At 41.0% G+C, this 121,963-nt stretch overlaps 7 protein-coding genes and 1 long non-coding RNA gene across 14 annotated transcripts in view; 4 read left to right on the top strand and 4 right to left on the bottom strand.

Annotated features, from left to right (window-relative positions):
- Nucleotides 1–270: 270 nt before the first annotated feature.
- Nucleotides 271–7,144, top strand: crybgx (crystallin beta gamma X; the record flags this gene model as incomplete). The annotated part of the gene is made up of 6 exons (XM_082537434.1): nucleotides 271–314; nucleotides 760–808; nucleotides 3,342–3,463; nucleotides 4,389–4,524; nucleotides 6,785–6,924; nucleotides 7,012–7,144. 6 exons carry the CDS (start codon nucleotides 271–273, stop codon nucleotides 7,142–7,144), a joined length of 624 nt encoding a protein of 207 aa, XP_082393560.1.
- A 3,255-nt stretch (nucleotides 7,145–10,399) lies between these two features.
- On the bottom strand, nucleotides 10,400–13,015 carry ccnb2 (cyclin B2). Of its 2 annotated transcripts, none has more exons than XM_082537274.1 (8): nucleotides 12,816–13,015; nucleotides 12,549–12,665; nucleotides 11,916–12,188; nucleotides 11,688–11,846; nucleotides 11,378–11,614; nucleotides 11,072–11,212; nucleotides 10,892–11,002; nucleotides 10,400–10,814 (listed from the first exon to the last, which is right to left on the bottom strand). In XM_082537274.1, the coding sequence occupies exons 1-8, from the start codon at nucleotides 12,837–12,839 to the stop codon at nucleotides 10,713–10,715; spliced, it is 1,164 nt and encodes a 387-aa protein (XP_082393400.1). In that variant the 5' UTR covers nucleotides 12,840–13,015; the 3' UTR covers nucleotides 10,400–10,712. The 2 variants fall into 2 exon arrangements, with proteins under 2 accessions (XP_082393400.1, XP_082393401.1); XM_082537275.1 differs by having other exon boundaries at nucleotides 12,549–12,662; nucleotides 12,816–13,014.
- A 1,673-nt stretch (nucleotides 13,016–14,688) lies between these two features.
- On the bottom strand, nucleotides 14,689–27,989 carry cars1 (cysteinyl-tRNA synthetase 1). Of its 2 annotated transcripts, XM_082532824.1 has the most exons (23): nucleotides 27,870–27,989; nucleotides 26,299–26,526; nucleotides 24,542–24,633; nucleotides 23,342–23,430; nucleotides 23,122–23,218; nucleotides 22,514–22,612; nucleotides 21,851–22,000; nucleotides 21,301–21,441; nucleotides 20,918–21,006; nucleotides 20,699–20,820; nucleotides 20,391–20,503; nucleotides 20,094–20,222; nucleotides 19,818–19,947; nucleotides 19,336–19,439; nucleotides 18,899–18,996; nucleotides 18,579–18,768; nucleotides 18,241–18,309; nucleotides 18,054–18,135; nucleotides 17,850–17,930; nucleotides 17,473–17,540; nucleotides 17,081–17,140; nucleotides 16,915–16,998; nucleotides 14,689–16,408 (listed from the first exon to the last, which is right to left on the bottom strand). In XM_082532824.1, exons 1-23 carry the CDS (start codon nucleotides 27,889–27,891, stop codon nucleotides 16,280–16,282), a joined length of 2,466 nt encoding a protein of 821 aa, XP_082388950.1. In that variant the 5' UTR covers nucleotides 27,892–27,989; the 3' UTR covers nucleotides 14,689–16,279. The 2 variants fall into 2 exon arrangements, with proteins under 2 accessions (XP_082388950.1, XP_082388951.1); XM_082532825.1 differs by lacking the exon at nucleotides 26,299–26,526 and having other exon boundaries at nucleotides 27,870–27,987.
- A 1,885-nt stretch (nucleotides 27,990–29,874) lies between these two features.
- LOC309701986 lies at nucleotides 29,875–30,533 on the bottom strand. Its single transcript, XR_014275335.1, has 3 exons — nucleotides 30,449–30,533; nucleotides 30,048–30,291; nucleotides 29,875–29,966 (listed from the first exon to the last, which is right to left on the bottom strand). It is a non-coding gene; the product is annotated as an uncharacterized lncRNA (long non-coding RNA).
- A 44-nt stretch (nucleotides 30,534–30,577) lies between these two features.
- pex16 (peroxisomal biogenesis factor 16) lies at nucleotides 30,578–42,839 on the top strand. Its single transcript, XM_082526240.1, is given in 13 exon segments — nucleotides 30,578–30,628; nucleotides 30,631–30,700; nucleotides 30,773–30,916; nucleotides 31,129–31,164; nucleotides 31,705–31,781; nucleotides 32,989–33,122; nucleotides 33,812–33,912; nucleotides 34,294–34,374; nucleotides 35,345–35,494; nucleotides 36,302–36,374; nucleotides 37,838–37,957; nucleotides 39,091–39,155; nucleotides 41,157–42,839. Coding segments are annotated over 13 exon segments (1,146 nt in total). The 5' UTR covers nucleotides 30,578–30,592; the 3' UTR covers nucleotides 41,216–42,839.
- On the bottom strand, nucleotides 42,772–59,358 carry arfgap2 (ADP-ribosylation factor GTPase activating protein 2). The gene is made up of 16 exons (XM_082526096.1): nucleotides 59,239–59,358; nucleotides 56,552–56,670; nucleotides 56,330–56,402; nucleotides 56,025–56,156; nucleotides 53,713–53,793; nucleotides 51,045–51,150; nucleotides 50,407–50,463; nucleotides 47,820–47,872; nucleotides 47,497–47,633; nucleotides 46,998–47,129; nucleotides 46,255–46,383; nucleotides 45,998–46,150; nucleotides 45,777–45,903; nucleotides 45,545–45,632; nucleotides 44,159–44,283; nucleotides 42,772–44,065 (listed from the first exon to the last, which is right to left on the bottom strand). Exons 1-16 carry the CDS (start codon nucleotides 59,308–59,310, stop codon nucleotides 44,045–44,047), a joined length of 1,605 nt encoding a protein of 534 aa, XP_082382222.1. The 5' UTR covers nucleotides 59,311–59,358; the 3' UTR covers nucleotides 42,772–44,044.
- Nucleotides 59,359–59,974: 616 nt separating this feature from the next.
- Nucleotides 59,975–74,292, top strand: LOC309701787 (scavenger receptor cysteine-rich domain-containing protein DMBT1-like). Its single transcript, XM_082526008.1, has 13 exons — nucleotides 59,975–60,125; nucleotides 61,211–61,413; nucleotides 62,392–62,529; nucleotides 62,656–62,767; nucleotides 64,013–64,199; nucleotides 65,303–65,444; nucleotides 65,591–65,746; nucleotides 68,632–68,687; nucleotides 70,518–70,693; nucleotides 70,903–71,303; nucleotides 71,501–71,597; nucleotides 72,513–72,741; nucleotides 72,840–74,292. Exons 1-13 carry the CDS (start codon nucleotides 60,003–60,005, stop codon nucleotides 73,046–73,048), a joined length of 2,229 nt encoding a protein of 742 aa, XP_082382134.1. The 5' UTR covers nucleotides 59,975–60,002; the 3' UTR covers nucleotides 73,049–74,292.
- A 12,300-nt stretch (nucleotides 74,293–86,592) lies between these two features.
- Nucleotides 86,593–121,963, top strand: part of ppfia1 (PTPRF interacting protein alpha 1) — a 40,784-nt gene continuing 5,413 nt past the window's right edge. For 2 of the 5 annotated variants that reach the window (XM_082525869.1, XM_082525867.1), the window contains exons 1-22: nucleotides 86,594–87,694; nucleotides 88,894–89,163; nucleotides 98,859–98,960; nucleotides 99,333–99,497; nucleotides 101,217–101,291; nucleotides 105,465–105,566; nucleotides 106,196–106,429; nucleotides 106,779–106,925; nucleotides 107,546–107,680; nucleotides 109,492–109,575; nucleotides 109,668–109,799; nucleotides 109,980–110,042; nucleotides 110,192–110,271; nucleotides 114,231–114,381; nucleotides 114,822–115,045; nucleotides 115,133–115,364; nucleotides 117,790–117,819; nucleotides 119,781–119,905; nucleotides 120,010–120,182; nucleotides 120,290–120,383; nucleotides 121,525–121,606; nucleotides 121,708–121,908. In XM_082525869.1, the coding sequence (XP_082381995.1) occupies nucleotides 88,894–89,163; nucleotides 98,859–98,960; nucleotides 99,333–99,497; nucleotides 101,217–101,291; nucleotides 105,465–105,566; nucleotides 106,196–106,429; nucleotides 106,779–106,925; nucleotides 107,546–107,680; nucleotides 109,492–109,575; nucleotides 109,668–109,799; nucleotides 109,980–110,042; nucleotides 110,192–110,271; nucleotides 114,231–114,381; nucleotides 114,822–115,045; nucleotides 115,133–115,364; nucleotides 117,790–117,819; nucleotides 119,781–119,905; nucleotides 120,010–120,182; nucleotides 120,290–120,383; nucleotides 121,525–121,606; nucleotides 121,708–121,908 (2,901 nt within the window). In that variant the 5' untranslated portion in view covers nucleotides 86,594–87,694. Of the gene's footprint in view, nucleotides 87,695–88,893; nucleotides 89,164–98,858; nucleotides 98,961–99,332; nucleotides 99,498–101,216; nucleotides 101,292–105,464; nucleotides 105,567–106,195; nucleotides 106,430–106,778; nucleotides 106,926–107,545; nucleotides 107,681–109,491; nucleotides 109,576–109,667; nucleotides 109,800–109,979; nucleotides 110,043–110,191; nucleotides 110,272–114,230; nucleotides 114,382–114,821; nucleotides 115,046–115,132; nucleotides 115,365–117,789; nucleotides 117,820–119,780; nucleotides 119,906–120,009; nucleotides 120,183–120,289; nucleotides 120,384–121,524; nucleotides 121,607–121,707; nucleotides 121,909–121,963 lie in introns of all 5 variants that reach the window. The other 3 variants (XM_082525868.1, XM_082525870.1, XM_082525871.1) reach the window with 3 other exon arrangements.

The following is a 121,963-nucleotide window of genomic DNA, read 5'->3' as shown; positions in this document are numbered from 1 at the left end:
AGCTGTGCTCTCTGCTTGTTGTGTTTGCGTTCACGCATCTGTTTCACTTGCTCGCTCTATGTGCATTTGTATATTGTTGTTGTTTTTTAGTGCACTGCATGTGGTTGCAGTGTTTGCGCCTGTGGAAAAAGGAGACAACATGGGTTTAGCATATCAAAGGCACAAGGGCCCCAACGACTGTTACAGAAATGTTTTGAGATTTCTAGCACTTGTCCGCTCACCTCAGCTGGCCATATTTAAGGGGCTTTATTGTAGCCTCGCAGAGCTGACATGAACATCTTTACTAAGGTCCCAGGATTAGTCCAACAAACCAGGTATGTTGAGAGTGCCCTACTCTGGCCACAGTCCACAGAGCAAGACACCCACCAGTGTTATTGAGGTGGGTGGGCCTGTGGCTTTACAGCCAGTTTCTCCTGATTATCATGCTGTGCTCTCTGTGATGCCTCCAACACCAGTTTCCCAAAATCACCTGGAGAGTGATGAAGGCTGTATGCACACATACTGTCTCGCATTTTAAAGTGCCAGATGATAGCGCTAATCCAAATTAATCTGAAGCATGAAACTAATTTGATGTAAGAGTTGGAAATAGAAATAAACACTGCAGTGATTTTTTTTTTTTAAAGACATTTTCAAAGGCTAAAGTCTTGACTTTTGGTTCCAGACCACAGACTGGGGAGTTTCTTTGATCGCTGTAGTTTATGTCTTGATTATTACATGTGTGTGTATATATAATTCATTCAAAGTTTTCTGTATCTACAGCAAGCTGGGGTCTGTGCTCCAACGTGCCTTCTACGGGTCCAGTGGGAGGGTGAGTCAAATAATTACTTAGTTACTTTGTCAAAGTATAGATGGGTTTCCTAATATAAAGTGACTAGAATTTAAAAAATGAGTCAATCTGTGACACATAATTTGAATTGTCAAGTTAATTAGTAACTATTCTGATAATTGAGAAATCATGTTAGTAATTTTCACACCAAAAGAAAAAAAATGGTCGACTTAACCTTCACCTAACATATAAACCCACATATTTCAGTTTAAGAGAGCATAATGTTATTTTTATACAAAAATTAGCTTAAAGGCATACCTTTTAAAATTCTTTAAGACATTTAAAATCTTAGCATCACATCTTACATCACTTTATCAAAAATAAACAAATCAACTTGGTGTTGTTTAAATCAAACAAACTTCATCCATCCCTGCATACGTTTTCTTCTGCTTATCCGGGGCTGGGTTGCAGGGGCAGCAGCCTAAACAGAGAAGCCCAGACATCTCTCTCTCTCCCCGGCCACCTCCTCTAGCTTGTCCGGGTTAACACCAAGGTGTTCCCAGGCCAGCCGAGAGATAAAATCTGTCCAGCGTGTCCTGGGTCTGCCCCGGGCCTCTTCCCACTGGGACATGCCCAGTACACCACACCCAGGAGGCGCCCAGGAGGCATCCTGGAGGCATCCTTTGACATGGCTACCCAGATGGCTGAATTCCTCACCCTGTCTCTAAGGGAGAGGCCAGCCTCCCTGAGGGACATGGTCGAATGCCTTCTCCAAGTCCACAAAACACATGTAGACTTGTTGGGCAAACTCCCATGAACCATCAAGTATCCTCGAGAGGACAAAGAGCTGGTCCAGTATTCCACGACCGAGATGAAAACCGCATTGTTCCTCCATCTGTTAGTCAACCGAGGTTTGGCTAACGGATGGACTCTCCTTTCCAGACTTTGGCTGTAGGAGAGGCTGAAGAGTGTGATCCCCCTCTGGTTGGAGCATGATGGTTCCCTTCACCTCTGCTGTCCACCATCTGGTTTGGGGGTTATCATTAATGGAGTAGCTCCAGCAATCGAGGTGCTGAACATGGTCCATTCAGACTCAATGTCCCCAGTCTCTCTTGGAATAGTGTTGAAGCTCAGCCAAATGTGGGCATTTAAGATCTCGCATTGTCTGCTAGGTGTTCCCAGCGCAGCCTCATTGACAGCGCAGCCTCCCCCGCCACCTGATCAAACCTACTATAAGGTGGTGATCAGTTGACAGCTCACCACCTATCTTCACCCAAGTGTTCAGAACATGCGGCTGCAAATCTGATGATACGACTACAAAATCCAGAATCGACCTGCGGCCTAGAGTGTCCTGGTGCTATGTGCACTTATGGACACCCTTATGTTCGAATATGGTGTTCGTTATGGACAAACTGTGGTTTGCACAGAAATCCAGTAACAAAACACCACTTGGGTTCAGATCTGGCAGGCTGTTCCTCCCAGTCAGGGCCTTCCAGGTCTCTCTGTCACATGAGTGCTGAAGTCTCCGAGTAGGATGACAGAGTTCTCAGGTAGAGCACCCTCAAGCACCCCGGCCAAGGTACTCCAAAAAGACCCGGTACTCTACATGTATATATATATAACACCCAGCACGCCCCTGCGGGCGGTTTATCCTTCAAGCTCGGGTCCTCTACCAGAGGCCTGGGAGCTTGAGGGTCCTGCGCAGTATCTTAGCTGTTCCCAGGACTGCGCTCTTCTGGACAGAGATCGCCGATGTTATTCCCGGGATCTGCTGGAGCCACTCGCCTAGCTTGGGAGTCACCGCACCTAGTGCTCCGATTACCACGGGGACCACCGTTACCTTCACCCTCCACATCCTCTCGAGCTCTTCTCTGAGCCCTTGGTATTTCTCCAGCTTCTCGTGTTCCTTCTTCCTGATATTGCTGTCATTCGGAACCGCTATATGTATATGTATATATATATATATATGTATATATATATATATATATACATATACAGCTGAAGCCTGGGAGATTTTAGCTTGACTTGGCATAAAAACTGGATTCAGGGAGGAATGTCTGTCCTTTGGCTCTATTGGAACTTTGTATCTCTATGTAAAACTGATCAATCGATCTGTTTCATCTTGGTTGTTTAGCATCTTCACTAAAAAAAACCCACGAAAACCACAATTTGTTTCTTTAGGAATTAAGTGGTTATAAAAAAAAAGCCAGAAACCTCTATAAAATCAGCTTATTTGAGTCACATATTTTCAGACAGTCTTCTGTGAAAATTTCCATTCCCAGTACAAAAACCTCAGATGGTTCTGACAGCCAGATAATAGCTGCTTGTTTACTGTTAGCTCAATAAAATATTCAAAAATTGAAAGATGTGTTCATGTCAGACTAAAAAGCTACTCACACAGGAGCCTCACAGACAGGTTATGCTGCCACAAAGTCTAAAACTTGGTATACATGTGTAATATTTGTCAAATATCTCCTAATAAGGAATACCTCCATTTCATGCAGGCTTCCTATGTTTGATGCTTTTTGGTTTGGGGTAAACTGTAACCATATTTTTGTGCTGCGGCTGCTCTCAGGTGACCCTTTTTGAACAGCGAAACTTTGCTGGCAGAAAGCTGGACCTGAGCTCCGACTGCACCAGGGTCAGTGACAAGAACTTCCCAGAGAGATGTAACTCTGTCCAGGTGGAGAGTGGAGCGTAAGTCTACTTAAAACAGGCAGCAGGCCACTGATGCACGCTCTGCTGTCTAAGGTTATCCAAAAAGCAGATGAAAGCATCTACAGTGGTGTGAAAAACTACTTTCCTATGTCTTGTATGTTTATCACATTTAAATGTTTCAGAGCAGCAAACAAATTTAAACATTAGACAAAGTAAACACAAAATGCAGTTTCTAAATGAAGGCGTTTATGATTAAGGGGGGGGGGGGGGAATCCAAACCTAACAGCTCTGTGTGAAAAAGTGATTGCTGTCTAAACCTAATAACTGGTTGGGCCACCCCTAGCAGCAACAACTGCAATCAAGCGTTTGCGATAACTGGCAATGAGTCTTTTACAGCAGTGTGGAGAAATCTTGGCCTACTCGTCCTCACAGAATTATTGTAATTTAGCTAAACTGGAGGGTTTTTGAGCATGAACCTCCTTTTTAATGACATGCCACAGCATCTCAGTTGGATTCAGGTCAGGACTTTGATTAGTCTACTCCTATATGGCCACTCCAAGTCTTCATTTTAATTTTCTTCAGCCATTCAAAGGTGGACTCGCTGGTGTGTTTTGGATCCTGCTGCAGAAACCAAGTGCGCTTCAGCTTGAGGTCCAGACAGATGGCCAGACATTCCCTCTCGGGATGTTGTGATAGCAGAATTCATGGTTCCACATTACCACAGCAATTCTTTTAGTTCCTGAGGCAGCAAACAAGCCCATTTAGCCCACTTTTTCACACCACTGTATATCTGCGGCCTTCAATAAACAGACACTAAAAGCAAATGAAATCAAAATGATGTTTAATCACTGTTTAGAGCCTATTTGAATCTAAAACAACATTTCAAACATATTTTTATTTTAGCTTTGTTGTTGTTTTTGCCTTTGCCACATTGATTTTTGACTCTCTCTCTTCTCATTTAAAGATGGGTGGGTTATGAGCATGAAAACTTCCGGGGACGTCAGTACCTATGGGACATGTCAGACAGGGGCGAGTACAACTGCTACGATAGGTGGTGTGCCCAAGTGGACCACATCTCCTCTGTCCGTGCTGTCAAACAGGTGGAACACAGAAACGCACACTAGTTACAGAACATACAGATCTTCTTCTGTCTCGACCTTTTTAAAGAAGCGCTCTCAACATGCAGTATGCGCTCCATATCTGCTGTACTGCTGACAAGCAACTGAATAAAAGAGATAAAATAGTTCACAGAAATACATCAGAGCTATTTATGGTGGATTCCAGGATTAAAACAGATTGTTTTGGTCTTAATAATTATGCAGACATTTTACTTGTTTTTGTGAAGAATGACTAATGCACAGTGCTAATGTCATAGAAGATGGTATTTTTCTACATCCAAAGACAATGTGTTGGTAAATAATGTATATTGAGCTAACTTTGTGATGAACAAAAAAGCAGCTTAATAGTTACATAATAAGTAATTTAAAGTAATTACATTTTGATTATTCTAATACATAATGTTTTAATATTTTTTGGTTTAGCAAAAGTAATACTAAAAAGATTTTATCTGTGGTTATTTCTAAAGATATACTCCAGTATTCAGCGGCACTTTGTCTCACCATTTTACAAATTTGTATTTAAAAAATTGCAGCATTAGAAGAAAACTTACAAAAGAAGAAATCAGCCTTAACAACAGTGTGCTGGTTCTCTCAGTCCACAGACACCAGCTAACCAGCTTTAGTGGGAATGGTTGTCTGTTAGTTCAATTCAATTTCAATTTGTTTTTCTTTTAACCTTATCTGTTATTTCACAATAACAGTGGCCTCACAGCGGTAGATAATGACCCTAAATTGTTGGAAAGAAATCCCCAGCAATCACATGACACCCATAAGCAAGCAATCGGCAACAGTGGCAAGTGAACACTTCCTTTTAACAGGAAGAAAGCTCCAGCAGAAAATCTGAGCTCGCTGGTTGGGGATGAGGAGGGAAAGAAGAGAACCGAGTGACAAAAGACACACTATGGGAGAGAGAGTCAGTTTTTAATAACTGCTAATTAAATACAGTAAGTTGTGTTGTATAAAGACACAGTGAGTCAAAATAGATGAGCGAACAAGAAACCTTCAGTGTATCATGGAAAGCGCCCCCACAGCCTCTTTGCAGCATAACTAAAGAATGGTTCAGGCTCACTGAGCCCAGTCGTATAGATCAGTGAGCCTTCAGCTTTCAGGCCCCTCTTCAGTTTGGATTCAGCAGACAGACTGTCTCAAAAATTTTCCTTTTTGCTGGATCAGGTGACCCTGCATCCTCCCTTAGGTATGCTGCCATAGGTGTAGGCTGCTGGGGGATTCCCATGATGCATTGAGTTTTTCTTCTTCAGTCCCCTTTCTCTGTATGTATTACTGTAAGGTCTGCCTTACAATATAAAGCACCTTGAGGCGACTGTTGTTGTGATTTATATAAATAGAATAGAATAGAAGTGATCCAGACCTGACTATATGCTGTATCGAAAGGAAAGTTTTGAGCCTAATCCTGAAAGTAGAGAGAATGCATGTCTCTTGAATCCAAACTGGGAGCCAAATCCATAGTAAAGAAGTCGAATAGCTGAAGGCTCTGCTTTCCATTCTACTTTTAAAACTAGAAAGCACCAGTAAGCCTGCAGTCTGACAACAAAGTGCCGTGTTCAGATAGCACAGTCCTATAGCTCTTTAAGATATGACTGGGCTTGATTATTTAGGATTTTGTATGTGAGAAAAAGGATTTGAAATTTAATTCTAAATTTAACAGGAAACCAATGAAGGGAAGCTAAAATTGGCGAAATATGGTCTCTGTAGTTCTTGCTGTAGTGTTCTCAATCACCTGAAGGCTTTTAAGGGAGATTTTAGAGCAATCTGATAATGAAGTACATTATCCAGCCTAGAAGTAATAAATGCATGAAGCAGCTTTTCAGGGTGTTTCTGATTTTAGCAATATTACACAAGTAAATCAAAGCAATTGTAAATATTTTTTAATGTTCTTTCTGAAGGATATGATCAAAATAACTTAGGTTCTTCCTGTTTATAGGTTATAGATGGACAATTGTGAACCACTGGACTGGAGTGCTGTTTTAGCACCTTATCTGCTGATTGAACGTGTATGTTGTAGTGTAATGTAATCCACCTCAGGTCATTAGCCAGTACATAACATTTATCTCAGTCTCCAAAGTTTCATGTTATCTTAAAGTAATTAGTAATCCAATATGATTAAAACTTTCGATTTCAACAGCAGTATAGCTTATTCAAAAATGCAGGAGCCATTAAACAAATACATTCAAAAACACACACACACACACACTCAACAGTTGTGTATTTCTGTGACTTCTAGGACAACAACCCTGCCAGAGCTCAGCTGTTTGAACGAGCTGGTTTCTCTGGTAAGAAGATGGAGCTCCAGGATGACATCCCCAACCTTATGAGCCGCTACAGCCTCAACAGAGTAGCCTCCATTCGTGTGCTCGGAGGAGCGTGAGTGATTAAACGAGTGAAGCCTTTGGACTTTGAGCAGTGTAACTAGTATCCTACCAGAGATCTAACCTTCCTCTGTGTATACAGGTGGGTGGTGTATCAGGAGCCCAACTACAGAGGACCCCACTACATCCTGGAGAAGCGTGATTACAACAACTTCTCTGACTGGGGCAGCCAGAACAGCACCATTGGCTCCATGCGGAGAGTTCGCTTCAACTGAACACCAACTCTGAGCTATTGACATTGCGCCCATGAAATTTGTCAGCTTTATATACAAACATTTACATATTTTTAGTAATAAATTGTTAAAAGGCAAATGTTTTTGGTATTTATTCTTCATAATTTATTACTTTTAATAAAAGACATATGGGTTTTCGAAATGTAAAGAATTTGTAACCGATGGGTAATCGATGGTTGTGCCCTAATACCAGAGACATAATAAGTCAGCAACATGACACTCAATTGAAATCTATAGAATTCCATAACATAAAAGATGGTGGTAGAAGTATAACATCTGTGATCAAAAAACTTCTCTAAGCTTAAATGTTTGAAAAAGCAACCCTAATTATTATGACATGTATTGATGTTTTGCAGACACACAGAGGATAACCATATCATATTAACTTGTTTGGCATTTTGGACATAGGACAGTCATAGTGTGAATGTAGGATCAAGCGAATAAGGCCCCAGTCACACTGGCCTAGAGACTGATGTGCAACTCAGCCACCAGTCATTAGGAAAAAGTGTTGCTTTGAGTGCTTGCAGGACGTTGATGGCACTTGCAGGAAAAATGGCGACTAAAGTCCCAGTAACACAGGTCTACAGACCAGTCAGTCATCACCCCCGGCAACCACTGTTTGGCAAAAACGTCCTTGTTATTTTTTGAGTGTCTAACACAGCATATTACTTTGGTCATAAACTGAATGGAAGACATGTGGATTCAGCTACTCTCTAAGCTGTAGCGAAACTGTGATTCAACACATGAATGGCCTGAGGATAAAAACTCCTCTTGAGCCTCTCCGTTTTTGTTCGGATGGTGCGGAACCTTTCAGAAGCTGGAACAGTTCATTGCTGGGATGGGACGGGTCCTTCAAAATCTGAGTTGCTCCAGTCCAGCATCTCCTGATGTAAATCTCCTGTAGGGAAGGGAGAGCAGTCCTGCAGCAGTGTTCTGCCATACAGATCACTCTCTAAAGAGCTTTTTATTTTCAAGACAGCTGTTTCCATACCGGGATGTGATGTTCTGTATGAGGATGCTCTCCACAGCGCCTGTATACAAAGTCCTGAGGATCACTGGAGAGACTCTGAACTTCCTCAGTTGTCAGAGGTGGTACAGGCACTGCCTAGCCTTTTTGGTCTGGGCCTGAATGTGGGCAGACCATGTCAGGTCTGAGCAGATGTGGACACTGAGATACTTGAAGGACTGCACCCTCTCCACTGGAGCTCCATTGATGATAATGGGCTTGTAGTCTCTATGCTGACTCCTTCTGAAGTCCACCACCAGCTCCTTGGTCTTGCCGACGTTCAGCTGGAGGTGGTTGTCCCGGCACAATGATGCCAGATTCTTCACTTCATCCATGTAGGCAGTCTCATCGTTGTTGGAGATTGTGCCCAACACCACTGTGTCGTCAGCGAACTTCACAATGGTGTTGGAGCCGTGGGTGGCCACACAGTCTGAAGTGTAGAGGGAGTAGAGCAGTGGCGAGAGGACACACCCCTGTGGCGCTCCCGTGCTGATGGTGATGCTGTCAGAGATGCACCCACCCTCACCACCTGAGTTCTGCCAGTGAGGAAGTCAAACACCTATGCACACAGACAGCTGTTGAGTCCTAGATCCCTCAGCTTTGTGAACAGTCTACCGGGCACTATTGTGTTGAACGCTGAGCTGTAATCAACAAACAGCATTATCACATAGTTACCCTGTTTCTTGTCCATGTGGCTAAGGGTGGTGTGCAGGACGTGGGCGATGGCGTCCTCCGTGGATCTGTTGGGTCGGTAGGCAAACTGGAGTGGATCTGTGATGTTTGGGATGGAGGAGGAGATGGTTTTCTTCAACAGCCTCTCGAACACCTTCATAACCACCGAGGTCAGCGCAACTGGCCGGTAGTCATTCAGGCATGAGGGCTTGTTGTTCTGGGGACAGGGATGATGGTAGATCCCTTGAAGCATGTGGGGACCACAGACTTCAGAAACAACTTTTACTTCTTTGCTTCGAGTTTGTGTCGTACTTTAAGGTTTACTATTGCTCGGCTAATGATATATGCAGAAAAACATGAAAAATTGCAGGTAACTGTGGCAATTTTTCATCAACTACAGCATTCACTAGGTTTTTGGTACAGTATTATCTTTACAACCGATTCCATCCAGTGATAGCCAGAAACCTCCACTAATCAGGGAATACAATTTTTTTTCCTAACAATCTGTCAATGTATCATGTCTTTAGTGGACATCTCTTGAGTAATGTGTGCATGACATCACATGAGTAACCTCCGAAGCATTGCAAAAACTCCACTGATGTTGGTTGCACTGGCTGACAGAACATCTGATGCGGTTTGCACATTTAAACACAGGATCCAGAAAGCCATTCCAAAAGGTATATGGTGATGGTGAGGATTTAGTACATGAAGAACTGAAGATAATATCAACTTTAAGTAAATACAGACCATTGGTGTAGCACAACCATACGTTTAGGTGAAGAAATATCCATTTACATTGCATGGTAATCAGATATAAGGTTAAACGGAGTCTTCTTAAAGTAGAGGTTCTTTGTTCTCAGTTTGGCAGTAAAGAGTTAAAAGGCCTAACAGGCCAATAGGGTGGAGTTATTTAGACTCCTGGGTGTGTTTAACAAACTGACAAGAAATGTATCCTGATGTATTGAAGTTGGAAAATGGCTTAGAATTTGTGATGTTAAGCTTATTATATTAACATTGTGTCAATTTCCTACTGCTTATCCAGGTCACAGGGCTTAAGAAATGAGGCTCCCTTTGGTCTGCAGAGAAGCCTTCATAAATTGCCACCTTGCTGTAGTGGAGCTGTTTGTGTGCTAGTGATGTCAGGAGCTGCATTGTTGGGGATAAACTGTCACAAACAAACAAACAAAAAAACCACAACATTCTTAAGTTTTAGCATGCAGTCCATTTAGGCTCTAATACCAGTTTCATGTCATCGCTACAGAAATGTGTTTGATAAGGACACACCCCCATTTTAGTTCAGTGCTCCAATGCAAACGTTATTCCACAAGACTTGTTTCACTTCCAGAACCAGCTGTTCTGATAGGCAGCGATATCTCCCCAGCTTCCACAATGAAGTCATTTGTGACCCCTTTTACTGAGATGCATGCCAAGAACACAGTCAGGCTTTGCCTCATGTTTTCCACCTGTCTATGAAGACAAACCAAAAGTAGGTTATGATTTTTTTATTTTTTTTGGGGGGGGGGGGGGGGGGGGAACCCACAAACACACTAAGACAAGAGTTAAAGTCTAAGAACCATCTAAAACTTTATTTCGATCTCCAACAAGGTACATTACATGCAGATGCAAAACTGTTTGCTGCCCAACAGGTATGTTTAATCATTCAATAGTTAAAATCTTCCACTGGTGGGAAGAAAAGAAAAAAAAAAAAGTTAGAGATTAGAAAAACTTTACTTCATAGAAGCAGTTTGTAGATCCTCTGGAAGCTGCACAACAACTTCTCAGCTTTTTCTTGGATATGCAGTTCAAGGTGCATTAGAAAAAAGCCAATACAAATGGCTCAAATTCTCAGATCATAAAAAGAAAAAAGTTGAGTCAGAGTACAGCTGCTGCCATGTTCTTGACAATTGAAGATTTGAGCTGAGGAATGAGGCTGATCTTGAGAAGCTTGCTGCTCGAGTACTTTTTCCTCACAGCCTACAGAGACAGATCCTCAAGGTCAGTCTCTACTCACACATGATATGAGCTGGTGTATTTATTCTCAGCCAACTCACCTGGAACTTCGTTTTCCCTTCATTTACCAGCACAACATTTTTGGCAATGTGCTGCATGATGGGCTTCAGGTGGGCCTCGTCATAGGTAGAGTAGTGCTGCTGTGTGGGAGACTGATGGGAGGTCAATTAACAGCCAGCTTGAAGGAGCAAGATGTTCATAAAAAGTGACTTTAAACTTACCCAGGGTAGGCCGTCCAGCAGCAGCTGGGAGAGGCAGAGGGAAGCAGCAGCGACCTCAGAGGGCCTGTAGTGCACCATATTGTAGTCGAGCAGGGTCAGCTCCATCAGGTACTTGGCCAGCGTGTGTCTCTCCCCATCAGACTGATAAACATGCACGTCAAGGTTTAAGATTCTTACAGTTTCTCTAACACCTTAGCTGCCATTTTTCTTTAATACAGAGTGATACACATGCAAGTTATGAATTGGAGGCAGCCGATTCCTACACTGTTGAAGTCTTCTCCACATTAAATTCATAATGAAACTCACATTTGCCACCTTAGATGCCCGTCTGAGAAAGTGCAGTGGGAGAGGACGCCCCAGCTGAAATTTCAGGCCCTTCAGAATCTGCTGCTCCATCTCGAGAATCTGAGATTTTGTAAAGGCGTTGTCGGTTATGTAGGCAAAGTCGCCAACCTCTGGGGCATACATCTCCTCATACTTGCAGGCCACCAGCATGGCAGTCACACCGACAAGTTGCAGCTTCCTGCGAGACACTGGCTGGACCTGCAGCGTAACCAGAAGAAGCCTTTTAGATCCAGGTCACAAACCCATAGACAAGGCTGTTCAGAAACGTCACCTGAAGAAAGCGGTCCAGAATGGCAACTGTGAGGTACAGAGTCTCCTGCAGCAGCTGGAACCTGGAGTGAACCTGGACCAGCCAGTCGATGAGAAGCGCTCGCATACCATCAGTGATTTCGTAGCCCTGCATGTAGTTTGCTCGTACTGTCTGCTGCAACTGAGAAGACAAACTGATGTAAGTCAGAGACGACAGCAGCTGGTGTCAGAAGGCAGGGGAAGAAACTACCTCCAGGTTGTGCAGATACTTGTAGATATCCTTCACATATTCTGAACAGAGCTGTGGCTGGTCTGCATCCTCCTCATCCACGTCCTGCACCGCAAGCAGTGCCTCAGAGAAAGCCAGGCACAACTCAGTCTCCTCCTTCATGGACACATCAGTTGCAGATTCCTCCAAAACCAAAGGAAGAGGCTCTGTAGCTGCTTGGACTGGTCGAACATCGGCAGGTTTAGCCACTTGGACACAAGATGGCTTGGCTGACACTTTTGTCTGTCCTGTTCTCTAAGGAAACGTTTGGAATCATTACAGTTGGGAAATGCAACACGAGTCACTAATAAGACTTTCAGATTGGACAGGAATAAAATTGTTCAACTATTGCGACCTTCCCTTTTGCAAACCACTAAGGGGATTTCAGTCTGCTGCAAGGTTCTTGCTTTGGCTCAGCTAAACCAGTTGACAAGGTTTGTGTTTAGTGCAAAAGACACAGACAGATGAAGTCTGGGTTGAAAGTCAGCCAGTAAAACTACTTCTAGTCTAGCAGGCATACCAATAAATCAGACCTCTATAAGACTTTATTGCCTGCTTACCAAGTGACTGCAAAGCAGACAAAATGAGTCAGGAACCAAACCAAGATGCTCTTACCTTTGTGACAGTCACTGCTGCGTTAAAGTTGGTAATCTCTCCGAGAGCTGCTCTCCTCGGACCCGCTGCTGCGGCGGCTTTCCCCGGTTTCTGCCGGTTCTCTGCGGTTAGGAGCTGCTAACGAGACAAACATGCACATTAAAAAGGCTTGACCGACTTTTCTACAGCGTGTTTAACATTACTGAAACGATAGCGTTATTATTGCAGCGCTAGCATCAACTAGCCAACAGCAGCGCTTCTCTAGCAAACAAAAGTCTTTTTACTCACCACAGCACGAACTTCCACAGACATGTTTACCGTGGGCAGCAACGAGGACACAGAGTGACCAAGAACAAGCAAAAGAGCAAATAATTCAGACTAACAGAGGACAGTTTCCCAACAAAATCCGTAAACAGTTATTTCCGTAGCTAAACAACACAGCGACGAGCAGCTTTCAAATAGTTGTCCTCTAAATCTGATTGGATGTAGCGATTTCGTTCGGACGCTTGTGATTGGCTAGTGATTTCAGGTGGGAATTAAAGCCATATGAGCTTTTAAAGTGCTCGGTAACCTTATCTCACAGTCATCGCTTCATCTACAGTAATATAGCGCCAGATAGTAGATTTATAGCAAATGCTAAATAATACGTAAGCAAGTCTTATGCCTAAAGGCAACTGTTGTTAAAAACTGTGTATGAAAAGTCCCTGGTTTGGGACCTGACGAAGACACAAACCCCTGTGGGGCAACCCGCTGTAGCAATCCCTTTTACTGCTTTAGATTCCTTTTTTAAAAAATTATATTTTTATTAGTCATTTTGTTTTACATTCAGATAACAAAGAGTGTATTTGGTGGCTTGACAGTGTATACATAATGCAGTATGTTTAACTTATTTACATAAAGTACATCAATACATATTATGAAGTAGAGGGTCGACCTGACATTACATGAGAGATACACCAGTTCAGGGCTGGCCTTACATAAATTCAGGGCAGAGGGGGGACACAAAGATAATCCATTCATTCCATATTTTGTAGAATTTGTCTTCGAATTTTTAAGGAAAATGTCAATTTTTCCATTTTAAATATTTCAAAAACCACATTAAAGCAATACTTAGATGTTTGCTTTAGATTCCATTAATTTACCTTCTTACTATACTTTCATTCAATGTGAACATGGAAACACAAACAGCATCCACAGACACTACAAGCTGTCTGTAGGTAACTCTGCATGTCTGATTTGGCAGATATTGCAAAGAATCAGAATACTTTATTAATCCCAGACTATATTATGTGCTCACAGTTGCTCCAAGACAGTAAAAACCTTAAATTAAATAATACAATACTTTACTAATTTGGAAAAAAAAAAAGCTCTAATGTATATAATAGCTCAATTATAAATATCTCAGTATATAAGAAAAATTAAATATATAAGGTTGAAATTAAGCTGTACAGGATGTGCAATAGGGCATAACTATTACAGTGTGTACTGTGCATTAGCTGGAGGAGTTGTGCAGGGAGATACCTACAGACAGGAATGATCTCCTGTGTCGTTCTGTGGTGCATTTGGGCAACGTAAGTCTCTCACTGAATGTGCTCCTGTGATAGGCCAGCACATCATGGAGCGGGTGGGTGGTCTTGCCCACCTTTGTCCTTGGACAACAGACCTGATAAGCCATGTTATGTGTATGTATGATCTGGCAATGTTCCAAACCGCCTAAACACGTTTATTGTGCACGAGGTGACTGCAGAGGAAAGTCTGTGACAAGCAACCTTTAAAAGTTCTCATTATTTCTGAATTTGCAAGAAAATATGAATGATTTTCAAGATGCCTTCAGACTCCACTGTGTTTTCCATGTGGGCCAGGCCACGTTTGACACAGAAATACATGCATTTTTATTAAATATTAAAGCTGCAACCCAAATTTGTGAACTTCAAATTAGAACCACATTTGAAACCTTACATGTCATATTTTACGTTCATTTAAATCAGCAAAATAAGTGACTGATGCAGAAGTATTGAATCACCTTCATGTTTACTTGGGCTGGTATTCTTCTGATCTGTCAACCACTGGCATAATGAAATTATCTCCCTATTAGGAGCTTAAACATGAATCCACAGTCACAGCATGTCACAAAGCTGACCACGTAATCATACAGCACTGCACTCGCTTACTCTTTATTTGAGCATCCCTTAAATCAATTCAAGTCATCTTATAACCACAGATATGGAGAACACGTAGTACAAAAATGCAAACCCCTGAAGGACGGCTGAATAACAAAATGCACTTTGCCATGTGATGTTACTCAAGCCACAAGAACCCATGCAACAGGTTGCAGGGGTTAAATTGTCCCAGTGTGACTTTTAAAAGAAAAACAAAAACCAGCTGCTCGAGAGTTTGGTGGCATTTTCTATTTTCAATTCCACTTCTTGATCTCACAGCGTTTCATTATGCCACAGCTGGAAATGGCCTGTGAAAATGTCCCTTTGTTGAGATGGCACAAAATAAAGAACCCAGATGTTTTAAGGAATTGCTGAATCGATGGGGTCCGAGGTGTGAGGTTCAGGGTAGTGAAAGGACCAACAGATTCTCTTTGTTCAGTTAGTTATAAAAACAAAAAACCAAAAAAAAAAAAACCAAAACACATCACTTGTGTTCCCATGTGCTCCAAGCACAGCAGGGTATAATGTACCACTAATTTTCTGCAACCATGAGGCAATTGCTTTTAACTTAAGGGCAGGAGGCATCTAGTTTTCCTCCATATGCTCCTAAATGAGGGTACATCCAATTAAAATAAAAATGTCCACCATACTTTATTAGCTTTTCAAGGTAACTCTTGTATAAGGTGACACAGGTATTGAGAAAGACACAAACCATCTAATGGTTTCTGTTACAAGTCACCTCTACAACTGAAACAATGAATTCAATGGTCGTTTCCCTGTTAGGGGTGAAAATTTGATCCAGTTCTTAGCAAAGGCAAAAGTCCCTTTGACAAATGCATATTTGCATAAAAATGAACTATATTTGAATGACACAACATAGTTACTTTAACAGACCCGTGAGGTAAAAGGTCAAAAACACAGAGTGATATATCACACACTGCTGATCAGCAGGATAAAGTGTATGAAACAACAAGCTGAACTCAGTTCTACTGTGTATTCATTTGATCTCTTTCTAAGCTGGTGCAGCCCTCCACAACAGTCCTAGTTTCTTAAGTGGCCTCTGAAATTTAAATGTTTTAAATCCTTCCTCCGGGGTATCTTAATGAAGCTGTCCCAAAGATTCATGGTGGAAAAAAAAAAAACCCACTTAAAGCTGGTGTTTCCCATTAATCCGCTAGCCACCCATTTAGCATCTTTAATTCATGAAAGCACTAACTGTTAAAAAAGGCTTTAATACTTGAACAAATGGCAGTATCACAGAGTTTCAAGAAAAACATACACTGCTAACAGAGGCTGCACCGCCACATCATCAAAATCCCACTTTATTACCTGTTGCTTTGATTTTACTGTTGTGAAAGACGTCCAACCTCCAACAGAGCAAGAACAAAGTCATGTCGGGTGGTGGTTTTCTCTCATATTGCATGGTTATGGAATGTAAATGTAACTGTTACGTAAATGGACAAAACACAATCCACACACACGTCGGTTTCCTGAACCAAAGTAGGATGAAGAGGAGACAGAATGAAGCTCTGGCCTTATTATTTATTCTATAGTTCTTCCCTGCGGTGTGGATGGATTGGCTGAACGGCAGAATCAGTTGCCATTTTGGTTCATCTGTAGATACTCGTTGTGTAACTTTTCTTGGGTCTCGTAGAGCTTGCGGAGCTTCTTGGCTTGACCTTTGCTGAGCTCCTTCCCTTCAACGTCATGAGTGGGGAAACCCTGTTAACGGCGACAAAACCAAACACACCTTTAAAGCTTTTCAGGTTGACACGGTTTGTGAGCTGTCGTTTCCATGGTAACTTTTAAATTACCTTTCTGAATTTTCCTCAAGTTCTGACGCACACACAGTTACACTGATGTCATTTCAAATAAGGACATTCATGTCTGTACAAGCAAATCCCCGTGAGCTAGGTCTTTCCTACTCTTGGATCCGCATCACGTCATTGACCTCAGGCACACGTCTAGCTGTGAGCACCAAATCCCCACTTTTATTGCTGTAACTTCATGATTTCGTGGCGTGGGGTCGTTGGCCCCGTGACCACCTCACGACCTGGAGTACCGGGTGCTAATCTTTGTCTTTGCTTTCCTAGATATCCCAGGTTTTAAGCCCTCAGCAACAGATTCCTGAGGTCATCAGGGCCCACGAGCCTCACCACCAACATGGCACCAGCTTAACAGGTTCTTCTCATGAAAAATTAAGCATGGGAGGTAAAATAAGGACTTACCGTTTCATCGAATTTTGAGTATTTGTCTGTTTCACTGCGAAACATTTCGCTTGCAGGGATCTTCATCTTGGCCAGTTTCGCCATCTGCAACAGTAACAGAAACATGAAGATTTCCCTGATGACACAAACGCAGAAGGTCACTGTCTATATAAACCATCAGACTGACCTCTTGCTCCTGTTTCTTCTTAGCAGCCTCTAGCTTCTTCATTTTCTTCTCTTCTTCCATCTGTGAAAGATGGAATTTTATTGTGTGAAATGTTTTAAAACACATGTTTGCATTTTTAAAAAACAATTTTACATAAAAATGAAGGCTTGCAGTGGACTTCTGTTAAAATTGTAAATCAGCTAAGAATTTCTTTTGTCTGAACAAACTAGCTGTTAGATGTTGAAATGCCCGTCCTTATATCCTTGGAAACTCAGCGTCCTTCAGTTTTGGGAGGGGGCACTTCTTTTTCTGGCTTATCGTTTACTTTAAATTGGGATAAATTATCTCCTGTCAATCTTAGGACCTAAACTGCTCCAGACATGCACTCGATGTGTGATGATGTCTTCTCTTACCCTCTTCTTCTCCTCTCTCTCCTTCAGTAATGTCTCCTTGTCCACTAGCTTCACCACAGTGGGCAGGCCTGCAACACAACCACTTTATTTTCCAACACTCTTCACTTTGTAAGAACGAAACAAGGTCAGAACTTTTTTACATTCTTACGAAGAGAGTAAAGGCTCGGATTTATTGAGCAGGGCATCTTACTGCGCTGCAGTCATAAAGATGTGATGAATGGAGCGGATAATGATTTCGTGACACAGACGTAGCCAGTTTATTCCAGTAATAACTAACCCAGTCCACAGACGGCTGCGCAAAGGAGGCAGACCTGATGAGGAAGATCAAAACCTGAGCCGATTCTTTATCTCTATAACTTCAAACACAGACATCTTACCTTCGTGATCTTCCAGACGTACTCCAAGCTCTGGCAACATGTCGTCACGGACAACATCGCAGAGCTGCAGCAGCTCTGTCACTGAATAAGTAAGAAAAGAAAAAAAAGAAGAAGAATTTCATGTTTCAGTTCTCTCTGATTCAACATGGAGGTGATGTTTTGAGTTATAAAGTAAACAGTTTTGTTTAAAGCGCATGTTCTTACCTTTCTGCTCTCGAGCAATTTTGCGGACGCGCTCTCTAAAATCTGACAGCACTGTGAGGTATGGCATCACTGCGCTCTCCAGCTGTGGACAATTAAGGGGAATTTTTCATATGCAGTACATTTCTCATAATAATAATGCCACAAGAGACACAATTCAATCACAAAAAGTGAAAACCAGTTCACTTACATCAACACTCTGACTCTGTCCACCCATGGGAAAACCTATGGGGTCCGATCCTTCAACTGCACCAAATATCTAGACAACAACAAAAGTTTCATTTGAAGGGTTTGTTAGGCATCTCCACACTGACTTTGCCCAGTAATGGAGTTGTTTCTTAACTTGGAGAAGTAACAAAGTGTATCACATCCACTTTCATGTGTGTGAATGGATGAATGAGGCATGTTGTATAAATGAGATAAGAACAAACAGCATGATTTCTCCTCCACACAGAATCAAGGTGTTCTGTAAAATTCATTATTCTGAGAGCTGTGAAACGATAAACGCAGCAGCAGAAACGTGCTCACCTTCAGCATGTTGGTGAGGTACGCAGCAATACTTTCCATCAGCATGCGGTTGGGCCTGAGTTTGACGCTCTTCTTGCTGGCAATGTAACCGTTGCTTTGGCTGACCAGCGTTCTCATCTCCTCCATGGCAGTGCGGGTGTCCACGTTGTCACACAGAGCCTCGTGGACGGCAGACTTCCTGTCACAGAAACTACACAACACAAGTCACTTTTTAGTTTTAAGTATGAATGTGTTGTGTTTGCACGCACACAACTCTGAAAGTGCAAATTTTGATGAAGAACAACAAACTGGTCTTCTAATCTACCGAGTCGCTCTCTCACCTGTTGTTGAGCTCCACCTCTGCCGTCTCCCACTTCTCAAACTGACCAGTGATGTCAGTAGGCGCACGCAGGATGTCTTTCACATTCAGGAAGAACTCCTTTCAAATAGAATAGAATAGAATTCAACTTTATTGTCATTGCACATGCACAGGTACAGGGCAACGAAATGCAGTTTGCATCCATCCAGAAGTGCTTAGTGATATAGATATATTACAATATATATTAGCAATAATATAGATATGTAAGTATATTACAGAAATGGGTCTATTATGGTATGTTATAATGTACACGGTATGAAGTATGTTATGAATATTCTATAACTATAAGTATGTACAGGCTGTAGTGAGTACAAGCTACAAATAACAAACAAAACAAAAACAGATCAACACAAAACAGACAAATCTTCCAACACTGTCTTTGTTCTTGCTTTCACCTACATTCATAAACTTCTCGTACTGGACGGCTGACTCCATCGTGTTAGAAGAATAGTCCAGAGTGTCCTTCCAGGAATGCATCAAGAAAGCCAGACGGAGCTGACGTGCTGCGTGGAGACAAACAGTGAGACCGTTAAATAGTTCTACTCTAACTGAAGAACTTAGTGTTCATTATGGATAACGTGTTTCTCTTCAGATATAAAATAAGTAACAACTGCTGTTGGGGTGAGAGAGGGAACCATTGCATTCAATAATAATTAAATGCAAAGTGGTGTATAAACAGATAATAAGTGAAAAAGTATGTCTGAAGAAGAAACGCATCATGGGAACCCCCAGCAGCATTCAGTTTGCTGTTAAAATGATGATTTTGGCTTTGAGCTGTGACAGTTTGTGCAGCCTCATAGCTGGAAAAACTCCCTGACAGTTTATTAACGGTGATGTATGCTCAAGTGATGCAGTCTACAAAGCAGGAACACATGTATCACCTGTGTTCTTCGCCAAGGCGTCCTTGATCGTGATGAAATTCTTCAGAGACTTTGACATCTTGCAGCCTGAGATTGTCAGGTGCCCGGTGTGCAGAAAGTACTGGACCCAGTAATCGTTCTCAAAGAACGCCTGTAAGCAGCACAAGCAACTGTGGTCATAACAGGTTTTACCCTTCATCACTGGAAACGGCTTTAAACACATTCAGGATGTTTCAAAGTGTGTGTTACGTCAGGCATTTACATAGTAAACAGGAACACATTTTCTGCAACAGTTACCTCTGACTGAGCCAGCTCGTTGTCATGATGAGGGAATCGCAGATCAAACCCTCCCCCGTGGATGTCCATCGACTCGCCCAAGATAGAGCCAGCCATGGCTGAACATTCAATGTGCCACCCGGGTCTTCCCTGTCAGAACATTCAAAGAAAACACCGATGACTTCCTTTCTCATAAGTACAAATTCTCGTTCCATTTCACAGAGCCTCAAATGACACTTTCACGTTTATATAAAAGAAAAGCTTTAAATGCAAAGGATGATCACACGGTCTTTAAAGCCTCTGAAAATGAAGGCTCACCTTCCCCCATGGAGAGCCCCATGATGGTTCTCCAGGCTTGGAGGCTTTCCACAATGCAAAGTCATTCGGTGACTTTTTCTCACTTAGTCTCTCTGCAGAAATGCTCAGATCTCCTACAGAGCCAGGAAAACAACGACAACAGGTTAAAAACTGAACATTGTACTTATTCTCTACTCAAATATTGGTAGGAGGGAAATCTTGGTGAATCTCTTCTGCTCTCACTGAGTCAAGCACTGAAAATCCCCGACCTGTTGTCTGTTGTCGGGCATGTCTGCACCTGTTGTGTGGTGCTTGTTTTATAAGTGTACCTTCTCCCTCTTGTAAAGCTTTCTGATCGCCGACCGCCTCCGGCACCAGTTTAGCGTACGAGTGCTGCGGACTGGAATCAAACTTCAAGGTGTCAAAGTATACTGAACCGTTTGACTCGTACCTGCAGACACCAGAGAAACAAGTAACTATAGCGACAGCGATGCAAGCAGTTCGTTCGGTACGACACAAATCGTGAACAGCGGCGGCATCTTCCTCACCCATAACCATTTGAAACTATTTTCCTCACAAACTCCACGATCTCAGGCACGTATTCACTGACTCGAGTAAGGACATCAGGGGGAAGAACCTGTGTGCCAAAATGACAACTTAAATCCAGTTACAGCAGGAAAATGCTGATTTCAAAGCACATTTTAACAATGATATTTTAGACATAGTGTCCTTCCAGTAACAGAAGTTTGGACAGAGCAGTTTCAGCCATTGTTATCTCAGAAACGGTAACGTTCAACAACACAAGTAAAACTGAACAAGTCATAGAAAAAGTTTCTTTACACATGTTGGATTTTTACAGGGGGCGTTTATTTAATTCCTTTAAGAGATTTTCTCAGAAAATCAAAAGATCATTTGGCTTTTTTATACTTACATTGAGTGCTTTCATATCTTTGTGATAGTCTTCTTCCCAGTATTTAGGGAGAAGGGAGAAGATGGAATTCTCTGTGACGTGACTTCCGAATTGTTTGTCCAACCAGTCTGCCAGCAAGTCCTTGGAATTCTCCAACAACACCTTGGGGAAGAAAAGACAATTCAATTGGACTTGTTGAGCTCATTTCCAGCTCCACACTTTTATTCGTGGTCACTATTAACAGAGTAGTTTTGCAGGATTCTAGTGATAAAACGATCCTTATTAGTTCTTGGTGCAGACCTGGTAAAACTGGGTGGAGTTCCTAGTTGGAACTCAGATCAGTCACACTAACCCTGAGTTACTAATCCCAAATGGTGGCAGTGAATACAAGCAGTAATAAAGCTAATCTGTCCTCCCACTGTTGTAAATGTAGAGCACTGACCATCTATCCATGAATCTGCTGCAGTTATTTTGGAAGCACAAAAAGCAAACAAAATAAAAACAAAAAAAGCATTTTCTGTATTTCTAGTGATATTTCTCTGAAGTTGCCACCACATCAGAACAGACTCACGTGTGCCAGAGGTCGTATGACTTCATCTGCGGCTTTGCTCTCCATTGCTGCTTGCAGCGGTTGCAGACTGGCTGTAACTGCACTGTCCAGCCTTTCCAGCATCTGCTTCTTGTCCGGGTCTGTGGTGGAAGCCAGCTGGGCCTGAAACGGCTGGAATTGGCAGAATAACACACAGAAATCCACAGAAATTAAAAAAACTTTCAGCTTGTCTCTGTTTTTAGATAGAGCTGAAGCTTGGACTTCTACTAGCTACAGTACAGGGTGTACTGATGCTTGTGTCTATAGAGTCTAGTGTTTGTGCATGCTGTGGTTAACCAGCTGCTACTTCACAAACACTGATACAACCCATAGGGAAACCAACAGAGCCTGCCGATGGAGCAGAGTTGTTGTAGGAGGAGGTTTGCAACTAGATCTTCTGATATTATAAACTCAGTGACATAAATGTTTAACATTAACGCAGTATTTATCTGTTTTACTAAGTACTGCACAGTTCTGTTTTGTGTTATTTGAATTATCTGCCTCGCTAAATAATGACCAATAATCTCCAGAGAGATACATGCTGTGCGATCAATGAAAACAAAGAGAGAAGATTTACACCATCACTGTCAGATCAATAAGTACTTCACACAGGTGCAGTGCATCCAGGGCTTAAACCTGTCTCACCGTTCTGGCGCTGAGCACATCCTGCAGTATTTGAGCCGCTTGTGGCTGTTTCTCTTTGTACTGGTCCAGAAGGTAATTCTGCCGGGCTCTTTTAATGATCTGAAAGAAGAATATCCCAATAATAAACCAAAACAGCAGAGTTTGCTTATGCCAAAAGTTCAAAAGCATTCTGCATGTATTGCAACATCAGCTCCATAGTAGGACAGTCTGGGTGCTAAACTGGCCTGTCCTGTAGTCCTGACGCCCGTTTAGCCCATTACAAAACAACAAATACAAATCAGCTCCTAATTTTCTGAGCAGCTGAAAACCTGCATGTGTACATTTATGTTTTCCCCCTGTCTAATTAGGTCATCACAAGACCCTGAATTCCTGCCATAACTTCTCAGAGACATGTCAGCTTACAAGCTGAACCTGTTTTTACCTGCCTATAAACACACAGACAGATGTGTGAACATGTGAATGTTAACAAGGACCTTGCACTTATTTCAACAGGGCTGCATTAATCATTACAGACACAGATGAGCTTGGACAACCCAGCTCCCACATTTCATGCAAAAACCTTTATTAAAAAAATTAAAAACATCTAAAACACATCAAAGCAGACTTACTTTGTCATCTATGTCTGTAATGTTCATGCAGTAGATCACATCATACTTGAAGTAGTCCCTCAGTATCCTTCGCAGAATATCAAAGGATATGTAGGATCTGCATAAAGCAAATTATTCATTAAAATGTTGTTGTAATAGAAAAAAATATAACAGTCTCGCTATATGAAGGATCATTTCCAACCCAGAATTTCAGTGCTTAAATTCCTCTGATCTTGCTTACCTGGCATGTCCCATGTGGGAGGCATCGTACACTGTAGGACCACAGCAGTACCATGTTACTTTATTCCCTTTCTGAGGAACAAACAGCTCCTGAAACATGGAGGTTATGAACTTAAATGAGGATAACAAATACTTTAAAATAAAAAAATCTGATAAAAATGTATCTTACTGGTGGCAGCGGGATTTTTAAATGCAGTGTAATAGAAACGAGAGCCACAGCGAGAGATTAGGTTGCATAGATGGTTTTATTTCTACGTTTGTTTTTTCAGTCGAGACTTCTTCCTGATCCAGAACAGTCTGGTTGTGCCAGACTAACGCTCATCTAAGAAATACGGGCATGTTTATCAGCCCCACAAAGAGCCTTAAGCTAAAGACCATCTCGCTACACTTAAAATCATCTGGAAACCAGTTGTGTGTGCATGTGGCAAAATGCAAGCAGACTATAAAAATATGCATTAAATCTACAAATGTGAAGTGAAAGTGCTGCATTCTATACCAAGAATGAGAGCACATCTGTCACAAGATACATCAGTCAAAAGAAATGTGACTATAACTTCTTTAAACCATACCTGGATTGCATACTTTGGAAAACAGTGAGGCTTTAAATCCTGTCACTATTAAAAACTTGAATGAAATAATCTAAATATATATGCATTCTTTCTTTTTATAAGTTGTACAGTAACGATCACAGACTCTTTAGAATTGTGTTTGCTTCAGTGGTTTAGCCCTGCGTCAGGCTGCCCACCTGTCCAATGGATGACGTGCACGGTCATACTTTTATTCCCATGTCTGCTCCTACATACGTTTCTATTGCAGCTCCAATTGTTAGTCACAAATGTGGGCGAAACGCTCACAGTTACATGGCAGAAACCGAGAGCTACAGATGCTTCGTGTAATAAACGAAGCGCCAAAGCACAAAATTTGCATCGATTATTTTTTAAGTTATTCGAGTTACTCGGTGAATTGTTGCAGCCCCTTATTAATCCCTTGTAACTTTAACAGGCCTCATAATCTTAATTTGCCTGCAAATCATAGCTTATCGTTTCAATTTCACATCACTGCATGAGTATAAATAAAACTGACTCTGTCCAGCCTGTGGCTATATATACATTGAGGGATGCGGTATCTAATGTAGCGACTTCACGAGGACCTCATTTCCCAGCAACACCAGCACTGATGTGCGCTTTACATTCGTCTCTACCTTTGCTCTTGTCAGGCTGTTGTAGAGTCGCAGCTGAGGAACATCTGTTCCTGCTGGTGGAGACCAAGGAGGCTGGACACGCTTTCCTTTGACTAAAAAAGAAAGGAACAAGGGACAATTTCAGTTTTCACATCATAAGAAAAGGGGTTCTACCTCTGTCGAAGCTATTCATATGGATGCTTTGGTGACATCATGTTCCATTAGGGCTAATTAATAAGACTAATCAATAAAGGCTACCAATAAGACAGTGACTCAGAGCTCACGTCAGATAACATGAGACAGTGAAAGAGCAAAGAACTGATGCCCAGTGCTGTGATAATGGTTCAAAAACTGTGACACATGTAAATGGATTTATTTTTGCTTGAAATAGTTAAAGTAAAGCAATGACAGAAATCTGTTATAGGTTCTAGTGCAGTGCTGAGGAGTGTGATATTTCAACAGTAGTTAACAATAAATATAAATATTCTCATCATCCCATTCTTATCAAAGACACACAATAAAGTTTCCTCTTCATCAGTGTCAACAAAAGAAAATATTTCCTCTTTAGTCTGAACTTCTGTCACTGTGTCTACCTACTGAGCTTCAATTTCCAGTCAAATATTTGCTCAAAGGCAGGGTTCAACATCCACACAGCGCATCAGAAAAAGAGTTGATGCAGTCTGCACAAAGGGAAAGCACAAGTACTGTTCACAAGCAGTGCAACCCTGCTAGAATATGGAATCTAAAAATAGTTAGATACCCCATATGATTAGTTAAAAAACAACTTCAAGTGGACACATTGTGCTTAAGATTGCTAATGGTCAACACGTTTATTTAACATGGCCAGAGTCACTGGTCATAGCTGGCGAACATATCTTTGATAACCCCGACCAAAAGAAGCAGGTAAGCCCAAGAACTCCCCAGGAAACTCCACTGAGGACACAGAGTGAGGGAGGCTGCTGTCCCCAGAAGTCTACAGAACCAGAAGTCTTTTAACAACCACATGGTAAAAATAAATTTTTTAAAAATATACAGTTTTGAAGCATTTCTGGTTTTGCTTCACCTTTCAGACCCCAAACTTACATCTATCGTGTCTACTGTGTCCTTGTAAAGAAGAATGGAATTTTCCAGTAACACAGCAGAGTTAAATGGAAAGTGAAGGTGAAAGAAATGAAGGAAATCTAGACATCCGAGACTGGCACAGCATCAGATGAGCAAAACAACACACTGGAGTCCCCGGATAAAAATACAGCGATGAAAGTGAGCGTAATAGGTCAAATTTACTATTTACTGGCTTTTTTAATAAGAGTTTCACTCCCACTCACATCAGCCACGTAACCAAGTACGCTCTTACACATCGTTTAGATTAATAAATAAACATTTCTGTGTTCTATCATCAGTTACTCTTTCTTTTCATGATGTTTTACATTTTTTGTAAAGTTGTCCTTATTAATATTAAGCTATTTAGCCAGGTATGGGAACAAAGAGTATTTGCCTGTGGGGTTCTTCACCAGCTGTTGCTGCCGTGTTTACACAGCGATAACGCGAGTCTCCTCAGCGCTTAGCTGCAGGTACCACACACATCAAGTTGCTATGACTGACATCAAAAGTGCAAGCTAAAACAGAGTTCATTCCAGTGCCTGCAAAGGAAGCCTTAGTTCATGCTGAGAGTCAGTTTGTTTAAGAGGGCACGTCACAGCCTCAGAGTGCCTCCACATCCACGGCCAGCAGGCGCAGGACCACATCTAGCCTGTTCATGCCTTCAGCTTTCTACTCACTGCTGCTTTCTGGGTTGAGGTCCTGTTGCAGGGCTGCTATGTGTCTGTACCAGCGCAGAGCGTGGACATGTTGTGGATCTGGGGGTCTGTGGAGGAGCTTAAAGGCTTTCTGGTCGACCTGGGTGGGGCTGAACCCAGCCAGGTAGCTGCGTGAGGTTAGGTAGTCATTCAGGGCCACTGTCAGTGCAGCCTCCTCACTTATCTGTAGCAAGAAGCCATACTCAAAGGCTGCAGAAACAAGAGGGCAAATGTTCGCAAAGAATTACCACCTTACTCCACTGGACAGTGGAATAACCAATGAGACTAATGACTTTGGTCAGAGCCAAGAATTACTCGATCAGTTGGAAAGTCAGCACACGTCCAAAGTAAACTGCACTTATGAGTGAGTTAAATGAAACTACTCGCTACCCAAACATAGCCTAGCAGAACTAATGCTGAATAACACTGGCCTTTAGCCACTCACAGAGAACCTTATATATGTATAAGAAAACAAAAGAGGTGCAAGCACTGAGTGGAAACAGGAGAAAGCAAAAGATGGAGAAAAAAATGTAATTAAGGGTGCAGGTTACATGTCTTATAGAAGCAACCCGTGATTTTCATACTGTGTTACTATTTGAGCTGTAATTCTAACTGCAGGTCAACAAGTATTTGGACAGGAACACATTTTATATCAATCAAGGAAAATAAATACAGCAAATATTGGTAAAACTGTTAATGTTACCAATGTTTTAAAGGGTCAGGTTTCACTGATTTAAAGGTAAATTAGGAACGTACTAATAAGCAATTTCTTAGTTATTTTAGGTTCATTTCCTTCTTAACTTGAAGCTGAAAGTCTGCACTTTAATCACACCTCGACTGTTTTATTTCATTGTTGTGCTGTATAAAATTTAAATTACTGACCTGAGAGTAAAAATCACAGTAAGCACTTGAAAACGTTAACAGTGTTTCTCATAACAGGCTAAGTTATACTACTACTACTAGTAGTAGTAGTAATAATAATAACAATAATTTCAATGCTTTCCATAAACCTTTGTAAAAATATCAAACAAAAAGGCGATACTGTCGGATGCTAATAATTTTCTTAAAGATGACACGAAAGAAGATGGAACTTAAACCCGAACATAGACTTAAACAAACCACAGTTCAACAAAAACACCCCACACATCACACAGGAATAGGTTCACTAAAACACTATAAACAAATAAAAGAGAATAAACTGTAGTTACTTCATAACATCCTGTTTGACTGGACAAATGAGCCGAAGACCTTTTTTAAACGCAGACAAATTGCTAAATAGTATTTGCTGCCCTGTGTTTATGCCGAGGTATTAAGTATTAGTTTAAGCTGTATTTTTTATATGAAATTCGGCTTGTCACTCATTGACAGTGTTTCCTTTAGCTAAGCGGCTCAACTGCAGACTTTGGGACACAGCTCTACATATTAGCTAGCCTGAGCGTTAGCATATTCGCTGTGACACTTCATCAAAATGCGTTAGGTTGTGCTGTCATAGCTTTATGCGGTTTTTCAACTAACGAACCCATAAAGCAAACACCATATATTATTTACTGTACCCGGATCACCCGAAGCCGACATTGTCACAGTAATCAAAGGCTGGATGCTGATGCAACAATAACGTGCCCGGAAGAAGAACCCGTATAAACGACGGTAGGAATAGGAACCAAAGTGTTTGAACCTGAGAGCTGGCGGACATAAATGATGGTACACTCAATGTTTTTTGTTTTTGTTCTCTCTCTCTCTCTCTGTGTGTGTGTGTGTGTGTGTGTGTGTGTGTGTGTGTGTGTGTGTGTGTGTGTGTGTGTGTGTGTGTGTTTGTTTAAGACACTGGAATGCAATGCAATAAAATAAAATACTATATACAATAGAATAAAATAGAAATACAAATGCTATATACAACTGAGTAAGAAAATACAAAAGTACAACTTCGTCAGAAGAAGAATTGTACAAGAATTGCACATATAGCAGTCTTATTGCACATGTGAGGGTTTGATCAGCTGCAAAAGTCTTTGTTGTGGAGTCTGACAGCAGTGGGGAGGAAAGACCTGCGAAATCTCTCCGTCCCACACCGTGGGTGCCGCAGTCTCCCACTGAAGGAGCTGCTCAGTGCTGTCAGAGTCTCTTGCATGGGGTGGGAGACGTTGTCCAACAGGGATGACAGCTTAGCCGCCATTCCCCTGTCACTCACCACCTCCACTGGGTCCAGAGGGCATCCTAGAACAGAGCAGCATCCTAGAACTTTTAAGGAAAAGTTGATGATCAATCAAGCTTAAGTTATATGGGCACGAGCTGGAAAAATTTTTTAAAAATGATTTCTTGGAATGTGGTTTTAAATCTCAGTGGAAAAGTACCGAGATTCTATAGTTAAACAGAATCTGAAAAAAAGAAAGAAAATAAAAAATATATATCTAGTTTTTGTTGCCTACATTGTAGACTCTACATTGTAGAGGGTGACGTTGCCTTTAAACAGGGTACAGTCAGGGGTTAAAGTGGGATTCAGCAGGTGGAGGAACCCTAAAATTGGCTGTAATGGCTCAATGTGGGGAAAAGTATAATAACACAATAACTTCTATTGAGAGCTCCAGTATATTTTCTTAGGCTGTGATCAAATGACCTGCTGCTCTTTGTGGATTTACACAAATTAATTCAACAAGGTGTTAGCAGGTGTTTCATGAGTTGTCCTGGCTGATTTCCATCCTCTACACTGACAGTATCTTGTTTATGCAGTCTTTTTTCTAAATGGTATAAAGTTTTATGAAGGTGGAATTCAGTCAGTGGATCATCAGCTAAAATTCATTTGAATCTCTGCTACACTTGATCCAGGGCGGTCCTGGCCTGTTTGGCGCCCTGGGCGAACACTCCCTTTACCCCTAATCCTAAAGTGTATTTTTATTTTCTTACTTTTCTTATATTGATTGTTTGTTTACTTGCACTGCTGTAACTGGAGCCTCGTCATCTTGTCTCTCTATATACTGGACTGTATGTAGCGGAGATGACAATAAAGTTTATTTTGACTTCAGCAGTGAGCAGGCGCACCGAGGACTCTCGCGCTCACTTTTCGTGTATAGAATTTCGAAAAAAACATCGGTGCAAATAATAAGTCTGTATCATGATGTCTGGTGTTTTCGTGTTTGTTGGTTTGTTTTTATTTTGTTTTATTTTGCGAGTTGGTTATTAGATGCTGCTCCCCGCCGCCCCGCCCTCTCCTCTCTGCGCCGCAAGCAGCAGGCGCACCTCGCAAACGGTGGGCGCCCTTACTCCCAGCAAATGGGCGATAGAAAACCGCTCGGTGCCTGTACCATTCCCAATATGCGCCGGCTGACGTCGGGGCAGCATGAGTACCAGCAATTTTTTTTTTTTTTTTTTGCTGATGCCCGTGATGCCGCCCCGGGCAACCGCCCGTGTCGCCCGTATCAAAAACCGCTACTGACTTGATCTAACCTAACTCTGACCATGAACCCACGGCTACTGTGCACCAGTCACACACTGTTCTTTAAGCTTCAAATTTCCAGTTCATCAAACATCACTTATCAGTCCTTACCTTTAGATCTGACCTCTCTTCTTCCCGTCTTGTCCTGTCTTTCCTAGCTTTCTCCATCTCTGAGTGAAGTTGGCTCTTTTTTCTCTCTCCCTGTGAGATGCAGCAGCTGGACCTGTGAGACAAACGTCACACAAACAGTTTGTGTGTTGGCTGATTTTTGTTGAGCTGATAGAAATGCTATATTTGAAATTACCTGCCACTTAAAAAAATCTCACTCCCTTTATGCTCCTCTTCACTAGAGGTACATGCTGAAGTACCACAACCGCAACTTAGGGACACCTGCAGTCATTCTGGTGTTGTGGCAAAACCCCCCAAAACAAAAAACACAGTCCCACTTTTACCCTCTGACTTTGGCACGCGTCCTAACTTTTTATGCGACATCCACCGATGAGGATTATTAAACGAACAGGACTGCCTTTCATGTGTTCAAAGAAAATCTATGAAAAATGAGAAACAGGAAGGAGCAGGAGAGGATGGTCATATTAGACTCAGACGTGGGCACACTAGTTTAAACAGAACATTATTTATGACATGGAAACGCAGTACAGGAAAAAGTAATTACTGTGGAGACGAAGAAACTGTTGAACATCTTACATTACACTAACAGGAGTGTCAGGTGCTGACAAGTTCAACTCCAAAACCTCCTCCTCGGTACAGTGATGGTTAAATCCTCTGATCTGGATCATATTGAAAGACATTTACTTTTCGGTCCACACTCCGTACCGGTTGGTGGGAGTAATGCACCGTTTCGCTGTTTGCCAACAGACAATAAAAAGCAATGGCAGGCGGAAGAAGAAGAAGAAGAAGAAGAAGCGGACGTTTACGATATACTTTTGGAATATAGGAGTAAGAAGTCACACAAGTAGATTAGCTGGTCTGTTGTGAGCACAGCGGTTAAATGCAGAGTGTGTCTTTCAGAGAAAGCTGAAATGTCTCACGTTAAGGAGTATCTGGACAAAGTGACGCGCATTTATGAACGCTACACCGAGTATGTGAGGAGAAACCCAGCTGCCACCGCGCAGCTGGAGAGTACCGTGCGCACTCTCTCTTACCTGCTCGCAGGTCAGTCGCAGCAGCAGGTTTATACAGTGTGTTGGGATTAGGGTTCTCTGTTTAGAAGTAATGCAAAAGCTCAACTGGACTTATGATTGTTTTTTGGGAGGTGAACTCTCCAGATCTCTTGTTAGTTTCACTTTAGCTCGGCAACACTAGCTACAAGTGCTCGTGCAGTGCAAAATGAATGACGGCATGTTTTCTTTGTTTGTATTTTGCAGGGAGATTTACAGATTCCCATGAAATATCTGAACTAGGTAAGTAGATGTTAAGGACCAACACAGAGACTAGTTAGTTCTTTCTTGCATCAACGCCTCATATATTAGTAGGAGTTTGCCATGTGAATGAAGAAATATGAATGAATACATAAATTCTGAAAAGCCAGAAGGCTCAGAGATCTCCGGAGAGACATCATGTTCTCTCAAATCCCAGATTATGTCCTGTTTTACATTGATTGGAGAATGGTGACCCTCTCCCAGCCTGTGCGCCAAAACATTATACGAAACAAAATAAACATCTATTTATTTTTAGCATTATAAAACTTTTTGAAATATTTTTTTCCTCAGTTACATAATGGACATAAATGGTTTGCAGATTAATTATATTACAGGATACTTACTTGAGAATAATAATGGACTATAATTTGATGTTAACATTGAGCGGTGAGGAAACTTTACAGGTTATATTATCACTATGATTCTGTTCAGTTTTCTAAGCATTGTGTGTCCACAAATGAACATACTGTATATAGGTGTGTACTATTCAAATATTTTCATCGTCATTTTTTACCTTTGTAGTGTACTCTGCCTCCAATCTCCTGGTGCTATTCAATGACCACATTCTGCGCAAAGGGCTGAGATGTACCTTCCCTGTGGTGAGCTCTGCTTTCATTCAAACAAAAACCAGTTCTCACAGTACAGTAGAAAAGAAAAGCATTTACTCTCTTTGCAGAAGAGTGCAGTGAAATTGAAATGGCTGTCCTTTGTGGTGCAGCAATAAAAACTAGAAATTCTAAAGAGATGCTTAAAAAAAACTTATTGTTACCATGATCAGTTTTTATAGTTTTAGTGACCCTATAGGATTTACCAGAGCACAATAGGACAAATACACTGTACTGCTAAAGTATTCACTTACCCATCCAGGCCATTGAATTCTGTGGTTTAAAGCTCGCTGCCACTGGACACTAGAGCGGTGGCAGTCTGATGGACTGTGCCGAGTGTAAAGTTTGGTGGAGGGGGGATTATGGTGTGCGGGTGTTTTTAAGCACTCAGCGCCTTAGTTTCATTAAAAGGAACTCTTAATGCTTCAGCATACCGAGACATTTTGGACATTTTCATGCTCCCAGCTTTGTGGGAACAGTTTGGGGATGGCCCCTTCCTGTTTTAACATGACTGCGCACCGGTGCACAAAGCAAGGTCCATAAAGACATGGATGAGTGAGTTTGGTGTGGAAGAACTTGACTGGCCTGCACAGAGTCCTGACCTCACCTTTGGGATAAATTAGAGCGGAGACTGTGAGCCAGGCCTTCTCATCTGAATATCCAGCTGTAGCTGCTTAAGGCTGATTCCAAAGGCTCCATAATGCCCGGCATCAAATGATCAGTAAACCAGATTGGTACAAAGTAGTTTTTGGTCTTTATACTTTTGTACTCCCTTCATAAACACTATAGTCGGGTGATTAAATTGTGCTAAAGCTCATCCAAGAAGCTTGGCTTGTGATGAGTAGCAGTGTGCCTGCCTGTTCCTTCTGTACGGCTTTCAGAATGCAGCTTGGTAACCATTGCTAGTGTGAGCCGAGGACGTAGCACTCCACCCTGTTTTCCAAATATGTTAACTTCTGGTTTTTAAAACTAACATTGCAGCAACCAAAACACTAACACTGAGGCTCAAATAGATGGGCTGAGAAACCAATGGCTAACATCACCATGGCTGCATCCATCTTTTACTGTACGGTTTCCTTCAGTAAAGAAACTATACAAAGACTTCAGAAACTGTGCACAGGATGTTGTTCTGGGAAGAAGTGAGGGTTTCATCCTTTTTCATCTAATAAGTCGTCCATCCTTTGTGTTGTGGTGTTTCTAGTCCATCTCTCAACAGAGGCTCCTGACGTGGCTGTCTGTGCTGGAGTATGTGGAGGTCTTCCTGGAGATGGGGGCCTGTAAGCTGTGGGGTGAAGTTGGACGATGGCTTGTCATTGGACTTATTCAGATTTTTAAGTATGGCTTGGAAACTTGACTTTAATTTGAAATTATAAAACACTGATACTGATTTTGCACAGGCTACATTTTAAGTTATTTTTTTGGAAAATGGAAAAGTAAAAATTACTGTACATGTTCAAAAGGAGGACAATAGCTTTCCTTCTGTGCCTATTGCTTTAATGCATAGGCACAAAATATAGTCTGTGTTAGACAAATGGTGTTCCATCTTTGTGGTTGTTTCAACATGACAGTGTAGCTGTCAAAGGACTCCACAAAGACTGGTTTTAAATTTGGCATCATGAATTTAAAAGAACCTTAGCATTCATTGCGTGTCCACATATTTTTGGCCTTGTAGTGAGTAGCTGGGAGTGACTCGGTGGAAGACTACGCTTTTCAAAGTGCTCTTTGAAGTTTTCTCTAGATTTATTTGTGATTTTTGTTTCCAGATTTTGAAGGTTATAATTGTTCTTTTTTTAAATCCTTAAGTTGTGAATAGTTTTTAAATGCTTTTTATGTGACTTCTGAGGAGCTCGGAAAGAAAAGCGACTGGACTTCTTAAAGTGAAGACATTTCAAGAAGCTTCTCAGATGAGCGGTGAAAAATCTTCAAGAAACTTTTAATGAGTCCAGTCGCTTTTCTTTCCGAGCTCCTTAGACTACCGTGACCTGGATGACTGAGAACAGACATCTTATGTGACTCCTTCACAGGGCAGTTTTTCGGATTGTGCTTCTTCTGTGGTACAAATCTGGCATCCAGACTTCACCTCCCATAATCCCCCTTGACAGAGGTGGAGACTTTGCTGGTGAAGGTCAGTTGTCTTTTATAAAATGGCCTGCACCTTCAATGACTGTGAGACGTTTTGTTTTGAATTGAAGAATGTAAAATCAGATGTGAATTCATAATGGCTCCAGAATCCTGTCACATTTGACTGTTAGCATTTCTATTGTGAGCTGCAGGGAAGCATTTTAGCCCAGTTGCTGAAACTAACTGAGTAACTTGGGCTAAATAAGTAAATAAAGGCAAGAGCCTGATAAAGTAAACACGTGCTAGCAGCGCTTCTTGTATGCTAAAGCTCAGAGACTCCCTCAAAAGTAATGAATCCTTCCTTAAAGCACACAAACGAATGACATTTCTCACTTCCCGCTCTGTGATTTGTGCGTGAAGGCTAAATTAACGCTTTTCTCCATAGATGAAAGTAACACAGAGCAGCAGGAAGACACCTGCTTTGTGGGCCAGAGGTCAGGACGAGTCATTAGGCCGCTCGGCAGTGGTAAGTTTGGTTTAAACTCTTTAAAACATTTTAACCTCTTAAGATTCAAGCTGCCTGACAATTAAGCCTAAAACCAAATCCTGTGGTACTCAGCTGGTGTGGTATTTGAAAATATCCAGTTTCTGTCTGAACAAAGGCCGGCTTCTGAGAAATCTCTTAATGCCAACTAACACCAGGTTGTCCTTAAGCTTCTTTGTTAGCTCATATCACCTCCTCACTTGATTTAAGAGCAGGGTTCTTAAATTGCACTATGCTTTATCCATTCCATGTTGTTCCCCTCTATCTGTCCCAGATGTTGATGTTTATTTCATTTAGAATTTTCCTTCAACATCTTCACCGTGCATATAAACGACTGTGATTCAGCTTCTTCTGTTGTCTGGCCAGTTTTCTGCTATATATCAATGTGATGTATGGGGTGGTGAAGTCGTGTAGGCAGACTTTAAATTCTTATAAATTCAGACAGAACTTGGGTTATTGTATTTAGCCCCACAAGTCTCCTCGAGAATATGTCTTCAAGATCTGATTGAATTGCTGACTTTCAGCTCTAATTTAAGGGGTTTACAAAACTGGCTGATTGCATTACCTGTTCATAGATAGTCAGCTGTTTTAGCAGTAAACACTTATACAATGCTATGTGAAGTATTCCTGAACTTTTTTGTGGTAAACTGTAAAAAGAAAAAAAGAAACAAAGTTTTTTCTTCTTTTGTTTGCTGCTTGTTTTCAAAAATGTTGATTTGAATTTGTAACTGAAACAAAAAAGTGACCAAATGTCTTCATGTTAAAACCTTTAATGAACTTCATTCTGTCCTGTAGATTAAAGTAATAGACATTGTTCATTAATTTTTTTACTTTGCTGTTAGACAGGAAAATCCGCAAATGTTGTAGAGCGAGTGTCAGGAGGCGGAATAAAGATGCACCTCTAACTCTGTGCTTTTTGTGCGTGATCTGTCCCGTGTTGGTGATGTGGCAGCTCCCTCGCTGCAGACCCGGCTCTGGGGAGCACAGAGTCACAAAAAGCAAAGGAGCAGCTTAAAGGAAACACTCAACAGCCAACCAACACCTCTGGGGCTCCAAGAGACAATTGCTGAGTCTGTGTACATCGGACGACCCCTGGCGCACTGTATCCTTACCTTCCTCTCTCTGTGTTGCCATACCTGTTTAAACAAAAGTTCTGTTATTCCTGATATTTCTTAAACGCGCTCAATCATCCAGGTAAGGAAATCCCAGAAGCTTGATTCTGTTCAGCTGGACTTTGTGCTTTCAGTGGGATCTTTGCTGTTCTTACGTTGAGGCAGGTGAACAGTTAACGAGGTGGGGATGACGTTTACAGCCAAAGCGTGTACCTCAGGACAAACACACCACTGGTGACACTCGAACAAGAAAGTTCAGTGTGAAGTTTACAGTTGGAGTAAGAGCAGATATTTTAACTGCACTGCATTAATAATATTTTTGAGAAGATTAAAAGCAAACATATTTTGTAGCATCCTCTGTGTGGACCAGTGTTATTTATTTAAAATCACAAATGCCATCTTTCCCTCTTAGCCTTTGAACATTTCTGTTTTTTCAACAGTGGAAAACGTTTTTATACATCCTTCATGTCCATTCATATTTGTCATGTCAGTAATAAACAGTTCAAAACATTTTTAAAATGACACTTTGCTGTGAAACCACCACAGCTTTGACAGAAATACACTGTGGATCGGAAAGCTGCAATATCACCGTCACCTCTAGATGGCAGACTGCGAGCCAGAGTGTGCTTCTTATAAGCAGTGAGAATCAGTCTGAAGCAGTTAAGTACTTAGTCCTGGAACAGGTCAAGGTTTTCAGACTTTCTGGCCTCATATAAATATCCATTTACAGATGGCTGCACTTTGCTCTTGTGGGAAGTTATTATAATTTTCCTTAAATCAGTTCTTCCCAACTGCAGTACTCTGCCTTGGACTCTTTGGAAAACAGTCTTGGAAGCCATGGCTTATCTCTGGAGTCCTTGAACTATCCAGGTAAGCGAGTTCCTCTTTTGCAGTCCTCCAGTTGGCTACTTCATTATCAAATAAGAACTTATTAATTATTATCTTGGAAGGAAAATGTGTGCGGGTGGAGGATGGAGTTGAGACAGGACAATAACCAAACAAACAATCTGCGTAGTACCCAAATACACATACATCCACCTTTTATATTGTGCCACATACAAGCAGAGATGGGCAGTAACGCGTTACTGTAATCTGATTACTTTTTCAAGTAATGAGTAAAGTAAGGGATTACTATTGCAAAAACGGTAATTAGATTACCGTTACTTTCCCGTAGGAACGCTGCGTTACTGCGTTACTAAAACCGTGATTTTTTGCGAGAATGTCTCACGACAGTGACGTAAGCGAGTGCGCCGTTGGTGACAACAGCTGTGTGCAGATCAACAGTGGATCACATATCGAGTGCAGAGAGAGTATGAGCGTGCAGCGTTTAAAGCGTGGAAGCACTGACCTTACTTTGAGTTTGACTCCATAAAAAGTGACAAAAACATTAGTGTCCGCTGTGCGTGGGAAGAAAACTTCTTTTTACAGCGAAAAAACCCCTAAACTTCCAAGCAAGCACCGAGTAGCTACGACGTAATGGGAAACTCACAGAGAAACTCGTGGATTCTTCCACTGACCGCGGCACACCTGCACCAGGGTAAACCTCCGCCTACCCCACTCCTGCTTTACAGGTGAAAATAGAGCAACAGGACCGCTGAGTCTTTGACTTTATTTATTTTCTGCTGTGTTTTACTTGCATCTATTTGAAAGACTGAGTGTAAACACAAAAAATATTTTATTTTATGTGCTGGAATGTGCAGAAAATAGGTTTAAATGTTAAACTAATTTATTCAACTCAGAGAATGTTGCAGATAATTAAATGTTTGCTTGATGCTTAAAGTTAAAAGATTAAAACTAATAAAACAAGTTTTAAAAAGAGACTTTTCCATTTGATTACATTTTGTATGATGATTATGTAGAAAAAGTAGAATTGGGCTGAAAGATCTATCACTTTATCACCTACTCAGGTTGTAAATCGTGTTTTTAAAAAGTAACTAAGTAATTAATTACTTTTGAAAATAAGTAATCAGTAAAGTAATGGGATTACTTTTGGGGGAAGTAATCAGTAATTAGTTACTGATTACTTTTTTCAAGTAACTTGACCAACACTGCATACAAGTCACAGCAGGACTGGTCTTAATTAGAATAAATAATTTCATCCATCGGTTTTAATTTGTAATAAATGAGCATTTTACTTGTTTTATAACAAAATCACAGGGAAATGTGAAGAACAGTCTGGATGTCACAGTAGCTGTTGCAGGAGGGACAATCATCCAGACAAGTAAACAATGAGTTACAAACATGAAGCAGCAGCTCAGGATGTGTGCTGTGAGGCATCGAAGTGTTAGAGGAGATCGTGAAGTCGTTTCAGCTGCTTGTCCTGTTTCTTCCAGCTTCGCTGCGCTCAGCGACATCAAATTTCAAAATCGATGGGAGAGGGCCGAGATGAGGAGGAGAGCCTTTCTGTTGTTCTACTACCTTCTGCGTTCCCCTTTCTATGACAAATACTCTGAGTAAGTATCTGTGGTTAAGTGGTGTTTTCAGCGGTTTTATATCGTCTTCTGAAAAGTGTTAAAATTAGGATGACATAAATAATTGTACAATCTGTAGAAAATAGTACTGTGCAAAAGTCTAGACTAATGGTTATTTATGCTTTTTAAAAGTCTTACGAAAAATGTCTTTAGACATGAGCTGTTTTGTTTGTTTGTAAGCAGAATCATTTAACAAAAAGAAGTCCAAAGAAAACCTTTGGAACGTTCATCAAGAAGAACCTAAAAACGAAGAAAGTTGAGGCTGTGTTGAAAAATAAATTTGGTCATACCAAATATTAACCTTCAAGCTCGTTAGAACGGCAGAATCCAGAGGTTATACCGTTTCAGGAAGGTTTCCTAAATGTAAAGAAACCTCCCAATGGTTTCTGCTGCTCTGGGGGACCGTGGGTGGGTCCTCTGGGCCTGTGTGGGCTATGACCTCCTCTTGGTGCTGGTCGTGTAGGCTGGGACGAGAGGGTGCAGGTTAGATGGAATTGAGGCATTGGGGCAAGACTGGCGTGGGGAGATCCTGGTGGTTGGCTCTGTGCTGTCGGCCCTCTCTTTTCCTTTTTCACTCCTACTGTGTCTGTCCTGTCTGGTCCTCTGTGGCATTTAAGGGTGGATTTTGGTGCGTGTACCCCTCCTGGCGTCTTCATTGGGGATGGCATGCAATGAAGGGGTATCGCTTGTATCAAGGCTTTGTATTGGGCGTTACAGGGCGTTGAGGCGGTGATGGATGGTGGGGGTGTTGTAGCTGGGGGATGGGTGGGGCCTGATGGGTCCTGCCGGCCTGGTTTAGTGGGGCTTTGGGCTGGGTGAGCTGCAGTTGGGTGACCTAGTTCATTACAAGGCCCGGATGTATAGGGGCCTCCCTCCCCCTGCACTAAGGATGTATCAGACAAATACAGGTGACAGATGTCCTAAACTGGAGCTGGTGGTACATACTAGACGATGGTTTGCTTCGTGTTTCCTCTACAGGAGCAGGAAGCCTGTCAGTACCTTCCTGAAGCCACCCACCTCCCCAAATAAAAGGAGTGGCTGGTGACTTTTGCACAGTATTGTAATTCTTGTTCCTTCACTCTTAACAGTGTTACTTTTTACTCCTTCATGTGCAGGGAAAAGATTCTGTTCCTGCTCAGACTTTTGGCTGATCATGTTCCAGGAGTCGGGCTTGTGGCACGTAAGTAGAACCGTGTGCTCATTCTTCATGCACGGTGTTGCCTTGCGTTGCTGTAACGGTCGAGAATTTAGACGTCTTAAAGCCGTTTGTAGAACAACTTAAATTGTGACTTTAAAAAATAGCAGCTTTTGAAAATTGAATGCATTTCAGAGTTCTACTTCGTAATGCGTACTGTAAACATTTGTGCGTGTGAGAGAGAAATGAGACATTGTCACCTGAAATTGCCTAAAATAATCAGGTGAAATGATTTCTTTAATTTGAAACAGACGAAATGAGTTTAGAGGGTTCGTACGGGTGCTTGAAATCCTTGAAAATGCTTAGATTTTATTAACTTGGTGTCTTTGGCAACAGCTTAGGGGGAATAATAGCAATATGACAGACTGATCCATATGGGCAGTTCCTCGGCTTTCATTCAAAGTCTGTTTATCGTGAGCACCGACACATTAAACAACTTAAACATTATGAATGGCTTCAAGCTCACACTGAGGCCTGTGGGGCTCTATCAGCTACGGAGACGACAGACACATGTATATGTGTTTTTTGTATATGAATATTTCATATTTCAAGGCTGCCTGTTTATTTAAGGGAGATGAACAATACATTATTATTTGACATAATTCTATGACAGGTGATGGACTGAATAAATAGATTTTAGGTCGATGTTTGTGCGTTCTTAAAGTCTTATATGTTGAATTGAACTGAGTGTGTCATCTGTTCAAAGCCTCCCGTCAGTGCTGTTCTCCATGCCTGTCTTACTGTACATGGTGTTATTAGCACAAACACTTTAAAGCTGATCATTTAGGACTGTAACAATAATCCAGAGAGCAATGTAGTCAAACATCTCACAGTTAGTTTTGAATGAATGAACTTCACATTTGCACATATTAATTTTTAAGTGAAATGTGTGTTTTAAGTTTATATGAAGTGTGCTGGAAAAGCTTGAAAATGGACCTTGAAAGTGCTTAAACAGTGCTTGAATTTGACCCTGAAAAAGGTGTATGAACCTTGAGTTAACATGTGGGAGAATCCACTTCATTTGAAAGTCACGTGAATGTGCATCGACACTAAAAATCCAGTAACATCCACTGAAACTGCATTATCATATCTATCTTATTCTCTCGGCTTCTCCATTTAGAGGTTGCCACAGATGATCTGACTTTATCTCTAATACCATCTTCTCTCAAAAACCACTGTAATCACATTATCATATATATATGTTTTCTTCTTTCAGCTGCTTTCTTTAGAGGTTGTCCTCAGTTTTGTTTCTAATACTGTAAAGTTTTATGAGATGTTACTTTTCACAGGTAGGTCAATCACAGGTGATACCTGCGATACATTATTACAGTGTTATACATATGATATGATAATTCACTTTTATTTGTTTTTTTTCTTTTTCTAAAACGTACCGTCACATTACTTATCACAGGCAGAGTTTATTATTAAGAAAGAGTCCAGAGGAGCGCAGTCCCTCGCGCTCCCAGGCCTGTTTTTAAATGTATTTTTTTTAATTATATTGCTGCAACTCGTCCTGTCAAACCTGCAGCTCAAAGTCTTCTCTTCACAGTTGAGACTGAGCCTTTCTTACTACGACCTCTGTTAAGCTGCGATGAAGCTGTTGTGCTGTGAGCCGCCGATCACACAGAAACGTGTCCTCTGATCCAGTCGTGTCTTTGGGTCTGCACTTCCTGTCAGTTTGTTTCTGAGTGCAGGAGGAGGAAACTGGACTCACTGACACCTTGACTTTCTTTGCAGTTTCTCTGTCGGACAGACCTACAGACCTAAGAATTATGATGGTCTGTCTCTCTTCCATTGTTAATTGTCCTTTTCTCTGCATTTTTGTAGCAACACACTCATTCCTGCATATATACATGTACACATATATGGATACATGGAGAGAGATCTTTTTCTTTTCTTGTTTTTTTGGCACTGTTGTTCCACCATATGATACATGATTTCATGAACTATTAGTGCTGGGTTTGATTGTGTTGTCTCTGTGTTCAGGTCCTCTGATGGGTTATCTCCCCACCTGGCAGAAGATCTACTTCTACAACTGGGGCTAAAACCTGCACTCGGATCTTTGACGTTTGCTAATCAGCTGGAGAAACTGCACAAAGGACCCATCAGTTGCCAGGATGGAACAGAGACACAGACTCTTGCAATAATTCCTCAGAAATCAGATAAAATGATTGGAAATGACTGGCCTGCAGTGAGGGACAAAAATGAAATCATTACAGTTATAATTAAAATCCCAGCGCTCAGCAAGTTTTTTGGTACACAAAATATGTCCTAAATCTTTGCAGTGTAGACACACTATGAGCCTGATTTATAGCAGAATCTCTTTGTGAACTCCGCCCATCATTGCACTGCTTTATCTGTCAATAACAGATGATGTATTTCAGCAGCTCGCTGCAGAGAGGAAGGTGGACCCATGTAAATACAGTGAGCCTACACGTTATACAGGTTAAAGCAAAGCATGTCTTCATAATACATGAACTCAACACAATTGCTCTCATTTGCTGACAGTCTGCATGCACAAATATAATTTGTTATTATTGTTCTTGCTTTTTGGTAATTTATAGATTTCCAAATGCTCAAAATTACAGTTGAATAACCGACTGACAGGTTAGTCTGAGGTTAGCTGCATTTTTTCCTGTTTCTTGTGGTCTTTTTCTTTTTTTCTAATCAACATTAAAATCCCAAATCTGAATTATTCCAGCTTTTTTTTTTTTTACCTTTTAGATTTAAAAACAAACACTGAAGCAACACTTTGGAAGAAAACCACAGATGATAAATTCAGCAGGTTTTTCTTTTTGTGGAAAGCAAAAAAAAGTCAACCCTGTTGTAATTAGGTGAAATGTGGATGATAAATTACATGGATAGATATCAGTTGAACAGTGATGAAATTTGATTATTTATAACATTTGAATCAAACTGTGTGATTAATAGTAACAGTCGGCTAACAAACACTTACGTACGCTAAGGATGAGCTGAAGCAACAGTAGTTTAGAAACTATTATAAGGCTTAGAGCTTGTAATACAACAGCATAAACCTTGCATTGAACAACAGACGTCTGTTCTGGTCATTCTTCAGATTTTCCACAAACAGAATGGATTCATATCCACAGTACAGTAATCATGTTCCCACCAAACAACCTCCAGGGCTGGAAGATGGGAGCTAAATCACTTGTACCAGAACCAGTTCACTTTAATTCAGGTTTATTTATATAGCACCAACTCACCTGAGTGTGTTTGATACTGAAGCACCTACAATGTTAGACAGTTCAATCACACAGCTCCCTATGAGAAAGTGTTGGGTGAGGAAGGAAGTACTCAGTTTTAACTGGAAGACACCAACAGCAGAACCAGGCTGTCCAGTCCAAACTGCATGTTTACAGCCTGCAGCACAGTTTGAGTTGCTGGACTCAAATAGGCTGACTTCAATTTCTTTGCATTAAAATCTGTGGGGCGTCCCCACTTTTTTTCCACTTTTGGATCATTTTCATTTCAAGTCTGCTTTTATATAAAAATGTGTGAATGTTGCACAGAGTAAAATCTAGTACGGCAGCAACCACAGCTTTGGGTGTTTGTGAGAAAGTTGACGTCAGTGAAAACAAAGCAGAGGTTTTTGATCTTTATTAACTGTTTCTTTTTGTAACCTACAAATAAATAGCTTTGAATGTTTCATCCTATCGCCCCACGTTTTTACCATGGGAAGGGCGCACACACGGGGTGATCAAAATTACACTTTGATGCATGACAGAGGGGAAAAAAAAAAAAAAAAAACTACTTTCGAATTTTATCCAATTTCCAAAACTTGTTGAACGTAAAGTCTGCCCTGAACACACGAGACAAGATGGGATACGAACAAGCGCGGTGAATCTTCACGGTTCAAGTTCACTGTATTTAACTGCATTGTACATGGCAGTGAAATTTAGAGAGAATTCCTCGCCTCGAGTTAAATACTCGAGGATCATTTTTCTATTTAAAACTGAATATGTGAACGTAAAAGATACAAGCTTTCCAAAAATCAAAGCACTGAGGGTGAATCAAGGCAGACTCCAGGTTCAACAAGCAAAAACAAGGGAAACACAGCTGAAGGTGGCAGAGTGGAGATGCATAGTCAATACAGTATTATAGTTTTGAGCTGGGACAGCATATTCTGTCTGCAGTGCCTATTGGAGTTGGATTTAACCCTCCCTAATTCCCAGTATTGCACGCTGGAAGTTTGTTATAGGGAATGATGGATTTACTGCTGCACAATCTAATTCAAACACAGCATGTAACCATAGCAACTTGCACATCAAAAATGTGATGCTTCCATGTTTCACGCAGACAGAAACGCATAATTCCTCTCAAAGAGTTGAAAATCAGTCAGTGCTTTACGAAGAAAACAAACTGTGGACAAGTGCCACAGTAAGTGAGCAGCACTGTTTGCGATTGTTGTTCAAATAACACTAAAATATATACTGCCTCTTTTTAAAATCTCACAATAAAACAAAAACTAGCATGACATATTTGATTATATGAATGGAAATAAACAACTTCTGCAAAGGAATAAAATAAAGCAGAATGAACTCTGGCATCATTTTGAAAATCTAAGACCAAAGTATTCCAAACAGTAAATTACAACAAAACTCTGGTTTAGAAAAGAATACAACCTGTGACGCTCGGCTTTGCTCATGGAAACTTAAAGAGTCTGCTAATGAGAATGAGAGAAGAAAACACTGTCTCAAACTGTCAATAATGGAGGACGGACGTGACGGACATTTCTTTTCCCATGCAATACTTTCTGTTGTCCATGTCTCGTCCCATCTTCTCCGTCCAAATGCACGTGTCAGTCAAGAGGCTGTCTGGCTCCACACAGGTGTTAGTCCACCGGTCGATGCTGCTCAGTAGGAGCCGTAGCGGTCCTGAGGAGGGAATAAACACAAAAACAAGGAGAAGTATGAGCAAACTTAAGGATTCAAGTGAAATAAAGCAGCTGTCTCGTGGACCAGTCTCACCTGGATCGTGTTCATGACACCATTGGCGAGGACAGCCATCTTTCCCGCAACGGTCTTGACTCCCTGTTTGAACTGAGCGATGTCCGAGCCAGAGGGAAGCACGCTGTCAAAGCCTGAGGCTCTTCCTGAGAGGAGCAGAGAAGTCTAATCAGACGGGACTTTTTCACACATCCAAATCAGTTAGGCTGGTTTCACACGGCAGTGATTCTGCTGAAAACACCGTAGGCCACGTCACCTCTACATGCAGCAATCCGTGGCTCAAGTTAGAAATCCCACTCTTGTTATTCACTAACTTTTTGGAGGTCATCATATATCATTTTTACCACTCAGCCTGAGGCAGCATCACAGTAACTTGAAAATGAGGTGAGCCAAGACTTTTGAATTCACACCACAGGTGCATCCACCGAAAATCAGTGACCTTGACGTCAGAGGTCAAGCTTTCTGAAGAACGAATTTGTACCAAATGTGCATCTACGAGGAGGCTGAGGGGATAGAATGAAGGTTTAACATCTTCAGTGAGAATCAGCTGTCTATTTGGGACTAAAGCAGAATAGCACAGCTTTCATCCACGCTGACATTGTCTGCATTTGTACTCGTGCACTCATGTACGAAGCCTCTTCTTTAAGCATAAAGGATAATATCTCATACCAAGGTATCAGCCTTGATCTAATCAACATTACTGCCAAACACACGTATCGCATTTGCCAATGAGGTAGTTGTACCTTCCCCAAAGGTGTAGGATACAGACCCTGTCTGCAGATTTAACACAATAATCCAGTGTCAGTGGGGTTTGAGACTGTCGAGTCCATATGTGATATTTTGATTTGATTTCTCCCATATAGTGGCTCCCTGTTAAATCCAGATTAAAATCTGAATCCCATAAATAATAAATAAATAATTACATAGTACCATATCACCCTATTAGAGCACCCCGCTCTCGCTCTGCAGGCCTACTTGTTGTTCCTAGAGTATTTAAAAGTAGAATGGGAGGCAGAGCCTTCAGTTTTCAGGCCCCTCTTCTGTGGAACCAGCTTCCAGTTTGGATTCAGGAGACAGACACTATCTCTACTTTCAAGATTAGGCTTAAAACTTTCCTTTTTGCTGAAGCATATAGTTAGGGCTGGACCAGGTGACCCTGAATCCTCCCTTAGTTATGCTGCAGTAGGTGCAGGCTGCTGAGGGATTCCCATGAACCACTAAGTGTTTCTTTGCTTTCTATGAGAGTACACACCACTCTGCATTGAATCATTAGTTATTTCCCCTATTTTCACGTAGAGTAATATATAGTTTTGTAAACACAAGTTAGAAGAGGAAGCTCAAAAGTGCAGATGAGCGCTGAGGAGTAAATGAACCTTGACATTATAAGAACTGCTGGTTAACGTTTACCTTTGTGGTCACTGCCATCTCCAAACAGGTCAGCTGAACTGATGGAAGTGCTTCCAGACATGCTCTCCAGCCTCGTCTTTGCATCATACTGAGAGAAAGATGAAACAAAGGTCAACCATGAGGTAAGAACAGAACATAGTAAACAGATGACAGGTGACATGTTAATTACAAGCCTACAGAGGCCCTAGATTTGAACTGTTTTATAGTGAAATGAAGACGAGAAGGTTCTCACCTCAGCACTACTCTCCCGACCAAAGAACATGTCTGAGGAGATGGCCTTTGCATTGGCAAACTTCTGCCTGGCCTCACTTGACTCGGAAACTGAAGCTGAGACGTCGGCTTTTCTTCTGCTGGGGAGTCTGAGTTTAAGCATTGAGAACGTGCGTCAGAGCTGAGAGCTTTAGACAGAAGCTAAAGGACATGTATGTATTTGGCAAGTGAATATGTGTGTACCGCTCTCCAGTTGGTTGGATACTAGAGATGGTGACCTCCTCCTTGGGGTCATCTTTCTCCAGTGCCCAGGAGGTGGTGAAAGAGGCAGTTCCTCCTTCAGTATCCCAACGGGATCCAAAACTGTCTCCCACTGTAAATGGGTTGTCTTTGTATCTAAGATGCAAAACACAGTGGGTTATTAAGGGAGTGCACTCAGTTCTCTCTATGTTCTGTGGTAGATAATGAATCCATGATACATAAGTGGGTTCTGTGCGTACTTTGGAGGTCCAGAGGTGAAACCAGGCTCATCAAACATTTCCAGTTTGGAGCGAGAAGAGGACTTTGCTCCCACGGGCGTTTCCTGCTCGATGACCTGCATCTCTGACATCACTGAATGTGACACGGCACTGCAACAGGAAATAAATGCTCACATTTACAGACCTAACAAACAATTGGCATTCCTCTATTCTGCGTTAGCTTCCTGTGTTATGAGCAAAAACTATTATCAAGGTTCAAATTCAATTCAAGAACTTTCAAGGTCCATTTTCAAGCTTTTCCAGCACATTACCAAAAAAAAAAGGCTGCCTTATGTGCATATACTGTATAATCTTAAACACACATTTCACTTAAACATTAAGATGTGCAAATATGAACTAATCAACTTGTTAGCGATATTCAAATCCTGCTGAAAAAAAAAGCCCCAAAAAAACAAGAAAACTACACCAAACATCACAAAAGAATCCACATTAAGGCCAAATTAATAAGTCTCAGGGCACATAGTTGTTTCAAATAACGTTCAGATTTTTCACATAACAAGCAGCGAGGATTTTGTCCCTCATCATTTCCTCTGGAAGCACTTTATAAGGTGGTCTTTCACATGAACATTTTCAAGTGGTAATCCTTCTTTCCCAGATGGACTCTTATCTGCTGCTATAAGCTACACTATATTGCATTTTTCTTGCATCCTATATGTCGAGAATCTTCAGCTAAATTCTGAAACTGAAATGAAAAATGTGTTTACCTCCTGTTGCCGAAACCCATGCCCAGTCTCTCAGCCTGCTCTTTTTTCTTGCCTTGCAGATTCTGGAGCTTCTTTTCCTCCATCTTTCTGTCAATTTCCAGCTCTTTGTAGGCCAAACGCATCGAGGCAACACTGCAGCCGTCAGAACAGAATTTTAAACATTAGATTTTTTTTTTTTATTGGGAAAAATGTACAAAAGATCCATCTTAAACATTCATTCATTTGACTTAATTTTTATTACATGCTTTTCTTATTTTGCCTTTTTCTGTGGTGGATGTTCATAAAACAAGGCCAAAGTTTTAAATAACGAGTATGCAGCGTGCTGTGAACACTGATTCAGCTTGTTTTTCCATTTACTGCTGGCTGTGTGTGACTCAAGCAAAGCTACTTTATTAAGGTAAAACATAGAGGTGTGTGGCTGGAAAGAATAAAACGGCTTAGCATTAAAAAAAACTAGATGAATGAAAATAAGGGAGAGTATTCTTTCTCTTATTCTTACATGGATTCCTCGGCTTGTTTCTGAGCCTCCACGGCCTGCTCCTCTCTCAGCTTCTCAGCCACTTGTGCCTGCTTCTCCACCTCTGAGAAACTCTTATTGCTCACCTTCTGGGCACCGAGACCTTTCTTTGCACCGAGCTGCATCAGTAGGAAAACGTGGTTAAAGTGCGTCCTCAGCTTTAAGCTGATAACTCACAGAAGAGGGAATGTGAAGGAAAATTCATGATACTAACTTTTTGTCATGTTAGGAAATAAATAATCCTGAGCTTTTTTCAGCAGCTTCATGTGGTAGAGAAACAATGAAATATTTGTGGTTTGACTCACCCCTTTTCTAGCTGCCATGGGCTTCTTTTTCCCAATGATAGAAGGTTTCAGATCTGTAACACATGGGACAATGTCTTTTTAAAACACATTTACAACATCATTTTATCTCTCGAGATATTTTCACTCATGACTTCCGAACAATGTTGGAATAATCAGGGCAGGACACTGTCCGAGTTCCCCTGGAAAAATTCCTTTGTTTAGTTTTAGAACGGCGTTTCCCACACAAACATTACTCAGGAGGAACATCCAGTTATATTTTGAGTTCATTTTTTATTTTATCCTTCTGCGTCTCAGACATTAACAACAATAATTTACTCAGTGGACAATCCCCTCAGCTGTTTCAAAGTCCAGCTAGCTCTGATCCTTCCCACTGGAGACAGTCGCTCTTGTACTGACTAGAACTCACAGCAGGTCACAGAGAACTGGTGCCAGTACTCTGAGCTCACCAATGCTTCAAACTGAATGGAGACTACAATCACCAGCTGCAGTCCAACATGGTGCAGCTGGAGCTGTGAGCTTCTCTCACCCCAACCGGTCGCAGCAGATGGCCCCGCCCCTCCCTGAGCCTGGTTCTGCCGGAGGTTTCTTCCTGTTAAAAGGGAGTTTTTCCTTCCCACTGTCGCCAAAGTGCTGCTCATAGGGGGTCATATGATTGTTGGGTTTTTCTCTTTGCATGCATTATTGTAGGGTCTACCTTACAATACAAAGCGCCTTGAGGCGACTGTTGTTGTGATTCATAGCTGTATAAATAAAACACAAATTGAAACTGACTTCTCACATTTAGCTCCATCAGACAATCTGCAGAGTTCAGGGCTCATTATGCACGAAAACAGCTTCATCTGGCGCCAAAGCAGCTCATTAGCTCTGGAAAAACAACCTACATTTGGTGAAAGATGCTTCTGCAGTGAAACAGCATTCACAAGGTTTTTAATTGCTAAATCACAAATTAAAGAAATCAGTGCAGCAAAAGCGTTCTGCTCAGTTAAAGGCACCGCACCACAGCACTTAGACCTCAGGTTCACAAAACCAGCTTTTTTTGCATTCCAGCAAGAACATCGTGTTCAGTAATGCCAATGTTAGTCAGCCACTTTGCCCTCAGCAGAGTTACACATCCTGGTAACAATTTCAGAGTGACAGGCAGCAACTATCATTACAGACATTTAGGAAACTCTTTACTTTTCAGTCACATTACGGTGGTGACACAGACGATCTCAACAGCTTGGCAAAGTACGTAGTCGTTTTGCACAGTGTAGTAACTTTGAATTAAGTTTCACTCAATGACAATAAAGAGCTTTATGCTTGTCAAAGAGTATCTTGTTGAACAGCTGTACAAATAAGACCAGTGAGCTGATACTGTTTACATGACAGAGTAGGAGAAACAGGAGGTGACTGAGGAGATGTTAATAAAAGCAACAAAACCATGCGTCTGAGCTAGAAAGCAGCTGGTGCAAACTACACCCACACGTATCACCTTGAGGTGTCCATCCTTCACGTGATGACAAACGCATGGAGTCCTCTAAAGAGCAGGACAAACCAGTCAGCACAGTCATAATGCTCATGTTCCAGATTAGATTACACTACCCGTGGTGGATATGCACACTCGATAGAAGCATTACAGAAGTGATAAGTCAAATCAGGAGAAAAATGAATTCATTAAAATTCAGGAACTCTTAATATGCAGTTCAACAAAAGCAAGATAGAGCCACATACTGTTTCTGACATACGCTACTTAATATAAATACTAGTTTGTACTCGCAAACAATTCAATTATGAGATCATGATTCTTGGTAACAAGAGTACTAATTAATATATTAGATAAAATGTTTCATGTTCTCAATGATTTTAAAGACTTCACAACATCACTTTACTAGAGCAGGAGACTCAGCTTTCACGTGGAACCTGCTCCATGTTTGGAGGCCCACAGCCTCTCTGCTTATAAAACTTGCTTTCTGATAAAGCTCATAGTAAGTGTTGCCCCTGGTGACCCTCAACCTTCCCCACATTATGCAGCTGTAGGCTCAGGCGGTTTTGTACCTTACATAAGGCACATTAATGATGGTTTTGTTGTCAAAAGAAATAAAACTGAGTTGAACTGAAGTGGAGAATGACCCACTATGTAAATGTGCATGTACTTCTATTACACGATTCTACTTTGAGGAACACTGATTCATCCATTCAGACCTAATGATACTGTGCTTTATTAAAGGTGAACTACCACACACACACTAATACTCTGACAGATGCATCAGGAGGTATTTAAAGTTGAGTATCTCGCCCGGGGACACTTGTGCATGTCGACTAGAAGAACCTGGGATTCCTCCCACTGTAGCTCCCAACCAGCCTCACAGTACGACAGAAATATTCTAATCATTATGAATGAATGTGAATAATATGACTCGAAACTGGGACAGTCTTCACAGGAACACACAGACAAAAGGATGTATGGATACAAAAGTATAAACACAGTCGAAGCAGAGTAAGGGAAGTATCTATACACAGAAACATAAATGGCAACACAAAGAAAAACTACAGATAACAGCTGTGCAGTTACAGAAGGACAGAGGCTCTGTGAAGCTAATGCACTCACCAATGGCAGCTTTGGGTGATGTGCTCAAACCATCAATGCTGGGTCCTTCCTCTGGCTCTAAAAAGATAAAAGCAAAACAAGGTTGAAGCAACAAAAGAATTTTTCAGACATACTTACTGCATTTTTCTTAGTATTTATTTGCTGCATTCAAAACAGGATCAATGTGAAAATAAACAGTCATGTGAAAAAGGACGTTTACCCCCTTTCCATTTTAAGGCTTTAATATCAGGACATCAATAAAAAGTATACTGTGTATAATGTGGTGTTGTTCATGTGAGGTTGTGTTGACTTCATTTTATAACTTTTTCTTTATTTTATTAACAAAAACTAAGCCAAAATGCAGAAGCACTGTGATTCCCACTGGTTTCAAAGGCATCAGCAGTTCCAGGTAAGATGACTAATCACTATGGGCACGTTCCAACCAAACTAACCAGGACGTGTCTTTTAATGAAGTAATAGCTCTTTGAAATAAACAAAGTAAAGACCTGTAACGACTCATTCATCCCATCACCTTTTCACACATTAGATTTAGTCACAGCTATTAGAGCTGCAAGTCTGCGTGTCTGCATGGTAGCAAGCACACCAAACACAATGAACCTGGCAATGCAACGCTGACAACTAAGATTCATTTTACTTACGGGTGTCATCCTGGCCTTTAGCAGCTGTGTTCGTCAGCTGCTGGGTGAGAGTGGCTCCGTTCTGCTCTGGCTCAGAGGATGGTGCAACGTTCCAGTCATTAATAGGCTGAAAAATAAATGTCATTAAATTTAAAGAACGGATGCAACTTAAGCCTGTAACTTTAAATCTATACGTCTTTCACTCAGGAGATTTAAACTATACACAAATCATTTGTGGCTCACTGTTTAATCAGAAACACTTAAAATCTGACCAACAACAACAACATAGAGCTGGGCGATATGAGATTTTTTCATATCACGATATGTTTTTTTCATTTCAGGCGATAACGATATCTATCACGATATAAGCCAAATAACTATATTTGTAAGATTTAAATGTGCCGTTGCTCACAAGTAAAATGTGAAATAATCAGCAGCTTGTTTTTATTTAAATATTTATTTCCCATAATAAGTTCAACAGGGTAGATGTACTTAAGGAACATGAGACTTTTTCAGATAAATAAAGGCAAATATTGCAAACTACACAAAAGACAGCCGCTAAAGCGTTTAAGTTTCAAAATAGAACAAACAAAACAGACTAAACTGTCAATTCCACTTAGAAACAAAATATTAATTCTAAAAATAAATCTTAGTTTGTTTTACAGAAGAACAGACAAAATTGACTAACTTTTGTCAATATCAAATAAACTGAGAACTAAAAGGAAATTCTCAATCTCTCCTTGTTGTATAGCTGAGCTTTTCAAACAGTTTTAACAGTTACTTTAGTCTGACGAATGACGAATTAGCGCTTCCAGTCAGAGACTGAGGCTACGTCCACACGTACACGGGTATTTTTGAAAACGGAGATTTTCCGTTTTCGTTTTAAAAAATAATCCCGTCCACACATAAAGGCAGAAATGAAGGAAAACGCTGCTATGAACATGCCAAAGCAGCAGGTGGCGCTAGATTCCTAACCGTGCAGAAATGTTGGCCAATCAGAAGTCTAGAAGCCTCGGTGGGAAAAAGTAAACAAAGCTGGGGCATAGAAGCAGAACCGAGTCGTAAGTGTGGAGGGACAGTAACTGTGTGTATATGTAAGCATTTAAACACTGCAGAGAGTAGAATTAACAGTAACAGTATTGTAGAAATTCATTTCACTGAAACAATAACGTGGCGCACAGTGTGACGCATGCACCAGTTTATTGTATTTCCAGACTTGCTTTCGGCACAATTTACAGTGCACGCTACTCTATTTTTTGTCAGACTTGAAATAGCCGAAATACCTTCACACTACGGAACTTCTATGGCTCTTCCGTTCGACAATCTCTCCGGCATTGGAACCATCATCTGTTTTCTCTTCGGTCATGCTCGGTTGATTTTTCTAGTCGGCACACTCATTTCCTCCATTACGCGCTGGCTGCTTCCCAAACAAACACACGTGCGGCTTGGCACTTGTGCTGTACGTAACAAGTCACGCGACGTGACGCTGCGGCTGTGATTGGTTCGGCTCTGCGCTACTGAATTCGGATTGGCTGACCTTTTTTTTTTTTTTAAGAGGACAAGAGCGGCGAGGTCTATCGCGATAGCTTAATTTCTCTATCGAGTAAAAGTTATATCGCGATACATATCGTTATCGTTCTATCGCCCAGCTCTACAACAACATATATTTTATAAGCTCACTGTAATGATGAACTGTAATAATCCCACGTGGCAGTTATAAACCAGTCTTGAGAAGACTAGTCTTATTAACTAGTCTTGAAACTAGTGAAACTCAACACTTTAGTTACTCAAATGCTGTTGTTTGAACTTTAACAATGTGTTTGACACACACACACACACACTTACTTTTAATCAGCCTTGTATACCTAAAGCAGCATTTCCTATAGATTCATAATGGGGAAGGAGATGATATGCTCATCTGTACATATACATACACACACGAGGTTTTTCTCCAAATGAGGCACAAAATCTTATAAGAATTTTAATCATTATAATAATAATAATTTCAATAACTAAATTTCAAAAACAATTCTGTCACAGATACAAAGCTTGGTGACTCTTAAGTTTTGTACGTTTGACATACGCTGAACACGACACGTGAAACAAACGCAAACGGAGAATAAGTCTCTAAACTAGCGGGGCTTGTGGAAACACAGACCCAACAGTGGAATTTATAGTAAGTATTATTTCAGTAGGAGACGGGGTGAATACAGACACAGCAAGTTTCTCTTCTGTAACAAATAACTAAACACTAACTAAACGTCTAGACTAACTAGAAAAGTCTCGGAAAGCAGCTGCAGATGGAAGTTCTTTCTCTGATCTGCAGTTTTCCACCTGATGCACGTTCAGACTTTAAATAAGCACCAGAGCAGAAAAAGAACTGCAGGCCAGTGGAGCTGCAGCACTCTGCTGCAGAAGCAGATAACGAGCACCACCACAACAGTGACATGGCCAGTGAGCCAGAGAGTAGTGAAACACTGCAAGATGGAAAGGGCCATGGTTAGCTGGTTAGAAATGACTTAACTACAACTAAGAGAGGAATGGAGGCCACTGTTCTGTGCACTGTAAAAGAAATGCTAAAATGAGTTGCTAATTAAACCTGGAATGTCTGCGTGAGGAACACTATAATACTGTAGACGTGATTAAACAACATGCTGTGACATTAAAAGCACCAGAAACAAAAACAAACCTGGGTGTGTTCATCAAAAAAGTCTGTTTCTTTCTTGTCAGAAGCTGCAGGCGTGCCTCCTGCAGACGAGTCAATCCAAAGCTGCAACAGCAAAAAGGAAAACTTGTGTTGTAAATTCAAAAGCTTTTCATATTTTTTGAAGTAGAGTAGATCCTGAATTAATGATGGTTTTGTTTATAAAACAAAAGGATGGTCATTGGTTCGATCCATGGCTACTTGAGTCTGCATGTCAGAGTACCGTATTTTCACGACCATAAGGCGCACTGTGCTAAAAGGCGCAGTCTCAGTTATGTGTGCCCTTACTGTATTTAACACACACATAAGGCGCACTGGATCATAGGGCGCATACAAGTACCGTATGCGTATTTAAAAATAAAGCGGGAGCAAACGTGAATTCGGTACCTTACTCACATTTCTATTGCCGGTAATCGTCATCATCAACAACACACAAGCATACAAGTGTGCGTATTTAAAAATAAAGCAGGAGCAAAACAAAGTTTGGTACTCACATTTTTATCATCAATTAAACCCATCGAAGTCCTCATCCTCTGTGTCTGAATTGAACAGCTGCGCTAAATCTCCATCAAACATGCCAGGTTCACTGTCTTCACTGTCAGAGTCACTTTCCGTGCCGTGCGGCTCCTCGGAAACGATGCCGGCTTTTGCGAAAGCTCGAACAACAGTGCCAGCAGACATGTTAGCCCAAGCATCTACAATCCATTGGCAAATTGTGGCGTAACTCACCCGGCGCTGCCTTCCACTCTTAGTGAAACTGTGGTCTCCACCGGTCATCCATCGCTCCCAGGCCGCTCGCAGCCTTACTTTGAACGGGCGGTTCACACCGATGCCCAGCGGTTGGAGCTCCTTTGTCAGGCCTCCCGGAATGACAGCAAGCTCACAGTTCATTTGTTTCATTAGTTTTTTCACATCGGCTGTGAGATGGGCACGCATAGAGTCACAGATTAAGAGCGATGGTGATGCGTGGAAAAAACCACCTGGTCTCCTTACATACACCTCCCTCAGCCACTCTTTCATCATTTCCTCATCCATCCAGCCCTTTTCATTTGCCTTAATGATGATTCCTGCTGGAAACTTCTCTTTAGGCAAAGTCTTTCTCTTAAAAAAATCACCATAGGCGGCAGTTTCTGTCCATTAGCATGGCAGCCAAGCACAACAGTGAAAGAAGACTTTTCGTGCCCCGTTGTGCGTATCGCTACCGTGCTGGTCCCCTTCTTCTCCACAGTGTGACTCACCGGGATGTCAAAAGTGAGCGGGACCTCGTCCATGTTTGTGATGTGGCTGGGCTGGATGTTTTTGTCGCCGATGTGTTTGCTGCAGTAGGAGCGGAAGATGGCCAGCTTTTCCTTATAATCCGCTGGAAGTTGCTGCGCTATCGTAGTCCTGGTCCGGATGGAAAAATGGCACCGTTTCATAAAACGAAAGCACCAAGACGGACCTCCTTGGAAATGTTCAATGTTCATCTCTTCAGCTAGTGAAACTGCTTTTAGCCGAATGGTGACCGTCGAAACGCTTCTCCCGCTCGCTCTTTGCTCGATGATCCACCGCTCGAGTCTTTCCTCCAACTCGGGCCACCTCGCCTTATGTCCGCGGAAACTCAGCTGCGTTTTCTTGACCTGCCGGAGCTTGTTTTCCAGCTTCCTCCATTTGCGAACCATCGATTCGTTTATCTTAAATTCTCTCGCCGCTGCTCGATTTCCATGTTCCTCCGCGTAGCTGATGGCCTTCAGTTTAAACTGTGCTTCGTAAGCGTGTCTCTTTGCCATTTTCAGGGTTGTTAAAACAACGATGTCCTGCATAATGCACATACCTGTTCTTTTATACAGGTATGTGCGATTGTCCCGGTATATACGATCAACGCCCACACTTCACCCTTTAACGTTCTCATGGTGTTCTCTACTACGTCCTCCTTACAACACACAGGGCGCACTGCGCTATAGGGCGCGCCGCACTTTTTGAAGAAAATCTAAGACTTTTAAGTGCGCCTTATGGTCGTGAAAATACGGTACTTGGGAAAGCCACTGAATCAAATGTTAGACAAGGTATATTAATGATCTGGTGAATGAAGCTTGTAGTACTTTCAGTGCTCGGTTACAGTAAAAGTCCATTTACCATGTACTTTGAACTAGAACTGCCACATGGCTCAAACACTAATAATCCTTTTATCACTCTTATCACTGAGCCTCAATGTACCAACAACTCATTAAACTAGGAGCACGCAAGCCTACGCAGAAATAATAACATCTGCAGTGACGTAAACATTTCCTAAACGTTTTCCCTTCATTGATACTCACGTCTGTGCCATATTTAGACAATGCAGCATTTGCTAGCTGTCGGATCTTCTCTCTGTACATCTGGGCAGCACGACTGTTATACTTGGCATTGGTGTCGTTTGTGGAGCAGCCATGCTGGCGGAAGAATGCCGTCTTCAGATTTAAAAAACAGAAATGACATTTCAGAAGAATTAGAAACCACAGACGTGTCGTACCAGAAAGCCACACTTCACAAAACATGGCTCATTTAGGTAAAAGACAACAATCGTTTTGTTTTTTTATTTGAGAAAAACCTCATTACACTTGGTACTCAGGTTCAGACTTACCGCATTGGCGTTACCTCCAACCTGCATACACCTAAGTTGAAACCAGTTCCAGTTGGAGTCTAACTCAGTGGATCTGCGGAGGAAAGGGGGACAATGTGGAAAGTCAACATGGACAGATTTACTAACAGTCTTTCCCAGAACAAAACCCTCCTTCTGTGTTAAAATATCATAAACCGACACATTTTTAGATCAGCTACAAAGCTGAGGTACAATGAAGTTTACCTGATGAAACTGAGATGCACTCCCAGTGAGCGGTGGATGCCAGAGCAGTCGATGCACAAGAAGACACCATATGGAATACTTGCCCAACTGGGGTTTTTGGCAGCACAGTCAAAACATACCTATGCAGACAGAACATCAGCATTTTAATGAAACATTTCTGCCTCGACCAACCCAAGTGGTCACAGTCCATTACATTTTCCTGCTGCTAATCATGCAATATGAGCAAGAGAAGCAACATCATCACCAGATAATAATGTTGCCAGTCAGTTATATTTAAACAGCTCGTTTCAACATTCCTGAAGACTTTCTCATTGAATTTACTGTCACAGAAAAGCAGCAATGACATAGTTTAACATGGAGCTGCTGAGTGTTTACACACCGTGAAGAGCCAAGAGGTGGAGCATTTTTCAGACTGAAAGTGAAATAATGTTAAATATTGTATTAATTACTATTAATCGATTATTAATATTAATTAATGTCTCTACACCATCATATTGTCTGTTTTCAGCAGCACAAAACTTTGCCTCCTATTAATGTCAGAATAGCTTCCAACAACACAGAATAAAGGTAACATTTTCATGCCATAGTTTAGATCGCGCATGTCTAATTTTATTTATTATTTTGTTGTTTGTAATGTTGCATGCACTTCCTTAGAGATGTAACTATAAATTGCATTTATCAGCCCAAAATGCCTGTGATTGGCCTGTTCAGTATAGTCAAGTCCAGCAGTGCATTTCCAATTTTTCAAATTGACTATAAAAGAATGGATCAACTCCAAAAGAGCTGAAAATCACCAAACCTGCAGACCTCTTTTAGGGTTGGGAGATGGAACCTAGAATTTCTAATAATGACTTCTTCAAATGTTGATGGCATTTAATCACAATATTACTGAACTAAAAGGGTTCTCCACCCAAAAAACACAACAACTCCTGTGTTCATTACGTCCCTGCATGTCATTCTTTCTTGTCTATAGCTTAAAAGGTTTTGAATGAATTCTAATAATATTTTGTAGGTGTGTACTTTGAGCTTCAGATCGATTTATTGACTTTCAAGGAGATGTCAGAGTTCTAAAATGACATGATATTCTTGCTGGTAATGTGAAGTAACATGTATTCATAAAGAATTACATAAAAACTATTACTACATTACTACTGCAGTAAGGGCATTACTGCAAAACTCCTGTGGTGACTAAAATCTTAACTAAAATTAAAAAAGCAAAAAATAAATAACTTCAAAACTCGACTTTGTGCTTTGCATTGAAAAACCATACAATATATACAGTTGTTAAAATGAGAGAGAACTTCAGGTTGGCTTCATTTACTACGTCCAGCTTTTATAATGGGATAAAATGCTGATGCTTGGACTTTCCAACACCACGTTTCATAATACGTCTGTGAAGTGCGTTTCAAAACATCCACGTCACGCACATGGCTGCCTGAGGTGTGTTTCACCCATTTCGACAGAGCTTTTGTGTTGCTTCTAGGCAGGCAACGTGCCAGGAAGCACAATTTCTACAAAGCACAGTAATTAATGAATGAATGTTTTTGACATTACTGCTTCCATTTCTACTACTACTATAAGCACATGTATACAAGAAAACGATACCCGATCTCTCATTACTATCTTTGCTGTGGATTGTAAAGACCGATATAGATGATCAATTTACTTAGAAAATTGTACTGCACAGTATAATTGAAGAAATGATATTCAAATGATTACTGTCATATATAGAGAGTCGCAGTGTACTGTTCATTCATTAAATGATGTCAATAAAAAACACATGCTTTCAATGAAAAAATAAAAACGCAGACATTTACAGCTCTGACTGTAATCCATTATACATTTTTTTTCTGCCTTTAAAGAAAACGTTATTATCAAGTGACTTCATCTTCACTCTAACCTGTTACACACTTGCTGCACACACTGTTACATACCTGTTCATACTGCACTGCTAATATGAAAACTAACAGAGTAGTTAAAAGAAATCAAACGAAATCTCATAAACAGCAGGACAAAGGCTTGCAGGATCATATAGCCCAAACGCCTGACTCGGAGTAAGTAAAACATCATTCCTGTGTAAAAATAAATAAACAAAAATAATATTGCTTATGTATTTCCGTCACTTACTTTGAACGCTTAATGACTTTACAGTACCATCGTCTTTTATAATCTAATTTTAAACTATACTGTCACTCTGTAAACCGTTAGCTAGAACACCTACCGAACAAATGACTGTAAAACCGAAGTTCTGACTGACAAACGTTATGGAGCGCCAACACATCAGACTCTGCTAGCACTAACAGATACTTATCAATGAAATGAGTCAAATTTCACGGCTTTCAAAGCAAACCTAACGACCACTACTAAATGAGTCCCCAATATCGGACATATCAAAAGTTTAGTCTATTTAGTTCACGATTCTCCCATAATTTTCCCGACGTGGCACAGCGGAACAAGTTAGCTTCCTTAGCCTACACATACGTGGCCTTTATGTTAGACTACTTTACCGGTAGGCTAGTAGTCATTAGCTTTTGCTAGCTGTCTTACCGTGTAGCCGGGCCTTGCTAGGTGCTAGAACACGACTAGCTTCCCAGGTAATTTCTCCTGTCCAAAGCTAATCATGGACTGCCAGTATAAAAAAGCCTCACAAAGTAATACACAAGCAATGATGGTGAGTATTCGGTTACCTTGTTGGTAGGAACAGATCTTAATCTTTTGAAAATGGTAAGGATTTCGGTCTTATTTGGTTCCGTAGCCATCTTGACACTGACGATTTCTATAAGCTGACGTCACTACGGCAACTAGTGTGGCCCAAAACCCAAAAAGGTAAAAAGTCATCCGTGGTTCACCGACTTTAAAATAAAACAAGTCGATTAATTATCACATTTTTAAAAAACATTTTCATTCGCACAGCATAATCAGCATTATGTTCATAATAGAATCAGTACATACCCTTGGAAAAAATGCATACAGTCAAACATGTCATTTAATGTAAACAAAACAAAACAAAACAAAACAAAAAAGTTAGAAGAAAAGGCTTCTATAAACATCCTCAAGGAACAAAATAAACATCAGAAGAAACTGTCATATGTAATGATGACTGACAAAGTAGATAGACCTGTATATATCCAATCCTATCTTTTACTATCTATCTATGCATATGTATATAGATAGATTGGTCATCATCACATCACACAATATGCAATCATAAAAATCAGCACAGTGCAAAATAAATGACTTGACTTGATCATTTTGACCAGTGGGTCAAATACAGATTGTGTCTTCATTATTCTAGCATATAAAATCATTTTCACATAATACAACCACATAAAACATTTCTGATGGTCTGATGAGATCAGGTTATTCTTGTTAGTTCATTCCCCGCCTCTTCTGTCCCAGGGATTGAAACTGGCTGAACAAGATTTTGCACATACAGATTCTTTCAGACATCATGGAGGCAGGTGTATTTCTCCTGCTGCTGTTCCCATTGTTGGGGATTGGGTCGACTCTCAGCTTTTATGGAGACAGCATTAGTTTCATGGCTCCAGAGAAGGAAATGGATGGGACATTTAAGGTAATACAACATAAGTATATATGCTGAAACTTTCACTATATTCTTTTAATATTGAGATTTATCATGATAGTGAAAGATGGGCAATATGGATCACAACACAGATTAGTTTACACTCAGTGTAATAATGCATATTTTTAAAGTAGTGGCATTTGCAAAAAGATCCTTTTTAAAAAAAAAATAATTAAGTAACCATACAGCCACGTCGCTAGTTCTGAAGAAACCTAATTGGAATGCAAAACACTTGCATACAATCCAAACTCTTGTGATGAAGAAAATAGTTAACACTTTCATGCATGTTGTACAGTAATTTCAAAGCTTTTCAATATTTTTGTGAGTAAAAAACTTCAGAAATCCCAAATGGTGGATAGTAATGAAAATGTGCCATCTCTGTATCTGTTAAAAGAAATATACAAGAAATGTGGGTTCATTTGTCTTTGTTTTCTGTCAGTTCTTGTGTTTGGACACATTCATTTTTGTAGTTAGGGTTCTGTGATGTCACCATGTCTAATTAAACGCAATCTAAGACAGGACAGGAGGAAGACCAACATATAGAGTGTGAAACAGTTAAAAACAGAAGAAATGAGGTTTTACATTTTTGTTTTTAATTAGGAATTTGATTAATTAGTTCATCAAGCATCACAGAGCTGAAAACATGGAGGAAATGCATTTACTTTCCTTCTCCTTTTTGTTTATTAAGAAGTGATAAAACGAGATATCTAAAATCCCCTGACTAAAACCTTTGACTCTGAAATGAAGCAACAGTTTTAAACCTGGTTTTAGCTGATGTTTACATTTCTGTTCTGAAAACTACAGAAATCTGGTCCTTTCAAAATACAACTATAGAATAGCTTTCACAGATGTTATAGTTTCTACATTTATAAGCATGCAAGAAACAACAACGACTTGGGGAACAGGGGTTAGGGAGTTGTTGTTATTTATGATTTCAGCCCCACAAAAGTTGGTTTGAAATCATGAAGGAAATTGTTCAAAAACTTGGGGGGAAACTGTATTGACTTGAATATGCAAACAATGCAGATTTTTACAATGTGCACAGAAAATGTATTTTTTTTTTTTAAACCCTCTAGGTGACCTTTTATCACCGGCAGAATGGCAAAAGTAACTGTCAGGATCAGTCATCTTTCTCATGTGATAGTGGCGTATGTACAGGCTTTAACGAGTCGAGCGTCCTGCAAACAGACCAGGACAGCACAGGCCAAGGCCGCTGGTGCCAGTCTGAAGGACACACAACAGCAACCATCCTGACTAATAATGCCTCCTTGTCTCTGAGGTAAGTCCAGGGCACAATAACACAGCTTATCTGATTTATCATTTGCTAGTTACTCTGGCGTATCTCACAGACTGAATTGAAGATTGTATTTAACAAGCATGATCTAGTACAACTTAAAAATGAAGAAGTTGAGAAAAGTCAGCCCACTTGCAGTGGGATCCGTAGTAAGTGGACTCGTACTGAGGACTGGCCGATACATTCTGAATTGTTACCCTATTATTTATTCTATAGGCTGATCAGAATTGATCTTTACTTTGAAAAACGATCTCTAATAACAAAGGCTTAAAATGAAAGTACACATCACACCCTGCATTTCCCACAGCACAGTATCTGTCAGTGTTGATTTGAGAAGTGATATTCATCTTCTCATTCCACCACGCTGGCTGACTGCCACGCTTGCTGGGACACTTGAATAGAACACAAGTTTGGCATTTGGAATATTTTTGTTGGTATGACAGCCCAGCCTTTTATGAGAAACGTCTGTGTGTGAACAAATAAAAGAACAAAAAGGGAGTTAACTGTAGGATCAGAATGGTAAAGGGATTAGTATAGTGCCTTTCTATTCTCACACACACACATTTAGATGTTGCTTTTAACGATACTTAAGCACATTTACACTCACTCACACTACGACGAATGCATTGAGGGCAGCTTCGGGTTCAGAATCCTGCCCAAGGACACTTCAACACATGGACAGAAGCAGCTGGGGATCAAGCCACTGACCTTCTGATTGGTAGACGACCTGCTCTGCTACCTGATACACAGCTGCTCCATATCAGCTCCTCATATTTTGGAAACACCAACAAATCACGAATAAATGCAAGTTTGTCTTGTAGTGATATCTTCACCAAAATACTCTCTTATCAAAGATGCATATAAAATCCAGACCAGAGTTTTTTCACTTCTCAGATGGCAGCCATTGTTGGTTCAAGTGACGCGTATAATTACGAGCAATGAAATGTTTCACCTCCTTTTCAGGAACTCTGGCTGCTGCTGGGTGTCTAATGTTGAAGGGAAAACCCAGTGGACAACATATGCTGAGCTGGACCTGGGAACTCGATCTGATACGCACACTGTCAACAGCTGTCCCGTAACAACAACAGTGTCTTCTTTGCGGTACATGCCATTTTTCTTATTTGATTCAACATAAAATCGTGAATCTGGAAATCTTACGTAAACATCACTCGATGATTAGTTGTTAAATTACTGTAATATGTACTAATATGATGCCTGTTCTTGCAGGGTGCCTCAAAACTGTTTTTCGAGGATTCGTATTCTGGCACATGATCCAGATGGAGATGAAGTGAAATGTCGCTTTGCTACACCTGGTCCCACAAACTTCGCTCTAGACGAGGTAATCCAGACCAAACGGGGGCTCTAATGACCTTCAATGTGGTCATCTGATGTAGCAATCATTATAGCATTGTAATCCACTCATTTTAGGCACAGCATTTTGATATATTAATCAAAATGTTGGTTTCATCAGGCCCAAACACATATTTTCTCCTGTTGCATCCATTGTTGCGTATGGATGTGAGAATGATCAAATTCTCGCAAAGAATAAAGTGAATGCCTGAGTGTATATGGCTCGAACTGTGGAAGACCTTTTTAAATGGCCAGTAAGACGAGATGAGTGCTATTATGAAAAACAGACAATTACCATCAAATGTTATGCAGCTGTTAACCCTTCTGGGTGTCAATTAGTGTCTGGCACCAGGACTCTGGCACCAGGACACTGGCAGCAGAGTCTCTGGGTCCTGTTGTATTATCACCGTTTGTTCTTTGTCACAGTGCAAAATGTACAAAAATGTACTTGTACATAGTGCATTTCTAATCAGTGAGCTACAGTGATTAGGTCAGGGGTATTTATAAAGGTAACATACTTAATGGACGCAAGGTTTCCCATTGCATTCATCAAGATGAGCAATAATTTATCTTTCAGTGGTTTTAATGCTTTGATTGATCAGTATGTTCTGCATGTTGACAATATAGTTGATGTAATAGATACAAATTTATAATAAACCCATTAAAAAAATCTAATAATTTAACCAACTATCTCCGTTAAGCTCATCTTGTAATCTCATTACAATCATTTGCATTTGCTTACTTGCAAAGAGAGAGAATGAAATCTTTTTTTTTTTAGACTTTAAAAATGTGTAAAAGAAGATTATTGTTATGCTTTAAGCATAAGATCAGCTCTAATAGTATGCCTTTGGATTTATTAGAAGCATGTGTTTATGCACTGATAATCTGAAGGACCTAAGGGGTGAATCACATATAAGTTAGCAGAAGTAGAATAGAACTTGTGCCGACTAGGCAAGTGATAAAAGAAAAGAAACAAAACTGACCAAATACAAAACAGATGACTACTTTGAAGTACTCGAATGATGGTAGGACAAGGGCACACAGGAGATCAGGTGATGCAGCAAACAGGAGTGACTAGGAGTTGGACCAGATGAAACAGAAGAAATGAAACCAAAAGCAAAACGGTGACATAGTAACTATGTTTGGAATCCCGTCTGTTCCAAACTGATGTGTTTAATAAGCTCTGAGAAAACAGCACCTCTGTCATGTCCATTTGTTATTCGTGTCCCTTTAGACTACATGCATACTGACAAGTACAGGTGACATTGAGACTGGAATCCACGTGTTTGAGTTGATGTTAGAGGACTTCTCCACCAACAACATCACTTTGACCTACTCAGATGGAACATCGGTGTTTCGTGAGGCCTCTGGCATGAACTCACCTCCTCTCTGCAAAGTAAAGCTGCAGTTCTCAATTGAGGGTAAGTGATTCATAAAAGTACATGGTCAGTGCGACACAAACATAATACACGTCTCACCCCAAAAATACTGAATATATATAAACACAAGAGGAATATCATAAACTAAGTCATAAATATCACAAAAACTCCACAAGGTCATGTGAAAAAGGTATTTTAAAACATTACCATTAAAACTTTATGTGGTTTGGCGATTATAAAAACCAAAAAAATAATGACTCAATACAATGAGTCCCAGCCTCCCCTCGAATCATCTTTTATTTGTGTTATAAGAGTTTCTCACATGGTGTAACTTGTATATTGTATTCTGATCTTTCAGTTGAAAACAGCAACAAGTCTACCTATCATTTAACCCTGTTTATTAAATGTACTAAATAGTCTAAGAATATAAGAGTATACAGTTTAATATAAAATAGTATAATAGTATAATAAATATTCAAGACAAGTGAAATTTAAGTACAGTATTTGGATACATTTGTTTACTTTAGCTTCCAAAGTTGCTTCTAATGAACCTATCGCTTTAAAACCTGAACCATGAAATAACTGCCAGAAATCTTTAAGTTTTTGATAATGAAGTGTTTGTTGAATCTTTAGACAAAATATATAAAATTTTAATCTCCACATATGTGAGTTTTAATTTGTATCACATTTGCTACATAAGCCATATTTTTGCAATTTAGTGCTTAAAAACGTGTCATGCAATTTAAAGTAGAAGTAAAAAAAACAAATCACGCTGATGATGTAAAAGTCTCAAAAACACGTATCAAATATGACACGCTGGGCTTTAAAGGGTTACATTTAAATAAACAAAGAAATTACCTTTTTTTTTCTTAAGTTACACTTTGTCTCTGAAAAACTCAAATATGTTTCCTTTACGTTGGTGCTGACACAAGCAAGAGTCATTAATATCAGCAAAGCAAGGTTAACTGACTGGATAATTTATGACTTAACTGGCAGCTTGAGGACTGTCTCACGTTTTATTCTGATGTGGTGACTGACCAACCAACTCTAACTCAGAGAGGCCATTGTATGGCTGCACAATACCAGAAACTGTCAAGTCTCATAGAAACAGAACTTACATTCTTTCTGCCTTGTTTGTGTTTTAGTTCTCCTGCCAATACCAAACTGTGAAGCCGGTCATGTGCAGCCCATATTCTTGTACAGAACCCCTTCACACGGTGATATTCTTCATGCCACTGTGGGCCAGACATTCCAGCTTAATGCTGAAGCTGAAGCTCGCCATGCCAGGTGTTTACTTACTGAAATTATTAATTATGGCACTAGCTTTCCCTAAACAAACACCCTGTAATGTTGATATAATACTCAGAGAATTTCTGTGGATTTTGTGTGTGTGTGTGTGTGTGTGTGTGTAATGTTTATTCCTTTCCCTAAAGCATCCACGACTTCCAGGTCAGTGGCCCCCAGAACATGACCAAAGTGTTCAAAGACGATCTGCTCGGAAAAGCAGAAGTCACTCTCAGCTGGACACCACAGCTCAGTGACCTGTACAGATATGTCCCAGTCTGCTTCACTGCAGAGACAAATGACACGTGAGTGCCTTTATATAAAATCAAGCATTTTAAAACAATAAAGATTATTCACAAATGGAAAAAAAAAGGTAGACAGATGCCAATCTTCTCAGGAATGCAGTGGGGCAAAAAAGTATTTAGTCAGCCACCGATTGTGCAAGTTCCCCCACTTAAAATGATGACAGAGGTCAGTAATTTGCACCAGAGGTACACTTCAACTGTGAGAGACAGAATGTGAAAAAAAAAATCCATGAATCCACATGGTAGGATTTGTAAAGAATTTATTCGTAAATCAGGGTGGAAAATAAGTATTTGGTCAATAACAAAAATACAACTCAATACTTTGTAACATAACCTTTGTTGGCAATAACAGAGGTCAAACGTTTACTATAGGTCTTTACCAGGTTTGCACACACAGTAGCTGGTATTTTGGCCCATTCCTCCATGCAGATCTTCTCGAGAGCAGTGATGTTTTGGGGCTGTCGCCGAGCAACACGGACTTTCAACTCCCGCCACAGATTTTCTATGGGGTTGAGGTCTGGAGACTGGCTAGGCCACTCCAGGACTTTCAAATGCTTCTTACGGAGCCACTCCTTTGTTGCCCGGGCGGTGTGTTTTGGATCATTGTCATGTTGGAAGACCCAGCCTCGTTTCATCTTCAAAGTTCTCACTGATGGAAGGAGGTTTTGGCTCAAAATCTCACGATACATGGCCCCATTCATTCTGTCCTTAACACGGATCAGTCGTCCTGTCCCCTTGGCAGGAAAACAGCCCCATAGCATGATGTTTCCACCCCCATGCTTCACAGTAGGTATGGTGTTCTTGGGATGCAACTCAGTATTCTTCTTCCTCCAAACACGACGAGTTGAGTTTATACCAAAAAGTTCTACTTTGGTTTCATCTGACCACATGACATTCTCCCAATCCTCTGCTGTATCATCCATGTGCTCTCTGGCAAACTTCAGACGGGCCTGGACATGCACTGGCTTCAGCAGCGGAACACGTCTGGCACTGCGGGATTTGATTCCCTGCCGTTGTAGTGTGTTACTGATGGTGACCTTTGTTACTTTGGTCCCAGCTCTCTGCAGGTCATTCACCAGGTCCCCCCGTGTGGTTCTGGGATCTTTGCTCACCGTTCTCATGATCATTTTGACCCCACGGGATGAGATCTTGCGTGGAGCCCCAGATCGAGGGAGATTATCAGTGGTCTTGTATGTCTTCCATTTTCTGATGATTGCTCCCACAGTTGATTTTTTCACACCAAGCTGCTTGCCTATTGTAGATTCACTCTTCCCAGTCTGGTGCAGGTCTACAATACTTTTCCTGGTGTCCTTCCAAAGCTCTTTGGTCTTGGCCATGGCGGAGTTTGGAGTCTGACTGTTTGAGGCTGTGGACAGGTGTCTTTGATACAGATGATGAGTTCAAACAGGTGCCATTCATACAGGTAACGAGTGGAGGACAGAAAAGCTTCTTACAGAAGACGTTACAGGTCTGTGAGAGCCAGAGATTTTCCTTGTTTGAGGTGACCAAATACTTATTTTCCACCCTGATTTACGAATAAATTCTTTACAAATCCTACCATGTGGATTCATGGATTTTTTTTTCACATTCTGTCTCTCACAGTTGAAGTGTACCTCTGGTGCAAATTACTGACCTCTGTCATCATTTTAAGTGGGGGAACTTGCACAATCGGTGGCTGACTAAATATTTCTTTGCTCCACTGTAAATGTCCAAGGAAAATCATCCCAAAGCCAGACAATTCTCAGAGTGAAAAATTATAGCTTGCTTGGAAGGACTGGCAACATAGCTGCAAAGTTGTATGTGAATAAGCCATACAACTTCTGGAGCAGTGTTGTAAATGGTAAATGGTAAATGGCCTGCATTTGTATAGCGCTTTTCTAGTCCATAGGACCCCAAAGCGCTTTACACTACATTCAGTCATTCACCCATCCACACACACACATTCACACACTGGCGATGGCAAGCTACATTGTAGCCACAGCTGCCCTGGGGCGCACTGACAGTTGTTTAGACAGATGACACTAAAGTGGAGATTTGCTGAAACCCAAACACAGCATATTAGCAAAAGTGCCTCAGAACCATCAAGCACAGTGGGGAGAGCTGATGATTGAAGATGGTTTTGTAGCCACAGGACCTGGGCACCTTGCTGTCTTAGTCAACCATGAACTCCTTTGTATGTTAAAGTGTCCCAGAGTCAAATCTGACAATCAAAGCTTGGTGAAAACTGAGTGAAACAACACAATGATCCCAAGCACAGTGACAAAACTACAGCAGAATGGCTGAAAAAGAAAGAACCGTAGCTCGGACCACTACTCCATTGAAGTGCTGTGGTGGGACCTTACGGTTTTTCTTGATTGCTTTGACACACTCACAGCAGGAAAGTCCTTGTCACCACTTTGATGCAGCACATTTCCTCGTACACATTACACATTGTCACACACTGCTGTTGTTTCCACACATATTTTACTACCATGTTGATGCCCTTCTCACTTGAATCTACAACTCATCAAAACAGTCACAACTCTAGATCGATCACTACTTCCCTGAAAGAGTAGTAATCTGGCCATTCTGCTGCTCACTGGATATTTTCTCATTTCAGACCTATAAACCCTAGAGATTGTTGTGCGTTAGCACATCGTACATCAACAATGTCTGAAAACTCACACCGGTCCGTCTGTTATCAGCAGCCATGCCATGTTCAGTCATCCTTCAGCAGACTGTCTTCACCACGTCTACATGTATAAATGCTTTGAGTTCGTGTTGATGTGAAAAGTTGATTAGATATTTGGATCACTATAATGAGCAGTCTTCAAGTCAACATTACATTTAAGCTTGCTCTTTCCATATTTTCACTTAAATATCTTCTTTCTTTTTTTGTCATTAAGCCAATCAGAGATGAGGTGTGTTGTTGTCTTGGTGACCCAAGCATCTACCACACAAGGTTAGTAAACACCTGCTCTCTCTCTTGACAAATGAGCAGTGCGTGTAATAACTAAGTGCCATGGCAACAGCACAAACACTGCTGGCCATTTGTTCACTTGTGGTTCTATTTTGCTTCCCATGAAACCTCTTAAAGTGACAGTACTCCCTCTTAAAAAAATACATAAAAACAAAACCTAAACAACTTTTAAAACAGTGTTTTTCTTCTGTTTATGTCCATTACATAAGTAAATGAATTGTTTGTTTGCATTTTCTTATTCCACCTGATTTCCAAAAGATTTGGCATACTGTAAAATAAGATCATTTTGAGTGAATAAAGTTGGGACAGGGCAATATTTACGTCTGTGTAGAATTTCCTCCTTTTTTAACAGTCCCAAAGATCAGTTGTTGGGAGTGTTGTCCCAGTCTTCTCTGATACATGATTCTAACTGCACGACAGACCCAAGTCTCATTTGTTGTGTGTTTCACTTCCTGTTATAACAAATGTATTTAGTTGGTAACTGCAGGCAGGCCAGTTCAGCACACAAACTCTTCTGCTATGAAAGCATTGCCGTTGTAATATATACAGGATGCATCATAACCTCTGTGTTGTTCAAATATATATGACCTTACCTGGAAAACATGTAATCTGTGTGGGAGTGTGTGCTGGTCTAAAACCTGTTTTTAATGTAATATTACCCCGAGGGCTTAGAGATCACAATCTTCCAATATCTCAGCAAGAATCTGAGTTTTCTCCAGATCCTTTTCATCTTTTAATATTATGTACTGTAAATAATAACAAATTTGGCCTGCAGCCTAATTACATTTGGCCCGCGAAGCCATACCAAATTCCTATTAGAGCTGGCCTACTGGTATTATACAGCTAATATATATATTGTTTAGTATTAAGCTTTGCTTGTTCCATATTCAGTTTTTCAGCAAAACGTGTTTGAGTCCATAAGAAAAGATTCATTCTTATATCTGGAGGAATAAATATATTTCAATAAATATTAATGTTAGCCCGCGACTTTGTTCCAGTTTTGAATTTTGGCCCACTGTGTATTTGAGTTTGACACCCCTGCTCTAACAGTTTCAAAATAGTCCTCTAGCTATTATTTTTGTTGCCCTGTCTCTACTTTTTGCTGCCATCAAATTCAGTATCAGCTAATATTTGTCCTAAAATAGTAAAGTGGATCAGTTTAAACATGTAACATATTTTCAATGTGATTTTTATTTTTTTTTTGGATTTGCAAATCACTCCCTTTTGTTTTCAGTTTACAGGTTACACAGCACCTAGGCTTTTTTTAAAATTGTAAATCGAGGTTATAAATATACTGAATAAAATGTTTCATTTCTTAGATTCTTTTAAATAATGTAATTAAATGCGTTTTACAAGTATAAGGTAAACGTTAAACACAGTTTGATTGAGATGTAAATGCATACATGTTGGATATTTTAGATTTTGGTTTCAGTCCAGTATAATTTAGTGGTTTTCTGCTAGTTCTCTTCACAAACTGACATAAATTAACCCAAAGATATTTCCTGTACAAGTTTGTTTTAGTTTGATTTCAATATTATCTTTGTTATGTTTCAGTTTTATTATCTAATTAATATTGTTATTTTGCAGGTTTTTTCACATTTATTTGTAGCTTTTAATTTCATTATAACATTGACTCTTATAACTAAGTAAAATCACATTTGTTTCTTTGCGGTTTTCTTTTTTCCTTTGTTTTCTTCTTTTATAATAGCTTTTTATTTATTTTTTAATGATTTTGAATATGAATATGTAGTAATCGTATGATAAAATACTTTATTCCTAATAGGTAGCTAATATAGATTGTGCTGTTTACAGGCAAGGCCACTGTTCATTGCTCAGCCAATAAGATGACAGTAGCCCTTGATAAAGCTTCCATGCCTGGCATTGACGAGAACTTTCTCAAGCTGAGTGACCCTTCATGCTCGCTCACCTCCAACAGCACTCACATCATGGGTGCAATGTCCTTCAGCACTTGTGGGACAAAAATTGAGGTTTGGAGAAACATTTACATTTCTTTGTAGATAAAAATGTTTTTTTCATTAATGAACAGCAAAATTTGAGTTTGTAAAATAAGCCAGTTACTGTACGTCGCAACGAGAAGAATATTGCGGCTCGATACACTGAACAGAACAACATCACGACCGTTGTTCATTATCCTCACGGCAACTAATTGCTTTTCCTTTGTTTGTCTTAAATACAGGATAAAGGTGATTATATCATTTTCAAGAATGTGATCAACTCCTTTGAGCTGGCTAACGAGGTTATAACTCGAAGGAAGACAGTTAAAATCGGTTTCTCATGCCAGTTTCCCAAAGCCATCAGCATCTCCAATTACTACAATCTCCACAACGCTGACTACATTTTCACCGAGTCCAACTTCGGAAGCTTTGGCTACACTTTTGAAATTTTCCACAACAGCAGCTTTACAAACAGAGTGGAGGCTAGTGCCTATCCAGTACAAGTCAAGCTGCTGGAGACTATTTTTATGGGCATCCAAGCTAGTTCAGAATTACCAAACGTGATGTTGTTTGTTGAGTCATGCAAAGCCACTCCTGATAACAACCCTGAAAACAGCCTCTCGTACTACATCATCAGGAATGGGTAAGTGCTGATGCAAAAAAAGTGCTGTAAAATTTAAAAAATGCTTAAAATTCCTTACAACTAAATTGTCGATAATATTTTCACAGGAGTGTATTTTAGCTACATTAAATAGCAATACTAATTACTACAACTTACAACTATTAAATGTCATCTTCCATTTACATTGCTTCATACGATTGACCTAAACCTTCTTTCAGGTGTGTAGAAGACGAGACAGTAACAATTTACCCATCTAATAAAACTGCATTCAACTTTGGACTTCAAGCCTTTAAATTTACTGGAAACTATGACCAGGTAACTTTAGATAGCACCAAATACAAACCTCTAACCTATACAAAAATATTACTCACACAGTTATATACTGAAGAGTATATGCATAACAAAGAAAATCCTGATATCACTGCTTTCCTGCTGTTTTGTATCCAATTTCCAAGTGTGAAAAAGCTTGAAAAATTATTTTGGTACAGAATCAGCAACATTTTTAAACTTTGACTAATAACTATATACAGATATAACAAAGTTACCACTGACAAGTGAAGTGAACAACACTGGTATCACTTCATGCCATCTGTTCGTAAGGAGGAGACATTTGGGAGCAAATGAACATTTTGCCTTCAAGTGTAAGGATTTGAGCGAGTTAGAGAAGGGCCAAATTGTGATGGCTAGAACATTTCCAAAATTGCAGTAATTATCAGGTTATTGGTTTGATTAAACAGACAAAAGTCAAAAGTGCATGGCAGTTTGTTGAGTATTGGGGATCTGATCAGTCAGGGTGCCCATGCTAAACCCCATCCATCACTGAAAGTGCCAAGAATGGGCACGGAGCAATGGAAGAAGGTGGCCTGGACTGATGGCCGGGTGCCTGTGCGTCACCTACCTGGGGAACACCTGGCACCAGGATGCAGTATGGGAAGAAGGCAAGGCAGAGGCAGTGTGATGCGACAGACAATATTATGCTCGGAAACCTCGGGTTCAGTGAGACTGATTAGACAGTTGGATGAGTGATGAAAACTTTCCGTACAGGTCAGTTCTGCTTTGGCAGCGAAAGGGGGACCAAGACAGTATTAGGGAGGTGGTCATAATATTACGCCTGATCAGTGTACATGTAGTTTTTAAGTTGTGGCAACTACCTGGAAGCATTTCAAGATGGGTAACTGGTGGTTAGACAAGTGCTTGTTATTCCAAAGCCTTTACTCTTCCACATTACAGGTGTACATCACGTGCTCTGTAATCCTGTGTGAGCCTGAGAGTCCCTTTTCCAGATGTGCCCAGGGATGTCTGAAGGATCCATCACGCAGACGTAGGCGAGGCCTGAGCGGGGAGACGGGTAGACACTACATTACCCAGGGCCCTCTGCAGTTTGTTGGGCAGCCTTTTCCTGATACAGCAGAGAACAGTCAGGATGTTCTGATGGAAAGGAGCGGCACGCTTCCAGAAGGTTAATCCAAAATGTATCAATCTACCTGTTTGATTGCCTCTCTGCCTCCTTACTTGCTTGCCAGCTTGTCCAACTATCCATGTATTGATGTCTTTCAGTGAGTCCTCCACCAGCTTCTCCAGGCACAAAATCAAGTGAGGAAGGTTGGGAAATGAGGAAGATCTTCAGCTCCAACATCTCCACCGCAGTCTTTGCCAGCGCCTTCTTAGTGTCAGTGGTGCTGTTGGGCATTATGGCTCGTTACTACAGGAAGAACGGAAGAGCAGAAGACCGCAAAGTTCTCATAGCTTCAGAATGGGAGAACTAAACCCAGTATTTACTCACAATTGTGTTTGTCTCACTTTCACATGATCACTTTCTTCAAAGTCTGTCTTAAAACAAAATTGCATCAAAAGCTGCTAAACAACCCTTAAAAACATCTTTTCATCTGAAGAGATGGCAGACACCAGTCCTGCCAAAATACTCTCAAATACCGATAGCTATTATGAAGCTTTGAAGTTGTAAGTAGTCAAATATTTAAGTGAGTATCTTCTACTGTTATTCTTTATGTGATCTTTGATGGGATAATAACATGAATGGGTAAAAACGAATTTAGCAGATGCTCGTTTGATTTGAACTGCACTGTTAATATTTTTTGTGTGTGGACAGGTAGTAGAGTCAGAATTCATTTTGGATGAAGGCTTCACTAGGCGGCAGCAGCAGAGCCTTTCTACAATTGGTCCATGACGGTGGGACTTTAAGACAGACTTGCTTAATTATCTCTTTTTTTAAGGTGATTAGTCTATATGTGGTGTCGTGGTCGTCTAGTCCTCTAGACAAAATGATTAGTTCTGATAGGGGTTGCATGTTAACATATCTAATACCTGTGCACTCACCAAAAAGCACAGGCTTTAAAGTAATGTCAAGAACAATTTATGACAATTCACGACCTTCAGTTCAAAGCTCGTCTCAAAAGATTAGTTAGAACTTCAAAGCAACATTGTATTCAAAACTGGTTTTGCCAGATTTTTTCATGCCATTATAGCATCAACTTTCTGGAAATGTTCCGCTTTCTGATTCTCAACAAAAGCTGCCGGCTTCTCGGCCAGAAAGTGTCTTTTAGCAACTAGTTTATGTACTTTATAGGAGCTTTGTTCTGGGGTTTTTTCTTTTGCTTTTACAAAACATTATTGTTTAAGAAAAGATAGTGGTTTAGGCTAATATTTTGTTTAAAATACTAAGAGCTAAAAGCCTGCATGTTGAAAAATTCCCCTAACACTCCACTAGATTTGGTTCTCTTTAATTTAGACATACGTTTTCATAACTTTAAACAAAGAGTGAGATTAGCTGCAGATTCTGTGTTAGTGGCGGCGAGATTGGGGATTGTTTTGGCGTACATAAAAGAAATGGCCATCCTTCAAAGACAACACATTAATGTCTGTAATGTCTGAAAGTGTAATAATATGTAATTCTGTCATTTAATGGGATTTATTGGCAATAAATGGAATGCACTAGATTTAAATTCTACTTGAAATTGAAATCACATAATAAACACAATACTGGGTGTGTATGCATGTGGATTGTTATGTGCTTTCATTTATTTTATATAAAATCTGTTATTAAGTGGGCTTGTTTATTTGGACATGAATGAAAATCCAAGCCAAAGTAAGATTGATGATCTGGACAGATTCTTAGAACATGGCCTTGGCAGCATCTGACCAATCACAGAGGGGCCTTTCATAAGTCATATGACTCTTATTTCACAGAAAGTTTTCAGAATTATCCCAATTATACCACATACGTCAGAGATCTTATGATGTGGTGATTTAAAAAAATCCCAAGATCATAAAAATATACCAATAAACAGCAATTTCTTCAGTTAATATGGTGATTTACATATTTTAATTCCAGTTAATATTTTTATCACTGGGTACGCTCTCAGTGAAACACACATTTGTTCTTCGATCAAATAATGAACATTTAGAATCACATATATTATTAATACTAAAAATAGAATTACATTAAACTAATGCAACAAAAGCTGCTCAATAATTATCAAAAACTTCAATCCCCGCAGTTCAGGCACCTACAAGCGATTCCTGAGGAAGTGTTTTAACAAGGAAAATGACACAATGGGTCAAACGGTACTTCATTAACACCAATTTGTTTTTTTGTTTGTTTCTTTTAAAGTTTATGATATATCTGTAAAGAAAACATCCAGCTCTCAAGTTGTCAGTTAATCAGCTATAGTGACTGATCTGGCCTGGAGGTCATTTTGCTTAGCTTTCCCTGTAACACACCAACGCCCACTACAGCAAAACATTCAGGCCTGACCAAACCTCAAAATATCCTTTAACAATAGTACATTTACGGCACATGGCTTAGAGGAATGTCTTGAATTGACCCCATTCATTGAGCAAGATAAAGGCCTACCACACCAGGTGCACGGCCTTTTGTTAACTAAGCAACTCCCACACTTACACTCTCTGTTCTCAGCACTGCAGTTTCCTAGGGACCTGAAAATCCCCATGTAACACATAAACAAACGTCATGTTATGCATTTCGATTTAGCTTTTTTATTAAGAGTAATGTTTAATGTACCCGGCGGCTGCTGGCTGGGCCTGCGGGCTCGTCACTGCATCCCCTGTGGCTGCTGACCTCATGTCTGGGGCTCTCCTCAGCTTTTTCCAGGAAGGTGGCGCGGTTGCCTCTCCGGTGGTCCTCCTTGGGCTTTCGCACATTGGGGGGCCTGTGGGTGTCCGGGCCTGGGTCTCCTCCATGTCTGCTTCATGCTCTGAGGGGACACCCCCCCCCCCCCCTAGCAGATTGTTAGAAGGATAAACCTTTTGAACTCAAGCGTGCTCACACACACAGGTGTGCACACGGTTGCTCACAGACAAACTAGATCTTCCTTAGCTGCTACCTTAAAGCATATCGTGCGCTGTCGGTCTTGTGTGCTGCTCAATAACATTCAATATTTAGTACTGACTGTTACTTACACTGTCTAGGTCATTGCTTTGATCTCTGTATTGTGTTGTTCTCTTGTTGCTTGTTTTCGTTTTTCTTCTTTTAACCGGTGATCCAACGGATTTCCTCAGTGTCTTCTGTCACTGTCCCCCTCCCTTCCCTCTGTTTTTCTTTCTCTCTTTCTGTCTAATTGTCTGTCCAATTTGTAATAACTTAAAATAAAATAAAATAAATAAACAATAATAATACATATCGATCAAGTGGACCAATATGGCATTGCTATATTTTCGCCACTTGAAAAAATACATCCGTTGGGCATCTTTCCTGGCCTTTAGCAATTCAGAATCGTTGTCTGAAGTACCAAACGGGACAGGCCAAAATAGAAAAAAGAAAAGAAAGTAGTGTTTAAGTTGTTATGTTATATTTTGTAATTTAATTTTACAAAACTGATGAGTGTTGTAGGAACAAGACAGAAATTGTCACCTAACAGGGTGTGTGACAAAGTGGAGGAGCAGTTGCAATGCTCTCCATTTGTCCCATATGTGTTTACCTTTTTTTTTTTTTTTGCACACTGTACACATTATTATGTTTCTATGTATTTGCTGTGATTTGCGGTTTGTCGGGTGACATTGCTTCACTCACTATCCCCGGTTTGTTTGTGTAAGCGTTCTGTTGCCGGCAAAGCAAACATTCTGCAAATTAAGACAAATACTCAGTTATGTTTCTTTATATTTTATTATGTTACAGATTAAGTCATTTCTTCATACTTACTTTGTTTCTCTTTTCAGTTTTCATGAGAGTCAGGTGTGGGGAAACGCCTGCCTGGTATTTCCTCATTTTAAAGTGCTGATGATGTCACATATGACATCAGCAGGTCTAACCAAGGTGAGGGGTTTCTTTTTCCACAGAGATGCTTCCTTTTGTTTGTGTTAAGGTTTAAAGGGATTTGTTGAATGTTTTTCCTTTCGTTAATACTGCCATTTAGTTGTGTAAATGTGCATGTTAGAAGTGTGTAGAGGTTTTGTGTTTTTAGATAATCTGTGCAGAGTTTTAGATCCCTCAGTTTGAGTGAGTGGTACTGGCTGGGCAATTGGAGGGAAATTGAAGGCCCTATTTAAAGCCAGTCTCTACCAGATGCAGCAGAGAGGAGTGCTGCGCTGCGCTGCGCTGCGCTGCGCTGCGCTGCGCTGCGCTGCGCTGCGCTGCGCTGCGCTGCCCTGCCCTGCCCTGCCCTGCCCTGCCCTGCCCTGCCCTGCCGTGTTAATAGAGTTGATTTGGGGGGGGGGAAGTTTTGTTAAGTTACATTAAATTAAGTTCACTGTAAATAAATTGCTCACCTTGGAAACCTGAAATGTCTGCGTAGTCTGCTTCCCTACCACCTTCCTTGACGTTCGAGTCTGACTACTTCAAATCAAATCAAATCACTTTTATTGTCACATCACATGTGCAGGTACATTGGTACAGCACATGTGAGTGAAATTCTTGTGTGCGAGCTTCACAAGCAACAGAGTTGTGCAAAATACAATAATGTAAACAAGCAAAATACAAGAATGGCTACATCTGAAACTAATAAATATATGTACAATATATAATAGTATATGCATTTCTGGATGTGTATACTAAATATTTTTCTACGTGTGTGTACACATATTTTACAAATTAAATAGAGTAAACAATGAATAAAATATATAAAATATACAGAGTGAGACATGTGCAAAACAGTGGCGTTACTGTACAGTATGGAGTGCATAATGTTAAAGTTCCAGTAGTGAAGCTGAGGTGTCTATGACGTGTTCAGCAGTCTGATGGCCTGATGGAAGAAGATGTCTCTCAGTCTGCTGGTTCGGGACCGGATGCTGCAGAACCTCCTTCCTGATGGAAGCAGTCTGAACAGTTTATGGCTGGGGTGACTGGAGTCCTTGATGATCCTCCCCGCTTTCCTCAGGCAGCGCTTCCTGTAGATGTCTTGGAGGGAGGGAAGCTCACCTCCAATTATCCGTTCAGAGCACCGCACTACTCGCTGGAGAGCTTTGCAGTTGTAGGCGGTGCTGTTGCCGTACCAGGTGGTGATGCATCCAGTGAGGATGCTCTCAATGGCACAGCGATAGAAGGTCCTGAGGATGCGGGGGCTCATGCCGAATCTTTTCAGTCTCCTGAGAAAGAAGAGGCGCTGCTGCGCCTTCTTCACTGTTTTGTTTGTGTGTACTGACCACGTAAGATCCTCAGCCAGATGTACACCAAGGAACCGGAAGCTGCTCACTCTCTCCACAGCAGCGCCGTTGATGGTGATGGGGGTGTGTACTTCTCTGCACCTCCGGAAGTCCACTATCAACTCCTTTGTCTTTGCGACGTTGAGGGTGAGATGGTTGTCTTGACACCAGTGGGTCAGGGCGCTGTACACACACTGATACACAGAGGGTGTGTATCAGTAAACAACAGAGTGAAAGCAAAATGCAACACAAAAAACTTCCAAATGCTGCGTCCTGATTGACAGTCTTGTGATCCACACCAGTTACTATTCCCTAATTTTTCCCAATTTTACACACACACACAAATTGCACAGTGCACACAAGTCTGAAAACATGGAGCTCATGTATCAGCAACATAACTTCAAACTGCTAAACTCAATCATTCAAATACCATTCTAAATCAGAGTTTTGTAAATCTCTGAACACAAAGTGCATCATTAGGTACACTTTGGTTAGGCCACAGAAGAAGACGAAGAGCGAGAGTAAGATTAGAGGAGGCCTAGCAGGCAAAGGAAGGATTTGTTTTAAAGTAAGGAAAAAAATGTGTATATGTTCACCTGATCAAAAGAGAAACCACTGTGGAGACTGACAGTCATTTGTACTTGAACTACTCTGCATCTCACTTGATTACCATCAGGATCAAACACTATCCCGCTGAGTGATGGTGGGCAGTTATTTCGAACCCTATAACATGAGATTCAACTGCATCAGAAATAATCTCAGGAAAAAAAATCTACTATTCCTACTTCAGTGTTCACTGTTGTGGAAAAATACCTATGGCTAAAAACAATTTGTTAAAATAATTTTTAAAAAGTTCCGTACAAAAGTTTGGTATTTTATAAATGAAATAGACAAATTAAATAGTGTGGTTAAAGAGATCTTCTGGATATTTTTCTCAACAGCCACTGAACTTCCTAAAGTGTGATTTATGGTGCTGTAAATGTCTGTCCGTGTACTTGGTTCCAGTGCCTCCACCTGACAGTGGAGCCCTGCAACAAACTCTCCAACAACCAAAAAGTTTCACGTGAAGACTGTGCGCCGCCGGGTTTTCCTTGCCCGCTCCAATTTTACTGGATGTTAATGCTGTGGCTGATGCCACCTGACTTTTAGTGTTTATGTTTTATTGGTTTTTACTGTGTGTTCTCCCTGGCCACGGCTGTTTTAATTGCTTTTAAACCGTTTTGTGTAATAAATTATATTTTAGAAATACAGTTTTATATTGTTCTATTCCTTTGGCTGCTCCACTGCTCTGTCTGTTTTTTTTTGGGGGGGGGGATTACCCTCCTTAGAGTAACACCTGGTGACCACTTACATATGCAGTACAGCAATTTAACCAGCCTTTCCATCTCAGCATCTAACTCCAAAATGAAAAGGTCTGCGGGGTCCATGTTCCGGTCGCGATCTTCTGTCATGTGAAGGCTGTGTGCAGGCAGGAGTGGTGGACCCAAAGTGCAGACACACGGAGCAAAAAGGTGAACTCAAATGCAACTTTAATGGTGGATGGCAAAAAACAGAAAACTGGCTAAACTGGAAATACGGCTGGCTGGCTGGCTGGCTGGCTGGCTGGCTGGCTGGCTGGCTGGCTGGCTGGCTGGCTGGCCACACAGTGTGGGATGATGGCAATCACGACCCAGACAAAGGAAAACACAGGACTTAAATACACAAAGGGAGCAATCAGGAAATGGGAAACAGGAGGGGAACACGGCTGGGGCAAATCAGGGCTAACGATACAAGGGAAGCAAAACCTGATACAATAATCTGAGACATGGATGTTTTATAAAGTAAAACAGGAAACATAACACAGAGACGCAGACTTGACAAGGGGATACAGCAGACAGGGGAGACAGAGCAACTAAGGAACACAGACAGAAAACAGAACACTAACAAAGAAACTGAAAGACTAGAAATGATAAAAGATATTAAAATCAAAGTTCTTTTTTTTTTTTTTTGTGTGTCCCGTTTGGATCTTTAGCCGTCAGAATTGTTGTCTTAAGGCCAAGAAAGATGCCAAGCAGATTTATTTTACCAAGTGGATCATCATGGCCTTGCCATATTGGTCCATTTGATTGACCTTTATTATAATTATGAATTTATTTTATTTTCAGTTGCTACAAACGGGACAGACATGACTGGGGGATAGGACAGGGAGAAAGAATGAAAGAAAGAGAGGGAGAGAAAGAAAACCAAAGGGGAGAAGAGACGGTGAGAAGGGGGGGAAGAAAGAAAAAAAACCAAACAAACAAAACACCTGGGTCACCTGTATGGAGGAAAAAAACAGAAGAGAAAGCAAACAACAAAGAGCAACATAATAAAAAAAACAGCACCATCACAATAAACTAGCTAGCAGTAGATATCAGTAGATACTAAATAATAAACGATATTGTGCAGCACGCAAGATAGACAGCGCACAATGTGCTTTGAGGCAGCAGCCAAGAAAGCTGTAGTCCGCGTCTGTGAATACCCGTGTGTACACCTGTGTGTACACCTGTGTGGATCAGCATGCTTGTATTCCAAAGGTTTCTCCATGTAACGATCTGCTAGGGAGTGTGGGGGAGCCACAGCCCCGTCCTCCAGGGTATGAAGCAGGTATGGAGGAGATCAAAACTCCAGACATCCAGAGGCCCCCAGAACACAAGAGACCAAGGAAGACCCACAGAGGGGCAGCCGCGCCACTGTCCCAGAAAGAGCTGAGGAGAGTCCCAGATGAGGGCTCACTCAGCAGCCACCGAGCAGAAGCCAGGGGGGGTTGCAGTGACGCGCCCGTGAGCTCCGCTGGCAGCCAGCTGTGCCTGAGTGACCGAGCCCCAGGCCGAGAGGCCGGGGCCACCCCACCTCCGAAGTGGCCCGAGTGAGCTCCAGGCCCCGATAAGCGGCCGCCAAGGAGTGAGCCGGTGTGTACCCGGACGCCCACCCCCAGACACAAAGAACCACCAACGCACCGACACCTGAGGGAGTCCGCCACTGGCAGGGGAAGTGGTGGTAGGTGGAGATAGGCCTCCAAACCTTGGAGGGCCTGAGATGTCCCCAGAGAGGTGGCGTCTGATACCCAACCTGACATATAGACACAGACATACAGGCACACACAGACACAAACATCCATTCCCACCCTCATGCTCTCATATGCACTTACTCCACACTCAACCAACGTGGAGACAGACATAAAGAGACGCTGTACACACGATCACACTCCCCAAGCGTACTCTACAAACCGGGTCTAGGTACCCTTGCCCCTGGAGGGGGGAACTGCACCCAGACCCAGGTGGTGTTACCCTTTTCCCTGCGGTGGGGAGAGGCAGACCGCCCCGACTCCGCAGCAGCAGGGAGGCCCCACACTCCAGACCGCAGTCGGACGGCCAACTCCTCCTAGCCCCCCTGCTCCAGCAGGCCGCAGAGAATGGGGGTGGGAGAAGACTCCAAACCTCCCTCCACCCGCTCATTGTAGTGTTGATGCATGTGTGTTCTAAGGTGCATTTAAAACCCAGGAGGGCATGGAGCTACCTGCCAAGGAGCAGCAGGTAAGCGCATAGCCCCTCCTGCTAGCCCTCAAAGTCTACGTGTATTTAAAATTGAGAAAGTTCAATAATAATGCAAAACTGAAAACTCTGGGTCGACGACCCAGGCACCCTAACAAAAATGAAAACAACAAAATGCTTTTGATACCTGAGAAGAGGTAGCATAGTAGTAATGGGAGATCGGTTTCACTCACCAGTGTCAGATCATATTCCAAGATCCATTTGTGCAGTCATTCTCCAGGACGCCACTGAGCTTCTGATGTTTGATACCCAGCAGCCAATGGCAGTGTATAAACCGGTCTGAGGAGGGTCGCTGTTTGGAGAAACGTTTGAACGACTGAGATTTAAGGAGTAACGTTTTAAACATTACCTTTCATAAATTTTTACAATTGCAAAGATTTATTTATTTTTGTGACCTTTCACCCTCGTTTCAAAAATGTAAAGATGAAAACACAATTTTCAAAACTATATTCACAAAACTTCTGACTCCTATAGCAAAACAGCATGAGCAAGTGAAAATGATTTCTATGTTCAAAACTACACAATGGCCCTCATTTTCACATAGGAACAAAGGAAATAAATACATTGCTTGTAAGCTACTCCTTCTCTCATCTTATATTATCTTGTGTTGAAGTTATCTTTTAGTGATGTGTGTCACTCATAAATATCATCAATTACAGTCTAATTTCTTGGTATTATCTGATGGATGCTGGGAATCTGGATTTTTTGTTTTTGTTTTTTTGCACTGAGTTTAATCTGAGGAGGGCAGATCATGCGCCATCCCAGACTTTGTCTTTTTCTTTTCCTTTTTGTACTTAGAAAGGCCATTCGTACATCACTAACAACACAGCATAATGTTTTTTAATGGGTTATTTTTTCTTTTACGGCTTTGTACGTGCACTGCCGTCATCCTGGATTGGTAGTTTTATTTTGGAGAGTCTCATGTTTCCATGTTTAGTGTGTTTAGTTTTGCCTCCACTGTGGCGTTGTGTTAATTTGTGTCAGCTGTTTTCCCCCAGGTGTTTCCACTTCCCTCATTACCCTTCTGTGTATTTAAATCCTCTGTTTTGAAGGAAGGCTCAGTGGAGGTTGGAGATTGTAAATGAATCGCCTAATCTCCCTCATTGTCGTCAGGAGTTCCCTCATCTTGATTGGTGGGTAAAGGAGCAGGGCGTGTCTCTGCCTGGATTTCTGCCTGTCCGCCAGGATCCTGCAGCCCATGTGTGTCTGTGTCAATATGCTGGCATTCAGTTTGACACCCTGTCTCATATCTAGCACTTCTAGCTCCAGGATACTAAACCTCATACTGTTGTAGGTAGGGCAGGGGGTTGACTGTCACGACCAGTTAATGGCTGCTGTGAATCCATGACAATAACACTACTCAGGGTACATCTCGGGGTCAAGGAGTTCCCCAGATCAACACAAATGGTACGGTTAGTGATAAGATGGCTTTAGTTACGTTCATTGCAGGAGTGATAAACAACACAGCTGATGTGAAACCTAAGCAGGAGCTTATTGTTAAAGCGGCAATTAACCACTTCAGTCGAGTCAGGAAACATGATATTATTTTATGTACTCATGGTACTTATCCTTAAATGGAATGCAAGGAGTCTGTTGGCCAATGGCCAGGAGTTTAAGCATTTCATCACACGACATAATGTTAAACCAGATGTCATTTGTATACAGGAATCTTTGCTTAAATCATCTTTGGATTTTGTGTTGTATGGGTATAATGTAATAAGAAATCACAGGGACCGTGGTGGAGGGGGAGGATGTGCAACATTTGTCACACACGACATCCCATACAGACTCCTGGGTAAAGGCAATGAATTGGAGTATGTTGCTATTGAGGTTTGGGACAGGAATGAACCAAATGTTATTGTGAATTTCTACAATCCTTGCACCAGATTGGAGCCGCGTCTTCGTTCAATTGAAGGCAGTGATTGTCGTAGAGTTATTTGGTGCAGGGATTTTAATGCCCATAGCAGAATGTGGGGAGGTGGACACACAGATCCTAATGGTAATGTAATTGAGGAATTGATGGAAACATACAAATTGGTGTGTCTGAATGATGGTAAGGGAACCAGATGTAATGTTATTAATGGAACGGAGTCGGTATTGGATTTAACTCTGGTCTCAAATGTCCTTGCAGGAATAAGTCAGTGGACCATCAGAACAGACACTACCATAGGCAGTGACCATTATCCTGTTTTCACTCTGTGAAATAAACTTACCACAGAGCTCTACACCTAGCTCTATATAGCCAAGGTAGGGAATAGACAAACCATTAGCCGCTTTAAGCTGCAACCAATGACAAGCTTGGAGACGCTCTTGACCCCAGGACTCCAAATGCTGGCGGAAAAAGCTTTCAGTTATGGTGGACACCATGGACCCCGTATCAACCAAACAAGGTACTTTTATGCCGCCCATGTCCACATCTATATGCGGACAGGATGAAATTAATTTGAGACTGGGGTGATATGGTACTACAAGGTCATTAAGATAAGATGGGGCCTGATTATTTAAGACCTTGTATGTGAGGAGCAGGATTTTGAATTCAATTCTGGATTTAACAGGAAGCCAATGAAGGGAAGCCAAAACAGGAGAAATCTGCTCTCTCTTTCTAGTCCCTGTCAGGACTCTTGCTGCAGCATTTTGGATCAGCTGAAGGCTTTTCAGGGAGTTTTTAGGACATCCTGATAATAATGAATTACAGTCGTCCAGCCTGGAAGTAATAAATGCATGAACTAGTTTTTCAGCGTCACTCTGAGACAGGATGTTTCTAATTTTAGAGATGTTGCACAAATGGAAGAACGCAGTCTTACATATTTGTTTAATATGTGCGTTGAAGGACATGTCCTGGTCAAAAATGACTCCAAGGTTCCTCACAGCGTTACTGGAGGCCAAGGTAATGCCATCCAGAGGAAGAATCTGCTTAGATACCATATTTCTAGGCTTTTCAGGGCCGAGTACAATAACCTCAGTTTGATCTGAATTAAGAAGCAGAAAGTTAGCGGCCATCCAGGTCTTTATGTCTTTAAGACATTCCTGCAGTTTAACTAATTGGTGTGTGTTATCTGGCTTCATGGACAGATAGAGCTGGGTGTCATCTGCATAGCAGTGAAAATTTATGCTATGTCTTCTAATGATGCTGCCTAAGGGAAGCATGTATAATGTAAACAGAATTGGTCCTAGCACTGAACCCTGTGGAACTCCATAATTAACCTCAGTGTGTGAAGAGGACTCTCCATTTACATGCACAAACTGGAGTCTATTAGATAGATATGATACAAACCACTGCAGTGCAGTACCTGTAATACCTACAGCATGTTCTAATCGCTCTAATAGGATATTATGGTCGACAGTATCGAACGCTGCACTGAGGTCTAGCAGGACAAGCACAGAGATGAGTCCACTGTCAGAGGCCATAAGAAGATCATTTGTAACCTTCACTAAAGCTGTTTCTGTGCTGTGATGAGCTCTGAAACCTGACTGAAACTCTTCAAATAAGCCTCTGCAGATGATCAGTTCAACTATTTGAATTTAAATGTCCATCCATCCATCCATTTTCTTTGTTTGGGAATAGTATGCTATGGTTTTTGGTGTCCCTGGTATACTTTTTCCCATATATACTTTTAGTACACAAGGAACCAGCAGTCACCCACACTTTGAAAACATCTACAACACCGACAGAAGGAAGATTTGGGAACCAGCTTTACTTATACAGTGTCAGCAGAGACTGGTGGGGTCTCTGAACCATCTTTGTTCTCAGCCTATAAGGGACACAAGTGATCAAATGAACTGCATCACGTTTTTAATTGGGTTTGATTCATTATCTGCCCCCCTCCCAAGTTGCTGCTACTGCTACAGCCACCACTACCCCATCTCCACCTCAGCACGTCTTCACACTCCCAGTTCATTTCCAGTGCCTCTCCCCCTCAGCCATGATCCTCCAATACACAGCCACCCTGTTTCTAACATGTTTCTGACTCTAATGCCCAAGAGGCTCTGCAATACTGCCACCAAAACACTAGGTGGAGGTAGGGAGTATATAGCATTGTTGGCCAATCTTTACTTCTTATTTGTACTTCCTGTGTTTATTTTAAATAATAGTGACGACAAGGCATGTCATACTACGCCAACTGGAGCTAATACATCTTGAAGAAGAGATACTGATAATGAAGCAATTACAACCGGGAAACCGAGGGTCTTGAATTGTCACCTCACCAAGAACACCTTACTGATGTTCTTGTACCCCATTCCAACCTTGTACAGGCCTGGAATGGAACAGATTGATTCTGTGGTGTGCAATGAAAATCTCTACATCTCCAGCTCTGCCAACTCCAATTAAGCCTCATGTCTTTTTGTCAGTTGCACATGTCTCCCTCTTATTCACACACATATTCTGTCTTGCATTTACCTGCCAAACTATACATCACAAAAGGACTCACTGCCATGTTTTAAACCTCAGACCTGTCAAATTTTCCATTATTTATTAAAATGCATTAAAGTTATACCTCAAACATTTTCTAGTGAACTTCTGTAAAAAAATAAATTCTCAAAATATCACATCAAAATTTACAAAATAAATGAATACAAAACTTGTGTTGATCCGTCACAAGAGGGCGTAAATGTTCTCTTTATTGCGAGAGCTTGGTTTACCAGTGACAACTGAATGTGGGCCAAAGAGTGAACTAAAGAAATTATTTGGAAAAAAAACAAAAACGTTTGGCTCTTCGATACCTTCTTCCACAAGTTACATTATAAATTATAATGGCTGAATTCGGTTAAGATGACCTCGGGCCTTTTAAATCAAACTGTTAAATGTTCCTCTTAATCATAGTTAAGTTTTATTATTGTTATTATTGTTATTATTATTGGTTCTACAAGCAAAACATAGACAAAATACAATATAAAATGTTAAATGTAAGTTACATGTGTATTTAAAACATATCAGAATACAAACTATGGTAAAATAGCCTGTTTGATATTAGCCGAACGGTGAGACATCCGAGAACCTTCACAAACATACATCCGAGATATTGTAACCTGTAAATTTAAAGAAATAACGGGTATTGTTGATGGAAAAGTCGTGCTTTCTCTCTGTCTTTTCAATACACAAGTGTAAGCTTATATCCCTACAGGAACTGAACGTACTGCTACTTCTCCACTTCCTCCTGTTGCCAACCTGGGAAGCGCTCTCTTCCCGTAGACTGGCAGTGCAAGCGACACTTAGCCCACCATTGGCTGTCCCGACTGCCGAAGCTGGCAGGCAGTGGCGACAGGGAAGGACCGGACCAACGGACCTTTTTGGTGGAAATACTGACATAACGCCGGGAAATCGGGCGGAAACAAAGGGAATATGTTTTTATAAATGGTCTGGATTTCCTAAACAGACTGAAACGCTGCTAACGTTGAATGTTAGCTGGAAGTTTCCTAGCTGGTGCCGTGATGTGGTGACGCGACTCCACGGAATCGACGGGAGGCTAACGTTAGCTGATGCTAACGCTACTTGATAAATGAATAATTTTTAACAGAGCTTTTACGACTCATTTCAGGATTTTAGCATTTTAGATAGTGTAAGAAACTTTTATGATAGATTTTATCATGTTGTGTACTTTTATGTTAATGCTTCAATGACTGCCTGACGTATTTAAGCTAAAATAGAGCAGCAAACATTAGCTTCCTAGCTGGCTAGTAGCTAACATTGGCTAGTTGTCGACTTTAAACTGTCTTTAAGCCAAAGAATCCTGTTTCAAATGAGCTAAACCGACTACGGCTGCTTATTATTTTCACGCCACTTAACTGTATCAGTTAATGTTCACTAGTTATATATGAGTCAAACTTTATATCTGAGGATGGTCGTTCGTTTTGAGATGCAAAAATGAACGCTTCGTTCCAGAATCCAGATATGCAATCACCGAATCACCAGCTTACTTAGTGCTTGGTGGCTAGCGCAGAGTTAGCCAGTCAAACTTGGAATACTGCCCCCTGCTCACTTTATGCGAGTGTCGCTTTGAGGCCTTTTCTGAAATGATCTCTTTTTTTTCCACCAAGAGGACCCTTTCACTGCCTTAATGCATCCCTGCCTCTGAATGGAATTTCTGTTTTGAATGACTCTGGATACTTGTAAAGCTTGACAAGGCTCTAATCCACAGTTGGAGTTAGCTGGACTTGTTGACGTTTACTTCGTCATAACATAACCTGGATTTACGAAGGAACTTGGAGTAATAATATTCTTTGAAGGTGAGAAAGAACTTTAACACGAAAATACTTGAGAAAACAATTGTAGGGTTTAACCTAACTCCCAGACGTATCTGATAGCATTACAATGGGCAAGCACTATACTGTCGATGCATTTCGGCTTCCAGCCATCCTCTTGATGGGGACCTAGTTCTTCATTAAAAATAATTTACAAAATGCAAAATACAAAAATACTTTGAATAGATTTGTAATTACTTTGACAATTGGTGGCCCCCTTAATCGTTTGCTATACCTCATTTACTACCCAGCTAGCCCTTATCTTCACCTCTGCAAAAAAGAAAAAGCATCGAGAATCGCTCCTCTGTAAGTCAGCCAAAGTCCTCTACTTCCACTTGTCATCCTGTAGTTTTTGATGCATGGTGCAGTAGGTATCGGTGGTTCTCCCCGCCATCTGTCACTACCTTTACAAAGATCCTCAATGTGACCATCCCCCTCTTAAACATGGTTTATCCAGAGGGGCTTGACCTCAATAAAAAGCCTTAGTTTGGATTTTGCGTTTCGCTTCGCAAGGGTCTAGTAGGTAGATTTGTTCTAAATAATTGGCACGTATCAAGAATGGTTTCCCTCAGTTATAGGAAAGTGCAGTTGACTGTTTTTGAGATTTTGGTGTACCTAGCTGCTACTTGTTCCCTATTGGAAGTTGTTGTTGTTCCTTTTAGGTTGGTTAAATCCAACTCACATGACTCCTGGTTTCCAGGAGCCTGTCAACAGGACTTGAGCCGCTTGATATGGAGAGCGGCCTTATTACCCAGACCTTCTCAGCTTTTTAGTAAATTTAACTAGAATGGGTTAACGTAATTGTTTTTCTATAGACTACTATCAGCACAAACTAGTTAACCATTACAGTAAGTCAACTAGATTCAACTGATTTTGGTCTTTGTTGTCCCTTTTGTTAGTCAAAAAGCTACTGTGAGGGTTAATTTAAACTATGGAGATTAAATTACCCCTCATGAGGACTTTCAGACTTGCCCACTGTCTAATCTTATATCTCAGTTTGTTAATAATTTTGTTAATATAGGATCTGTGTGTGTTTTGTTTGTTTTTTTCTTTGGTGTTCTTCAAAGTGGTTTTGGTATTCTGTTTTAACACAATAAAATGCTTTTTGACTTTTTTGCTTTATTGACGTGACAGTGACGGAGGTCCTTGTTTCTCCTGTTTTCTCCTGTTCTTTATTGTTGCAGATGATGTGCGAGGTGATGCCCACCATCAGTGAGGCCGAAGGCCCTGGTGGTGGAAATGGCGGAGGCCGTCGAGGTTCCGGTTCACCACTTCAATCTGACTCAGAGGGTCACTTTGAGTCGTTGATGGTGTCTATGCTGGAAGAGCGAGATCGTCTTCTTGAGACCCTGAGAGAGACTCAAGAGAATCTGGGCCTGACCCAGAGCAAACTGCATGAAGTTAGCCATGAAAGGGACTCACTACAGAGACAGCTGAACACTGCTTTGCCACAGGTAAGTGAGAGAGACCTTTTTTCTTAAAGGAAAATCCTATTCTTAGTCCAGGTAGATTAATTCTTAAAGAAATTCAGTGTTTGCCATTCTACAGTTTTTTCCTGAGACTAAGCCTTTACTGGAAGAAATAGTACAGAGAGTGGTTTGGTTTGGGGAATTGTATGGCTTCTGGATTGTATGTTACAATGAGATTTGAACTAGCAATGCACCAATATTTGGATTGGCTTTCTGCCAGATGGTAACTCGAAAAGCTGGATTGGATATCAATAACAATGAGCCTATGGCCAGTTAATTCAGCTCAGGTGTATGCCGCTTACTAAACCACTTTGGCAGCAGAAGGCAGGTTGCTAGAGGAGGAACTTACATTGTGTAGAGGAATCGAATAGTTTTTTTTTTTTTTTTCAGTAGTTCATAATGTAACCACAAATAGTCAAGTAAGAAGACACAACTGAAAAGCTGACAAAGTTGCTCTCTTTCTCTCTTGCTCTCACTGTTATGTTCGGTGTATTACTACTTTGGAAGATTTTACTACAGCCTAACATGTTTCAGCATCCACAAGTCTAATAGGGTCCGTGTGGATGTCCATGTGCCTACCTGTATTTTGAGACCAGGTAGTCTTGTGGTAGTCACAGTGAATTTACATTATAATGCACCAACTACACATGCGCTCCAGACAATAGGTGTCAATTGGACTTCAAAGAAGTATAACAGGAATGATGGTTTTGTGGTTTTCAGCTGTCTGTTTGTGACGCCTAGGATTGAGAGGGTAAAAAGGACAAACTAGTGGTCTTACTGCACAGCGTCCTAATAACTCAAACTGAGTGCAAACAAATTGGGCGGACAGCAAGAATATATTTATTTGATTGTAGTTATTATTGTCCTGTTGACCTATACAGCTTTTTTTTTTCTCTTCCTTAAAGCGTCACACTGCCTCCAACAGCTTGCCTTCTTTCCTGATGCCAGGTGTATTTTTTTCCACACACGGACAGTAGAGAACAGAGGTCTCAAACTCATTTTACAATTTGGGACACATACAGCCCACTTTGATGTTAAGGGGGCCAGACCAGTGAAACGCCCTTTCTGTCAGTGTAAAGAAGTGACATGTTTAACTGTTCACTACATGATAAAGTAAAAGCTGCTTTGACAAAGAAAGAAATCTGTTAGTATGACTCTTTGGACTGAAATGTGTAAAATTATAGAAAGGTTCTGGAAGCTTATTTTCCACTGTCCAGTTGTGTTTTTTGTTTTGTTTTGTTACTGTAGTTGTAAAAAACAAACAACCCATTGTTATAGTAGAAAGTGAAAAATGGAAACATTTCTATCATTTAATTGTTTATTGCTTAATTACTTTGTAGTATAAATGGTCATAAGGGAGTATTTTAAGCAGTAGGAAAAAACTATAAAACTTATGAAAATACAGTAAAAAGTCCAAGATAAACAAGGTAAGCAAGATAAACAAATGTTAAGAATTATAAATGGGCTCAAGTGCACATTTAGGCCTGTGAGACTCAGACACTGAGCCGTGGCTCTGTGGTGCATGCAGTTCTCATTCCTAACATTCGTTTCGATGTCACTATGGGATACCCCTCCTTGCATGTTCCTCAGAAGCATTTATCTCATTCCGTCAATCCTGATTGAATGATGATCATGACAACCATGTCGTGTAGAGCCGCCCACCCTTGCACTTTTACATAGTCGTTATTCAAAAACCTCTTCTCGCAGCGATATCTCTGCATATCTAAACCTTCGTAGGCTGGCTAGCTTAACTGTCCACAGACAGGAGTGTTAGCTTTTTTCCCCCCAACGGGCGCTAGCTACCTTCGCTCGTCTCTCCTGAACCCAGATCTTCACCGTAGATTGGACGTCATACCACTTACCTCCGGTAAGGCGGTCTTGTCTGCACGATTTAGCACACCAGCTAACACCACTCTCCTTCGGCCGAGACTAGCAAACCAACTAACTTGTATCCCTCTCCGTTAGCATCCCAGCTAGCAAAAAATCGTTTTGGTTTTTGGACAAAGTTTGTGTTTTCCATTGTTTAAGCACCGGTTCCAACCAAAGGAGGTATGTTGTATTAACAGAAAAGGCTAACTTGGTTATTATTTTGCAGAAAAAAAGAGTGCTAAAAATAAAAACATAAGAGGTTTTTTGGACAAAGTTTGTGTTCTCCATTCTTTAAGCACTGGTTCGAGCACCGTTTAAGCACTGGCACCGTTTCAAAAGTACCGGTTTGGCACCGGTATCGGATAAAACCTAAACGATACCCATTCTTATTCAGGTCATCAAACAAATTTTAATATCAGTCAACGATGATCCTTTTATATAAAAAATTGAGTCTTTGCCCCTCAGGCAGAAAAGGTTGATGTGGTAGTGTCGTCAATCCGCGGGGCGGAAATTAAGGTTGGGCGACTGGACGAATATATTGACTATCGACGATAGGCTGAGCCTCTCACCGATTGTTTTTACTGAGCGATTTATCTGTTTATTTGCCCATCAGTAAGTTTTGTAATAATGTTGGTTAAAGCTTAAAAAAAAGCAGTCGGCGGGAAAAAACATAATAGCGCTGTTTTATTGCCTATGTTCAGAAAAAAACAAAAACATTTTATTTTAATTAAAAAACCCGCAATGGTAGGGAGGGAAACAAAGAGAAACTGGCTTCTTTTTTCCACTATAACCGTGTTTATAGGCTGTTCCAAACAACAAATGCAAAATTAAACAAGAAGTAAGTTAAACATCAAAATGTTTCTTCCTCTGAACATTAAAAAAAATCTCAGACGTAATGTTAAGTCTTTTGTGTGATTTGGCGCATCTCAAATAAATGAATGAGTAATTCAAAAAGTAGCTATATTAATACTGAAACAAACAAGAAAGAGAAGGTAAAATATTCCCTCCAAACAAAACTTATAAAATCAAAATGTGCAAATCAGTCCTTGCATGATTACATTGCTCCACCCTTCAAAAAGTCACCTGCGCAAATATATCGCCTATTGTCGTTTGTTGGACTGACGAATGTCGGTTGAATGTTGGGCAGTGTGGACGTCCAAATTTGTGAACATGAGAACGAGGCGACGTAGGATTGTGATACCACAGGTGCATCTACTAAAAGTCTCAAACAAGTTTGAATCTCAGTGACCTTGACCTCAAGGTCAGAGGTAAAGTTTTCTGAAAATCTTGTGAACACAATTTCAAATGTATACCATAGGTGTGTTTGCTAGGAGGCTGAGGGGTAGCACTGGCATCCACCAGTATTTTGAAATGATGATTTTGTCTATTAAGGGGGAAGAAACCTAGCCAAACGTTTCCAAAAAGATGACCTTAATTTCCCTAACCACACTCGGGCCTGATTACACCCAGACTACAAGCTACTGTTAGTAACAGACTGATGAACCTGCCCAGGGTGTAGCCCAACTCTCGCCCTATGGTAGCTGGAATAAGCTCCAGCCCCAGGCTACTCTGATAAGGATAAGCGGGAGAAAATGGATGGATGGTTAAAAAAATAAATAATATTTTCACTTAGCACATGTCAAATTTTGTCCTTATTGTTAGGCTTCATCCATCTCTTTGAAATCATAACACCCATGGTGATATTGTGCTTCCTGTTTTTAAAAGACCAGTGACCAAATTTTCTGTTCTGGTCAGTGCTACAAAGGCATGAATTGAGAGTGCTCAGTAGTAAGACACAGAGACAAAGGCTGGCTTGTTACACATAGTGACAAGAAAGTGACAGAGTGCAAGTGTTGCTTTTGGCCAAATGTGAGCTGAATTAATAGATTAAAAGGAAACGGACACAAATGGAGAAGAGTGCTTTTTTTTTTTTTTATGTAGTTTAGTTTTAAAGGCCAGTTGCTTTATTCTTAAAGCTTTACCAGCCTATTTATATTAATTATCTAGAATGGTTTTTTGTTGTTGTTGTTTTAAATGGATATTGCTTTACATACATGCATACATTTGGTATGTTTTGTAGGTTTTTGTAGGCAATACTGGTTTCAAATTCCTCTACATTTAAATGGATTCAAATATTTCATTCCATTTTTTCTTTTTCAGCCATTTCTCAGTGTGCTTAAGATCATTTTCCTGTTGAAAGGTCCAACTCTGGTTAATATTCAACTGTTGAATAGATGGCTTCTTTTTTGCTTCACATTCTTAAACTCTCTTGAAACTCTTTCATGCGATTCTTCTGTAGGTTGCAGAGGTGGTTTGTTGTGGTGGTGCCCAGTTTGCAGGATCATTTGGACAGTAGTTTTCTGGTCCATATCAGACTTTGGAGCAAATGCCTCAAGTTGTTTTAGCTGGTCCTTCTGGGTTGCCATGGTGACTACTGCAAATAGCAATGAAAGAGTATTTCAATAAGAAGTGTATTTTGCGCACCACGAAATAAGCAATAGACTACAATATAATTTGATAGACATTTTAATATTGTCATTCCTTATGTTTTGTGATATTGGACAACCCTAAAGGAATTTATTATAAACATTTGGTTTATGCTCCATTTTTAGTGTTTGTTTTTTTTTAAATGTGTTAAGAAGATTTTAAATGAGATGCACTTCTCTACAGCGTCATGTGAGTAAACCTGTTCTTTAGCTCATCTTTTTGTTTAAATCTATTTGCAAACACATGGAATGTGTAAATTTAATAAAATGACTTTTCACCCATGGTGTTCACTAGGGCTGAACTGATTCCTTGAGGAATTCAATTGTAGAAAATTGTTGACACAAATTTTTTTGCTTCGTTTTAAACAAGTCTCTGCAATGCGCCACTGTTACCATGGACACTCAAGAGTTTCACCCTCGTTTACGACACAGAACTGTAATAGAAAGGTACTTTGGTGTGGTGTGTGAATAAAAAATTTTGGGAGCATTAACTGACGCAGCCCCAGTTTTTCAACAAAAAGATTGATAATACATCAGCATCAGTGAAGATAAACGCTGGCTTGGAAACCCTCCAATGTGGCTGAATTACAACAGTTCTGCAAAGATGAGTGGGCCAAAATTCCTCCACAGCACTATAAAAGACCCATTGCCAGTTATCGCAAATGCTTGATTGCTGTTGTTGCTACCAAGGCTTGTTGTTGCTTTTTATTTCAAGGCTTACCTAACGTTTTTCAGATTGAAAGTAAAATACAAGCAATCATGGTACACTTAAACTCGCAGAAACAAACACATACAAACGAAAACACATACAAACGAAAACACACCAAACCTTCATCATCCAGGAGATAAAATACTGTCCCAAAGTATTGAGTGTTTGTATATATTTGCATTTAATATGGCACATAAATACATTCAAATGGTTTGGGGGTTTTTTTCTGTTTTGTTTTTTTGTTAAAACGATGAGAAAAAACAGACGTTGTCTGCAGTTAAACTTTAAAGCATTGCAGTTTTGAAAAAGGAAACCAATGAGCAGTTCATTTAGAAAAACCTGGGTGTTTTTCCCTTCTTTTGAATATTTTATTACGGTTTATTAATAAATCACACAAAAAAGAAAGAAATGGATGGTACCTTTATAACTGAGCAGACAGCACTTTATTTTGTTATTAATCATTCCAGCCCCTGTATTTCAAAAAGCCAGAACAACTGCAGTATCTACACCTATTGCACACAAGTATTGTTTAAGTGCTTTTCCAAACTGCTGCTAGCACTTCTATTCTATAGATCTAGTTCATTTTGTAGTTCTCCTGTGAAGAATGTATAGCTGAGTCTTTTCCTATAGACCTGTTGAAGCAACAACTGAGCAATGGCTGACATCAATAATAGGTGCCATAGCAATTTTTAGGAAAAAGCCATAAAATGGTGCAGTGCAGCACCAGTACATGTAATTTTGGCAGTTGGGTGGGCAGTGGAAGCATTTAAAAAAACAGACAAACAAAAAAAATGTTTTCACTTAAAATGCATTAGAAGGAAGCAGGAAAAATATAGCACATTTAAATAATGCATTCACAATTTTATTAATATACCCTTATTAAATAAATCTATAATTGTTCAAGAATCTTTGCATGCACTTGTATCACAAATGTAACATAAAAGAAGAGTAAAAATGAAAAATTTCTCCTCCTTTTAATCAATTGAGTTCTTCTCTATTGATGTGGGGTTTTTTTGTCTGTTTGTTTTGTTTTTTGGTAGCAGGCTTAGCAACTCTGTACAGAGCTATTGTGGTGTCTAATTAGGTTTGATGGTGGGTCCCCGTTTAGGAGAACAGATGCCCGGTGCACAGTGTCACATTTCAGCACCTATAAGCTTTTAAGAGCAGCTAAAGTCATTATGTAGAAGGCAGGCTTGTTCTGATCAGTCTCAAGAGCATCAGTCTGCTGACTGTACAGAAAAAAAATGTAGCAATTATTGTCATGCACTGTGGGCGGTTCCTGTCATAGTCTAGGGCTGCAAAGTTTTCACACTGTGTCTACTTGATCCACGTCTGACTGAACCCATAATGTTTCCACACCACTGAAGTTTTTTTTACCTCTCTTTTCAACCAACGGCAGTCACTCTCCTCTCCAAATAACTTCTTAGCTTTCCGAGCTTCCCTCGGGTCCTCTTAATCAGCGGTCCCCAACCCCCGGGCCTCGTACCGGTCCGTGAGTCGTTTGGTACCGGGCCGCGAGAGTTGAGGCTCAGGTGTGAAATGTATGGTTTTCAGGGTTTTTATCGGTTTTCAGCGTTATTTTGTTATCGTTTTTATCGTTTACTCTGTTTTCCTGGGTCTGTTCACGTGTGTTATGAATAAATTTTCTTTTTTTCGGTACCAGTACTAGTTTTATTTTGTTGTATTTATCTGCGACACCTTAAAGGCCGGTCCGTGAAAATATTGTCGGGCATAAACCGGTCCGTGGCGCAAAAAAGGTTGGGGACCGCTGCTCTTAATTGTTGTGACACGAAATGCAGAGAGGTGCGCTCGATTTGCCACACGGAGCAGCGCGAGAGTAAAGCACGAGGGAGGGGCTAATAATCGGCTCAAGTCATTTTTAATGATCGTTGAAAGCCCAGATCGTAATCGTGATTAAAATTCGATTTATTGAGCAGCGCTATCTCTGTGTCTGAATCAACCAAATCTTTAATTGTATTATAATCCAAACATGACTCTTTCTCACAATGGCGTTTAAGTGGAGAGTGTGGTGCAGAGCAATGTTTCCTCTAAGCTGAGCGCGTGAGCAATCGCGCACTGCTCACATGGTCTCCCCACACAGAAATTCTGCGCTGCGCACAAAAAAAAATCCAGTCTAAATTGGAATTAAAGTAAATACATGTATTTATTTTATTTTGCTGATTTTCTGTGCGCGGAGACTGTTAGCAGTGCGCGATTGCTCACGTGCTCAGCTTAGAGGGAACAGTGGTGCAGTGTATGGTTTTCCCTGAAAAGCTTGTTAGGTACACTATTTCTAAATTGAAGAAAATGCACCATGCTTAAACCTGAGTATATTTATATTTATCGTCAAGCCTGTTTGGGGACATCCCTGCCCCTTCAAGCGCATGCATGGAAAGCCTAACACAGCAAGAGCATCAGAGTCAAAGCTGATCTAGGGTGGTGTTGAAATCAACTGATATGCTCAGATTGATGTGCTTGTTGAGAAGCAACATAAAACTTACCCATATACTATTTGTTTTGTTTATTTATTTATTTGTGTGTGTTTTTAAAGGTTCCAGCCTAGGTCAGATTTCAGGGTGTTTGGATATTTTTTGTTTTTCTTTTTTGTTTTGTTGCATGATAGGTTCAGGCTCCCTGTACCTCAGTGAGTTACACTGTGACTCTGTCAGTCTGTCATGTATCAGAGTCAATATGTTGTTTATTTATTTATGTTGTGTATAAATGAGTTAAAGAATGTTATGGGTAAGGGGTAATGCATGATAAATTAAGACATAGGTTATACGCAACCTTGATATTTCTCTAACTTCAGCCTCTGCTGTGGAATGTAGGAAATAAGCAACTCTGTAATTACCCCTGAGCCTGCCTTTCAGTCTCTTATTGGCCAGCAGAAAGTGAAGACCCTGGTTCTAGCCAATAGGAAACTAACCCTTTGAGCAAAATCTGTGCCAAGTGCTGGAAAAGCTCAGAGGCTGGAATGAAGGGAAGGGAGAATAGTTGTGGTAGTGACTGAAAAGAACCATCAGTTCCAGCAGCCCTCCTACCCCCCACCCCCCACCTTCCTACCCTCAGAAGCATTGCAAGAAGGTCTTACTACTCAGGGTGCTTGTGCTACAGGGCAAAAAATCAGGATGGCAAATTCTTTAGCGGTCCAACCATGCATGTAATCCTTACAAGCTCTGTGTGTTTGTGTGTATCTGTGGCTGTGTCTGTGTGAGTGGATATTTGTTGGAAGAGAACCACAGAAAGATGGAAGATTAAAAAAAGCTCCATTCTGCATTCTGCAATTACATATACTGAGGCGTTTGACTGTCCATTCATTTTCTTCTCATACCAGAAAGATCTATAAAGGATAGATACTCTTGTCAGCAGGCAGAGGTTTCTAATAAAACTTTGCCGCAGATTTAAAAAATAAGTGTGAAGCCGTTAAGATAACTTGTGGAAACTAGGGGGTTGCCAACTGTGGCTCTTTTTAAAGCCGTAAACATGGCTGTCTGCTTGTCGGCACCGGCAAGGAAAGAAAGGAATGCGCTTGGTATGCAGTCATGGCGCTGGCTTCAAAACAAACCGTCATCGCAGAAGACAGTGTGTTAAACTGACATCTTAACACTAGCAATGAACAAATACACCAGAGAGGAGCAGTATTAGTTTTAGAGTCTGATAATCTGTTGTGGAACATATACAATGACATATTAATTTGCTGTAAATGGACAGGATTTGATTAGGTATATAGCATAAATAGATATCTATTACTTACATAGGAATAGTAGTGGTAGAATAGCTAAATTTATGTCTTGCATATTTCCACAACCATATCCATAATCACATACTGTGTATGCAACCGTTGTATATAGTGTATTATCTTACTTATTTTCTATGTGTTTATTTGTATTTTTTGTATTTTCCTTCTATCTGTACCTGAGCTGAGGTAATGCAAGAATTTCCCTGCTGTGGGATCATTAAAGTCTTATCTCATCTTATATGTGTGATGTATGGTCCAGGTTGTTACTGGGTCAAATGAACGTGTGTCTGAAATACCGAGGTGATGTCAGTGTTGAAACTAAAAAAAGCTAAGAGATGTTCCGTGCATCTCTTAGAAACTAGCTGCCATTATAAGATGTTGACTATTCTAAACATATGAATGTGTTTGTGTTTATACGTGTGTTTGTATATGTGAAGTACAAACACATACATGGTAATAATTTACCTATATCAACTGCGTTGTACTTTTTGAATATGAAGGTGTTTTTAGTTTGTTTATTTTTAATTATAATATTATTAATCATGCTACTGTGTGTGAACACTTTGATCCAAGTGATGGGGAGAGTGAGAGAGAGCAGGTCATGACAGACTGTGTATTATCAGATTATGATGTGTAGCATAAAAACATGAATAAAAAAGTTGATCTAAAAACCTCCACCTACTTTTAGAAAATGATATGAAATTGCTGCAGCGACACTTTATTTTACCCATGATCAAAGTTTTAACTTTGAATGTGCAATTTCCCTCCTTCCCTGCCACCAATGTTTTTTCCCAAGGCCCCCCCCCCCCCCCCCCCCAAAAAAAAGGCCTCGTAAGTAGTTGTTACATGTTACTGAATTTATCCATTCCTATTTTAGGAATTTGCTGCACTAACAAAGGAGCTGAACGTGTGCCGAGAGCAGCTTCTGGAAAAGGAGGAGGAGATTGCAGAACTAAAGGCCGAGAGAAACAACACACGGGTTAGTAGATCGTCCTGCACACACATTCACAGAGGATCAGCTGTCAATAAGAAGCATTTAGTTGGGCCTGCACACACTACCTGGAAATACTTGTCAGATTTCCGTCTTTTTCTATTATGAGAAAAGATGGTTGTCATAGCACCGACAGAACAGACAGTGTCTGTTGTCACAGCTTAGGGCATTGCAAATTGCTTAGTCATCACAATATTTCAGCTACAAATGATAAAGCACTTTGCAGCAGCAGTTAGTGCTGACTTTTATCTTTCTTATTTTGACTGGTTTTGCATTTGTTTACTTAAAAAGTTTTTCAGATGCGAGTCGATGATGAGAAATGATTTGGACTTTTTTTTTTGTAACTCTCTGTGTATCCAGCTCCTGCTAGAACACTTGGAGTGCCTGGTGTCTCGCCATGAGCGCAGTCTGAGGATGACTGTGGTGAAGCGGCAGGCTCAATCTCCAGCAGGCGTCTCAAGTGAAGTGGAGGTCCTCAAAGCCCTGAAGTCACTTTTTGAACACCATAAAGCCCTCGACGAAAAGGTACAATTCTGTTAAACCGTTTTTCTTGCAGTATTGGTGCATGTCGACATGTGAACCATTGTTCATCATTTTTGGAGTTACAGTGGGGCAAAAAAGTATTTAGTCAGCCACCGATTGTGCAAGTTCCCCCACTTAAAATGATGACAGAGGTCAGTAATTTGCACCAGAGGTACACTTCAACTGTGAGAGACAGAATGTGAAAGAAAAATCCATGAATCCACATGGTAGGATTTGTAAAGAATTTATTCGTAAATCAGGGTGGAAAATAAGTATTTGGTCAATAACAAAAATACAACTCAATACTTTGTAACATAACCTTTGTTGGCAATAACAGAGGTCAAACGTTTACTATAGGTCTTTACCAGGTTTGCACACACAGTAGCTGGTATTTTGGCCCATTCCTCCATGCAGATCTTCTCGAGAGCAGTGATGTTTTGGGGCTGTCGCCGAGCAACACGGACTTTCAACTCCCGCCACAGATTTTCTATGGGGTTGAGGTCTGGAGACTGGCTAGGCCACTCCAGGACTTTCAAATGCTTCTTACGGAGCCACTCCTTTGTTGCCCGGGCGGTGTGTTTTGGATCATTGTCATGTTGGAAGACCCAGCCTCGTTTCATCTTCAAAGTTCTCACTGATGGAAGGAGGTTTTGGCTCAAAATCTCACGATACATGGCCCCATTCATTCTGTCCTTAACACGGATCAGTCGTCCTGTCCCCTTGGCAGAAAAACAGCCCCATAGCATGATGTTTCCACCCCCATGCTTCACAGTAGGTATGGTGTTCTTGGGATGCAACTCAGTATTCTTCTTCCTCCAAACACGACGAGTTGAGTTTATACCAAAAAGTTCTACTTTGGTTTCATCTGACCACATGACATTCTCCCAATCCTCTGCTGTATCATCCATGTGCTCTCTGGCAAACTTCAGACGGGCCTGGACATGCACTGGCTTCAGCAGCGGAACACGTCTGGCACTGCGGGATTTGATTCCCTGCCGTTGTAGTGTGTTACTGATGGTGACCTTTGTTACTTTGGTCCCAGCTCTCTGCAGGTCATTCACCAGGTCCCCCCGTGTGGTTCTGGGATCTTTGCTCACCGTTCTCATGATCATTTTGACCCCACGGGATGAGATCTTGCGTGGAGCCCCAGATCGAGGGAGATTATCAGTGGTCTTGTATGTCTTCCATTTTCTGATGATTGCTCCCACAGTTGATTTTTTCACACCAAGCTGCTTGCCTATTGTAGATTCACTCTTCCCAGTCTGGTGCAGGTCTACAATACTTTTCCTGGTGTCCTTCCAAAGCTCTTTGGTCTTGGCCATGGCGGCGTTTGGAGTCTGACTGTTTGAGGCTGTGGACAGGTGTCTTTTATACAGATGATGAGTTCAAACAGGTGCCATTCATACAGGTAACGAGTGGGGGACAGAAAAGCTTCTTACAGAAGACGTTACAGGTCTGTGAGAGCCAGAGATTTTCCTTGTTTGAGGTGACCAAATACTTATTTTCCACCCTGATTTACGAATAAATTCTTTACAAATCCTACCATGTGGATTCATGGATTTTTTTTTCACATTCTGTCTCTCACAGTTGAAGTGTACCTCTGGTGCAAATTACTGACCTCTGTCATCATTTTAAGTGGGGGAACTTGCACAATCGGTGGCTGACTAAATACTTTTTTGCCCCACTGTACATGTTGCTTTATGTCCATTTCATATTTTCAAGGTTAGGGAGCGACTTCGTGTTGCTTTGGAACGATGCAGCGCATTGGAGGAACAGCTCACCTTTTCACACAAAGAAGTAAGAAAACACAATATATTAAGAATTACTACAGAGAAGTTTACTTAGGTTTGTTTTGTGTGTGCAGTTTGCATGTTCTCCTCCATGGGTTCTCTCCAGATGCTCTGACTTCCTCCCACAGTCCAAAGACGTGCAGTTCCTGGGGTTAGGTTAACTGATAATTCTAAATTGCCCATAGGTGTGAATGGTAGTGGTGAGTTAGAAGGTAAAGTTATGTGTGTTGTATTTAAAATGGAAGTGTTAACTACCCATCTAGTCTACTTTTATCTTTATATTTGGTTTATGCTCTCACTAAACTTGTATTGGGATTCTGCTGCTGCTGCTACCTTAATAGTTTAATAGTTTAATTATTTATATAGCAACGCTCCTGTTGTAGCAATTACAACAGGGGCGTTGACCAAAGTGCTGTACAAGAATACAACATACCTAATAAAATAACTTAGAGTATTGATAGCAAACACCAAATATGAATTAACAAATAACTCTCATGCTGTATTGAAAGCCAGTAAATAAAAATGCGTTTTAAGATAAGATTTAAAAAGATTGACAGTGGGAGCCTGTCTGATGTATAGGGGTAAATTACTCCACAGCTTAGGTGCTACGACTGCAAATGCTCGATCGCCTCTATGAACCAGCCTCGACCTTGGTACAGCTAAAAGCAAAAGATCACTTGATCTAAGAGATCTAAGGGGGGGGGTATAAGTCTGCAAGAGGTCAGACAAATACCCGGGAGCCTGTCCATTCAGGGCTTTGTAAGTCAACAATAAAATTTTAAAATTAATTCTGAAGCGGACAGGGAGCCAATGAAGAGAGGCAAGCACTGGGAAAATGTGTTCACGTCTTTTAGTATGTGTCAGAAGACGAGCTGCAGCATTCTGGACTAACTGCAGCCTTGCCAGGCTGGTCTGGCTAGGTGCTGGGATAGCCGCTTGGTCCAAAAATTATCACTTCGGTTTTGTTCTCATTGAAGTTAAGGAAGTTAGAGGCCATCCAAGATTTAACTTCACCGAGACACTGAAGTAAGGGTTCTAGTGAGGCAGGACTGTTTCCCTTCAGTTGAAGATAGATCTGAGTGTCATCGGCATATGAATGAAAACAAATGTTATATTTTCTAAAAATTAGACCTAGAGGCAGCATACAAATGGAGAACAATATTGGTCCCAGTATAGATCCCTGGGGAACACCACAAGTAAGGGGAGCTGAGGAAGAAATAAAATCGCCAAAGCTCACAGAGAAGGTCCTGTCAGACAGGTATGACCTGAACCACTCTAATGGGGTGCCCTTTACGCCACAATGCTTCAACCGTGAGATTAAGATGCTGTGGTCAACAGTATCGAAGGCAGCGGTCAGATCTAAAAGCACAGCTGAGTCACCTGAGTCAGTGGCTAATAAAAGATCATTAAGAACCTTTAAAAGTGCAGTTTCTGTGCTATGAAGAGTTTTAAAACCAGACTGAAACCTCTCAAGAACATTGTGTCCATTTACAAAAGATTGCAGCTGAACAAACACAATATTTCTCAAAATTTTTGACAGGAAGGGGAGCTTTGAAATAGGCCTGAAGTTAGTGAGGACGGAGGAGTCAAGATTAAGTACAGGCTGTACAACAGCATGTTTAAAACATGCTGGCAAAACACCCGAGCTAAGGCTGCTATTAAAAATTGCTAAAATGTCAGAACTGACAACCTTAAAAATCTTTTTTAGAAGATGTGTTGGAATAATGTCATTTGGACACGATGATGTCTTTGTGCCACTACGTACTTCCTCCACCTGATCAAGACACACAGGCTCAAACTGATCAAAAACAGCAGAGCAGGTGGATATTTTAGAAACGTCATGTGAAGGCAGGGCGATCATAGATCGAAGCTGTTTTATCTTAATGATAAAAAACTGTAAGAACCTTTCACAGGTGTCTGAGGAACTATTAATACAAGAAGCTGGGGAAATATTCAGGGCAGAGTCAATAATTGAAAAAAGAACCCGAGAATTATTGGAGCTATTCTCAATAACATTAGAAAAAAACCTAGACTTTTCTAGGTACCTGTACAGACTGTCTCAACTTGAGAAAGGACACCTGCAGCCCATCTTTTTTTAACTTACTGGCTGAACGAGTGGCCTTATTTATCCATGGGTCTGGTCGTTGTTTCGAACTTATAGTTTTAAAAGGAGCGACCTCATCAAGGACAGTTTTGCATTTATCATAGAAATTAACTGTCATTTCCTCGGTACCAAAGCCAAGGGGAGATCTTAAAACTTTTTTAAAAGCAATAGAAAATTGTTCTGTTGCAGATTGGTATAAAAACACGACAACGACGTGTTGAAATAAGAGGTGTAAAATGGCAGAGAGATAAAAGTATATCAAACACAACAGGACAGTGATCAGAAAAAACAGCATCACATATTTCCATGTTTAGGACCGGTAACCCTAAAGACAGCACACGATCCAATGTATGACCCTGTTTCTGGGTTGGCCCAGACACAAGTTGAGCAAGACTAAAGGAGTCTATCAAACTTAAAAAGTCTCTGGTCAGTGAATTGGAGGGACAACACACATGAATATTAAAATCTCCAACGATTAAGATTCGATCGTAGTTTGACACAGTTCCAGCTAAGAAGTTTGAAAAGTCTTGGGTAAAATCCTTGTGGTATTTTGGAGGTCTGTATGCAACGGGTGTCGGGCGGGGATGCCCCAATTCAAACGTCACAAGTTCAAAACTAAAAAAAAAAAAAAAAGTTCAAAACTAGAATACGAGTGAGTTAAGAGTTGTTTGCAAGAGAGCTTCTTCCTGAAAACAGCCGCCACTCTACCACCACGCCCAGTCATCCTCGGCACATTAAGATATTCACAGTCAGGCGGTAAAAGTTCAGTAAAACAGCTGGACTCACCGACTCTGCCAAGTTTCCGTTAAAAGCATTAAATTCAGATCCCGATCAGTAAAGAAGTCCTTAAGAATAAAAGTTTTGTTTGCTAGCGATCGAGCATTAACAAGACTTAATCTTAGTGGTATCGGTGGCTCAGCGGCCGATGTGGGTGCCCGACCTATCGGCCGTAGGTTCTGAGGGTTTACTCCACCTGAGCGAAGACGGGGGAGACGCTGGCGCGGGGTTATTGTCGTAAGCCCGACAACAGGTGTCAGGCAAGTGTAAGCCATGTCCAGAGAGTGCCAGTAGTTGACGCGATCAAATCCAGTCGGGATAGGGTGAGGTATTTTCCGAAATCGTGTGCAGGTAGCCTTCATTCTCACCAATAAGCCACTGCGTTTCCCACGGCGTCTGCGGTGCCCTCTCAGTTGAGGTAGCGCCGGAACACAACGGAGACAAGCTGGAACTCCTGACAGGAGCGGTGGGGAGAAGGTTCCCTGATATCCACGATTGCAATAAAGAGTTTTTAACTGAGAGGATCTTAAAGCCAGCAGCATTTGTGATCATATACAAGCAGAGAGTTAGCATGTTTTAAAACAAAGTAAAAATAAAACACTAGTACAAACAGAGTCAGACGGCAAGATGGTGTCAGACACTGGCGCCATCTTGACACGAGAAGACCATGTTTCAATAGGTTCACACTTCAAATGACAAAGTGTCCTCGGTGACAGCTGATGAAAAGACTCGTTGATTTAGACTTATAAATGCTGCTGCCTGTAAGCTACAAGCATCAGTAAAACATTGCTTAATATTTTTTTATCAGAATAATAATGTTAATAATTATAGCATCCTGTCTATCTGTGCTGCTGAGTCTGAAAAAGAAATTTATATTCAAAGCTCATGTGTATGAGGTACGAAGAATCCGGAGTCTTCTGTGTACTGAATGGGATTAAAATTGACTAAAGGCCCAGAGGATCTCAGGGAGGTGTCCTAGATTTCCTCTCTGCTTCACGCTACAGTGCTGCAGTCATCTTTTGTTCCTGGAAGTCAAACTGGGACCACACACATGCCTGCATGCCATTGCACATAAAATCAAACACCTGCCTCATTTGATAAGAAACGTAACTTCCTAAAACAAGACCTGTGAGGCGTTTGTGTGAACATTTAAATATGCACTTGCTTAAAATATGTTACAGGATGAAAGGAAGTCTTAAAGAATTGTGCACTTTGTTTATTGGTTAACGTTATAGTTGTTTAGTTCAACAAATCAATGAATGACTTGGCAGGGTGCTAACAAACTGGTCTTTTCCTTAGCTGGCTTACCTCAGGGAACAGAACAGTCAGAAGAGAGGGTTGGCTGATGGAACCAGCGAAGTTAACCACAACTCTGAAAACACACCAAGCACTAATGGCAAGGTGAGCTTACTCAACAGCGTATAAGAAGTGGCATGTTTGTGAGAACCAAAGGGCAACAAAGTTGCTCATGTTTTACAAATGTCTAGAGGATTAAATAGTTTAATTTGCTGTGATATTGTAATGTATTGTAGTGAACATGATCAGGTAGAATTGTTCTGTTCTTATCAGCTTTAAGAATGAGAACAATTACAAGTATACAAATAATCCTGCGTGTTACAGTTTCAAAATACATGTGTGTTATTTTAATTTTAAATTTTCATTCCCTTTAATTGATTAAAATGATGAAATAGAATGTGCTACACTGTGTCATACAAACAAACAAATTACAAAAATTAGAAAGCGGGTATCCTGCAGTTTTCTCTGTACTTCAATTAATAATCTTTATCAGCTTCTCATTGTCTGAGGACAATCAACTCTCAGGAGTTCAAATCCATTCCAAGTCCTGTCTTGCAGGCAGTGATCATTTGAATTTTCAGTGCAAGATGTTTACATTTTTCTCATCACAAGTCTTTAATTTACTCAAACTTCTTGATTATCAAATAGCCAACAATAACAGCACAACGCTCATCCAGGAAAAAAACACAATATTCTGTATATACATCTTAAAGTCGATGTCAATCTGCCCACAGCGGTCATCGGACGGTTCGTCGAGCCAGGAAGACGAGTCTGCACCTGGATTCGGTAAGGTTGGCGAGCTCCAGGAGGTAATGGACCGTCAGATGGCCGATTTGGGCCAAATGAAGGAGCGCATGGCTGCTATGGCATCACGCATCACTGAGCTGGAGGAGGACCTGGACACAGCCCGAAAGGACCTTATTAAGTCTGAAGACATGAACACAAGACTACAGAGAGACCTCAGAGAGGTAAAGAGGACACGATCTGTTTGTAACAAAGAGATGTGTTGAAATATGAGTTTGCGACTTTGTACATGTGTGCATTGTTCACACACATCTGTCAATGTTTTTAGCACAGTTTTTATAGATTTTAACAGCGGAGTGCTTCAAAAGATCCAGTGCTCTATAAACATGATAACATGACATTAAACATTGCACAGCAGGACAGTATAAGCAGCGTTAACATGTTTGCTCATGTTTGAGTACCAGGATTCTTTTAGTGCCTTGTCTTCTTCTCATATTCGTGTAAAGATGCCCAATCAGAAGGATTCCTGTCACAAAGGCTGAGAACTCTAAAGCAATATGTTTATGCATACAGTCTATGGCTCAGAAGGAAGACATGGAGGAGAGGATTACCACTCTAGAGAAGCGCTACCTGGCAGCTCAGCGAGAGGCTACCTCTGTCCACGACCTCAACGACAAGCTGGAGAATGAAGTGGCCAATAAAGACTCCCTCTACAGACAAGTAGGTCCCGTGCTGTTTGTTTAAGACTGTATAAAGCCACCACAACTCAGATAATCAGTTAATTGTGTGTTTGGCATTAGAGAAAATTGGATCAGTTTGTTTGTAATTTGCAGTCATTTCATCATATTGCTATTGTCTGCAAGCGCCCACACACTTTAATCTGGTATGCAGACAAGTGAGGAATTTATTGTTTGAGTCTCAGAGTTGGCTGCCAGCAGGAATTGCCTGCAGTTGTCAGACTCCTATTGAGGAATTCTTGCTGTATTCACACACTGAGCAGCGCAGCAGGCTCTTAATGGGAAGCCTTGAAGACACTGGCTTGTTTCTTTACAAGTACTCAGTGGAGATGGAGATGTCTTTCTCCTCCTCTCTTGGTTTTTGTTTGTCTCTGTGTCATTTTGATTGTTCTGTCACTCGCTTCCTGCTCTTCCCACCCTCGTGCATCCCTTGACCCCCATCTCCCTTTTGTCTTTCTTTTTCTGCCCCTGTGCTGAAGTGTGTTTTCTGGTACTCTCTGCTCCTTGTGGATCTGAAAGCCACCTTTGAGACTGGAATGAAGGGACAAAACAGTCTTAAACGTATTTGCTCATGACTGTTTGGGTTTGATTTGTTTGTCGTAGACTGAAGAGAGAAACCGGCAACTTCAGGAAAAGCTGGAACTGGCTGAGCAGAAGCTGCAGCAGACCATCCGGAAGGCAGAGACACTGCCAGAGGTGGAAGCAGAGTTAGCCCAGAGGGTCGCTGCTCTCACAAAGGTATCAGCATCTGCACCTTTTTAAAACTACTGTTCATTTGTAATTGCATTTCTGTGTATATATGTATTTATTTTAAATGGAGCTGACTCAAAATTGCATCACCTCATAATACCTGAATAAAGGTACAAGTTTGCGTAACGTCACCAGATATGTTAAAGAGGTTCCTTTACAGCAACTCTGCATGGAAGCTGCTGAGGAAGCCATTATTTATGTTCCTCCAAATATTCACAGTGACCTATTTTTAGAAACTCAGCTCCTGTTCTTATCCATTTATAGTTAGAATCTTTATTTTGGACAAAACATCCTGCTGCATAACTGCACTGCAACAGCATCATATCACCTTATTAGTATTTTGTCTGGCTCTCTGTACATTTTTGAATGTAGTGTTTTTCATTGGTCTACTCATCTGAACCTTTTAATGTTTATCAGAAAGTGAGTAGAATCTACAAAGTCATCTTTCTCTAGTCTGTCCGCCCCTTCTGTTTCTTTGTTAATTTAATTAGTGCCATTCATTTCATTTATTTACGCCTGTTTAAAGACTCAGAAACAAACAGAGAAAAGAAGCAGACTGCCGTGTCTCATCCCTGCATTTTTAATTTGCATTTTATTTCCTCTTTGAGTGGTGCTTAAACCGCACACTTAATATACAGAATACAGCAGAGACACAGACACACTTAGAAATGACTGCCCTGGTTTCTTATGTTATTTCATTTGTGCAACTTGCAACACAGGCTTTCTCCCTTCAGCAACTAATTGAAATTGTGCTCAGTCTCTTGAAATGTTTGCATTATTATCCTGTTCTCATTTGTGTCTGTCATGCTGTCTTTGTGTGTTCTTCATGCTGTTCCTACCACCTCCGTCTTTAGTGTGTTCTGTGTGGCTCTAAAGGCACTAAGATATTGAAAAAGGTAGACCAGCTTTATCCAGACGGCTAAACCAATCCTTTTTGCTTACTGGGAGGGTCACTATCCCTTGTTGCTGAATTTAACCAGACCAATAGCAAATCTAGTGTGTTTAGATTTTCAGATGAAATCAAGCCAAAATAATCAAATGTACCTGAAGTCTGTGAAACAAAGAATACATTCCTGGTTAAGTGCAGTTTCAAACTTGATCAAAATACTCCGTCAAACCTGAATCGTAGCTGTGATCTGGCTTTATCTGTACAGCTTCTGTGTTTGTGCTTCATGTGCTAGTAAGCGGTGTTGATAGTTCGTGGTGATACCCTTCGTCTCCTCTCCTCTGAAACACAAGGCACCTAGTTTTTGGTGTCTTGACACAAACAGGAAGTTCCAGCTGATTTTCTCAAAGACTTATGGAGACCCCACCTATAAGAGCTACAAGAAAACTAGATCAGGCTGTGTTGCCTGTTGGCTTTTGCATAAATCTAAATGTTTTAGGAACCGGTAACCCTCATAACCCAGGTGTGTAGTCAGTGGTGAAACTTAGATAAGGCTGCCATACGGTAGATCTGCATTATGGGACGCATGAGCTGCTTTATTATTTTTGGGTTGTGTTACAGTGCATGTTTTTGGCTTTTTGCTCCTTTTAAAATATGTAAATGTTGGAGACTTCATCCTTTCGAAGGACCTGTTCTCATCATGTCAAACACAGGAAAAAAAAGTATGTTGAACCTTGAAGCAGTACAATAAAAAGACTTTTAGCAAGGTCCTTCTCCAGGATGGATGGTAGAGGGTTTGGGATAGTAAGGTCTGGCTTTAGAGATTTTCAGCCCTGCGTGGATTAAATACATGAAATCAGAGAAACATATTTGTACAGATTTGTAGTTTTTTCTCATTAACCTTTGTTTTCAGGCAGAGGAACGCCATGGCAATGTTGAAGAGAGACTGAGGCAGCTGGAGGCCCAGCTCGAGGAAAAAAACCAGGAGCTGCTCAGGGTGAGAACGAGGGGAAATGTTCTTACTGGAAGCTTGATTCTCATTGCATTGCTACAGCTGTGCGTTGTATAAAAATGTTGCTATTTTCGTAGGCACGGCAACGGGAGAAGATGAATGAGGAGCACAACAAGCGTCTGTCTGAGACGGTGGATAAGCTCCTCTCAGAGTCCAATGAAAGACTTCAGCTTCACCTCAAAGAGAGGATGTCTGCCTTGGAGGATAAGGTAGAGCACTTCTCTAGTGCCTAATTCTAAAGTTAGGCTGATGAACAAAGACGTCGGCAAGCTGAGGACACAGTATTCATAGCTAACTAACTAAATAAATATTTGTTGTTCCTGTTAAATCTGTGTCGCATGGCTAGTCATGTGCCATGTTAAGCATTTCTTATCATTCCTGTTTCTCAGAATGCCCTGATTCGAGAACTCGAGCACACCAAAAAATTAATTGAGGAGTCCCACCATGAGAAAGTAAGGAAATAAAAATAAAGAATTCCTCCTGTTTGTGTGTTTTTATATTTTGGGTTGTTTTTTCTAAATTGTTCTATAGCAGTGGTGGTTTTTCCTCTTCATGGCTACAGTAGGTAACAAGAATATCTGTAACATGCTCTCTCTCATAGGAGCAGCTCTTAATCCAAATTGAGACTATGAGGGCAGAGAATGAGCAGGGAAGGAGCAGGAGCAACTCGCTACTGCATGGGTAAGCTAGTGAAATGATTTGACTTTTATATCTCGCTGGGAAACTATGAGGAACTCAGGTGGTTGCTTAACACTTTGTCCAGTGTTATGTCAAAACGTCCGTGGTCAAGATACTGACCCAAAAAAGTTTCACATGTCATTGGTGATGGCAGTATGCTATACATTTAATGGCCACTTTATTGGGCGATATCTAGTGTTAAGGTCAGAAATGTACATACACTTATTCTGGATAACGTGATGAGGTTTCACCCCAGCCAGACACCTTTGGCATCCATCAACAGACTTGTAGCATAACTGTGGATTCATATTTAACCACTAGAGTTGATTTTAATTGTTTGGTTTCCTACCACAGACCTTTTAAGCAGAGTCCATAAATTTTCCGCAGGGTTAAGTGTTTGGGAAGTCTATTCCAGAAGCTTATTGTTTGCCTGCCTTATCCATCCAAAACAAGTTTGACTATGTGTTTGGTATCACTGTCCCAAACACATAGTCATCCTAACTGTGTCCAAATTTCAATTGTCCAGCTGTTGATTTAAAGTAAAGTTGAAGAATTTAGAGGTACTGTGTAGGGCTGCCATGATTAGTCGACTAGTCACGATTACGTCGACTATCAAAATCGTCGACGACTGATTTAATAGTCGACGCGTCGTTTGAAGCTTTGTAAGATCACAAAAGACGCAGGAATAAGTAGCAGGATTTAAGAGTGTAATAACGGACTGAAACAGAAGATGGCAGCACTGCATGTACAAGGATGCCAGCTGCCGTTAAACCCCGAAGAAGAAGAAGCTCTGTCCCAGAATTCATAGCGCGGCCCAGCTCAGTTTCCAACAATGGCGGCAGCTAGTTAGTTTTAATATTACTCTTATTATTCTTTCTGGGTCACAAAATAAACGTTTAACATATTTTCAGGCTTGAATGTAGCTGTGTAAACCTCAAATATCTGCTCAGTTTATCAGGACACCACATATTTTCAAAAGCGCTCCGACGTTTTCGGAGACGTCTGTTACCCACTAGCTCGATAGCTAGCCGGGGGCTAGGTCACTAGCGCCGTGAGAACACCGGACTCCCGGCAAATTGTTTTCAAACCCACCGCCGTCTTTCACTACTCAGGTTAAATATATATGAGTCACTTAGATAACTTAAAAATGTTATTGTTTGGCTTTTTTAGTATTTTATTTGTTCCTGAGTAAATCGGTTTGGCTGAGATTAAAGTTATAGTTTTTACACAGCTGAACAAACATCAAGCAGACAGCTGATTATCAGAAGTGTGAGATGCTCAAGAATTTACTCCGGTGTCCTGTTATATTTTAGATAGCAAGGAGTTTATTAAACTTCACCGAAACAATCTGCAAATTTCATTAAAATTTAATAAACTATCATCTTGTCTTTATTTTTAGTTAGCACAGACCTTAAACACTTAAAGCTGTAAGCTAACGATAGTTATATAAGAGCAGATGCTGCTGGTGCAATAAGCTGTGCGTTTTACGTCCAATGGATGATGATCTGATTAGTCGACTAATCGCAAAAATAATCGGTGACTAGTCGACTATCAAAATAATCGTTTGTGGCAGCCCTAGTACTGTGTCGTCTTCACTATTCTATTTAGTTTGTTCAATGTGCCAGTACCACTGACAGTCAACCAGCTTTGAAGCACAATGCTATCGCCACCATGCTTGAGAGTTGGTGCCTTTAATTCTCCACATGTATTTCATGTTATTGTGCACAAATATCAATCTTTCTCATCCGACTAGAGCAGGGCGATATGACCAAAAATATTTATCACGATATACATTTGAAAATTTGCGATAACGATATAACTGACAATATAATTGACTAGACAAAATACTCCTCAACTTTATTAGTGCAAAACGGGATTATAAGGGGCTCTGTCGAGTTTCAGAAAAATCAAAGGATGATTTTAAGTGTGCCGTATTTTCCAAAAAATACGGTAATAACGACGGCCCGCTAGCATGCGCTACCAAAAATAGTGCTTTGCTGTGTATCTGACGGACGAAAGCCAAACCAGTTCCACACCACTGAAGCTGCAGCATTTTACAAACCAGTTCTGGTTCATCCGTTTCATTCAACGATCCACTTTTGCTCTTCTCATTCTGCGTCGCCGCCATGTGCGTATGAAAACAAAGGCACTGCGCATGCGCATTTCACCCATATTCTATCGCGATATTTCATTTTCTTATCGTTGCCCAACATTACACCGGTATTACCGTGAACGGTATGATATGGCCCAGCCCTACATCCGACTATAAAACCTTTCTCCAGAAGACGGCACAGTGACACGGTGGTTAGCACTGTTTTCACAGCAAAGTCTTGGGTTCAAATCCACCTGTTTGGGTTGTCTTTGTGTGAGAAAACCAGAGTATCCAATCTAAAGACATGCTGTTTGAAAATGCCTCATTGAGGTCAGAGGAGAAAGAACAGTTTGCTTTAAAATGATAGAAAGAAAAGAGTAACACAACCAAGTTACAGAGAAGAACATCAAGAATCAGAATCAGAATACTTTATTAATCCCGAAGGAAATTAGGGTTACAGCAGGCAGCACGCTAATGGCGCATGCGCACTTACAAAGGAACCTTCTGACCAACTTTACACAAACATCACATTGGGGAGACATGTCAGAAAGGTCGGCTGATAGGAAAAAACAACAAAAATACATAACATGAGGTAAGAGGAGGAGAAAAAAAACTCCACTCAGACTGAGCTCCTAGTGGGAGAACAGTTTGATAACAGAAAAAACACCTCAGCACAAAAAGCACATGACTGTCAATACACCATAGAAACACAAGACAAGCAACAAGGGCGGGTAAAGGGTAAGAGAGAGCCGGTGTAGACAGCGCATCCGGTCCTGCAGCATGTCTGCGCTGGTCCAGTTGACTGCCATGCCATGTGCTGGGCACAAGCATCGAAGGCGTTTGGAAAGGGAGGGGGGATGAGTGTGTGCATATCAGTGTATGTGTGTGTTCGTGTCCATAGTTCAGCTGAGACAGTGTCCTTCGCCCCGCCAGGCTAAGAATGTTGAACCCTGAAGCAGTGCAGCTAAAAGACCACACATGGTCTGATGACTCTTGATTTCTGCTGCATTCAGATAGTAGGGTCACAAAGTAGCTTAAAAAACATGAAAGCATGGATCCATCCGGCCTTAGAGCTATCCTGTTCAGACTGATGGTGGCCTAATGATGTTGGGAGTATTTTTTGGGCATAGTTTGGACTTCTTAGTACCAGTTGAACATTGTGTAAACAACACAGCCTACCTGAGTATTGTTGGTGACCATATCCCCTTTATAACCACAGTGTAGCCAACTTCAGCACAAAACACATCATGTCACAAAGCTCAAAAACGTCACTGGCCTCCAGTGGCGTTAACGGTCACCAGAGCTCAATCCAGCAGTGTGTAATGCTGTTATGTCAATAAAGTATCAGGGGACAGTTTCCAGCATGCTGTTGTAAAAAGTTCTGGAGGTAAAATGTGCTCCAACCTGGTTCTAGACATGTGTAACTAACAAAGTGGCCAGTAATTGTATTTCTACCATAAAGCTTCATTTTATTTACTTAAATGTTTATTTTTTATGTAGCATAAAATACATGCTTTGCTTATGACGATGGTGTAGCCTCTTGAACTGAACGTCGCATAAAGCAGGTAATTTCTATCGAGGCTAATATAACAACCATAGGCATTTCACGTAATGGCCATTTCGTTCTGCACCAAGTTGCAGCTGCACGACTGCAACCTAATGTTCTCCAAAATCAATACAGTACAGTGTTGATATTAACAGACCGGCCACAGACGCTGCAGGAACTGTTGTTTTCCCGTCAAAATGTCAGATGGCCTACAGATGTGACTGAAATCATTCAGTCATTGACTGAAAATATACACCTGATGTAACCTCTTAGTTTTCTATTGATTCATGAATGACTTTCATTGGTGTGACTGTGTTTTTCAAGGCGGTCTCAGCTGGGCAGCACCCCAGATTTCAGATATCCAGTGTCGGCCTCTTCGATGATGGACAGTAACTCGGACCATTATGGCAGCGCTCTCGTCCTGAGACGGCCTCAGAAGGGACGCGTGGCAGCGCTACGGGATGAACCTTCCAAAGTAAGCTCACACCTGCAGACATAAAGCAGTTAAACGACAGATCTGGTCATTCATGTTTAATTAATCCACTATTTGAGAACATCTCTTAGCTGTTTGCCTTGTACGGCTTTTTCTTTCTTTCCTGTTTCAGTCTAATGTTTGAGTTCTCTGATGCTTTTCTTCTTCTCCCCCGCTTCTTTGTTTGCTACTATTACGGACAATCAGCGACATGTAAGTCAGTGTGCCTGAGATAACAGTGACGGTGTCTGTGTGCTGCATCAATGACAAACACCCTAGGATCTAACTATGTATTGCTCTGTTGCCTGACATCCTCTCACATGCCTGCTGCCTGCTTTCTCCAACCTTTTGATTATTTTCTCCATACTGTCTTCTTTCCTGGTATCTTTCTTTCCTTCTCTCCATTCTCATTCCCTGTTTTATACCTATGTGTATAAATGTAGGTGCAGACTTTAAATGAGCAGGAGTGGGAGCGCATGCAACAGGCTAATGTGCTGGCAAATGTGGCACAGGCCTTTGAGAGCGACATGGACGCCTCAGACCTGGAGGAGGATCGAGAGACAGTTTTCAGCTCGGTGGACCTGCTGTCCCCCGCTGGCCAGGCTGATGCACAGACCCTTGCCCTGATGTTGCAGGAGCAGCTGGATGCTATCAACAATGAAATCAGGTACCACTATAACAAGCACACACTTGTCTCATGTAACCCCATTTCCATGTAAATATTGCCATATTTTCACCTTTCTTTCACTTGCAGAATGATCCAAGAGGAGAAGGAGAGCACCGCTATCCGGGCAGAGGAGATAGAGTGCCGGGTAGGCAGTGGTGATAGCCTTGGAGGACATTTCCGCTCCATGAGCTCCATCCCTCCGTCGCTATATGCTGGCTCGTCATTGGGCGGTTCTCCACCCGGCTCTGGCCACTCCACTCCGAGGCGCATTCCCCGCAGCCCCAACAGAGAACTGGATCGAATGGGTGTCATGACCTTGGTAACTTTTCTTTTACCTTCCTGTAATGAGTATCACAATTTCCTAAACATACATTTTTTAGAAAGCCCCTTTGAGATATACATCACTGTAAGACTAATATTAATTTCTCTGATTACAATTCCTGATATTTTAAAGCTGTTGTCTTAATTTGCTGTCTTTGTTTTTTAGGATTATTATATAATTAAAACAAGACCGGCCTTCAATGTTGCTTTTATGTTTTATCAGTGTGATCGTCTGCTTCTATTTGTATGCATGACTTTGTAACAGTTTACATATATAACTGCGCCCTGCCTGTAGCAGTATTGCTATGACCCCTACGTCACCCAGAGCTCCCTCTCCCATCAGACAGTAACTTATCTGCCTTATGGTACAACTGGCTTCAGTGCCCCACTTCAAGCCAATAACTTTGCACCATACTTCCAGGTACCTGCCCATCTCCCCACAGCTCCTTCATTCCCTTCTTGGGTGGGTGCAGTCTGCCACTTCCTGTCTCTTCTGATCCTTTTGCCAACTTCAGTGCAAACAGGAAACTTTTTCTCTGTGTTAAATCCAAATCGTGGCTCTGGGGTTTTGTATTTGTTTTTTTGACTGCTTATAAAAGTCATCAAATGGAGACATGCTTGTAATATTTTGTGAAAACCAAGGAAAACCTCAGTTAGCCTCTTTTTAGATTATTATTTGGGCATTTTAGTCTTTATTTGACACTAGAGCAGTAAGGGGCGGGGGGCAGGTCGGACTTGAAGCCAGGCTTATTTTTTCCTTTTATTCTCACTTACACATCTGATTCATTGACTTGTGTAAACGCAGAGTAACAAAAGACACAAAGCTGTGAGTGTGGATGTTCAGGCTTGTCCAGGTCTCCTGTCAGCATTCAGTATTCCTCAATAGGAAAATCATAACAAGCACACCTGAAATGCTAAGCTGAATTCCATATATTTAAAACATCACCAGGAACCAGCTAGTACTCTTTTTCAAAGTTTGCTTTATTTTTGGCAAAGCGTCTGTTTAGGCTGCCACTTAATATCTCTTTGGTTATTTTTTAACTTAAGAAACAAGGGCATCCCAAATTCAAGATCCTGATTACATTAAAGACACAGACAACTGACTCTGTGTGCCAGCTGATATGACAAGAGGTGCACATCTGTTTATTTTTGGCTTCTCTCGCTGCATTCAGTTTCGTATTGGTTCTATGGAACTGTAAAACCACTGGTTACCCTGTTAACCCTGCAGCTGGAGTTACTCTAGCAGTACTTGCATTTGTTTGGTTGTTCCAGATGTTTGAGTTGAGTGTCCCTTTAACGTTTGTTTGTTTGTTCAGTGTGTGTTGAAGTTACTTATACTAATGAAGTTGCTTGATTGCAGAGCAGCAATTTACATCTGCCCTGCTTAAAATCAGGCATTTAAACAATTCAAGCAGTTTATTGAAGTAATGCTGTAATACATTAGACATGAAGGGAGTCTTTGTGTCTGGCAGATCATGTCGTCAGTTTTACATTTATAAATCTTACTTGGGTTAAAAAAATCACAAGATTATCATTAATGCATAAGTAGACACATAAATAGACACTCCAAGAGGAAAGAAAACAATTTGGGTAATTAAATTAATTTTCTGCTCACCCATCAATTTCCTCTTCCCGTTTTCCTTTTATAGCATACGCTCTTCCCTGCTTTGGCCCCTACAGTGTCAGCTGAGCAAAGGAAATGAGTGATTAGATACTTTCTTCCTGGGGCAGGAAAATTCCTGCAGAAATGTGGCACAGTGGTGGTTTATTTGCTCTGCTAATGCCAGGTCTATGTGGAATGCAGAGGGGTGGGGTGGGGGGGATCTGTCCTCCACCACTATTGGTGCAGAGTGGAAAATATGACGAGAACAGCTGTGCTCATAAATTCAGGTGCCGTACAGTTATTGTTACACACACACACACACACACACACACACACACACACACACACACACACACACACACACACACTATAGCATCACCTGTGATTTCAAATGCGGTTTAGCATGAGTAGTCAGCTAGCTGCTTGGCATCTTAATTGATTTATCAATGCAAACAAATGTTATAAAAGCTTTTATCCCACTCAAATATTGGTGGTGGTGTAATTGTGAGCTAGACTGCACCCAGCCTACCTTGACCCAACCTTCAGCTTGGTTTTTGCAGTGTCTCCTCCCTTGGGTGTGGTGGTACTCCTGCAGACTTTAATTTCCCAAGAACTACCTTTCTTAATTGCACAATAAAAACAACAGCTTCTCTGAGTCTGCGTGTGTGTCTCTGCCTGTGTGTGCGCACACGGATAACTGTTCTGTGTATCTTCGTGTGATTTTCTGCTCTTGTCTCTTTGTGCATGGCTTGATTCCACCGCTGATCTGTTGTGTATTACTAACTGCTTCTCTCCTCTCTCCCTTTTTGCCACACTTCAGCCTAGTGACCTGCGCAAGCACCGCAGGAAGGTAAACTAGAGACCTGCTTTCCCGAGCTTTGTGAGGGACCTGTTTGCTATGTAACATCTCCCACCCCCAAGTTTAATCCCTAATGTTTACTTTCAGTTTCCCCATCCCATCCTTAAATCCTCCATCCGTTGGAAATATGCAGTCCTGTTTTTGAATGCCTCGATTGTTTTTTTGGGGGGGGGGGTGTAACAGTGCTGCAAATAATACGTTTCCTTTCTTCATATTGAGTTTTAAGTAATGTATTTTCTATTATCAAATCAAACACACGTCTGTTGCAGGCAATCTCCAGCATAACATTTTTGCATTACTGGGCCTCCAGGCCAGCACCTCAGACTTTTATTGCACTTTAGTGTCATTTCTTTTACTTATTTTAACACTGCTGTGGTGCTTCACCTGTAATAATCAATCATAATTTATTAGTATGTAAGGGACTCATTCTTTAGAATGCGTCTAGTGGAATAAATGCTATCTCTGACTTTAAAATAAAATCACCCCTGCATATTGCAGCCATCACAGCAACAGACAAGGATGGAGGCTCCTGCCAACCTGCAGCAAAGTTTACAAAAAGATGGTGGTGTACAAAGCAAGTTTGTTTGCATCAAAACAGCTAGAGTTTTAACTTGTTCTCCTTTGAGTTTTTCTGTCTGTGTGAAAAACAGTGAAGGGATAATTTTCCAGCAAGTAGTCTCTAATGTGTGTAAATTAGTGTTGCCCTCTAACTTACACACAATATAAAAACTTCTACAAGGGTTTGAGCTGTCACTTGAGAAAGGATCATGACAAAAAACAAAATAAATCAGTTAAATTTGAGAAAAAGAATTGTTGATGCTTACAGAGGATGAAAATACAAAATTATTACAGTATTTTCAAGTTTCAAGAACTGGTGTGAGAAGTATCATCAACAATCAGAGACCTAGAACAACTACCAAGACATTAGTGAGTGACTTAGCCAAGTAGGAAATTGTAGTCTCAAAGCAGACGATGACTAGAACGCCGCATGGGAATGGACAGAGGTTGAAGACTAAGGAAAACTTGATTTTCTACAGAAGAGATACCTTTGAGCCAAATTGAAGGATGCTGAAAACAACCTGGAGAACGATTATGTATGCTGGAAGGGCCTCTTTTGGTCAGATGAGCTCTTTGCTTATGATTTGAGAAAGAAGGGCGAGGCGTGTGACCCAAAGAACACCACCCCAGTAGTGAAACACGATAATGGGAATATTATGCTGTGAGGATGCTTGAGTGTGTCTAGAACTGGGAATCTCGTCAAAGTGGGAGAAATCATTACGGAAAGATGTGACGATTTTGAACAAAAACCTCAAGTAGTCTGGGTTGTGGCTCTGTCTTCCAGTGTCTTCCAATACAACAATGACCCAAAAAATATTTGGCTCCAGGTCAAGACCATCAAATCTGAAGGAACTTCAGACATATAACAGGAGGTCTTGGTTAGCTTTTAGTTTACATTGTACAAAATACACTAAAGAAATATTTACTTACCTGGTGAACTGTTTAAGAAGTGCTAATAGCAGGTTCCAGGTTTAATTTTGAGGCAGGACTTTTCCCACGGATCCCTCCTATATGTTACATCAGTGACTGGTTAATACCATAATTAGAAGCCAGGATCTGTCAATCATTCTTCATTTTTCCCTCCACATTAAAAACACTCGTAGCAACTTTGGTTTCTTTTTTGTTTGTTTTACAGTGTTCATCACTTCGAAGTTCGTTCTCTTTTGGGAGACTGAGTTTCATTCTCCTTTTTGCCTTTGTGAAATTACACTGCACACAGTATTCCCACTAAATAATTGATTGTTCACAGTACTGTATCTGTTACCAATATCCAGTCTGTATGGATTGTTCATAGTCCACATACAGTGTAGCCTCTTGGTGTGTATTATGAACAGTAGGGTTTTTTCATTGTTGTTTTTTTGTTCCATTAATGTTTCTCTGTCTGTGTCATGCAGTCTACTCAAGATGATAAGGCTACTATTCATTGTGAGACGTCACCCCCCACTACTCCACGTTCCATCCGACTGAATAGGGAGGTGGGCCACGCCGCTAGTCACGAGGACATCCGAGACATCCGAGGGTAAGACGTGCATTTTTATCCAGGAAAAATTGTTTTAGTGTTTCTGGGATTTAAACATTTGTTTCTTCTTTCTCTATCTAATAACTTAACCCTTATTTGTGTAGGCTGAGCAGCCTGCAGGATGGACAGGGCAGTAACCCAAGCAGTAGCAACAGCAGCCAAGACTCTCTCAACAAAGCAGCCAAGAAGAAAAGTATCAAGTCATCCATTGGACGCCTGTTTGGGAAGAAAGAGAAAGGTCGGCCCAGCATTCCTGGCAAGGATCCTGCCAGCCAAGGTCAGACACTAGCAGCAGTGCTAAGCCGATGTTCTGGACATGTATGCTACTAATAGTGATGAGTTTATGATCTATGTTAGATCTCTGAGCTCAATGTTATGTTCTAGCTGGCACTCCCGAGGCAGAGAGCTCTCCGAAGGATGGCTTGGGTGTGGGCACCCTTGGTGGTCCTGCAGAGAAAAACAGGAAGCTACAGAAGAAGTAAGTGTCTGTATGACAGTCCCATCCCTTCCAATGTTTATGCAGAGTAAGAAAGCGAATATAGAGGATAAAAGGCTCTTGTAATTGTGCAGATATCAGTCTGTGTTGTTGTGCTGCAGTCCAGGGCTGCCTCACAAGCTCTTTCTGGCTCACGTGCACAGCCTTTCATTCCACCCCACGGCATTTCCATCGCAATCATCTCTCACATCTCCTGTTTTGTTTTGGGGGTTTTTGACACTTTCATTCTTAGTTTTGTTCAAGCAAATTGCAAACACCATAAATGTTTTGCTGTCACATGGCCCTTCAATAATCATCAGTTCATTCTTTCTCTTTATTTTTTTTCCTTCTTTTTCACATTTTGTACCACCCCCACTCTCTCTCATTCCATCTGTAGTCCAAAGACTGGGTAAGTTGGCTCATGTTGCTTTTTGCCTTGCCCGATCTTCTCGCATTTGGCTTCACATTGACCTCACCAGTAACCCTGCAGACCCCGACCAAGTATCTCTTTGAATGTCTGATAGATTTTCCATGCTGCTTTTTATCCTGCTTTCCATAGTGGAGCATAACTAACAGGAATGTGTGTGCACTGATTGTAGTGAGTGCAGGATTTTCCTATCGCAGTTTTCCTTTTGGAGCATGACGTTATGCACTACAGCCATAGGAAAAATGGAAGTTGGCTCTTTGCGTGTGTTCTTGTCCATAAAATAAACATTAGCATAGTGTTACGTCCCTCTGCAGCTTCTAATCATCTCAGCCGGGTCGTAACACATAGTTATATTTTTTTGTTCCTACACTCCTTTATTTACGTAAAACTGAATTGTTACTTAATAACGTGCTTTTGGACATTTCTGCCAACTCTTTAAAATGGATCTGCTAAACAGATGGTGAGCTTGTTGATGGTGTGGCACACAGCTACATCTAGTGGAGCACTGAGTCTTTCTTGGGTTCAGGTCCTGTGTTTGTCCCCTCCCCCTTTCCCCTTTCTCTCTCTTTCACTCAGTATGCATGTCAGCTAATGTCTTGGGGTTTGTGTGTGCATAATGGGATTTTGTGACAAACATTTGGATCTGTGGCTGTGAATATTTTGGTCCTTGAGCAAGTGAACCACCAAGTTGGCTTTCACATGTATTGCGTCTTCCAGGCATGAATTACTAGAAGAGGCTCGCAGACAAGGCCTCCCATTTGCCCAGTGGGATGGACCAACTGTTGTGGTTTGGCTGGAGGTACAAGACCAACACAATTCATTTTAAAAGCAGTAAACTCAGTAGCATGTCTAAATCATTAATCCTGTTTAACTGTTGCTAATCTGTCCCCTTCTGGCCAGCTGTGGGTGGGCATGCCAGCCTGGTACGTGGCTGCATGCCGTGCCAATGTGAAGAGTGGAGCCATCATGTCAGCACTATCAGACACAGAGATCCAGCGGGAGATTGGAATCAGCAACCCACTGCATCGTCTGAAGCTTCGTTTGGCCATCCAGGAAATCATGTCTCTCACCAGCCCTTCAGCCCCACCGACCTCCAGAACGGTACCCGTCAGTGCATTCATACCTGCAGCTGGACCACTGTGCATATTTAACACTG

Source organism: Aulonocara stuartgranti (assembly GCF_965226115.1).
Source record: "Aulonocara stuartgranti genome assembly, chromosome: 1".
NCBI classification, from domain to species: domain Eukaryota; kingdom Metazoa; phylum Chordata; class Actinopteri; order Cichliformes; family Cichlidae; genus Aulonocara; species Aulonocara stuartgranti.
Note: the sequence above shows the minus strand (reverse complement) of the source record. Positions and strands in the feature narration are given on the sequence as shown.

Bases quoted from the DNA above. Each gene is read 5' to 3' on its own strand.
- ccnb2 (XM_082537274.1), bottom strand. From the start codon at position 12,839: ATGTCTGTGGAAGTTCGTGCTGTG. The intron at 12,189-12,548 runs GTAAGAGCATCT...ACGTTTCCTTAG, and splicing joins CAGCAGTGACTGTCACAAAG to AGAACAGGACAGACAAAAGT. The intron at 11,615-11,687 runs GTGACGTTTCTG...GTTACGCTGCAG, and splicing joins TTCTGGACCGCTTTCTTCAG to GTCCAGCCAGTGTCTCGCAG.
- LOC309701787 (XM_082526008.1), top strand. From the start codon at position 60,003: ATGGAGGCAGGTGTATTTCTCCTGCTGCTGTTCCCATTGTTGGGGATT. The intron at 65,747-68,631 runs GTGAGTGCCTTT...TTTGTCATTAAG, and splicing joins ACTGCAGAGACAAATGACAC to CCAATCAGAGATGAGGTGTG. The intron at 71,304-71,500 runs GTAAGTGCTGAT...ACCTTCTTTCAG, and splicing joins TACTACATCATCAGGAATGG to GTGTGTAGAAGACGAGACAG.
- arfgap2 (XM_082526096.1), bottom strand. From the start codon at position 59,310: ATGGCTACGGAACCAAATAAGACCGAAATCCTTACCATTTTCAAAAGA. The intron at 44,284-45,544 runs GTAAACGTTAAC...TGCTCCTCTCAG, and splicing joins AGATGGCAGTGACCACAAAG to GAAGAGCCTCAGGCTTTGAC. The intron at 44,066-44,158 runs GTGAGACTGGTC...TTCCCTCCTCAG, and splicing joins GTGTCATGAACACGATCCAG to GACCGCTACGGCTCCTACTG.
- cars1 (XM_082532824.1), bottom strand. From the start codon at position 27,891: ATGTCGGCTTCGGGTGATCCGG. The intron at 17,141-17,472 runs GTAAGAGAAGAC...CATCTTTCACAG, and splicing joins AGAGAGAGGAGAAGAAGAGG to ATGGAAGAAGAGAAGAAAAT. The intron at 16,999-17,080 runs GTCAGTCTGATG...TTACTGTTGCAG, and splicing joins AGAAGAAACAGGAGCAAGAG to ATGGCGAAACTGGCCAAGAT.